We start from the raw sequence: 144,179 nt of genomic DNA, 5'->3' as shown, positions 1-144,179 counted from the left end.
TCTAATCAAATTGATTTAAAAATGGTGGGAAATCTAATTAATCGCCATGGTAAAAATGAACAGGCTGTGAGGAAAAATCTAAAACTGTGTGAGAGAGTCTCTTTAGTGTGTTTCTGTCTTTGAAAGTAACTAAAATGGCTGGTTTAGTCCTCTTTTAATATTTAAAAAGTGGAAGGGTGTAAAGCCTGTTAATCTTTCAATAGCCACTTTATATTTCTCTACACTAGGGAGAAACAAGCTTGTAGGTGCTTTGTTTGGTAAAGGAATATTCTTCACAAATTGAAATGAGAGTATTATGATCACAGATAGTTTCCCTCTCACTGATGATCTTTAAGCCTGCATTTGTGTTGAAGACACGGTTTTGTGTATCCATTCATTTTCCAAAAAACAAAACAAAATGAGAATGCAATTAGATACAATCTGAAAACATACTATTTGGGTTGAATGATGTGTCTGATGCTACCAGCACATCTTTAAATACCTGGTAAGGTTGACAAGGTGGATCATGGGGGACATGGTTTCCCTTGGTAACTGGGTTAATATAGAATTTCATAATTGGGCCAGTGATAGGATCATTAGTGATTCCTCTTCACTTGCTTTGTAGTAAATAATACGTCCATCTTGATAAGAGACTGCAGTGTGTGCATCTGCTAAGCTAAAAGAAACAGCTCTGCTCTACAAGATTTTAGTTAGAACTTTCACAGATATAAAACAACCAAATGTCATGGGTCTATAAGATGTTGGAAGGTCTCCAAAGGCATTTGGCACTATCTGCTTTCCAAAGCGTGGGACAGTGCTGCCTGTCCAATACAGCATGACGTAAATCAACTGTATTGAGTGATGGTGATGGTGAAATACACCACCCAGCATACAAATATCAGTTACATTTCTCTTTAAAAGTACATCCCATCAGGTATCAGGGATTAGCTTGGGGAACCCAATAACCATCCTTGTATCTGCCTGCCCAACTTCCTGGTCTCAATCTAACTGAGGATCTATTGTATAAACTTGACCAACACCGTCATATTCATTGAAATAACCTAAACGCTAACCTTTGGATTTAGTACAACAGATTTCCTGCTATAAAAAATGAGAAACATCAAGTGTCCACAAAAGTAGGTTGATTTGAGAGTATTATTGGATTCCCAATATTAGCAGATGTTGTTCATGTTACAACAGAACTATAATATGACCCTTACATATTACCAGTGGTGTAGTCGAGCCAGAACAGAATAGACAAGCTAAGCCATATGACTCACATCTCCCGCACAACTGTCTGACTCAGTCAATAGTCCACTTGATGGAATGCAAAGAGCAGTTGGAATGTCTTCTGTTACAAACTACTTCTTTAAGAAGGCTAAAAAAGCTGACAAAGATGACAGTGACGGTGCATCGACTACGACTGTGGACCCAAACACAAATGAAGCCACTGACACACACAGATACATACATCAAGCAAATTAGATAAATGCATTGCCTATTATACAGCTGTGGAAAATAGTTTTGCATCACTTAGAATTTTAGGATTGAAACATGAAAAGCAAACAACTACGAACATAATTTAAATATTTTATTAAACATAGTGTAATCAAATAAACTACAAAATGATAACACAACATTCTACCGGAAGCCAAAGTAGTTCAGTATTTCATGTTAGATTTTAAAATGTCACATTTTTCCATTTGTGTCAGTAAAACTACAAAGCGGTAATTCAATATGTTAACGTAACATTATTCAGCAGGTTTCAATTGAGTTTATGAAGCAAAATTTGTTGACTCTATAGGAAGATGCAACACTTTTGGCCATAGCTGTACCTGTTACTAGAAGGAACATATCAAATCTAAATTCGTATAATAATTCTTGTTTAAGAAAATCAACATTTTAGTTCCAGAACCTTCAGATTTAGGACTACACCACTGCACATTATTGCTCTGACCCCCCCCCCCCCCCCCCCACCCCCCCAAATCTAAAATGCTAAATTGATGTTGTGGGAATATTAAAAGCCAGTAGTGAAACCACATTGACTGTTCACTGTGGCTATGTTCCTATTATATAAATGCTGTGATTGTCCAATTAAAGTTTTCTACAGTGAAATCCCCCAAGGGCACCGCTCTGCTGCTCTGTAAGGATACATTGGCATTGCAAGTCCCTTTACAATGTAATATCACAATATGACTAGCACATCAAAGTGACAGTGTGAACTGCACAGTGCTAGATAAGCCATTCCAGATCGGGGAAAAAAAAAAACATTTGATAAATCCAACGTCACTGGTCATCACAGAAGGCAAGTAAAGATCCTGTCTCACAGCTCTAGTGCTCCTTATAGCACACAAAATAACTGAATTAAACTCTTCAAGGTAACCGAGAAATTGCCTTGCCATAGATGCTCTACAAGATAATAAATATGAAAGTGTATGGATCTGGACAGCCCTACATTCATCATAACATCCTTAATATATTTTCTGATGTTGCATTGATCCATATCTGAAAACAGGTGCTTATGAGCAAAAGAATAAATAAATCACAACTAATTTGGGTTATCTCATAAACCCATCCACCTGCTCAATAAATATTCTGCTTAACTCTGTGCTTATCACATTGCAAAGTAAAGGATCAGCAAGGCTATGAGCTCACCAGTACATTTTTAAATGGATTGTTTTAAAAAAGATTAATTTAATGCGCACGATGTGCTATACATTCCCCACAGACTTTTTTTAAAGGCATAAGCAAAACTGACACAGAGATTTACAACTTAACACAAAAAAAGTAAATTTTAAAAAAGAACCCAATTCCATACCTATATTTCATTCCCGTCAGCTTTGCAGTCGACTCCTTTAGAGAAATGTGATTCTTCGGCGCGAATGCTCCAAAACTTCTTGCAATAATAGCCACTGTTCGGAATTTAGCCCTGGCTGCATTCACCACGTTGGGGCTGGTTGCATTTTGCTTGCCGTGCCGGTCATCTCCATTCCGACCCTTTAAGTTGTGATCGGTGCAAGCGATGGAGACCTGCATGGCTTTATCAGTTAAACTTCTGCTGAAAATAACACAATCCTTGACTAAACACACTGCTAACTTCTCCCTTTAAGAGAAACAACACTCAAATTAAATTCGCTGGTATTCACAGGCTGTCAGAAAAAAAACCCCCCCACACCCCACCCCCCCCCCCCCGGGGGGGGGTTATTCCGGAATGATGTCAAATGAGCATCAGAAGAGAGGTATCCACTGTGTGCTCTGTAAAGCTAAGTGCAAGTGGCAGAACCAGTGAGTGATGCAGTGCAGAACAGGTCACTCCTGCATTCATGGAAAACCAGAATATGCTGCAATCACAAAATGAATTCTCTTTTTCTTTTTGTTAAATCGGCATGCACTTAGTGCAGCTTTCTAAAGTGCCTCAATTGCACCAGCTTAATGTAGTTCCAGTAATCAAACAGTGTTAGCAGCAAAGCTGCCCTCAATTAATCTCCTTCAGAACTGTAAAGAATCAGTCAATTTAGTCCTGAGGTCTTGCTATGGTTTTCTGCAGATAACTTCGTTCTGAATTGATGTAGAGTACTCAGCTAAGTGTCATTAAAATGTACAAAGAAGCGCTCAACAAGAATCAATTAAATACAATCAATACACAAATCCCAACCCTCTACTGATCAGCACAGATCCCCAGGGCAGAGATTTCCATCCAGACGTTTGGACCGGAGTACCGTGGAAAGAAATACTTCTTAAGCCTGTGGTCCTTTATCTAAGAAGTTATCCATCTAAAATGAAGAAGAGCTTAATGTCTAACAAGCTAGCGAAGCTCTTTTTATCTGCAGCTAAAAAAAAAAGAAGGATGTATCCTTTGCTGCAGAAAGCAATAGAAACAAAGGTGCTGTGCGTTCGTTTGCTGCTTCCTAGGTTGTGCTGCTCTGCATCTGCACCAAGAGAAATCATCTGCAATTTTTTTTTTTTTACCAGTGGCTCTGTATTTTCAGCAAAGAGGATGAAAAAAATAGATCTGGAAAGGACTGACATCGCTAACGGCTGTGTGATTTATAAGGAGTGGGGGGTGGGGAGAGCTGGCAATGCAGTATGTGGGTTTGGAGCTGACTTACGCTATTGTTGACTAGTAGCATGACTGCAATAGAGAGAGACTCTCACTATCATGCTAGGCACAATAAACTAGCAATGGTGTCGCTCAGCTAAGGTAAATGGAGCACTGTGCCTCAGGGAGTCAGGAAGCAAGGGAAAAGAGTACAGGGGTCTGAGGATACTGCAGCTTTGCTAACCTTTTGTTAAATACTAATTAGAAGAGTAAAATCCATTTTTAATGTCCTACTTTATGCTAAACAAACCTCCTGTGTTATTGTTCATGTATATGGTAAGTCTTATTGTTGCAAAATACCACTAAAAAAAAAAAAAAAAAGACTTAGAAGACCCCTCTTCATATATTCCTATCTCGCTACTAAATATAGATGCTAAGCTGCTGGCAAAAGTTCTTACCCGTAGACTTGAAATTATATTACCTATCATTATTTAACCAAATCAAACTGGAATACAGCTATCTGGAACACTTACATGGCATAATATTAAAACATTTTTTTTAAGATGAAGGAACACTTCTCTTTACTAGCCTCTATAGCAAATAGTCCTGGCTTCCTACCATCTCTTCAAAATCCAGTATTTGGCGGCCAGCAAAGCAAAGGTCTCACACAATCACTGTCATCATTTAACAAAGATACTTTTCTTTCATTTGCCAAATTCTCATTTATTTAGATATCTACAGATAATGCATTTTATCTTGAGGAATCTTAACAATCAGACCACACACACACACACACAACTCAAAGTTAACTTTCTGGGAAAAAAAAAATCATACTGACAACTAAGCCACTAAAATGAATCGCTTTGATTTATAATTCTCTCTATTCCAGCTGTAATGCTAATGCTGATGGTAATAGGAGCTGGCATAATGACTTGGAAATAGATGATGATACTTGGGAGGTGGTAGTAAAATAATACTCTATATATGAGAAGCAACAAGGATAGAGAAACACAATTTAAAATTCTTCATAAAATGCATTCAACCCTACTTTTTACAAGAAAGTAACTAAGATATCTCCAGCATACCCTAAATGTAGCACAGAAAGTGTCACTTACATACAGTACATCTGTTCTGGACATGTCCATCTATCATGCAGTTTTGGGACAATGGAAAGGAAGAAATTAGTAAAATACTTGGGCATTATTCCGCTCCAATGCTTTTTGGCAGCAACTTTTGATTATATAACTGAGCCTCACAGGGCTAGGTTGGTTTATATTATTGTATTCAGCCAGAAAGTCAATATTACAACTATGGATATCAAATTCAGCTCCTTAGTGACAAGAGAAAACGGCAAAGTGTACAGAGAAAACCACATTGTAAAGTAATATTGTATAATCTGTAATATTGAAATGCATGTCTATATTTAAATTAAAAACGTTACTTTATCATAACTGCGCTTTACATGATCTATACATGATACCATACAGTGATATTCTTGACTGGAGTCAAGTTTGCAGTTTTCATATTGCAATTAGGATTTATCAGTAAGGTAAGGAATTGTGTGTTTAGAAATGCATAGATTCTAAAAGGGATGTGGCTTAAAATATTTTACAGTGATTTATTCCATCAGTGCAATTTATATTTAAGTTTTCCAGTACTCTTAAATACAGCTGGGAAGAAATGGCAAAAGTTTCAAATTTCTTGCAGTCATAAATATTGACATATTGATAAACAACACTCATGGTGCACATTATAGATCATTTTTATCATTAATGGACCCCAAATATGTGATAACTTGAATTATCGATGTTTCCAAATACAGCCATATGACTTTGAATGCCAAGCTATGGTACATGGGACATACACTCCCTCCAGCCTTGCTGGAAACCACAGAATCATGAACAAAACACAGCACAATACTCAACACACTGATGAGATTAGACGCTGGCCCCCTTCATAGGCAGGGAGAAAATACTACCTCTTATCAGAAGCAGACACAGGCTGAAACAAGGCTTGTGGCAACATATCTTTAGCTCGTAGTTGCAGCATGATGAAAGGCTCCCCTCAATGCAGATAGGAGCACTGGGCAGTGTGCGAGAGAAGGGCAGGCAGTAACACACTGCACTGAAATAAATGAAGCACTTTCATCTGTGTACAGCATTCTCACTCATAGCTACTTCTCTAACCCCCAAAGAATGAGGTTTCTGACTTCAGAACCAATTATTTCAAATACACATCATGGCACATCTGGCTCTCAGCTCAATATTGTGATTCAAGTAATGTTTATAATTTCATCCTTCCAATGAATGAGTTTAACATTGTTTTTTTTTTGTTTGTTTAATTAATTTTTTTAGTTAATGTATTCTGCACCATACTGCTGGATATTGTGAGTTTTTTTTTTTCCTGCATCAAAAGATTTTATAGGTTTTTCTAGCTAGCTTGTGCAGTTTTCTCTTTAAGGCTATATTTATGGTTAGTAATTATATGTTGCACAAATTGCATTTCACTAAACGGTACATGCATGCCTGTGCTTGGAATTAGATATCAATTGCGAAAGGATTATTATTTTTTTGTTATTCTTAAAATGTGAAACAGCATCTGTAGTTGAGAAGTATAACCAAGCTTCCATTTATTTCACTTTATACAATTTATTTTAATTTAAAAAAAAAAAGTTATTTATACTGAGTAAAACATGCATCTCAACCAAGCACTCACAGTCAATTGTATTGTTCTACAAGGAAGCTGTAATCAATTAGAAATTACAATAGCCGACATCTGTAGAAAGACCCTAATTACACAGATTACTATTATTTTTTGACAGATTTTGTATTTGTATGCTGCTTTTATTACAGAATAGCCATTTTTTCTGTTACAGAACCCATAGAAGTATGTTGCTGTAATAGACAAATAAAATATCACATCTCCAAATTCCAGATTAAGCCAATTATATTTCTGAATTAGATTTTTGCAAGCTGTGAAATATGTATAAAACTGAATAAAAAGGTGTTGATTATGTTTTGTGTGTGGACAAAATGTACTTGCTTTCGCAGTGTGAAAGCATGTACAGCTATGTCCAAAGGTTACATCACCATATATAGAATTAACTAATTTTGCTTTATAAAGTCAAATGAAACCTGCTCAATAATGGTACGTTAACATATTGAATTATACAGGCATTTTGTAGTTTTCCCATATACTTAATGGACACAACTTGAAAAATGTGACATTTCAAAATCGAACATGTACTGTACTACTATTATGGCTTCCGGTAGACTTTTGCGATATCATTCTGCAGTGAATTACATTTATATAGTATATTTTTTAAATTAATGTCTCAATCCAACAATTCTAGATAAGGCTAAACTTTTGGCCATAGCTATACACATCTACCTGTCAAAGGCCAGTTACAAAGAATGAATTCCAACCACCAGGAAATTGCAAGCTAAACCAATCTGCTACACAAACACATCAACATTAATAGTGATGGTGTTGCGGGTTTTGTCTTTTTTTCATGGCATAAAGCCAGCCAGAGAGAAATGTTTATAAAAACAGCAATTTACATAATGCATGTGACATAACGCACATCTTTTGTACACATCTGAAACAAATTGATGTGACTGTCTACTGTGAAAACACAAAGAAAATAATGCTAGGTTCCTGAAAAATGACGTACTGTAAATGCTATTTGTGAATTAATTTTGATGTGCAATTATTCTGGTGTTATATAATGGCCACATAATGGTCTTTTAAATGCCATGAATCGTGTGAACTAGTGGGATTATGTTCCCAATTCAATGGGAAACGTTAGCATAACTTGGCCTCAAGAAAGGATTAACGTCATGGTATTTATTGTCATGTTATGTTGCAGGAAATTAACCCTGCTGGCAATCGCAGACATCCATATCTGCTTTAGATATAGGAGTGAGGGTGACCCAGTATGGGAGAAATCCAACAGGTGGTGTATGGTAAAAACACAGAGCCCCAACCAAAAGCACCGAGTCCCACAGCAGAGATACAGAATAGATGAAAAAACACAGCAGATAGATGACTTGCTGGAACAGGAAACTTGACAAACATGAAAAATAAAGTGTTTGCAAGGGAGCTAAAATAATGTAAAGCTGATGTCAAATAGTTAGTTGGTGTGGTTATTGGCTTCAAGTGCCGTGCACTGCGCAGGTATTAGGGTATTTTACAAGAAGGATAAAGAGCCTTTACAGTACTGTACATGCAGTCAAATTGATATTTTCATCTGCCTAACCCTCTTTCATAGTCCCTAACTGGTTTTACTTTACGATTTATAATATGTCAATCTGGACTGACCAAGCAGCACCATTGTGAGATAATAACACTCCTGTTCTTTAAAGAAAATGTATTTCATAGTAAAACTGTCAAACTGTTTTGTCTCAGTTTACATCAACTGCCATTGCTGCTTTAACAGCTGATTTCTACAGTCAAGTAGATATATTATATCGGAGCAGAACCTACTTTTGTGCAACTTGGGAGTCAAGCTCATTAAAACTGTGCAAAAGATGATTTAAAGGATTATTTTAGAATTGCAATTCCCATGTTCAATATTTAAAGAAAGAGGCTCATTAAATTCAGAAATAAAGTGGGTCACAATTGATTCAAAACATGCTACTCACCACTCGTATCCTGAGGTAGAGACAGTAACAATAAAACAGGGTTTATCGTTCTTATTCTTCTTATTGTTTTTAATGTGCGAAGATTATGAGCATCACAGCTCTTAAGGTGACAATAAAACTGGTCTTCTTTGGCATTTAAAAACAAAACAGCCTAAAGAGACTCCCATGCACTGTTGGAGATAATTAGTCTGTTGAATGTATCCAAAAGAGGGGTAGATCTGTGTTTATATCAATTACCTACACCCCCAATGTCTTCCACCCCACTCTAAACTGTGGCAACGGCTGCACTTCAATCTGCTCAGCTTCATATTTGTAACTGTCGCACCCACTAATGATGGCAGCAATAGAACATTGTGCTTTTAAATGCTCTCTGGCTGACCCCTGGCACCAGTTACAGCCTGTCCTATAATGGACCACAAAAAAAACCCATAACGCTGACAATCTTGGAGAATACACTATTCAGAGAAAGTTTCAACATACGCTTCGATGGGTACGTACATTATTTTGAAATATTTTGTGCACAGTAAGACTGCTCTATAATAATTGCTTACCCAATTAAATAAAAAATAGACAATAAAAAACATGGATTGCATTTTATACTTGTAATGATATTGTCCTGTGGAAATGGAAATTGCCATGCGCAAAAATAATAGCAGATAAAAATAACCCACTACTTCTAATGTTTTTGACCCACTGACTTCACTTAACTTTTGCCCTCACTGTTTAAATTGTTTGATGATGCTGATTTTGAATTACTGCAAAGCTCTCATATTCATTCCCCTATTGAAGCTGTAGCTGTCCATGTGGAACACTTATTCATTCACAATTCCTTTAGCAGGGTGCTGGATAAAGGTTGGGACCAACGTAGCAGCTGCAGAGCAATGAATTCAGGCTGAATCTCTACACAGAACCCTTTAATCATTTGTGTATCTCATGAAAACAGAATACACACAAATCTGCTCGACTTATACATTTGAGTCCCGTTTAGTAGTACTGCTTTCAACAGGTAATGTAGCACTTTGAAGTAATCAAAAAAAAGAAATGCATGATCAGAGTGATGCAGTAAGCAGCCGCCACAAGCAAACAGAGAAATGCTACACGTTGTCTTATAACTGGAGTTATTCTGATCTTCAATATTCTAAACCAAATTCCCTTGTTTGTTCAGGTTTTTATTTGTTGTTCTACAGTATATGAAGATATTTTCCAAGAGCTGCTGTTGTCCTTCCTGTTCTGTCAATAGAAGCCGTCGGGCCTTGTGGTTGGCACTCAAGGGTCCAATTAGGTCTCTCTTCTACCAAACCCAATAAATCTGATAACATTATTGTTTTTGCTTTACAAATGCAAGGTTTCTTTCAGTTCTGAGATGTATAACTCAAGACACACTAACTGAAAGTTGTGGTGCTCGCTAGTTGAGGTGGATTTAAACAACACCCAGTTTCGTTATGTTTCAGGAATCCAGGTTCCCCTTCAGGCACATCTTTGACACATGTTTATTTCTATCCAGTTATGGTACATCTATTACTGTGTCTGAAATAGGAATTTATTATTATTATTATTATTATTATTATTATTATTATTATTATTATTATTATTATTATTAAATTTAAATGTTTTAACATGAAAAGAGTGGTATGTTGTAGCCTTGCTTTCCTGATGATGCAGTTCCTTAATTGCATTTTATATTCTACTAATCAAATACATTTGTTATATGATTAATTAAAATTGGTAAAGATTGCTCTGATTCAACGTCTGCCAGATCCACTATGTGTTTTCAAAATCGCATTAATTAATGCAAGTGAGATCGATTCCCAAATTAAAAATGAAAACCAAATCTACAGTCAAATGCACAGATGGTTCCTCTTAATTAGTGAACAGGAATACAAAATGAAGAGGAAGCATGTTATTATTATTATTATATTATTATTATTATTATTATTATTATTATTATTATTATTATTATTATTATTGCTTAAAAATAAAACTATTCATCTACTCCTATTTCAACATATATATTCTAGAAATGCATCTATTAACAGCAACTATAATCTGTGGTTACATTTTGAAAAAAGCAACCAATTTTACAGGAAAAATAGATCAAATGTTGCAGTCTCCATTGAGATAATATTTGTAGTAACCCTGTCAAACACTAAGGGCTTCTTGGGAAACTGACTACTACAGTAGTAGATCGTAGACTGACAAAAGAAATGCAGCACACATTGGGACTTAATGTGCATAGGTAGTATAATAGTGGTAATGAATGAAAGTACCCTTTACAATAGGGCTATCTTCCCTCAATATGTTATAAAGAGTTCTTTGCCACAGTTAAAAATGAGTAGAATAAAACAGCTCCTCCTGCTGGACAGTTTGAGAGTAAATTATAATCTTCACCTAAAAATCAGCACATATTGGATTTTTTAAATATTTGTATTACAGGTTTATTGAACAAAAAGATTGTGTAGTTGTGGTAACACAATGTAGCTGGGGCTTGTCTTCATACACTGGTCTTGAATTTGTGCATATCGTAAAACACACACTCCCACTTACAGTGAATACACATATAAATTGGAATGTGACTTGCAGTTCTTGGATTAATGTGTGGAGTCTCTTAGCGCTGCACATCACTCTGGTTTTCAAATTGTGTTTCTTGCTAAGGGGCAGAACTGATCCTGATAGTCTCTTAAACTGTAAGGTTTAGTGGTGGTTGTTATTATCAAACTATAATCAGGCACACATACAGCAAAACTAACAGACTCAGCTATTAACTTAAAGTCATAGTATATGAGGCAAATAAATAATAATAATATTTTTTAAATGATTTGTTATATTTACACCTGCCAGTTCACTCAAGGAAATGATACCAAGCTTCACCTTTAAGTTTATAGTTCATTTTTGCCTTATTTTTAGACAGATGGAGACAGGTTGAGATAGGTGGTTGATACCCAATTAGAGTACAGGTTTAAGCTGATGTCACACAGCTTTGGGCAGACTGAAGCAAAGCCAGATCCTAAATCTGACTGGACTATGGGGGCTAGGGTATAATCTCAGTTGGTTCTGTTAGAAATTATTGTATTCCATTATTGCACAGTGTACTAAAAACTATTTTCAAAGAACAAGAAGGTCTACCTGGAGAAAGTCCACCTGAAGAAGGTCTACCTGGAGAAAGTCTACCTGGAGAAGGTCTACCTGGAGAAAGTCGACCAGGAGAAAGTCTACCGGGAGAAGGTCTACCGGGAGAAAGTCTACCGGGAGAAGGTCTACCCGGAGAAGGTCTACCTGGAGAAGGTCTACCTGGAAAAAGTCTACCTGGAAAAGTTCCTGGACCATCATGGACTTTCGTTATGGCTTTAGGCACATTATGCAGAATTTTCCTCTCTAAGGTAATTATTACAGCCTGTGGCAATTACATGACTGAACAGAATTATGTATGTAATTCATGGATTTAATTCAAATTAATTCAAAAAGCATAACTGATTGATATTTTTCCCCCCTGCCACCTTTATAAATAAGCAGTTTTATAACAAACCAAAAATATGAACTAACTTTTAACACTGCACCCAGAAACTGCTTCCTAAATACGTAAGATGAATACAACCAGATTCACATTTGGCCCAAAACCAAACAAAGACGGTACTTCAGCTTTTTAGACAAACTAATTTCCACAACTCCTTGAATATTACATTCTAATAATTGCAAAATAGTATTCAACCTATATGAATTAAAATAGAATTTAGGAAATTCAGACCAACATATTTTTTTATAATTGTAGGTAAGAACAAAAGTTCATCATATATATTTTTAAATTTATTTCTGCAGTCCCAGTTCAATTTAATGACATAATATCAACATTGTTTCAAGTGTTGCATTTCACTCCATGTGTATTCATGAACCTTAAATAATGTTTGACTATCAAGTGTTTCACTTACAAGATTAAATTACTGTATAGATAAGGGCATCTTAGAATAATGATCAATTCCTTTATAATTGCGTAAACTTTATAAGTATTTAATGAGGACACCTGCCAGGCTACATAAAAAATTCATTCTTTTTCCACACTGAATTAGTAATGAGCACTTAACGTTAATGTTTTTTCATACCTCCAATTAAATAAGGTACACAATAGCTCCATTATTTCTTGTTTGTAACTTATTTGTAAAACAACACAATTAGGATTGTTGAATCATTGTGACCAGCATAATTAGCACAATTAAAAGAGCTTAGAGATTCACAAGGCATTTCTTAGGACAACTTGCTACAGGGAGCTACTTGACTAAAGGCAAAACAGTAATCTATCTAAATTTAAGTTTGCAATAAAATGTACATCCAAAAACACATCTAAGTCTGATAAGTTGGTCTACATAAATTCTCTAATGCAACATTATTGAACCTTTAGGCTACAGTGAACCTCATTCATTTCAATGGTATTGTGCACAGATATTTCTCCGATTCAAGAGGAGCAGATCTAACGTTAGTTCCACCAATGCATTCTGCGTCCAGATCAACACTTCAAAGACACTGCTGTCAATGCATATTGCAGTGAGGAAATGCAATAATACAATGGACAGACTTAGAGAATGCAGACTGATTTAGAGAATCGTCTTGAAAAATTTTGATGGCTCTGAGCATGATAATAGGCAAAGGTCAGAAATGATCGAGAACCAATACTACTATTAATAATAAAATAATAATAAAATCTTTAGTGAAATTCCATGTTGAAAGCCTCAGCTGTGTCACTTCTGTAACTTGCCAGTGCACATATATTAAATTCTTCCCTTGTAGTGTATACATATTTCAAAGCATGACCGTCAGAGGGTATAACAGGCATATTACAATGGCAACACAGTTTTAGGTTTGAATTCAAAGTGAGCTGCAATATGTCATATTTTATAATTGGAATTATAAAATATATGTTGCTTTGAGTTTGGTCCCTGTAGTAGTTTGCAGAGCTGTCACCTAAGGATGCAATTTGATCAAGGGGTTCTCTGGTTATTTAAACCACAAGACAAATGTCATTAGAACTATTTGAGTGTACTGTTTTTGTTACAAAACAAAACAGAATTGAATTAATTTCATGACATGTATCTACTTTGAAGCCTTGTGTATTTTGGTAGTGTCTTCAATGACCACCTTGTGCAGCAAAAACTCTCAAAATAAACATACAAACATTGCAACACAAATCAAGTTTCTGAGGAAGCACATAAATTTCAGCAAATTTAAAAGGCAAACTTTCCTAAAGGAATTAATCAATTTTAACTGCATAAAACCAGCAATAAACTAAAGAGAATTTGCCTTTGCACTTTCTGTGAAATACGAACCAAAGGCTCCAATAGCCACATTAATATTAATCTTGTTCAAACTAAACGTTTTAACTGAGACAGGGAAAGAATTAATTATTTCTGTAAGATATGTCCAGGCCTTTACTCGTCTATTTCAGATTGACAGTATTACTTAAAATTACTGTTGATTCGGTTCCAGTGATATAATCTATGACCACAAATTCATCTCCGTAGCGCCAGCTTCTCTAATGGAACTCACTGCTGGTTATTAAGTTGGAAATGTCTTATCAACCTCCAGGTTAAAGGTTACTGGTTTGAGTTACACAATGCAAGATATTTCTTTCCGTACTCTTTGCTGGTATTATCCATGTCATCCATGAAAGACCTCATTATAGAGGTTGCATAGGCAGGATGCAGAAAGCCAGCCAGCTGTGCCTAGCACCATACAGATAAGATGAGCAGCAGAGTGCTTACGGTAGAGTCAATACACATGAAGAACAATAAGCCCAGTAAATCTGAACCTGAGTTTGCATCATCGAAAAAAAAAAAACTGAACTTTACCGGCACAGTGTGTGATGCCAGATTGCCAAACCCTACAGTCTTCAAACTTCAATCCATGGGTGTGATATGTTGCTATAAGATTTTAAATGCATTTTAGAATTTGTGCAAAGAGATTTTTAGTACAGTAGTCACAAATTGTAGTTGTTACTTCAATCCAACAATGTTATGGCACATATCACATACTCTATACTGCACATTTTAGAAAACATGCAGCCATTACATGACATGCTTTATAGCACATATCACACCCTACTGTATATGTGGATATAGCACCCTTCAGCTGCAAGTACCCCAGTTGCACAGTTAGTGGGTTCATGTTGGGTCAAAAAGATACCAGGCACTGCGTTCCATAGTCGACGGGCCTAAGATTTATTACTGTGTTTCCAACTCATTCTACAGACCAGGTGCACAATGAAATTCCAGGCCTTCCACTCAAAAACCAGGAAATTGTGCTGTCAGACACATGTTTAAAATACACCGCCTGGTATCAAACTTAAATCATTTATTGGGAGGGCAGAGGTTGCGTTCACTCCCACAAATCCCATGTCCAAAAACAAGTATTCTGACAGAATGGCTTAAAGGAGACAGGTCCTTTCTGCTGAGCAACTTGAGGTGCAACACATGCTCAACTTTCCTTTTCAGTTCTCAAACTCTTCAGAAAAGACCAGAAAACTTGACACTGGATACTGAAAACTAATTCGAGCGAAATTAGCTATTCTTTCTCAGCAGAAAGAACCACAGTACATATATAGTGATTTATGTATGTTAGATAATCACTGGTCTCACTAGCTTGTCAGCATTAGCAAAGCATGTGTAATCTTTGAAACTATTGTTCCTGAAATGCCAAACACCAGCAAAAGAATGGAGATGCCACAGCCAGAAAACTGACATACAATGACTTGGAAACAATAACTGCCAGCTGCTTATAAGTTTCATTCACAATGAACAGCAGAACTTAAAGTCTGGGGGAAAAAATATAAGGAAAGTAAAACAATAATATTTCTAGAGATGTTTTCACTTTTGAATTAGAGGGGATCATCTGTTTTTATAGCACTAATAATAACTTAAAACCATCATTTTGATACTACAGAGAAATAAACTTCTACATTTTGAAACACATTATTACCCACAATCCATTATTCCTATCCATAAAAGGAACCATTCTTAATTACGTTACCTTTTTGCATGCCTAAAGCCTACAGGATAATTCTAAATGTGTATAATTATTTAAAAATTTAATTTAAAATAAAGGTTATTCTAACTTGGTTAAAGGGCAAACCTATTTGCAGATCACTGACAGTTAGCTAGTTCTTATTAACATGATAGTTTTTTTTTTAATACTGCCTGTTACATTTACAGAGTTCCAGAAAGTGATATAAGTCAGTCTATGAAAGCAAGCATCAAGTTAAAAAAGACCCTTGCTTTACTCTAGGAAGACCAGTGCACTAATGAAGAGTGCTGTGAATTTTATTAATATTTTGCATAATTACATATTAAGCAAAATTGTCTACAGTACCAACAGTATAAATCGCAGCCATGTTTTTGACCTGCACAAAAAGTTACTATATATTTTGCAAACTCCCCTGCTGCTCTGAGGTTAATTTGTGGTCGTGTTAAAGTATCTGTCTCTGCTTTTTAACCATGCGAAAGCCACTCTACCTGTACAGCATTCCAGTCTCTGCTTTGATCGTTTCCTGCAAGGACAGAGCATGCACGTTTAGGAACTCCTTGAGATTTTTCAGTTCCACTGCTCCGTTTGACCTCAGGCTCCAGCACATTCCCGATGGATACACTTTTGGACCTGTGCTAGGTCTTTGAAACCTTGAAGGGATTTTGTCCTGTTTTTGCATGCCCCGTTGTTTGGGGTTAGAAACCTCACTGCATGGAGCTTTGACCAAGTGCATGACGGTGTCTTGCTCTGCAGAAAGAAACCCCCCCCCCCCACCCCCCCCCCAAAAAAAAAAATTAAAAAGTTAATATCCAGATTCTTTTAATTCAAAAACAAGGGAAAACTGCATTTTCTGTAATGCACTTGTTAGACTCCTCTGTGGCTTGTAAATAATGTCTTTTTCCATCACACTTCCCTCAGCGTATTATGTAGCAGCTTAGTTATGTTTCACTGCCTAATAAATACCATGGGAATCTAGGGCATCTTTTTTTTTCACAATATAATCTGTAGCGAGTGCCTCCCTTTTCACTATGCCTGCATGAGATGGACAGTAGCCAGGCCCAGTGACCTTGTGATTTCAGATCACTTTTAGGTCTAAATTTGACATTGGGTCTTTGAGGAGATTGTGGGAATAAAGAGGTCTGCCAGTTCCCCATGTTATTCTGGGAACATCTATTATTAAAGGACTGGTATTAAACCTTTTTGTTTTTAAACCATCTGTTCCCAGACTGTCTGCAAAACTTCATAACAAATATGAAGAACAAGATTATTATTATTATTATTATTATTATTATTATTATTATTATTATTATTATTATTATTATTATTATTATTATTATTATTATTATTATTATTATTATTATTATATTATTATTATATTATTATTATTACAAAGTCGACAGCAAGTCCAGTAGGTCCAGAACGATATATATATATAATTATATATATTATATTATATATATATATATATATATATATATATATATATATATATATATATATATATATATATACACAGTTTTACCAAGAAATAATCTTCCTATGTTACAATAAGGCTTAACCTAACAACTTAGCTATATATTATAAACAAAGGGCATTCAATTAAATGCAAATATAATAGCTAGAAACTACAGATAATTTAAGAAAGCATTTCAGTAAATATTTTCATGTATTCTGGCGCTGAATAAGGCATACAAAAAAAACATGCGATAATAGCGCAACTATATAACTATTGTAGCAGATCATCACATCGTTTTGCCAGGCCTACCAAATAGCAAAGATTGTTTCACATAACGACATGGCCAGGAATAATATGGAAAGAAGAGTCAAGTGACAATGGAATTCCTACCCTGCTCAGACACACTTTCACAGGGCTGGAGATCAGCCGCTCTTTCCGCCAATTTTTCCAATTGTGATTTTTTTTTTTTTTTTTTTTTTAAGATAATGATCTCAAATTGCATTAACTAAATTGAATTAACAGTATCTTCTGAGACATCTATTTTAATAGCAGGGGTGACCTATATCATTCACTTCTTGTAGCCATTCTGCCTTTCCTGGTTATTTCATACGCATCGCCTCTTATTTACAGTACATGCAAGAAAAGCATGGGGAGAGCTGAAAACAGTTCCTCATATACCGCTGTTGGTTACGAATTTCCGCTTACGATAAAATATTACTTTCATGGAGTGTGGGTCTTTCACAACAAAAATCTTGCGACTTAATCTCAGGATTTAAAAGACTGTTTTAATTTGTGTCAGTTTTTGTTAACTCTATGGAAAACTACAAAGCGGTATGTAATTTAATATGTTGGCATAACCTTATTCAGCAGGTTTTATTGCCTTCATGAAGAGAAATGAGTTGCAAGGGATGCAAAACTTTGGCCATAGCTTCATAGTAGTGTATTGAATAAACCCCAAAGCTAAACTCTAGCTGTACATTCAAAGTATTCAGTGTAACAAGACAGGGGAATTCTCTTTTGAAACGAGGTACCGCTTTCCGGTTTTCTAGCGAATTGATGAGTTTTTATACAACCCACTGCAGTTTGTATCTACCGTGTTGCTCTGAATATTAAAACATAATGTGGCATAATGACTTGTGTGTCATTTTACTACACCCATTAGTCCAAACTGAGCCTGAAATGCTAAAATTGTGTCCTGTATTCCTGAGTCACAGCGAACATATAGCAGGTTCCGTATGTACCAGTTTCCTAATGTCCACATTTATTATGTAATTTCCTAAAGCGCCCCGTCATTCCTGCCTCACTTAAAAGTATAGCTATCGATTCCGCGTCGAAAGACGTGGTGTTGTATTTATATATATATATACCGGTCTGTATAGTCATATGGTATTGCTTAATTTATTATTCTTTACTATGCAATGACTGAGTAACACACATCATGGGGTCAATTCAATATGATGTAAATAATGTCCCACATACAAGGACTGACGCAACTATACTTACAAAGCGATTTGCGGCTGCAAAACACCCATATTGTGGCAAAATAGGCGTTTTGCACGCGCAAACCGTGTTTAGCTGCCGTGTTTAGTTTTCAGTGGGACTTTAACGGCCACTAAAAATGCGGTGTGTGTATGTTTCACCTGGTTGCTTTTAAATTAGCACTTTTCAGGGTGCAAACCAATTGTAGAAGCGAGTAATTAAGACCTGTATAAAACCACACACCTTCAGAGACCTGTCATTGGCCTCCCTATGGCTGCTGTAGTATAGTTCCTGATGCGGCGACGCTTGGCTCTTGTTGAGGACAGGCAGTAAAACCTTCAGAGAAGGACAGGATGGAGAAGACCCTGTATAGTCAACCCCAGGGTCACTTTGTTTGGGATGCTGGAGGATGTGGTGGTAAGGTGTTATGGTCTCACTCCGTAGGTCATCCAAGACCTAATAGCTGAATTTCACCTTTTCATCACCTGGTTGACTGTCTTCCTGGTAACACCGACAGAATTGACTTTCTCCACTATAGCAGACCATCTGGCATTTCCAAATAACTCAATTTCATGCTGAGTGACCTCAGCCATAAGGACTCTCAGCTGCTCCTCAGAAAACTTCTCTTGTCTGTGCGCCAAGATGACTTTGCTACCCTTCCTCTAACTTATATTTTTTTGTTTGGTTTGATTTGATTTTCGTGCTCCACAAATCTCATACAGCGCCTACTGCTCTCTGTACTCTTAACTCGCCTCACCTCTGGACTGTAAGTGCAGCCGCTAAATAACCTAATGCACAGGCGCTGCTCACTGTTTGTGTGTGTTGAGTAACGTTCATTGCCTTAACCTTACATTGGCATCAGTGCAAAATAATTGCCTGGCCATTAGGCAATTTCGATTTTGCAGCGGCAATTGCTTGCACTAAGACTACCCTTACATCAGCCTCATAGTGCCTGATGTCTTTCATATTTTAAATCTGACGTGCAATGTTTTTCGACCTCTTAATTGCTAGTGCTGTACTATAAATGCCTCAATCCAAACAGGAATCGTTTTAATCCCTAAAAGGAGTCCCAACCATGATTTTCAAATCAGTTTCTGACCTCTAATTAACTCTGACATCATCTTATCCCCTTTCCTCGGCTGAAGATTCCTTTGTGGTTTGCTTGATTTTTACACTTCAATTTGGAATAGACAGGCTGTACTGTTTTGCTTCAATAGGAAGCTGCTGCTCTGTCCTGGTACCACATCATCTCCCACACCTTAGCCTTCACTCCAACTCCAACATGAAATACCGAACTACTTTGGCTTCCAGTAGAATGTTGTGATATCATTTTGTAGTTTATTTGATTACACTGTTAAATAAATCATTTTAATTATGTTTATAGTTTATTTTTCATGTCTCAATCCTAAAAAAAGCTAACATACTGAATTACATACCTCTGTGCAGACTTGCGATATAATTTTGTAGTTTCTTCAATTACATGTTAATAAAATATCTAAATTATGTTTATATAGTGTTTTTTTTTTATTATTATTATGTCTTGATCCAAAAATTCTAGGTAATCTTTTTCAAAGAAACAACAAAATTATGTTTCAAAAGGTCTACCTGAAACCATAATAGTAGTACAGCAGGCTATTTCAAGTTAAATGTTAGTTTTCAATGAGTTAGTGTTCCATTAAGCATATGGAAAACTACAAAGCAGTATGTAATCCAATATATTAACGTTATGTTACATTATTAATCAGGTTTCATCCGACTTTACAAAGCTAAATTCTATAGGGTGATGCAAATCCTTTGGCCATAGGGCCCTTCATCTATTGGAATTTGTCAGGAATTAGAATAGTCTTCCTAATCTTATCACATAAAGGCACTGGACTCTGCTGACAGCAAAGCATCAACACGCTCCAGCACCAGATAAAAATAAAGCACACTACTTTGTTTGGTGCTGCTTCTTCAATGATACGCAACTGTTGGTTGGTTGTTTGCAGCCAGAGAATGTGAGCTAGCATGAGATCATCTGATCCTCACAGTGGAAGATGTGGGACAGTCACAGTCAACAGTGAAGCTGCCCGCTGAGGGGAGAGTAAAAGTACAATGCTTTGCTGAGACCATGCAGCTGAAAAAGCATTGAAATCCTGTGTTGTGGGTACCAGCATTTAAGTGCAGGAAGTTCAAGTTTAAAAACCCGTACATTTTAAAACTCGCATACCAGCACATGAAGGATATCTTTTTTTTTTTTAAATATCAAAATAGGCAAAAAGATAAAGCCAGGTCACGTGTCCAAAATTAGACAAAACATTGTTGGTTCTTTAGGGGTTAAATTAATTCTATGCTAATTTAAAATAGCTCTGGAATCCCTCCATACTGCTATCCACATTACTGCTAAACATTAGTTTTCCAAAAGAAAGTATATGCATTTATGTATGAACAAAACATTTTTACATTTCTTTATAATATTAATCTAAATCTCTCTCTCTCTCTCTCTCTCTCTCTCTCTCTCTCTCTCTCTCTCTCTCTCTCTCTCTCTCTCTCTCTCTCTCTCTCCCTCTCTCTGGATACTTCATTGCTTGTAACAAAACGAATTCTCCCCAATGCAAGGGTAATTGGAACGATTCTAATCATAATGACCCATTGTTTTACTGAACTGGGTGAGTTTATGGCTCTAGATAAGTGCCTAATAGACAGTGAAGAGGCTTAATAAATCTCTTATACAGAAATGAGAAGATGAAGAATGACAGCTGGTATTTAACTTAGCCTATCAGACCCCAGTCACTGCAACCTTCTGAACATCCATAGGAAATTGCACACGTGTAGTTCTCATTGCTTTTGTAAAATGGATAGCAGTATTCAATTAAGTTATTATACAGTGGTAGGCAGCAGATGACACAAAGCCAAACTCTGAGGATCAGGTATATACAGCAAGTATATATACCCCCATTCTGTATATGGTACATATTTGTTAGCATGTCATGTATGAAATTATCCATCGGTATAATAATTTATCAATGCATGTATCACGTCATATAAATGGTGATAAAACAAAATCACAAACTTAATTCAAAATATGGTAATCAGATATTATTAAACCCCCACTTGCTTAAGGATTTTTTACAGCCCTCGGGCCCTCATAAAAAGACACTATCACTAAGAATTAAGTGAAGTGTTATGCTGTGTATAGACTTGAATGAAATGTTTCCCCTTTCAGCTGAAAAAAAAGCAAAACACTAAACAAGAGAACTTTATTGGTGAGAGACATGTCATTGATCAATTATGAATCTGCTTTTTGCTGGAAGTCATTGTGTGTGGATTTGTCTATTTTCAATGAATCGCAGTCTCTCAAATCAAGCTATCTGTGATACATCAGTATAGCCTTTACAGACTGCAACAACTTTTCATACGAAGCCTGACTTGTACTTTCATTCTCTAGACTGTGATAAATGGAAAGCAGCTGTGAAGCTCTAAGCTGCAAATTGCACACGACTTTTGAATTGGCACAGTTATTCACCAGCAAAAATACATTTCGCACATCCAATTTTCCTCCTTCACATAACTTCCAATCAGTTCCCTTTATTGCATGTTTGGGGCTTTCTGTGTTAAAAGATTAATTTAATTGACAACTTAAACTGCCTGTTTTTCACACTTAAAAAATATAAATGAATTCCAACAAAATAAAATAAAAAATAAAAAACCCTCTGTAGTATATTAAAATAACTTTGTTAGTCCAAGCTGCAAATCTCACCGGTATGGCATTCCAGTCTGGAAGGCTGTTGTTTCTTCACGTGACAATTCAAAGATTTTTAAATACCAGCTCATCTCCAGCTCATGGATGAGGGCATGCCTCTGGACCCTTTGCTGCACCTGGGCAGTGCCATTACTCCGGGTTTCGTGGCCATTCTTCAGGGTTTTGCTGGTAACTGAAACGACAGAGTGCTTTCTTGACTTTGTGAGGTCATCAGGACCCCCTCCAGCAGACACGTTCCGAGCTGCGAACATTCTTTACTAGGCTCTGGGAAAGACAGCACCACTCAACACTGAGTCACGGTCATCAAGTACTTTGTTGGTTAAATTTGTCTGGTGCTGGTCCTTCTTCCCTCTTATAACCTTATCCTGGGCGCAAAGCTGTAATCAGATCCACGTCTAACAAGGGCTTAACGAAAGAAGAAGAGTAAGCTTTCCATAGAGCTATCTGTGACATCTCTTACAATGTCAAACTCCTGTGCTGGGAAGACGCGTGTTATTGACCTAGAAATCTGAAAAGCTCTTTCAATTGAAAACAACCAGCTGCAAAGTTAGAGCCGATTACTAACAACATCCAAAATCAAGTGCAGATTAGACCACTTTTAAATACATATGTGGCAGGCCGGCGGCCTGCCCCTGTAAATAATGTGTATTGATGGCAGTTGGTAAAGAAAATGTCTTTTTGTTTGATTAGACATGGCAGGGCTGGGAGATTAGACTCCCTTCCATGTCTAATTGAAAGGAATGTGCATCAGGTGGCCAGGTGTCAATTGAAGAATTGACAATCAATTAACCCTGCACATCTGCCTTTAAAAAGAGACTGAAAAGCCAAGTTCTTTGTTCTCCATTTGTTCTGTGCTTCGTTATAAGTGGCAGGCCTCTGGTGGGTGGAGAGAGCCTTCACGACTGTGTGTAACCATGGTGAGCTACAGGAAATCGCTGTGTGTATACCGGGATAACTGCCATGGTTATGTAGGGATTTATTTAGGGGATTTTTAATCCCATCGTAATCACAGTTTACTTAGTTAATGTTAGGAAGAAGCTTCCTGGTGTGGGACCTCCCTGTGTGGCAGGCGCAGTGCCCGGCCCGAGCTTTGCCACCTTTTATTTCTTAGCTGTATTTTGAATTGTTTCGTATTTTGTACACTGTTTGTGTATATCCTTCCGCACAAGGCTACCATTGCTGGTTCCCTAATGGTGGCCACCTGCCACTGCCTGTATCCAAAAACTGGACACCGGAGTGGTGTTTCAACTGCAAACCCCCTGTCTCTCGTTCTCTTAGCGGATACCCACACAATAACAGAACACCCTGTTACTGTGTCTTTAATCTCACTTTACCAGTGTTCTGACTGGCTTTTGTGAAAGTGCTGCAGTAACACGGTGCAGATGTGTACCAGACTAAAACAATTCTGTCAAGTTCACCACCAGATGTGCAGAAAAAAAAAAGCTATGAATCTTCAGTTCTGCAGATAAATTAAAACCTAACCCTAAAATAGATGGGACTTTTGAGATTAGTTTTTGTCCTGTTTTTAAATAAATGAAGTCAGGACAGACTATCCATTGTTACTGATGCTATCATCAGTATCAAAATAGACGCCATCTGGAAACCTAGTCAAAACAAGCCCACACTGTATTTTATAATGCCAGTTCAACGCCTTTCACAAGTGTGTGTGTGTGTGTGTGTGTGTGTGTATATATATATATATGTGTGTGTGTGTGTGTTCTTTTTCATTTTTTTCATTTCTTTTTCATTTTTTTACAGTACTACTGAAAAAGGAGAAACCGCTGGGATTTTTATTGTAACGCTCCTCCCTTTTAAATGTGTAAAAAAAATAATCTAATTTTATATATATATAATAATTATTGAATAATATAATTAAATAGTCAATATTATTTATGTTCTTATCACTATATCTTGGTATGGACGTCTATGTATCATTTTAAAACTGATATTGTATAAGGGCTGGTATGTGTTCAAGAATAAAAACAAATACATCCACGGCCATAATCCCAAAATTTCTGTAGAGCTGCTCTCTAGTGGTCACATGTTTTATTGCAGAGTTGTCAGTATTCAAATGGTGTGTAGATTAACCGTTTTGCAGATGATTGTGTTTGTGAGTGGATCCTGACATAATTTAGATGTAGTTATCCATAACATCCAACACTCACGTGTGTGTGTGTGTGTGTGTGTGTGTGTGTGTGTATATATATAAGAAACCACTCCAAGCACACATGAGTTAGGATTGTGGTGCGCACAGAGTTCCACAATTGGGATGGCTCCTTTTGAAATCATTTGTCAGCATTTTCAATGTTCAGAACTGCGCACAGTTATCTAAGTGATCTTGAATGCTTCCCTGGTTCTTCTCTACAAACTGTGAAACACACACTCGTAGGCTTAAATGAAAATGTAACAATAATATAATGCTAATGAGGAAATGTACAGGAAAATGAAATGTGTTCAATAAAATCATTAACAAACATAGGAAATATCTTTGCAATATGTGTATTATTTTAAAACTGTTTCATGTTATCATATTGTGCTTTTGTCATTAAAAAATATTGTACCTAAGCTTCATGATTAATTTTTCAACAATGTAATTAATAAAATATAATCATGAATGCTCTACAGCCATTGCAGCAAGCCCCTGCATGTAATGTGGCTATGAATTAGGTGCTTATTTTAGGTTTCAGAACTTCACTTCTGGTATTATTCATTGATTGGTTGATTAATTAATTAGTTGATTGATTGCATGATTAAAATATATAACTATGGTTGAATATTTTAATGAGTTAAATCCTCTATCATATTGCTTGTATTTACATGTACTTCTAATAGGTCTTTTGCATAGCAAACAGTGCCATTTAGTGACCAAATGTTGTAATTACAACATGGCAACAAATTTGCACCTTTATGTATTGAATAAATTACACATGAATGCCTTGCCCTCTTAGCCTTGTTGGATATTTAATAATAATAATAATAATAATAATAATTATTATTATTATTATTATTATTATTATTATTATTATTATATTATTATAGTATTTATTATTATATTATATCCCAGGCACTTGTTAAAACTCAGTGTATGCCAGGTGTTTTTTATTAAGAGGTTCTCCAACATCAGTATTCACTTAACTGCTAGCAACGACTTCTAAAATAAGCTCATTGAAAAGCTGCTTTCGGGTCACATTAATGTGTGGGTCTAATGCCTCATTTGCCCAGTTGACAGTTACCCTTCCTGACCTGTTCTCCGTGTGACTTGTTATAGTGCTTTAAGCAATGCAAACCACAGGCTACAGGAAGCAATAGACTAGTCTCACAGATCAGGGCACTGTGTGAGAGTAGTATTACAGTACAGTAATACATGTAGGATCAGCATCAGGGAAAAGCATGTTCATAGTACATGGAGTATTTAAGCCAGGTGAAAGATTTTAAATTAACAAAAATGATTATATTAGAATAATAAATAAATGTGTCCACACTTTTGAAGACTAGGGCCCTTTGTGTAGCATGAATCATTAATCTCAAAGTTATTTTCATCAGTCTCATAGTATAAAGTATATAAGGAGTGTCTTGTTTGACTTAAGAGTCAGTGCTATTTAATCTGTCGATTGTTGATGTACAATTTAAGTTAAATTGCAAAATAAAAATCAAGCGAAGTGAATTGGAAAAGGTAGTAAAAACAAACAATATTCATTATTGAATTATTTAGTGGATGGACGGATGTGTGAATGGGATCATTTCAGTAGCTTCTCTGATACTCTGTAACCTGGTAATGTAGCATCAAGACTGTAGTTTATTGTATTCATTTCAATTAACTATTTAACTGGGGAAACTCTAAATTCATGCAATGGGGATTTAATTAATATTGGGGTTATTCTCTCTCTCTCTCTCTCTCTCTCTCTCTCTCTCTCTCTCTCTCTCTCTCTCTCTCTCTCTCTCAGTTTAGCTATGAAGTAGAAACTTTCTCCTAATAATCCCATAGAGGGCGACAGAAACGTCCATTGGAAAGATATGTGTCATCTGCAGATGTATTACTGACATTATTTTGTAACAATGAGAACACATAGCTGTTCATATGGTGTGAGGCCAGGCCACTTCTATCCCCATGACAATATATACCCTACACATGCGGGAAGCCTCCTCTGTACAGTTAGTAGAACACCATTGAATCAGTCCACGTGTGCGTACCTTCAACGTTACACCCCACACAATGATTCAGAAACCATGCAGTGCATCAGACCTGATTGCACACCTGCTTGTTCTGTGTTCTGTCTTCCCAAAACTACACGTGCTAAGTGGTACAAGACTGTATAGGCTTTCTCCCATGTTTGTCTTCAGCTTACAGTTCCAATAATAGCACAATACCGTGACCCGTGCCAGAACTGTGTGCTGCTAATGCTATCACTGAGTATTGTAACCTGTGCCAGCTACCAGCCATTAAACCAGTATTGTGTGCTGCTAACACTGTCACTGAGTTGGTGACCAAGCCTCTCAGAGCTTTATTTTGCTTCACATTAAATAATACATACAAACGCATAATATGACGTCTAAAACCCATAATCAGTTTATTCTTTTTTTTAACATGAGTACAAGAATCAGCTTCATGTTCAGTGAAGTTCAAACAGATAAACTCAGTGTACAAATTAGATTTTTTTCTTTATAGAATTTTTTTTTTTTATTATTCTGATAAATATAATCTTTATTCCTTCCAATTTTACATTTGCAATCATATACAGTGACATACAGTAATAGCTTATTTTAAAGTTAATTTCATTTCCTAAGGGTCATTTAAAACAAAAAAAGACTGGTAAATTATCATATGGATAGATAGATAAACAGATAACAATTATTGATTGATTAACAGACATATAGATGTAAAACCTGTGCATTCATAATTACTATTTAAATTAGAAGCAGTAACAACAATTCAAAATAGTTTACACATATTACACCTTACTACTTTAAATTATTATTTTTTTAAGCACAGTTACAATTATTTGAAATCAGGATTATGTCATTTTAATTAAGTATCATACACTATTTTCAGCCCTTAAATGTGATTGAAAGAACCACACCCTAAGAGATTACCAGCACACTGGGTTCACTCATCTAAGGAGACAGTAGAAACGGTCGTACTGTTTAGTTCACTGGTAATGGAAGCTGAGGTGCCTGGAGCACTTGTATCGTTCATTTTGGGCTTACTTCTCACTAAAGCCTCTGTGTTTCTTTCTGGTTTCAGTAAGATGATGTAGCATTTAGGGATAAAGATGCAGGCCAGCAAGCCAAAACTTGAGGCCAAAATAGCAAATATCTCAACAGCGACCATGAATTTCCCCCTGGTACTCAGGTACGCAGGGACAAAGGAAATCCAGACTATGAAGAACACCAGCATTCCAAAGGTCACAAACTTGGCTTCGTTAAAATTATCTGGAAGTTTGCGAGCCATGAAGGCGAAAACAAAACCCAGCAGGGCTAGCAGCACATCGTAGCCAAAGATACAACATATGAATATGATGGAGCCCTCGTCGCACTCCAGAAGGATCTTGATGTTCTGAGACGCTGTGTTCTTTACAGGGTAAGGGGGAGCGAGGACCAGCCACACCGTGCATGCGCAAGCATGGATCAGAATGCAAGTAAGGGCAATGATCCTTTGGTGGATGGGTTTGATCGGCTCGCTGTTGATTTTCTCTGGGTTTTTCGATTTCGCTGCCCTGGCGGTAAACATTAACACAATGGTCTTTCCCATAATACAGGAAAGGCAAACACAGAACCCCAGTGCAAGGGACACCTGTCTGGTCATACAGGACCACTTCACTGGCTCTCCCACGAAGATGATGGAGCTGAGGAAGGTAATGACCAGTGAAAACTGGATGAAGAAGCTTAACACCGCATCGTTGGCTTTCACCAGGGCAGTGTTTCTATAGACTAAGAATATGACAGCGACAGCAATAGCAATACAGGCCCCAAAGGCTGACACAGCTATTAAAGTAATTCCCAGGGCTTCATCGTACGCCAGAAACTCAATTTCCTTTGCCACACAGGCATCCCTATTCGTATTAGACCAGTAATCTTCACCACACTGAATGCATTCCCTTGAATCTGTTTGACACAAAAAAAAAAAAAAAAAAAACACACACACAACATATTAAACACACCTTCAATTTCAAACCTATTTTCACAGTACATGCAACACTGGATTTGGAGGACCAGATTACCAAGTATGATGAAAAAATTTACCAATATTGTACCTGCCTGAAGGTCTAATTGGCTCAATTAAAAAAAAAAAAATCTACAAACCTGTTTCATTGGAGATTTCTCCGTCAGCGCAGGGAATGCAGTCGAAACAGCAGACAGGCTCCCCTTGACGTATCCCCTTTCTGGTGCCAGGCTGACAGCTCTCACTGCACACGGAACGTGGAGCCTACAGTAAAGAGCACAAAGGGCAGATTTGAAGTCAATCTGAAACTGTGTTAAAGTGGACAGACCCCCCTGCTGCTGCATGGACCAACCTGCACTTTGTCATTGATCCAGACAATGGAACCATTGTTAATGGTCATCTCTGAGCCCGCAGGGGCAGTACTGTTGTACTTTCCTATTTGCACGTATGAGATGGTGCCATCCGGGTTCCTCTGCCAGTTCAAGATGTCATATACTGCAGGGACGTCACCTTCGTTACTGAAGGAGACGACCTCGCCATCCAGAGCAGTGAATCTGACGTGCTTCAAATAATACATTAACTGTAACAATAGTAAGAAGAGGGGCATTACAAGACAAGTAATAACTATACACAGTGTATTTAGTTTGCATTGCATCTTCCTGCTAACTGCGCATTTCTTATGAAAATATACAAATTTGTAATTGCACTAAATAAACTATAGAATTAACTGAAAAACCTGTTTTGCAGATTATTTTAAGCAAAAACAAACAAAAAAAACACACAATCAATGTCAGCTAATAGGCTGAAAAAAAAAACACCTTTTCATTTCATAAACAACGTTTTCTTAAAAAATATCTGCACCTCAGATGTTCAACAGAAGAAAAAGGGTGACTGGGGGTAAGAAAATTGATTTTTCAGTTTTTCAGTTCACTGCAGCAAAAAACAGTGTGCCTTTCAGTAAGAAATATGTTACATTACCTGCCAGGGCTCAAAATTTGAAATGTTGGCACAGGTCTGACCAGTGAATGGCCCTTCTCCTGGGATGCATGTCTCCATGTCATGAAGAGCGTGTGCCACAGTGTATACCGATTTATAAACACTGTAGGTGAATCTCAGCTGCGAGACATCAGAATATGTGTTATTGATTTTGTCCAGTTTTTCCAGCCCTGTGCATAGTTGGCTAGCAATGGGGTCAATGTTGTGCAGTCTTGTGTTAGTCATGTTAGCACTGGCTGTGGCTGTATACATGTTTTCAACAGCATGCATCTCCTCCAGTGTGCAGTTGAAAGCTCGCTGCCAAAACTCACCTATCAAAGGATCAGGTGATTCCAAGGGGTTTATGTTAAGGAGGTACTCTTTAAGATTCGGAATCTGGGCTCTCCGAATGGCAAAACCTAGAGTCCCTCCAAGAGCTGAATAGTATTCTGGTTTAGAGATCAAAGCGGATGTCACCCAGGCTTCACTTGCAATCCAGGTTTTGTCAGTGATGTTGTGTATAATGAGCTCTTCTATCAGTGGAGAGAGGTCCACATCAGCAGCAAACACGACCACAATGTTGGCTGTAGATCGCTTGACGGTTTCCACTATGTTGAGGATAGTTTCTCTGGAATACAACTTGGGAAGGGTCTCAGAGAAGGAGATGCAAACCCCAGCCTTCTCCACCTCTTCCTTGAATAGTTTGATACCGTATTTCCCATAGTCATCGTCAGCTGCTATGGTTCCCACCCAGGTCCACCCAAAATAAACAACCAGGTTCGCCATGGCCTTGGACTGGAAGTCGTCATTTGGGATCGTCCGAAGAAAAGAGGGGAACTGGAATTTGTCACTGAGAACCGTACAGGAGGAGCCATAGCTGACCTAGAAGCAAAAACAGTTGGTTGAATTTACCCTCCTGGGACAAAAAGCTTTTACAATTCCTATAGAATTGTCTGTGTAGTAGTTTAGTGCATGACTCCTGGATCAAAGCTAGTTTGTGAAGTTATTGTAATCCGATGTTTCTTATTATGATGACATTAAGGTTCTTAGCTTTTCTACACCAAAATATTACACTGTATCCCATGAGAATATAACAGGATATTTTACAAGAGTTTCAAATAAATGAAGCCCATGAATTCTTATCACAGAGTTTTTATTTATTAATTTGTTTTTTATCCATAAGCAAAATCCCTTGGGATTTCCTTTGGAATCGATGGGGGAAAAAAGGTCTAAATTGCCATGTACTACACACTGACACCATTCACCTTCCCCAGAGCATCCTCTTTCTATCTTTTACCAGTCTGCTTTTAGATAGAGCTGAACAGTATGCCAATCACCTTGCACCCTGAGTCTGTGCACTTTTAAGGTCTGTAGCAGCTGAAAAAGATTCACATTTTGGTTAAGTCCCATAATATTTATTCACCAGCAGCTTCTCAGTTTTACCAAAGTTGTGTATATAATACCTGGGGGAAGTAGTAGAGCCCTAGGATCCTGGCTGTGGCAATGGAAAGGGCAGAACCCCCAGTTCCTAGCAGGGCTGCTAATGGAGCCCCTGAGCTGCATCTGTAGTTGGGCACAGCCTCATCCTGTCCTGTCAGGTAGGTCAGGGTTCCTTCCACAGCTTTGGAGATTGTGAAGCATGAATCGTAGATCACGTATCCCAGGTCTGTGTTTGGAAGGATGTCCTCTCTTTTGTTGATCTCGTCTATGGCAAATCTCATGGTCTGTGCCCACCGAAAAGTCCTGTAATTGAATCTGTGGGGACACAAGCACTAATAAAATCGTATGGTTTGTCTAATGAAGGAATGTGTGAATGTAACCCTGAAGGTAATTTTTTTTTTTTTTTGGTCTATATATATATATATATATATATAGACCAAAATCAAGGCCTAAGGGAAATGTATGATGACAGAATGACCTAGAACTGCAGGACTGAACTAAAATGATCCATTTTCTAAGAAACCACTAGAGGGCGCAAGGTTAGACAATCATATCGTCAGCTGTTTGTATGTACTTGCACCTCCTCATCCAATGACAGATAAGCAGCAGGTTGTCTTCAGGTTGTACTTTGTGTCTAAATAGAGACAGACAAGGAACCGGATGGGTTCTTATTTCTGCCAGGCCACTGACAAGACACGAAACACACAAGAAACCTATTCACAAACTTCAAACTCACGAGTGGTTGGTTTGTTTGTTTGTTTGTTTGTTTACACAGTCGGTTCATGTCAAACATCATTTTATTTATGCCCAGGAATGTCAAATCTTATTTTATGTAAGGCCATCAATATCAAACTTGATTTTAACTTTAAATAACGCCCAAGTTAAAGCTTTATGAATATAACCCCATAGTTCTAAGAAGCTGCTTATCAATAAATAAATAAATAAATAATGCTCCTTTCTAGCATTGGGTATTCTGAAAGACATCAAAAAAAACTACTATTGGTCACGCTCGAAATGTCTAGAGTAAAAACTGGGCTTCAACTCAAGTAACCAATGAGCACAGAATACGTCCATGGAGGGAGGAGTCAAATCCACGTGCTCAGCGATGACAGAAATTGTTCCACTAGCTGGTGCATTGCCATAGAAGACACGGGTAGTGAGTATAGTGTAAAAACATACATATAAGTGGACCTTTTTATTGACCATACCACATATATATATATATATATATATATATATATATATATATATATATATATATATATATATATATATATATATATATATATATATATATATATATATATATATATACATCACAAGGCATTGTGCACGGTTACAATAGGGTCTATTAAAAAGAATACAAACATTTTCTGATGTTATGTTTGTATTGTTGTGTAATTTTTGGAAAAACAATACAAACACAATGGAATGTGGTTCTTGTTAAATAAGTTGTCAGTCACTTTTTTTTTTTCCAGCTGTAATATCCTAAAGCCTAATTATTTTAGCATCTTTGTTTTTCAGTATTTTTAAGATGTCTTTAATAAACTTAGAATACTTCAAATTGTGATTGAAGTTTAATTTACATCTGAATTAATTTGGAATTTTGAGCTTAATCTTAAAATAAAAGAGAACATTTTCAATTTCTTATTGTCAAAAATTGTACAAAAAAATAACAAATACATTAAACTGAGATTAGCGTAAAACCATATAAGGATTAACATAAGATATTATGGAAGCAAATTATGTTTTATTATATCGTCATAAAAATATTATATTGCCTAAATTATATAGATGAATGCATAAAATTCGTATTTCACATAAGCAAACATTTAAACCACTGGCAAGGCGACGTAAAAACTATATTCTACCAAAGAAAAACAAAACAAAACAAAAATACCATTCAGTGCTCTGTCAAGTTAGAAATAAATAGTTTGAATTCTCACCCCTCACAAGAAACAGACACCGGCATTGAAGTAGATGATGCATTTAAAGCAGCCAATCTGTAATGTATCGGAAACATTCCCCCAACGATCACCTTTTTCTTTTCGGTGTCTTTAAATCCATTTAAATTGAATTTTGCTTTAAGTTTACAGGTAGACTCTGCAGAGACATTTGACAATATTTGAAAAATCACGAATAGTCCAATGCTAAAAATGTTTACTTCCATCCTAGCTGCTGCTAACCCAGTAATCCAAGCCTGAAGGTGGTTCCCATAAACATTACCAAAGCGCTATGCGTGTTTTCATAGAGCTCTTTGGTCTACTTTGCAATGTACTTCACCGGATACCCCAGGGGAATAGATGCCATGTTATTGTGTGTATTGCATAAGGCTTAAACCAAAAAACCCACACAACAAAGCTTATTACAAGATGACTACATAAAAAAACAGCTTTTAAAAAAAAAAATTTTTACTATATATATATATATATATATATATATATATATATATATATATATATATATATATATATATATTATATCGTATTATGGCACATCAATAGAACTTCTTTGAAACTACTCTCTGTTCAAAGTTGGATTACACACACACACACACACACACACACACACACACACACACACACACACACACACACACACATATATATATATATATATATATATATATATATATATATATATATATATATATATATATAATGCATATATATAAAAATGCTGCATACATGCATTTTATGCTATATTTAAGAGATTATTTTTTTAATAAATCGTATAAATAAACAGTAACAATATAATGATATTCTCGTGTGTTTATGTTTACGGAAAGGAAAACATTTCTAACTCAAAATAGTCAACAAAGTTTATTTTAAGTTTTAAAAATGTATATGTTGTTGTTTTCCTTTCGTTGGGGGAAAAAAAAAAAGAAGTTGTTTTCAGCTTGACAGTATTTGAAATAAATTCTTTATGCTATGCCTAACACAGAGCTTCCCTGCAACAATGTAACAGTTCCATTTGTCGTGCGTGTAACAGGTAAGCTCTGTGCCAGCTGCCACCGCTCGGTCTCGGCAGGTAAACAGGTGTGCAGGTGTCATAACAGATTGAGCCTGTTTACAATGTTGCAATTTCATACTTCACAGAATGTAATAATCTTCTCGTGGGGTTGAGACTCCATGTAATTGCAAATGAAATTAGAAACAGCAAAACACCAAAAGGCAAGTTAATGCTGTGTTTTGCACAACTGTTTTGAAAAAAAAAAACTTATGCAATTTTGGAAAACAAAGTTGCATAAAGTTGTCACTTTTAATTGCAAGTGTGAGATTCAGCTGGGACGTTACAGTATGCCTCTTGACATTGTAAGCCTGCCCAGCGGGGTTGCTGAAGTTCCATTTTAACGTCTCTAACGAGATCAAGTGTTTATATGAACACACTTGTCTGTCACACGAATCAATAACAAAGTCAGCTCTAGATTGTCCTCTGGGGATTGCATCCTCCGGCTTGCTGCGACTTGTCCTTGATTATCAATCACAAGTGAAGCGAACACCTGAACCGCACGCGCGCTCTGGTGGCAAGGGGTTTTGAGTCTTTGGTTGTTATGATTGCTCTGAGGGTCCAGAAATCATTAATTAAAAAGTCAGTTGTTTAACAAAAATAAAAGCGTGAAGGTACAATTACTCCTCGCATGGCTAAATTGAGCTTGTGTAAAATAGTGGGGGCCAGTTATGTTTTATCTTTTATTTATTCATTTGCCATTTTTAAAATTTAAAAGGCTACTCTATTTGAGAAATATCAATATGTATGTGCTTTCTGCACAATCGGGACATGCATTTACCTCAGCTACTTGGTAATAGGGATTATTAATTGGGGATAATATCAGTAGTGTGCAAGATAATAATAATCTTACATAGATTATATGCTTGGTTATTTTCCAAACTGACAACATGAGGATTTTTTTTTTCCTGATCTAGAACTGTCTGGCTATGAATAATAGCACACACCTTAACGTCTTGGCTTTGTCATTCCGGGGAGAATGGGATACTTTTCCAATGTGCTTAGTAACCTTTATAGAAAACAAATAAAATAAGGGACAAAGTTTTATTTATTTAAAAAAAAAAGCATAGGCACACATTCTAAAGCCCAATTAAAACATGACAAACTAGGGTAAAGTTTGGTAAATGCATAGGATAACCACGAGGAAAGGAACGGGGAGACACAGGGCTTTATTCACTGCACCGCAGCCCGAATGACTGATTCTTTCGAAGTCAGAAATGGGATTTAATGTATGCAAATCCAACATAGATTCAAAGAGAGCAAAAAAAGAACACGTCCCATATTCACTATAACGAGCGTATGCATCGATTATGGTGCACGGCTTGGAGACAACTATTTCCCTTGATTAAAAAAAAAAAAAAAAAAGTCAATTTGGAACTGGCACAGACGCTGCTCGTGTAAACCCCTTTCAGAAATCAAAACAAGTCTATACTGCTGTATTATACCGGTCTCTATGAGGATATAACACGTTGTTGATTTCTGGATGTAAACCACTAGGTTCTTTAGCAGGTTTCGAGTCCCTGTCTGTTAGTGCTGTATGTCCCCTGATCTCTTTTTTTCTGGATTGAAATGTGTGATATAATAATCCAAGCGTACTTTTTTTTTTCTTTCCTCCGGCGGTGATGCTACTCCGTTTTCCAGTATACAGTAACTGCTTGCTGAGGCACAGTGTGCTCGCGTCCAATCCTTTAGTTCAAACTGCTAGCTGCTGATTCAGAAAGGCATACACCGTTCCAGTGGTAGGTGGGATCAAATGATGCGCGTTATTTTTAACCCCTGACGTGCTGGCAGGCAGCACACTCTTTTCAAGTTCCACTTTTGACCACTAGGTGGCTTCATTGCTTTATCATGTCAAAGAAAAGGCAGGCTTTGGGAATGCTGGCAGTAATCACACATTCTTTATTAAACGCATATTCTCTGTTTCTCCAGGATGATGAGGTGAAAACCTATTTAAATATTGGTTTCAAAATATCTTCATAACCACCCCACCCCCCCTACACCCCCCCCCCCCCCCACGTCGCTCTTCGTGAAGGCAACGATAATGTAATTCTCAAAATGTAATTCAAACTGCTAATCTGATTGGTTTTGATATACATGTTCCCTGTATTAAAATCCATGCTGCTACAATTTAGCATATATATATATACACACACACACACACACACACACACACACACACCGAGATGTGATGATTTCTGAATAACAAACTAATATAAAACAAACCCAAACCTGTTCCAAGGACATGTGTAATTCAAAGTTCTTGTTAGATTTTTATTTTTCTTCTCATAAATATTTAAGACTAAAAGTCCAGAAACAAAACAACACCTTTTATGTATTTATATTTTATTGATCAATGCATTTAAAACTGTAATGAATGTAAAAAGAACTAATAAACCAATAACAAAATGAAGAAAATCCTTAAATCAACATATTCTACTGCTACCATGACAACCTGACTGATTGGTTCACACACACCATAAAGATGCAGCCCTAGCTTACACCCGCCCTGACCATGTCTCATCGTCCTGGGAGTGCTAAGGAGCAAGCTGCAACAAACATGACCATGAACACAAATGGGATCACAAAAACAGCACATACTGCATTTAACATGGGCCATTTACACAGCAGGAATGCAAAGGACATGAAACATAATAACCCAGGTCATCAAACACTAACCAGGCAACCAATATAATTATTGATTGCCATTGATTTAGTCACAGATTAATTGCTAATACTTTGACAATACAAGGTGTTGTACAGCTAAAACCGTTCGTGATGAGATATGTTGTTCAGGATGACGTGTGTAAATTTTATAACTTGAACGTGCCCTTATAACACTGCTATACTATACAGATGTGCTGTAGCTCGTGTTCATGTGCTTTTATATGATACTAACAGCAATGAGTTTGGTATTTATAGTTATGGCGCTGGGGGTTACTGCCAACATATCAGCCTTGTTACAGCTTTCTGGGACACCCCATGAACTCAGGCCTCAGCAAAATAATATAACACTTGAGAAAGAAGATGCAGGCGAGCAGCCCAAAGCAGGAGGAGAGAATGGCAAATATCTCGACTGCCACCAGGTACTTTCCTTTAGTGAATGAAGAATATCCACACCACCACAAACACCAGCAGAATGATAAATTTAGCTGCTTTGAAATTGTCTGGGAGGTTTCTGGCAAGGAAGGCCAGAGCAAAGTCAACGACAGCTAAGAACCCGATGTAGCCTAGAATGCAGAACAGGGTCAGCTCTGAGTCCTCTAGGCACTCGAGAATATTCTTAGCAGTCACTGCCTCTCTGTTTTTCTCTACAGACGGCAGAGAGGATAACACGAACCCTAAAGAGATAACAATCTGGATTAGGATTGTGGCGGCCACAGTCATACTCTGATGCACTGGTCTGAAGTGTTTCATGACATTTTGGTTGGGTGCGGTATGGTGCGCAGAAACAATGGAAACTATTGCTTATCACTGATGATATATAAGTAATGTATACAGAATTTGCCTGTAATAGAATGGACAATTCAATCCCACCAAAAAGTAAAACAACCCCCCCATAACAAAATAAGAAAGGCGTCCCAATAACCCCTGCTGTGCATGTATTATAGGAGACTGTGTGGTTAAAGTCCAGGGCTTGTAACCAGAAGGTCCTCGGGTCTAATCCCACCACTGCCACTGACTCAGTGTGTGACCCTGTGACCCTTAACCTCCTTGTGCTCCATCCTGCAGATAATATGTTAAATCAGTGTCCTATTGTAAGTGACTTCAAATGGCATTGTAATTTGGGATGTCGATGTCCTCTCCAGCATAGCCTGGCTGTCATTGATCTCATGGCCTGGACACATCTGTAACTCCTGAAATCAAAACTAAAGAGCATTTATAGTTTATAACAAATCAATTAATTGCACATGTTTGTTTGAATCTATTGGATGCTTTTATTCAATTAGATATAATAAAATAAACATTAATTACAAAGAAGAAAGCCAGGACATTCAATCAACACCTTCAATCAGTTTTTTAAATACTGAATGGTTGCATCTAAACAGTGATCTGTTGCTCCTAGAATTTCAGAGCTTAATATAAAGTTGTTATCTTACCGAATACTGTTGGGTAGACTGTTTCACAGACCAAGAGAAGCACTGATCACAGCCTGTATAATATCACCTTAGGTAAAGAAGTCCAAGTTTAGCAGGGTTGTGAAATCAGCAGATATAAGCAGTCAAGTAGCTTCTCCTCTTATACTTGGAAGAGGAAAACAAATATACGAGGAATCATTTGTGCAGAACATTTACAAAACCAGGTTCTAAATGTTTTGGTTTTTTTTCTTTTAAATTGACCAATACAATACAAAATCAGGCTCACAAAACAATAACATATAAAATGATATGCAATGAACCTGGAGCTGTCTCTTGTAAGAGGTCTTTGAATTCGTCAGTATGATGAACAGGAAATATCCCTCCTATCATGACATCCCCATTTTGAGCCATTGCAGGTACACAATACACTACAAATCTGCACACCAGGTTACCAGATATGCAGGAATGAACCACAAGGCTCAGCGCACAGTACAGAAATGGGACTGCCCCACCACTGTTACCCACCCTGATCTGAATTACACAAAAGACAATGCATTCTCCCCTTATACTACTTTTAGGAGGCTGCATGCTTCATGTAAAATGAAGCATTGCTTACTGAATAATCATTGCATCCTTTGGGGAAAATTAGCGATAATGGAAGCTTAATGTGCTCATTTAACAGTGAACTTTACAATATCCAAGCAACTAACACTTACCCTGGATGAATAGTCCCATGCCTTTTAATCAAACACACAGCATGGCACAGGATCAAGGACAAGCTGGAGTGTGAATTACAAGCACACAATAAACAAAACCATTATACTATGCAGATCTGAATTTTCCTATATTTGATTCTGCTACATAGATCTGTAGCGATGGTGACATTCAGTGGCATGTTGCTGACACAGCAAGGGCAGCAGGTTTCAAAGAGATTTGTCAGGGGAGACAAATGACTACCTCAAGTGTGAAAGAGCTAAACATTACATTAGATGACTGATTTAATTATAAAGTCCCCAGATTGTGGGACTCGTTGTCTTTTTCTATGAGATGCTGCCTCAGTTAATATTTTTAAGATTGGACTTTTAGTTCAGCTTTTTTTAACCAGACTGATGTGTAATTGTTTTAATATGCTACTTATTTTTGGTAGTTTTGTGTTTTATCGTCTTATTCATTTAATTTTGTCTGACTGTTTTTAGATTTTTTTTGTTGTTATTATTTATTGACATTACTTATGGTTTGTCATTTTTACTACTTCTTGATATCACATACTTCTTTGAGATACTATGGTATGAAAGGCGCTATATAGTACAAGGCACACAAAACTTCACTCAATAACTCTATGCTGGATTGTTTATAGAAGCGTAATTTTTTTTTTTTTTTGTCCCCTCACATCTGTGAAATGGAAGAAACGTATTAAATTAATGCTTAAACATGCAAAATAATGAATTCTGGATCTACCAGTAATGCACTTTTTTCCCCTCATTGTGGCCATCCCAGTCAAAAAGTCTTTGGAGAGCTGCTGTTCTGGTTTAAACTGAAATGTTTTGTGGAACCAGAACATTATGTAATAAATGTTACAGCACTGTAAACACTAGGGTGCTTGTCAACACTGTTAATGCACTTGCAAAGGTGACATAAGGAAACAGTCAGGTAGGATTGCATTTAGGAGGGGGAAAAATGCACTCGCTTTAAAACACAGAGTTCTTTATTAAAGCTTATTTTCCTTTATACAAATTTAATGTTGAAACTTTGCATGCAGTGGACTTTTGTAGGCATGTTACAATATGAAAAAGCACCGTTTTATTCTGTTTTTAACATTAGAATAATCGTCATACACAGAATTGCATAAATTAAAGTGTTGCAATTATAAACAAAAACTACCAAAATAAATGCCCATTAGTTATAAGCTATTTATTTATTTATTTTTTTAAATGAGAATGTTATGTAAAATTGACATTTAAAAAAAAAAAAAAAAAAGTCATAGGATTAAGAACTCTCTTTTTTCAGTTAAGACACAGAACAAATTGATATTGTAGTTCTATACTCTATCTACAGAACCACTGTTATTTAAAATATACTAGACATTTAACCCCCCCACCCCAAACAAATTGTTCCATCAGAATATATCTTCGTGAATGAGCTGTCTGGCAGATGTATTAGCAGAATAGAGCAATACAGTGTGCAACGTTAATCCACATATCATTGAAAGACTTGGATGCTAATGTACCCCTAGGTCTGGGTGCAGACTTCAGATTACTGTGCTCAGGCTCTTCTCCGTGTTTAGTACAATACATTGCAACATGGAATATGATACAGTAAGCACGGTCAGAGTAAAAGCGAACAACTCCACAACCCAGCTTAATATTCACATCCTATTTCATGATTTTATTTTTAATATATATATTTCATTCAGTGGCAAAGTCACCTCCCCATAAATATATTCAGACTGTACTTAATTCTAAAAAAAAAAAAAAAAATTAAATAAACTGGAGCATTTGATGCCCAGCACCCCCTCCCCCCAAAATCTGTTTGGCCAAAAAAAAAAAAAAAAAAAAAAAAAAAAAACCTGTTTTAATAAATCTGTTTAAAATTAAACCTGTCACACCTGTAATTATTTTGACATTATTCTTGCTGTAACAATGGTAACTAGTACTGTATAAGTAGATTAAATGAACAGTCTCATATCATAACACACAAAACTGACAGCAATGACAAAAACAAAACAGGCATAATGAATAATATTACAAAGGCAAAAGCAATACTTTTATTCTTTCTTCAACCAGGACCAGATGCCGTGTCTTGTGTTACCCATACAGGTCCTCTGCCCCATGGGTTTCCTCCATCCCAACACAGTGAATTTATGAGATTATGGTCACGAGGGAAAAAAACAAGTGAAACAGGTGCAATGCCTCAGCTCCAGTCAAACAGCACTGCATGTCAACACTGGGAATGTTCTACTTGGGGAGGGCATTTCGGCTGCACAGACAGTACAACGTGAGAATCCTACTCCCACTCGGTGGTTCCCGGAGGCTTGGATGTAAGGTCGTACATCACTCGAGAAATACCAGGAATCTTCTTAATCTCGTTCACCATTTTCAATACCACCTGTTATATAAGAAGAATAAAATGTATATATATTACTGTGCAAAGTTTTAGGCAGGTGTGAAAAAATGCTGTAAAGTAAGAATGCTTTCAAAAATAGACATGTTAATAGATTATATTTATCAATTAACTAAATGCAACTTAAGTTTAACTAAGTGAGTGAACAGAAGAAAAATCTAAATCAAATCCATATTTGGTGTGACCACCCTTTGCCTTCAAAACAGCATCAATTCTTCTAGGTAAATTTGCACAGTCAGGGATTTTGTAAGCATATAGTCAGGTGTATGATTAAACAATTATACCAAACAGGTGCTAATGATCATCAATTCAATATGTAGGTTGAAACACAATCATTAACTGAAACAGAAACAGCTGTGTAGGAGGAATAAAACTGGGTGAGGAACAGCCAAACTCAGCTAACAAGGTGAGGTTGATAAAGACATGTTTGAGCCAACCTACCTGCCAAGTTCCTTCAAAAACTGTGTGCAAGTGTACCTAGAAGCTGTTTTGAAGGCAAAGGGTGGTCACACCACATGTTGATTTGATGTAGATTTTTCTTCTGTTCACTCACTTTGCATTTAGTTCATTGATAAATATAGTCTATTAACATGTCTATTTTTGAAAGCATTCTTTACAGCATTTTTTCACACCTGCCTAAAACTTTTGCACACTACTGTACACACACACACACGTGTGAGAGATTACAGGTAATCCCCAATCCATCTGCTTTATGGATTTCATTCATTTTCAAACTACTGTAGAAACCACTGTACTTTAAAGCCATTGTAAGAAAAATGCACCAATGAATTAGCTTGGTTTAAGACACAAAATTACTTTGCACTTAAAAGCCAACGTCAAATGGACAATTCTTAATAGATGCAAAAGCTCCTAAAATGCGAGGAGTTTAAAATGGATGTGCACATTAATAAGGAAGATGGCGAAATATACATTTGCCAGATAGAGGAACAGGATCAGAGGTCAATGAAAAATACACAGCCAAGAGTTTAAAGTACCAAAAACTACAAGGAGCAACATGTGCCTCTGAAAAAGCCATACACACTTACCTCTTCTGCAATCTGGTTGTTCGGTGTGGCTGGAATGCCAGTCATGAAGTCACTGGTTATGAAGGTTCGAATAACGACTGACCTTCGACATGAAGGTTGTTTTTGCAAGGGGTCCCGATCAAAATGTACAGGGGTCAAAATAACAGGCATCTGACTGATTTTACCAGCGTAACCTACAGAGAGAACACATGCCTTTTTAAAAATATTCTTCTCTTCCCAAGACACAGATCAATGTAGATTTTTTAATGATCGTCACCCTCCTCTCCTGAGGAAAATGTCATCATTAACAGCAGATGGCGCCTGATTCCAAACTCACCCGACTCCCTGAGGATGACATGGGCCACAAAGTCTGCTTGCCGGAGTGTGCCGAGAACCCCTGTTGTTAAGAAAGTGGGAGTGATATCCGTAGGAGGCTCTTTGACTTGTGGTCCAAACACGTAGACAACTCTGCAAAAATAAATATACAGGTCAGACCACACCAACAGTGAATCTCCAGCAGGGGTGGCCAATGCTGGCCCTTCAAGTCCTGGTCTTTGTTCCAACCCTGTTCTAAAATTACCCCTGATCTCTGATCTCTAGTATGAAGAGGACGTACCGGTTGATACTGTGACACATGCGCGGAATTAGTCTGGATAAGAACATCAGAGACTCCCAGTGAGGGCCGTCTTTACTGGATATGCCACACACATAGCTATAGGACCGGCAATCTCCCTGGAGAAGAAAGAGGAAAAACAACATTAAACAGACATGCTATTCATCATTACAAAGTGTTAGAGGAGTTATGTACAGAGTGCAAGAGACGTGACAACTTTCCTGACATCCAAGAATAATTCCTATTAAAATCTCCCTCAGTCTAGTTCATTTTAGTCCTGCCCCCTTTGTTTTTTTTTTCTTAGAGTGTGCAAAGTGTTTTTCCAGGAAGAGAACAGTACACACTATGGAACAGTGGCGAAGTGTTTTTTAAACTCAATGCTCAACAGCCTACGCACACGGAAGGTACTATAAAAGCCCTGTTTTATAAAATGCAGTAGTCACAGGCCTTTTAATTTCAATGAACATCCATTGAAATTAAACTGAACACCACTTCAGCGGGATTAAAAAAAACAAAACAAAATCAAAACAATAAATACCGACCTGGACTCCCACAGTTTTGATTGGCAGCAAGAAGGCATTGAGTGAATGTTGGCTTGTGATCTGCATTAATTTCTCCTGTTCCTCGTCAGATATACAGGATTTTACCCTTTGCAACAAGGTATGTGGCTGCACAAAAGAAAAGTTATTTCACTGAATTCACATAGTGAATGAATACAGCATATTAGTATAATAGCATTAGCAGAACATGTTATTTACCATATTAAACTTATTTGTTTAAAACATTAAGACCCTCCTCTCCTCTTTCTTTCCCTCTTTAATGTCTCACTGTTAGCAAGGGTTTTGGTGGAGGGCACATCTGTAGAGCAATATAGGGCTGTGGAACACATGAATAAGATTGGTCTCCCCAGACAATTCAAATGAGAGAAATCTGCACTTATGCAATTAATAAGTGCCAACAAGAGCTGAATGAGGTTCATGTTCATTTAAAAAGGGAGTTCTAAAATATAAGTTTTTAAACAAATATTCTGATACTGATTTTTTTCAGACAGCTCTTCCTTTTATTGGCATCGCTCAAAGCCGCATAATAAAACTAGACAGCTTGTTTAAGTTCCAGCAGGCTTCCTCATCTACAGACAGCGGTGACCAAAAGTAAATAAACTTTACACACAAATAAATCACATATGTCGTCATCAACTGAAAATAACCCTGGTAGTAACTCTGAACTGCAGACAACGGAGTAAGGGAGCAAGGGAGCGCACGTGCAAACACACTGGAGGAGATGAGATCATGGAAATTAAAGCTTACTTTTTTAACACTGGCTGAAAAATCTACTACAATTTTCAGGATGTTGTTAGTCTCTGCAAAGTCTTTGCAGATGTAAGGTTCGTCTGCACATATCACCCGGATAGCCAGACCAGGACCTAGAAGAAAGAAAGTTTTGCATAAAATAAATGGTTTAATTTTTTATTTTTTTTTTCTAATAAAATGTTGCTCTCATACATAATACCCCCCCTCCCCCTTATATAGTCCTTTCAACCTCTTACCTGGAAATGGGTGCCTGGATACAATATCTTCAGGAAGACCAAGTTCTCTGCCAAGTGCTCGCACCTCATCCTTGTGAAAGTCCTTCAATGGCTCAATTACCTTGCCCTGCGGAAAAAGGGAGCTCTAGCAAGTTATTCAACGATGAGAAAAAGCCTGGCATTGAAGGACCACGTAATGGCACATCCACTACATCCAGTAGCCTGAAGAGAAACACAGCACAAGGCGTCAAGTCTCTACAACAGGAAACAACAAGAACGGACACACTGTACATGCATTACCTCGTCCCTCAGTCTTCTTATAAGCTCTGTGTCATTGTGATGGGTTTTAATAACTTCGGCTTTACAGCTGGCAATCGCTGAAGCGCTTTCGATTAAATCAGGTCGTAATGTTCCCTGAGCGAGGTAAACTTCATCCGGCTTCAGATTCATCTCCCCAATAACTTCATTAGCAACCTGGAGGAACAGTATCCACACTGAAATCAAATACACACACACACGGAGGCAGACATTTTAAAACTACAAGCCCTTCTTGGGATTTATGACCGTGTACAATGGCTGACTAACATTTCCACCCCCCCCACCCCCCAGCTCACATATTTAACTTTAAATAAATAAAACAATTTCAAATCAGTTCTTCACTCTCATGGTAACGAAAAGGAATGCAACTGAGAGCCATTGTTACACTGGATATGTAAAACTATTGGCAAGCTTTTAAAGAATGAGGCTAAACCGGTCTCTGCAAAAAAGACAGCTTGCCAAGTGGATGTAGCAGATTCAGTTGTTTTTTTTTTTTGCATAAATTCATACCCTACAGTTCTACAGGGGCATGGAAAATGTTATGCATCAAGAGTTGGAAACATTTGGGGACACTTCAGTTCAGACCTAGTGTGTTCTGCTGTTCTCACAAAATTTTCCAAATCTGACCAAAGTTGAATGCATACAAACCTTGACAAAGGTGTCTCCTATTATTTTTCTCTTCTCCTCTGGGTTTGTGGTCATATTCAACGTCTTACTAATTCTCTTTCTGGGAGTTCTGTCTTCGTCTGAAATCGGCAGCGTGGTTGTGCCATTGTAGAATGTGTGGGCTGCATTTACCACTGCGCAAACGGGAAAGAGGCAGATAAAGCAACTAATCCAGCCTTTTCCTCTATTCCTACATACACAGAAAAAGGAGACTAGCCTTCATATATATAGAAGATCCTCTTATGCAATCTCTAAAAGGGGAGATAGAGAACTAAATACACAAGGTGATTTTAAAGCAACATGTTTAAAAGAATGTGCTCACAAGAGACAAACTAAAAAAATAATAAAAACTCGAAAGCATGCTAACCTGAAATCAGTTTGCTGAACTAATTTATTATCAGTGGGTCACCATTTCAACTCACCTTGTCATTGGTAAATACGGGGTAAATGTACACCAGCTACACCATCTATTGTTGGCCACACCTTTACCTTTAACATTGATGCCCAGCTTTGTGAGTGCCTCCTCTACAGACTTGCTCTCTCTCTTCCTCATGAAGCCGTTGTCGATGTGCACAGCTATCACCTGCTCTTGATTCAAAGCCTTGTTCAATAAGGCTGTGCACACTGTGGAATCCACACCACCGCTAAGTAAAACCTAGCAACGGAAGACAAGGCACAGAGGAGTTCAATCAAACCCAGACTAACCTTTTTAAAACAAAACACTACCTTTACCGTGAATAAAATCCTTTCGTCAAGAGCTTATACCGCAATACAGCAGTAATAGCATATTAACGGCCAGATACAGGGGAATAAATGATGGAATCAAAACATAAGATTAATCCAACTTCACCCACATCCTTACATCTTAAGTGGCCGATTGAGCATTTCAGAAGTCCTGTAATGCTCCTTTACCCATTACAGCACAAATGCTTTAACTTGTGCCTTTTCTTTACTTCAGTTGTTACACCAGATGCCAGTATGCATTAGTTTGATGTCCCAATTATAAATATTGTAATAGTAAATACCAGAATGAAAAAAATATGACAAAAAGTGTTTGGAAGTGTGTTCTCATTTCCTTACAAATCACAGTTCACTGAATCTCAAACATCGACAACTCACCAGAACCTTGGAATGGTTTACTTTTTCTTTTATCTCTTGAATACATGCTTCTTCTCTGTTCTGGACTGTGAAGTTGCCACTGCAGCCTGCTATTTCAAAGAGGAAGTTTTTTAACATCTCCCGGCCTCGTTCGGTTAGATCCACCTCAGGATGGAACTGGACACCAAAGAGCTTCTTCTGTTCGTTAGCTATACCTACAAGAGGGGAAACACCAGCGTACGGCAAATCTGTTATCTTGAATACAGGCCCCCTACCACCATAACGCTAGTCTGCAAGTGCATTTCAAAACCCCTTTTAAAAACCTACGCTGTCTATGCTAAAAACGAGGACTCAGAAACAAGGACATTAGGTATGTACCTGCAACGATATTCCCAGACTGGGCGACGACCTTAAAGCCATCAGCTATTTTATCCACACTGTCTCCATGTGTGAGCAACACCAGCTCTTCCTTCTGAAGGCCCCTGAATAGGGAGAAATAAAACAGAAAGCTGTAACTAATGATAAACAAGACGTGTTTATCCACTAAGTACACAAAGTACCAAACTTCTGGCAGCCTACATATATGGTTCAAAAGAAAAAAAAAAAAACACACTCTGAATGCATAGCCCACAAATTGAACACCCCCACTACCAAAAGATTAAAACATCTTAATATTATAGGCTCCAAGACCTTCTATGAGATATGCACACCATCGTGCCTAATGCTTAAAATATTCATAGGGTGGTGGTGAAGCTAACAAGGACACACAAGTCAGAGTTCTACGCGGGGGACCGATTTTTACGACCTGCTTCCAACCCGAACCCGCTGTAGCACCGTCTTCTTACCCGCGACCCGACCTGCTTTAATAAGACCTGCAACCCCGACCCCAAAAGTGTTTGTCCTTTACCTATTGTCTGCATCGACTGACTGTCACATTCACACACAGATATCTCTACCACTCTCCACAGATTGAGTTTATACAATAAGCTATACAGCTTAGTAGCTTTCTCTAGTGGTCTGGATATATTTTAACATTGTAACATTAACAATCTCTGCTTACTTTACTATAAAATATCTGTCTATTTATTTCGTGCCACCAGTTGAAAGGGAGCTACACCTGTGTACCAGTTTTGTGGCTGTCGTACAGAAAAACATGAGTTTTACAAGCAACGAATCCAGTCACATGTTAATTATTTTCATTTGTTATGATTGAAAGAATTCCACGCTTCTGACTGACCTCTCTAACTATTATCCATGATATTAACCTGGCACTACTTTTGTTTCACCTCGTCCGCAGGCATTTTTAAAGGATCTTGTGACGTATCAAACAAGCAGCAATACAAACCGAGAACTCTGCTTAGTAAGCTGACTCCTCCCTAATCGTCTCCTGCTTTGGTGCAGAAAATGCATTTACCTTTCAATATGTTATTTGGGAAAGGGTCACAGACGAGTACACTGAAAGGACAGAAAACGTTTTTGGCGATTCAAATTCAGACCCGAAAATTACATTTTTTTGACCCGCACCCCAACCGCGAAAAAGTTCACTTTCCGACCCGAAACTGACCAGCTTTTGCGGGTCACCTGTGGATACCTGACTCAATGCAGGACTCCAATACAAGTCCTAAAGTCTACTCAAGGTTGTTAAATATAACCTTACCCCAGCTAAGAAAAAAAAAAGGGGGAGAATCCAGTTGCTTTATTACCTGAACAGAGAACATGAATTATCCACACTGATATTGAAGACCCCGTCTTCTCTCACGTTTTTCCTGTGAACAGTGCCTCCAAACACTTTATTCATCATCTATGAGAAAAACAAATTCAGTATTAAAAAAAGAAAGCAAACCAGTGGAGGAAAGTGAAGAACTGCACAGAAAACCCAGCTGCAACGCCACAAACGCTACAAACCAGCAGGTCCCAGTCACCACTCAAACCTCACCTGCATGCCATAGCAGATACCCAGGACCGGCTTGCCAATCGTGAAAATAGCTGGATCAAACCAAGGGGCATCTTCAGCATAGACAGAGTTTGGTCCTCCAGATATGATAATAGCCCTACAAAACATTAGAATTCTATTTTATAAAAAATGCCAACTATTATATAAAATAAAAAAAACATAACTCCAGGACATCTTTGGCAAATACCAATCAGAAGGCATCCTGCGCTTAATTACAAGAATGTTTTTTTTTATACAAATTATGCTAACTTTCTTATTTTTGCATTGAGGTGCACAAAGCTTTACTGACAGGTTGGACCAGGTCATCCAAATGACCCGAGTCACTCTCAAAATATATTTTAAGAAGAACCCACTTGAACAAGCTGCTCAATTCCTTGTGTACCTTAATAGGTTAACAGCAATTGGAATACAGTCTTCAATTTTTTGTGACTCACAACAAGTTAAGAAATTGCATGCCTCCTATTGCAAAAGAAACATACTTTGGCACAAATTAAGCATACTCTTCATTGGTCCACACTACACGGAATCACATCTCTTACACAATATTAGAGACCAAACATATGCTGTATGAACGGTTTATGAGAGGGACTGGTTGTTGTAAAGTAATATTTTGCTTTGCATTGGTCACACAAAAAAAAAGTAAACCGACCTTTTTCCACAAAATGTAGATCGACAATATAAATCAAGAACTTGTCAAGATAAACAGCCCTTACTAGGTGTATCAATAAGAATCTATACATCTTTTGTTTAAAAAAAAAAAAGGGGGGGGGGGGGGCGGGGAGTTATTTGGAAAGGAGAAAAAAAATACCTGTTATTTACTAGCTTAGCATGCTGGTGACACAGCCTCTAAAGCACTATCTATTTGTAACCAATAAAACATTAAAAGAATGTTAAGTTTAACAAAAGGTTTTTGTTGATTTAAAATAAAATGTCAATTAAAAGTTAGTATCCTTTTTTTCTTTCTTCTTTTCTTATTCAAAACAGTCGAACAGTTGGGTAGCACATTGTCCCCAAGCACAGGTCATAACAGAATCAACAAGACAATACGATGTTGGGGTTAATATAGACTTACCCTTATGACTAGGGATGTGCTTTTGCTCTTTGCAATGTCAGAGTTTAAACGTTTAAACCACAGCTACACACACACACTGTTTATATTACATGTTGATACCGACAGTCCTGGTTAGTATTTTCTAAGCAAATAAACCCTAAATAAGCCAATAACATTTTAACATCGCAAAGACTTAACTACAAAGTAGAAAAATCTATTGTCGCGTTGCAATTTCCGAGTACTCGAATCAAACGCCTCTCTCCTCTACGTACTAGCGGACATAGACCTCCCAAACATTGCCACAAGTTATATTTTAAATTAACACACAATCAAGTAATATACCAAGTAATTAATATAATGTTTGCCTTGTGCAGTTAACTGTATATGGTCGAGTATTACTAAATAACGTAAAGTATTCAAATTCACGTAGCCACACAACTTGACATTAAATTGTAAAAAAAAAAAGAGATGCGTGGCCTGCCTGTTTGAACTGTATCTCAGAGGTCCTTTACTTTAGTGCAATACTTCCAACAGACAAATAAAAACTGTAATAAACATAAACGGCCATTCGATCCAAAACCTTACAGAACAATTTCAAGTTAATTTCGTTTATCCCCCATGGTGGATACAAAGTCTTTAATGCAACTTTTAAGTTCTCACCAATGAGATGCCAAAAATCAATAATACACCTACCACACCATAAAAACCATGCCAACTCATTATAATACCTCCATTACTTCTAATGGTTAAAAACTGGCAACTGCCATATCCACAACAGGTATTAATGGGTCATATGTCCTGTTTCAAACAAACGTGAATGTCAAAATTGGTTTAACTGGACCTATGACCCCTCTAGAAGAAAGGCGATTGGTTGCTGACGACAAGGCTATCAGTAGTGTAGCAAGCCTCACGTATCCTCAAGCAGAATTAAATGAAAACCAGCTCTTTTACGTTTTCAAAAGAAATTAAAGATATATATGAAAGGCTAACACACCTCCTGCAGAATTCCGCAGATGGAATCTGCAGACAGTACAAACAGCATTGAAGTAAAGGTAGTCAACGCTTTCAGACTGTAGCACGACACACTAAAATGCTCCTCTTACCTGAAGCCCTGCTCCCGGATTGCAAAAGCAGGGGTGTCCAGTGGCAGGATCTCAGATTGTACAAAGAGCTCCCGCACACGTCTGTCGATGACTTTTCCATACTGAGCTCCTGCATCTAGAATTACTACAGCTCCCTCGGTGTGACGTGGCCCATCCTTGGGGTCCCCTGTGATCTCCTGCTGTGAGACATAAGAAAGGGGGTTAGCTTTGCATGCTGGAGAAAGGTTATCCCCTGCACATGACAAGATGCATTCATACATGCCTAGATTCTGCTGCTCACAAGCTTGTGCAAAAGTTCTTAGCAATAGGACTTTCTAGGCACATGTGATAATGCAAGTGTGCCATATATTCCCAGGATGGAAATAAGGCCCCTATTGTATGGCAGTTTGATCCAGTCTTGGTTTTACTATGAACTTAATATGACACACCAGAGCTGTATTATTATTAGCAGCGCAGTTGCAATTACTAGGATAGAAATCACTCCAGAAGCAATGAGGAATGTTCAGTGTTTACTTACCACAAGTTCTCCAGGCACAAGTTTGTCTAAACACCCAAGACTTAACCAACAAATACAATATATAAAAACGCTGTTGTAGAATACAACGGGGGATTTTAATTACACAGGTTGTAAATGTATAATTTAAACACATTAAAATAGAACTTCTCAATGTGATAAGGAGCTGCGCATCATTTAATTTCCACGTGGGCCGTTTCCCATTTCTGTCATTGAAAAACAACAGAAAGACTGACATTTTCTAACGTGCTCAGAAAGTATTTATCGTGGGATATTTAATCTTAGAAAAGCAATATTACTCCATATATGTATATAACTAGCGGCATAAACCTGCTCCTCTCGTGTCCAATGTGATGAATATAAACCAGTGAACAGAGCAGAAAATGATATAAACAAATTATTAAAGAACCGACTGCAATAATTTAAATGACTTGCTGTCCTGTATATAAATGACCACAGCTCAGCACGAGTATTTAAAATAAAATAAATAAACAGTTATATGTCAGTAGATGTCAATGCTGCTTTATTTTATTATTTGGATTCAACTGTGAAAACCCCACCAGAGTTCAGACTAGAGGAAATCCACGAGGTTCAATCGCATACATAGCAAGGACTCTGACATTACGTTATGAACGGCGACATGTCTATAATAGAGAAAAGCATTGCACTGGTCAATTTCCACCCAGCGTTGAAATCTATTACACCCACACGCTGTATTTATCATCTCCTCCAAAATTAAGTTTAAAACATACACAAGGCCATAACCAGGGACTCTCCCAAGGCTCTGCCCGTTGAGAGGCTCGACTTACTGCAAGGGGGGGGTGGTTGCCAGTCTACATATACATCACTGGAGTGAGAGAGCATGCTTTTATCTTTGCGAGCATAGCAGCATTTATCAGTCTCTAACAGACATTCTCCATTCTGAGGCCGATCTACTAACCTTGGTATCTCCATTGCAGTGTGCCATGGATGTCTTGACTCGTGCAGAACGACTCTCTTTTCTTTCTGTTTCACGTAAGAAGAACCTGATTGGAGATTTCGCGCCCACCTACAGCACTGGAACTACAGTCTGCTCAGTCCTGCTGCACCCGGAATCGCGGTATTATGTAGCTAGCCCCATGTACAGCTGGGAGGAGCCAGGAGTTAGACAGGCAACCATTGAAACTATTGATAGTTTTCATTCGATTGATATTTTAATTCGATTTCTCTAGATTCCATTTACAAAATATATTTTATAAATCTTTAATTTCACCAACAAATCATAGCATATAATACACAGTCAACATTTTATTAATAAACTCCGCTATAAGCTAATGAATCTTATTTTGTATTTATATTTATTTTGATTGTTAATATCTAATTGGACATACAAACTGGTTTATTTGCCACACAACTTGATGATTGTGAGCTTTTATTTAGGTTGAACTTGGGCTTCTAGTCGAAACTTTGTCACTGAGATTTATAGATAAGAACATTGCACTCTGTTATAGTTACAAAACGTTGACATATCCTTGATCAAGAAGTAGCTTCAAACGTATCTCTTCTAGTTGACTGTCATAGTGCACAATTGTGTAATTGCGCTTTATAGTATTTATGGCAGAAAACCTGAACTGAAGAGCATCTCCCGGACTCATTTATCTTACATATGCCCATGTCAGAGACAACTAACTGAAAGCAGCTTAACACAGACATATATATATATATATATATATATATATATATATATATATATATATATATATATATATATATATATATATATATATATCAGATTGGACGGTTTAAGGAAAATAGCATATAAAGCAAGTTCCAGAACACACATATGAAAACAGTATTGCTCTGCATGTTGCCTCTAATTCTGCAATGTATGTAAAGGAAAATAGTTCTGCTGCAGTGTATAATCTATGTCACCAAAGTTTTCTAGTTGATCAGAGCTACGTATAATACTTGCGGTAAGGTGAGTTAACAGTTAATTATTTTCAAGGTTTAAATAAATCAAGAATGATTCGTTTTGATAAAATTTCTACTGTAAAGCCATGATGCAGAGCAGGTGTTCCCGGGTCTATAGCAATCCAGGTAAAGGATGTTTGAGCCCCCTGTTCATCCAGCTGCCAGCTGCACCTCTCCATACTGCTCCCTCTGGTATCTTAAACACTGTTATTTATAACCTTAGTAACTCTTGCCTTTTGGATCTACAAATGCAATTTCCTGAAGTGATGTAACTCTTATGGGATCTTATATGCACTCTGCATATCTACATTACTGTTCTTGTTAACAATGCATAACCAGCCTGGTGCCTAATATGAATAAATGTGTATTAAGGCTTAAAGGGAAAGTGCCCCTTACATTCACCTTCACATATTTAAGATGTTACCTTAAATGCCTCTGCTGATTGCTATTGATTTACATGTGTTTCCTGTCAGTTTAACAAACAAATGTAATGTATAAGTTTATAAAGCTGCGAATTTAGTAGCAGGTGCGTAGCTCAGTGGTTCAGAGTGACATAGTGGCAGTCTTGAGGTAGCTTGAAAGCAATGCTTTTGGAAACATTTCTCTGCAAAACGAAGTTCCTTTAATGTTACTCAAACGTGGTTTCCTTCCAGCTGATACTACAGGGCTGCCAATAAGGTGTTGCTGATAAGACTGACACCCAAGAGAATTAGTGTGAAAACCAGTGACACTGCAGCTTCAGCTAGGAGTAATGTTTCTTGTATCAGGCTACACATAGTCATAGAGAGTACAGTGCATGTGTTAAGGAGACAGCTTTGGGTTCACTGTAATAAGAGCCAGGCTCTGCGAACACAACTCCATGAGCACCAGGAGGAAAATTCAGAAATTGATCCAGTGCTTGAGCAACACCTTCACACACATGGTCATATTGAAAGCTAGTAAGAGTTTACATTATAAATGCACAGAGTCTTTTATCAAAATTTAGAGCAATGCAGAAATATGTTCAAAATGGGAAGTTTTTTTTATGTAATGCATGTATGTATGCATGTATGTACAGTATGTTGTGTTTGTTAATCTGTGTGTATTTACTGTATGAATTTGTGTATTCTAGCAAAGCAGCATGTTGCCGCTCAAGTTAAAGTAAAGATAATGTATGGGAGTTTGATAATACTGAAATTCAGCAGTAACTTCACAGTTCCTGTTGAATTGTGTGACTGACTGGCAGAGTCCAGACCTTCAGCTTTTCTAGTTGGAGAATGCTTATGCCAATCAAGGTGCACACTCTCCTATTAAAAAGTAGAACAGACTAAAGGATATTATTTTGATGAGCTGTCGATTATTGCATACTGAGTGCTCATGTGTTTCATTTGCTGCTGTACCGCAGATCTGTAACGTTACTGACTAATTGATTAATTGATGTCACAAGATGTTGGTCATACAAAGCCAGTTTGGGTTATGCACCAAGGTAATGTTTCTAATTTATAGGTATGCTCGCATATTCAACCATATAACTTCTTGCTAACTTGGTTGATAAGTTGTGCAACACAGAACACATACTGATGGTAGAAGATGGACTCTTGCAATGCTAAATATATTGGTCTGTACAATAGCTATGACTTTTCTAATGTGTGGGCACTGGCCTCACAACACAGCTGCTCACACTATCCTCACAAAACAGTCAATGTCTGCAGTGGAGAATAAAAAACTCACTTTGCCCTGTTTGTTCTTCGACTGCCATCTACCGGTAATACATACCTATCCCCCTTTTAAGCCTGGCCTTTGTGCTCTGGCATTATTATTAGTTCTGCCTATGTTTACTACATAATGGCTTTCTTTGCTGTGGAAACAGGAACTGGTTTTGCATGTGATCTCCATTAGCTGTCACATGCTAGTAGAGCTTTAACTGGTACCACATGGCTTACCTCCAGATTGCCAACATTCTTGAGTAACTGAATAATGGACAAAGCTAGATAATTGATCTATACCTCGTCCACTCAGAGGCCCAGTTCTCAGCTGCTCAACAGAATGGTATCTGGGCTGAGGGGTCAAGCTAAGTGTAACATGTTAATTTTTCCAAGTTCTGCTGATAACACAAAATCAACATGCTCGAAGCTGTAGGTCAGGTGTCCTTTACACAACTGCGTGGCACAGAATGTGCACATGTCCTTTACACAAATGTGTGGCACTGAATGTACACATTCTGAGCTCTAGTAGCTCATAGAAAACATTTCATGCTTTTAAAGTAAACTAATGTAGATCAATAAAATCAATTAATAACACTTGCAACATGTACCACGCATTTTTGACGTATTCTGTAAGACTGCTCAAGAGTCAAGAATTCTATTTTAATGCCCTCTAGAAAGATATGTAAATGTGTGCTTGTTTGTGCATGTCTCTGCATTTTACTATGTGGGCCAGTAGAAACAAAGACACATTATCTTGTACTTTAGTAACACTATAATAAATCATCAGTATGGATTACATACTGTGCATGAACAGCTTGTGCATCCCTGAAATAGATCAAACAGGCTTTTTTATTGCATGGCGCTACAGAAAGATGCACACTGCAAAAACAAAATTCCTCAGCAGGTGGTGCTTTTATTTTATATATATATATATATATATATATATATATATATATATATATATATATATATATATATATATATATATATATATATATATATGATGCAGTCCTGGTGTTTATCTGACATCGCTATATCATTCATCCAGAAGGGGGAGAAGTACAGTATGTTGAAATACAGCCAAACTCAGGACCTATTAACTGCACCAAACCAAAGCACATGAATACATGTTTATCATTGGAAATGTAGAGGCCGAAACAATTTCCAAAAGCACTAGAGCTTAAATATGTCTTCCTACAGAGAATATCACAAAAGGTCCCAGCTATTTTGGCCTGTTTTTTTTGTTTTTTTTACTGTTATATTTGTCGCTATAACTCTTTAACTATAAATATTACAGGTACATGTTACACGTGGAATGAATGTGCACACACTAGGCATTCATAAAAATAAAAGTTAAATAGTCTGAAACTTACCTTGTTCAACAGATAACAAAAACCACAGAACAAAAAAACCAAAAAAAAAACTGTATTTATTGTTTGTAACAAATCATGGCCAGCTCAAATCTGACAGTGCACAGTGAAACTTCAACATGTAGTGATCATGGGAGAAGAAAGTGAACAAATTGGTTTCAAAATAAAGGAATTATGGCCATATAAACAAAAGGGACCAAAGAATGTGCCAAAAAAAAACAAAACAAAACAAAAAAAAAAACATTCAATATTCATCCCAGGCACCCTAATCATGTGGCACAAGATGGGACTGTTCACTGTGGCTTCAATGGTCTGCAAGGTGGATACCTATATACCCATAAAACGCTTGTCTCGTCCGTCTGATCCATAAACATGAAACACACACACACACACATACATATATATATATATATATATATATATATATATATATATATATATATATATATATATATATATATTATATATTAGTGTGCACAGAGGAAAGCAGTATTGAAGCTCCCATCAATATTATTTGTTTTCATGGTCAGTTTAATATACAAAATACAAAAGCCTCAACTTATTTTGTAATTGTGACCCTGAGAAACTTTCAGTGTATGACTGTGCGTCTTTTGCTGCTGTTCAAGCGTTGACCACACGGGGGCAGCGGAACTCTCAATGGAAAGAGCTCAACCTAATAAAGCAGTCATGCGATTCGATTTACAACACCAGTGAGGAGGTAGTTTCTACCTTCCTGTAAACGGATAAAATAATTGTATGTCATAGTTTCATGATTAAAGAGTAATATTCAGTGCAGTAGCATGACTGAAGTTTTCTTTTTTCTCTCACAGAAACATAGATATAGTAGCAGGGGCGGAGATAACTTTTCTTGGGGGGTGGGGCAGTCTTACTCTCTATGGGCTCATTGTTAAAATGCAGCAGGTGTGTTGAATTACTGTATAGTGCAATGCTGATATGCGTAAACTTGACTATAACAACGCTAAAATAAAAGTCGATACACTTTTAAAAACTGTAAAGATTCAGAAGGCGGTGCGGTCCAGTGGTTAACGGCCAGGGGCTTGTAACCAGAAGGTTACCGGTTCAAATCCGTACCTCCTTGTGCTCCATCCTATGGTTGAGTTATTAAGTGACTGCATATAATGCACAGTTTATAGCCTGCCTCTGTAAAGTGCCGAACGATAGTCAGTTGTTGAATACTTAAGTCTAAATGTTTTAAAGGTCACTGTTCTGTGCAGATTATTGCGAGTTTCAACACACAAATGCTAGTTGCTGGTTGTCTACTGTTATGAAATTTCAACGACAAACCTCTGGGCTTTAGACACGTCAGCTGCAGCTGACGGACCCTATTTAGTGTTACACACAGCCGCTACAAGGTCCGCTCAGTCAGCACACGAAGCGGTTGTGGATATCCTAACAGGAGAGGTAGAGCTCGGCTTTATTTACTGGTAGCGGTTTCAGAGACGTCATGCTTGGAAAATAAACAATTAAGAAACATTTACACATCTTAAAATACAGCATTTGAAGTGTACAATGCACCAGCAATCATTCATAATACTAATAATTGAACTGTCATCCTGTCAGGTGTCAGTATATCTTCATGAAGAAATGATTTAAATTTCTATGATTTGTTCATTTATTTATTATTATTTTATTTAACTTCCTGGTGTATGTTTGTCGGTGTTCTGAAGTGTAATATTATATAGTTCCGTTTTCATTTTCGTATTTAGTGCAAAGTTATACAGTAACAGTATTTTTATAGTTAATAGTAGCAATTCACAGTTTTTTTTTTTTTTTATTGTTGAACAAATAAATATAATGGGGTGGTCTGTGTGTAGACGACAGGGTTTATGTACTTGGTCTCAACTAAACCACTGGTGATGTCATAAGGTGCATTTTGGTTGCTTCACATGAGAATGATATCCATGTTAAGAGAATGGCTGGTGTTTTCTGTAAAATTATATACAACATATATAACCTAACAATTTATCGATATGGGGACCATATGTAAAAGCAAAAAACTAAACAAATATGGGTATTTTTCTTATGTGAACTGTATCTGAGGGAGGACATGTAATGTAATGTATCGTTCTATTTTGCCAGCAAACTTTGAATCTGATTGTTGGACACAGCACGTGTAGCCTTTTCTTGTAGCGTTTGACCTTCATAGTTTATTTTGCATTTTTTTTTAAACGTAACGTAGCAGTTTATATATATATATATATATATATATATATATATATATATATATATATATATATATATATATATACGTATAACCGTTTTTCAAACCTATTTCTCTGCTGCTTTATTCACTAGTTTTAATATAATTATGGATTATTTAAATGTTAGTCATTTAAACTTTATTTGTTTGTGAATGGGAACAGTATTGTGCATGTCACCATTGTTTACACACACATTAGAATTAACACATTAAAATTCCTGTTCCAAAAACAACCGTGCATATTTTGTTGTAGGATGTTCTTCTAAGGCTATGGCACTAACCATAAAGGTTAAGAAAACTCAGCAAACTGTTTTTTCAATCAATTTCTTCCAAGTACCTGTTACCTCAAAACTAATGTGCGTGTGTGTGTGTGTTTTTTTTTTAAAGTATATTTTAGAATCCTGACAGCAGTATTGGATTGAAGTTCAAGGGAACACTATGGAAATGTCTGAATCGGCGACGCAGAATGGGAGGCAGCGCAAGCATCATACTTCTTGGAATATGAAAATGAACCAACGCAAGCATGCAACAGATTTGGAAATTGAGAGTGAAGCCCTGCTGCAGGGCTCAGATAGTGAAGTTGGACATTCTGTTCCCAGAGTGTGCTATGGGCTTAAAGATGAACTGGGAAATGTGTGTTTGCTGCTCTTCCTTTATGTCCTTCAAGGGATTCCATTAGGTTTGGCTGGGAGCATCCCTCTTATACTCCAGAGCAAGAATGTCAGCTACACGGACCAGGCTTGCTTCAGCTTTGTGTTTTGGCCTTTCAGTCTCAAGCTGCTCTGGGCACCTTTGGTGGATTCTATATATTTTCAACGGTTTGGACGGAGGAAATCCTGGCTAGTGCCAACCCAGTATCTCTTGGGACTATTCATGTTGTATTTATCATATACAGTAGACTCCTTACTGGAGAACGATGGGCAAAAAGGCCCTGATATTGTGACTCTCACTGCTATGTTTTTCTTGTTTGAATTCTTAGCTGCCACACAAGATATAGCAGTGGATGGATGGGCATTGACTATGTTGTCTAGGGAAAATGTAGGTTACGCCTCAACCTGCAACTCAGTCGGTCAGACGGCAGGATACTTTCTAGGCAATGTACTCTTCTTGGCATTGGAGTCACCTAATTTCTGTAACAAATACTTGCGTTTTGAACCACAGACCAAAGGAATTGTCACTCTTTCAGGTACAGAGATTGACAATCTTATGGTTAAGGGGGGCTTTTTTATAATGAGTTAGGGATATGAATCCATTTACTCTTGACTAGTTAGACCACTGTTTTGCATTATAAAAAAAGACCTGACACCCCAAGCACCAATGTTGTAATAGTGGTATCATGGAGGATAGATATACAGTGCCTATAGAAAGTCTACACCTCCTTGAACTTTTTTCACATTTTGTTGTGTCAGTACCTCAGAGATTCATGCATTTAAATGAGGATTTTTTGTCCACTTATCTACATACCATACTCCACACTGTTAAGGGGAAAAAAGTTTTTATTGAGAAAAAAATGATATATTAAAAATAAAAAAAATAAAAACCTGAAAGATCATAATTGGATATGTCTCTTGGTGGAAGCAACTTTGGCAGCAATTACAGCTGTGAGTCTGTTGGGATAGGTCTCTACGAACTTTGCACACCTAGATTTGGCAATATTTGAACATTCTTCTTTACAAAACTGTTCAAGCTCTGTCAAGTTCCTTGGGGAGCGTTGATGGACAACAATCTTCAAGTCATGCCACAGATTTTTGATTGGATTTAGGTCGGGGCTCTGACTGGGCCACTCAAGGGCAATTACCTTTTTGTTCCTTAGCCACTCCAGCGTAGCTTTGTCTGTGTGCTTTGGGTTGTTGTCATGCTGAAAGGTGAACTTCTGTCCCAGTTTCAGCTTTCTTGCAGATGGCAGCAGGTTTTCATGAAGGACTTATCTGTACTTTGCTGGTATAAAAAGTATATAAACACAGATTCATAACTAAACATTACAATCAATGTATACATTCTACAGGATTAAATATGAATTCTAAATATTCACACTATAATCTATTTTGTTGTCTTTGTAATATTTCTCATTGAAATTTATAGCCTCTCGTTTTTGTTTCCCTTTTTAGATTTCTTGTTTCTCTGGGGTATTGTTTTCTTGGTGACGACAACATTAGTTGCAATAGTGAAAAAGGAGAACTGTAAAAAATCCAAACCCAATGAAGAAACCCAAGGTGTTATGGAAACATACAAACTTCTCTTTTCAATTATCAAGTTGCCAACGGTTTTGACGTTTTGTGTTCTGCTACTCACTGCTAAAGTAAGTCATTTATGTATTTCAGCACCAATAAAGGCATACATAAATAGGGATTGTCAGTGGCTTCACAATACAGAGGATGAATAGTCTCTGGACAGTCTTTGAATGTTAATTATTTATTTATTAGCGCCAACATACTGTATACTGTTACAGCCTGAAAGCTCAAACCCTGTCTGGGCTATACCTACTAACCACAGAGATTGAGGGAACTGCAAAATGTCTGCAGTCCAGCCTTGTAACACAAAATGTTTCTTTTCCTAGGCTATTAATCATTTTTATTTATTTATTTATTTATTTATTTATCCAGATGGGATTTTCTGCCGCAGATGCTGTAACTGGACTCAAATTAGTTGAAGAAGGGGTTCCTAAGGAACAACTGGCTCTGCTGGCCGTACCTATGGTACCTTTGCAGATCTTATTGCCTCTGATAATCAGCAAGTATACAGCTGGCCCTCGACCACTAGACATTTTTTACAAAGCCTTCCCATTCAGGTAAAATATTATTTATTATTATTATTATTATTATTATTATTATTATTATTATTATATTATTATTATTAATATTACTATCATTATTATTATTATTATTATTACTACTACTAATAATAATGTAGTTATTTACTTACTTATTTGGCAGACGCCCTTTATCCAAGAGTGTTACAGGGCAGTATAGGGTTACAATGTAACATTAATATTTAAATACAGTATGGTTTACAATAAGAGCAGTAATACTATTAGAATACAATATGAGCTAGGGTGCAACAAGTTAGGATTACATCATTTATATTTACAAAGACAGTGCAGTAGTGCATTAGCTGAGGATCCGAAGTGTTATTTACTGAAAACTGTAAAGTTATATAATTAGCTCATTAAAATGTGTTGCCAAATATCACATTTTACATCTGTGAGTTATCCAAGGGAGCCCTGAGTGTAAGAAATATGCGTCAAGGAACCCCATTGCTCAGAAAAAGCCAATGACATGCAAAGAATATGCTGCTTGCGAGCAGCTTGTTATATATAGTAGATGCTGTTGCATGCTGCAGGTGCTGTTTGTGTCCCAAAGTGTTTTTTGGTGCCTTTGTTTTTTTAGAATCCTAAATTGCTGTGTCACAGATCAAAATCCCAGTTGATTTTCAGGGCAGACAAAAATCAATATCCGATCATTCCTGGTCAGCATGGTGTCTCTGTCAGGACCTGTCCTTTATAGCTGTGTGATAATGGATTGCATGCCCTTTGACTATGTGCCCCTTGACTGTGTGATGGGTATCATTTTATAGTGGGCAAGAGATCACATTTTGTTTGTATAGACCCCTCCCTTCTCCCCTCTTATAAGTTGTGCTGTGTTCTCTTAAAATACCTTTGGCCTTTTGTCACATGATCATACCTCTGGCTCACCACATAGTTTCACTAGGGTTTTCATTCTGTTCACTGGGATACATGTGGCCTTTCTAAATACACAAATGACAATAATAAGTTGCTTCGATACTTGTATTTCAGACTGCTGATAGGGTTGGAGTTTGCTTTGCTGGTTTGGTGGACTCCTAGTGTAAAACAAGACGGAGGATTTCCTGTATATTACTATATAGCCGTGCTGCTAAGTTATGCTGTTCACCAGGTGAGTTTGCTTTGTTTTATTTTATTCTGCATAATGAAATTAAGCTTTGGTTCTCAGGAATGGGCACATATGTTAATGGGACGTCCTCATTCGTGGAATAACTACACTGTAAAGGTTCGTGGAGTATCATCTAATAATGCTCCAGATCTTAAGTGTTAATGTCAAAATGTTTCTTGTTTCATTTCAAATCAGAAGTACAAAACTAGTGGAGCACAGATGGTAACAAGTTTGTAAAAAGCTAATTCTTACTGTAACACTACAAAAACACTACCAGTAGTATTTATTCACATTATTTATTTATTTATTTATTTATTTATTTATTTATTTAATACATAAGAAGTGTTTTGAAATTATTATTTTCTTTAACAGGTTTCCTTGTATAGCATGTATGTAGCTGTCATGGCTTTTCATGCGAAAGTAAGTGATCCGCTTATTGGAGGAACATACATGACTCTCTTAAATACTGTAACCAATCTCGGAGGTAACTGGCCTTCCACGTTGGCTCTGTGGCTGGTGGATCCACTCACCTCGAAGGAGTGTAAAGGAGTTGAAGGGCAAACCTGTGTGTCTGCAGAAGAAGTTGGAGTAAGCATGTTTTATTAAATCACATTGTCAAGCAGCTATCTGCATTTACAGAACTTGAATAGAACGTAGTCATCATACATCTACCACAGTTTTCATACTTTACCTGTATTTTTGTTTCGTGCACTTTCATATTTTCTTTTCTTTCTTACAGTTATGCACAAAACTCGGAGGCTCTTGTGTGACAGCGTTGGATGGCTATTACGTGGAGTCTGTAGTCTGTGTTGCTATCGGTTTCGGCTGGTGGTTCTGGCTTGGAAAGAAGATGCGAAAGCTGCAGGAGGAAAAACCATCTGCATGGCAATGCAGGAGAACCAAATAAAAGCCATAAATAGACACCAGATCTATGATTTCTTTCAAGCGTTAATCTGGTTGTGCTAATTTGATTCAATGGAGAGTTACTATTCTTGGTTTAAATGATACTGACTCTGAGATCTATGGAACCGTTTGGTATTCCTTTGCCACAAAAATATTATTTGCATAGTTTTGGGATGACACACAAAGATGTCATTCTTTGATATGTAGATTTCATTTTACATGTATTTTAGGTCACATCTACTACAGACAGCTTTGCAAAGGGACCAATTAAATGTGGTTGCTTTGAACAATTTGATTTTATATGGCGATTTTAACACTGGGAAGTTTGCTGATAAGGATTCATCAGAGTGGTCACTATAGACTGGTCATCTTTTAAGATACGATTGACTGGGTTTTTATTTTGGAGGGGCGAGGTGCATAAGGAAAGAACTCGTACCCTGCGGTGTTTTGCAAACCTATTCATGTTGTTTGTCTGTTTTTTTTTTTAATAGTATACTGTGATGCACTCCAGGTATGTCGGCAAAGTACATACCTCCTAGGATTTATATAGCACATTATAAGTGTCGTGGTCTTGACATAGCTGGTCCCTGTGACCAGCTTTCCCAGCTTGTAAAATAGCATCTCCTTACAAATACTCAAGACTAGTTCCACACAAACCCTTTAGTACTTCAGCCAGTCAGGTGTTGGATAATTCAGTCACTGTGACTGTCATTCATAGTATGCTGAACACCTTCTTGTATCCAGCGTCAATGCAAAGTTTGATCAGGCGATTCTGCAAGAACTTTTAGTAGGTCAGAACCCATACCCACCAGAACCCATGCTCCCCCTAATTTGCATCCCCGTGAGATGAGCGGTTCTGTAACATAACTTATCAAAAACCCAAATTGTAAGAAATGTAATCCAGTCTATTTGCATTATTACCAATGCCTTTTTGAACCATTTGAATGGCCTACTTTAAAAATAAAGGAATAAATAAACGATATGAATACATAAGGCCCAGACTGCATGAATGTTTGAACAGATTGTTTGGTATTCTCATTTTAAATGTATATTGTCATCTTAAATATAGCAAGAGATTTCTTCTCTAAATAACACAATACAGTGTAGATTTTTTTCATGCTCTTTATTTAAATAATTTAGCAGTGCTTTAAAATGTCAAAGTCCAAATATTACACTTTTATTTGGTTTAAGTTTATTTGGATTCTTGTGAAGGTAAGATTATAATGTGTAAGAAAGATGCAACCTTTTATCTCCTGAAAAAACCTGGTTGGGTTTACATGTTTTACATTTCTTTGTTTTTATTATTTTAGCAAATGTTGCGATGTACTTGTACTTTTAATTGATAATCTAATTAGCTGCTAATTAAGTACCATAAATCACGCAAAACAATAGTTTTGTTTTTCCCTATACATTGCTAAAATTTATTTATTGACACACGTAATGGATAAAAAGAGGTTTGCAGTATTTTGCTTGTTGTTTTTGTCTGTCATGTTTTTGTTTTGTTTATTTGTTTTTTTTTTGTTCCAACTGCATTGGATCTTTACATTCCTGAAACTGGTTGTAACTACATTTCATATTGTTTTTATTTTTAAAAATGGTATTACACATGTTATGTAATTACTGTAATAATCTGGATTCAATTACACCAGCTGTGTGTCAAATTAGACATGTGCTACATGTAAAAAACAATATTATATATTGTATGTTTAAACAACATATTCATGTCTGCACAAAACTAAATTGAATTAACACAATTCCATCATTTGCACCAATAAGAATATACATTCCTCTTTCTTTTTTCACTGTTATAGAACATATCATGTATTTTATTTACATCTAGTTTTTGTTGAGTTTGGGGGTTGGGGAAATCTGCTTTATAAATGATGGATTTCATGAAAGAGGGAATTTCAATTCCATTTAGTCTCCTTGTTTGAAATTATTTTGAATAATCTGGGCTTCTTAGCAGGACATTTGTTGTGCTATTTTTGGCCTTATATAAATGTGTATTTTGGGTACAGTGTTTTTTTGATTCGGACAATATCTGTCAGTCATTAATTGTAAAGTATTCAATTTGTATATACCATGCTGTAAACAGTTCTGAATAACTTTTCTACCAACATCAGTGAAATGGAAGATTAAACAGATTTAATACATATCCTATATGCAATAAAATATATAGAACGCTTTTATTTTTCAGTATGCTATTTTGAACTTTTATTTTGTATTGGTGCATCATGTTATTGAAGTGATGACATGAATGTGGCAAAAACAAAATAGATTATCCGATTTGATATAGAAAAATTTTCTGTGTTATGCTGTAAAATGAAATGTAAAATTAAGGTAATGTAGGTGACGTGAAGTGAAGAAAGCAATGCAATTGAGTTAAAGCAATATATTACACAATAATATTATGCACATATAGTGAATAAATGATACACACAAGCTGTTATTAGCATTTGTATTCATCTTTGTGATAATGGCCTCTTTCTTTTTTCTACGTGATTAACCAATGTCTTAGGACAACTGTTTTTTCATAAATGTGAATGCATTGCCAATTAAATCGATAAAAAAAAAAAAAAAAAAAAAAAAACCTAACCTAAGTGGACGCATTAAAAGTTCCCGTGATGGAAAATATTTCATTGAAAACACGTTGTACATATTGTGATATCGTCCTTAATTATCAAAATTGTATTGAAATGCACTACTTTGATTAGTTTTTTTCTCCAATCATTTGTTGTTACAACAGGATTGTTTGAATTGAAATTTGTTTCACCTTGGTGTTTTTACCAGTAATTGCACTCACAACAAGACCATCAGGTTCTCAAAGAACACTATGGATATTTTATAAACTCATGCAAAACATTTCAACATACCCTCACACGACAGGATGTTGGATATGCATTCAGCCCCTGGAAATTACTCTAGTACTCCCAAAACCCAGGAGTGGGGTGTCTGATTACATTTATTAAATGGGTTCATATTTTTTTAGAAATACAAATATATACACATTTTTATTTCAAATGAAATAGAAATGCCTTTTGTTCAATATATTACTAAACTAGCGAAATAATCCCATACCATTTAATTACATGAACAGATCTACGTCTGTATTACTAGTGTTACTGGAACATGTTTCAGAATCTTTTAAAGGAAAACGGGCTAAAACAAAATGCCTCTTAGTCGTTTGCAATGGTGGTTTTGTGCAGTTATTTATTTATTTATTTATTACTAGCAACGTATGTGTGTGCAAGTGTCCATTAACTTAAAAGTTGGCTGTAAGATATCATCCAAGACAACATAGTGAGGGTGATTTTCATTCACATCCCCTGACTAGGTGGCAGTAGCAGATTTCCTAGTGACGACATATCCTGACCTACACCCGTCTTTGTCTGTCAAATCTCCTCTGTTGTTTTGCAGCCACCTCTGCTCCAGCGCAGCGCAGCAATCTGCGCGATCCGTGCAGCCGCTGAAGCGCATTACTGCGTGACCTGGTGACGTTGAGTTCCCGCAGACGGCGAACAAGAACGAGTTTTGCCAAGAATCTGCGCAGACTGGTGAAAGTCTGCGGTCGCGAACGCAGCCAGTCAAAGCGTGTATGCGCGGGGCGTGGCGTGTGTTTGTAAACAACATGCCGCAGCAACTGACTGCAGCAGAAGACCTGCAAGAGCAGAGACAGGAGGAGACACAAGGGTCGTCCAACATTGTCGCCAAAATATCACAGATTGCAGATAACCATTTAACTGTTATCAGGGTATGAGTACACAATGATGAAATGAATACCCAGCTGCCAGTAAAGTAAAGCATGGGATGTATTTTGTATAGCTGTGTGCACGTACCGGCTAGGCTGAGGTGTTCTACAACCACATAGACGTTTACTTTGATTAAGTAGCCAGACTTGTTGCATCACTGCAAGTGTAGTTAAACATTTTTACGGTGTTTATTTATCTGCTAGTTTAAAATCGTATCGGGATAGTAGGCCTTTACATGGCGTAGTGTTGTCGATTTATTTTGTAATTGTAGCCATATTTCATTAGCATATATAGCAGTAGGGTCGTAAAAAACTACTTCATTTACAAAAAATAAATTCACTTAAAAACTTAATTGCAACCTCCAAATTATCTAGTAAGTAGGCCCATTTTGCAGTGCTACAACAATTTGCCTTGGGAATGTCTCCTTCTAGTGGTGCATTGTAGCCTTTTTGACTGATCAAGGGGGGATTGCAGGCCAGTTTGGCAACAGTCCCAAAGAAACCAGTTCATAATCCATCGTAATACCATCTGTGCTATTGCTTAACCCAGTTCAATTAACAAAACCTACAAGTCATTTTCTAAAAGAAACAGGAAGACCGGCGTTTCTGTTAATGCCTTATTCAGTTTATTTATGGAATGTGTGGTCACCCATCAACTCCCAGACGCGCCAGTTTTCAGGGAATGCCAGTAACACGTTCTTTTTTGTAGGCCAGGTGTGCCCAGTGTGGGCTGGACAGAAGCACAATTTATTATTGTTTTTAAACACAGTGGGGGCTATTCAGTTGGTCTAAATAGCGGCTGATCTAAATATCGCCACTATTTAAATATTATTGAACCAAACCTGGCGTTTTAAATGTAAGAATCCACTAGAGACACACTGTTAGATATGTTGGTATTAACCAAGTCTTTTAATGATCTAAAGGCCTTTGTTATTTGTGGCACAGTTTAGATAAATAGAATAGTTATGATGCTGGAATTTAAAAATCAATTCATAGACAAAGTGAAATAAAACTACATTAAATACATACCAGTACACATGTTATTGTTTTTTTGTACATCTAACATTTTTGGGGTTTGTTTTATTTTTATTATTATTATTATTTCTTTTGCAGCCTGAACTAACAAATATTTGTTTTCAGAACATCAGCACAGGGCTGGCATTGGCTGGAGTTGTTCTATTAGCAAGGAGTATTAAACTTGTGAGTATCAAAACGTCTTTTGAAAACTGTATTATTATATTGTGTCTGTACTCATGGGCATTCACTTTACACATTATTTCGGGCTGAGGCTAATTTAGCTATTTATGTCTAACAGTTGTGTGGTTAATTATTTTTAATGTTTTTGTTTGGGTAAAACCTACCTCATTTTCAGTTGGTTAGAAACAATACCCAGTCTTTGCAGACGCCTCTTGAAAGCCAGCTCCACTGCTAGATGTTTTCTTTTTGTTTGTTTGCAGACTTCTAAATTTGGTTCTGCTTTAGAGATTCCTGCAGAATTCATAGAAAAGAATGTGAGACTTCGGGGAAAGGTCCGCCATGTAACAGAGAAAGGCCTAGAAGTGGAGCATATTCCAATCAGCGTTCCTGTGATTTCATCACTGTTAAGACAAAGTATGTAAGGGCAGTAAAAGTGGGGGGTTCAAACTGAAGTTTTAAGGTCCTGGGCTGGAGTAAGAGGAACCATGCCTGTCTTATCAATAGCCTTGCAGTACTATGAGATTGCATTGCTGTTGCAGATGATTGTGCTTCAGGAAATTAGCTTTGGTTTTAGTCACTGAACAGCTAGCGATGAAGCCATCAATAAAAAGGTGAAAGGCTTAACAGGAGTCCAGTGAACCATCCAGACACCCTGCTAATTTACACCAAGTGAAATGGACCTCCTGCTAATATATTGCAGGCAGAGTGTTGTTTTTTTCTGCAGGCATCTGCAAAGTACTATTAACATAACATAGTGCTGAATAATTGATGATAATTGAACTGAATTTATTCAGTTGATTGTTGACATGAATGGTCAGCAAATTGAGTGGTTAATACTTATGTCTTCTAAAAGCTTTTAATCTATTTAATCCCAACAATGTAAACGCATTATATCTGATGTTGGAGAGGCACCAGTTATTACATTGCAGTTGAGGACTAAGACAAAAATTGTGCATTTTGATCTGAGTGGATCTTGCTATAATTTAAGGGGTTGATAAGATTTCATCAAGTTGTCTGGATCTTTTTGTGTTTTCCCAAGATGCAAATACTCCTCTAAAATTCAAAGCAGCCTTAATATTTGTAGTGAAGGACGCTGAATGTAAAGCATGGGAATGGTTTCTGCTCTGCAGGGCGATCGGACGCACTTCTGTTGGTCAGATTGGCTGGAGTTGAGGTCACAGAAGATGGAAGGGCCTGGTTAAAACAACAGATAAAGCCGACAGAGATTGTGTGGTTTAAACTTCTAAGCAGAGAAGACTCTTCGCTCGACTGTCTCGTTATGGCAAATATGGTATAAAAAAGCAGCATATGGTGTAAAACTATATATTTGTAAGACAGTCTGTGTCATTTTGGAAAATGTTGTTACGTTCAAAAGCAACCTTGAGCGAATTACTTCTGAGGGAAGGTCAGTTTTGACATGAAATATAAAAGTGATTCACTGATTACAGCCAATGTGTGATTTTTTTTTTTTTTTCCCCTTGGCATATTACATTTCAATTTTTACATTTGGAGTCCAAAGACTGATATTTATTTATTTATTTATTTATTTTAAATAACTTTACTTTATTTTTTTTTAAAAAAAAATTTTTTTTTATGGCTTAAATTATTTTGTTGACAAAAACTTTTGATACATACTCTACCTTACTGTAGTGGAAGAAAATGATATATATATATATATATATATATATATATATATATATATATATATATATATATATATATTTCTGAATTTTTCTAGGGAGGAGTATTCAGCACTTGCCTTAACGAGGAGCTGTTGAGACAGGGCTTTGGAAAGACAGTTCCTGTGAATGGTCTCCCTTATCAAACCAGACTCTACTGGAAGGTTCACAAGAGACTACTAAAAGCAGAACTGAAAGCTCAGAAGAAGGGTAAAGGTCTCTGGAAAGAAAGGAGTATCTGGAAACAAGTGATAGGTAACATAAACAGTTACAGGATTGTAAAGCACTTAAAAAAACTTTTTATAAGGGACTGATTTCACAATCGGTAAAACTATCCATCTCTGGTGTTGTGCAGATGACAAGGTCCTTTACAAAATAGACATGCTTTTGGTATCTTTTTTCCTTTGTCTGAAAGCTGACTAGATGGTAATGCTTGGTGGTGCCTGTAAATGGAAACATTGAGTAATAATACAGAACAAATGTCAGTACCTAAAATACAGACACTTCTGTTTTTTCCCACTAACTTATTTTGTTATCTAACTAGTAACACGTTCAACAGCCAAATCATTGTATTAGTTATCTAAAACCACAGGGGGTCAGTGCTTATGAGTACCACTCTATGCATATTAGGCTCTATTTACACTTGTGATTGCTTGTGAAGGACAATCTGTTAATCAGATTTAAAGCAATATGTTATACATTTTTTTTTACTGTAAGGCTTTGTAAATAATGTAAACAATGATCTAAACACAAATAACAATAGGGAATGATAAAGAAAATATGTAATAGACTATTAATTAAACAGGTAATACATATTGTGAAAATGTAAACTCTGTGAAGTTTCCCGTTATAGAGTTACAGTATTATAAATACTGCAATAAAGAATTTTCAAAATGGCTGGGATTATTTAATCTGAAATAAATATACTTTAATATCATTTTTAAAGGGATTTCTTCTGAGGTTTATGACTGTGGTTGAACAGTATTGTCATTTCTGCCAACCTTCATTCTACACCATTTAAATGAACAGTGTAATATTCAGTTTATTTACAAAATTAATTTATTCTACATACACTGAAGTGCACAGTAAATTGATATGAAACTGAGCATAAATGTGTTATATACTTCATAGGTGTACAGTATAGTCTCATGTGTAGTATTTAATCTGTCAGTTTTTATGTGATGTATTTTCATTACAAGCAACTTCTAACATAAAATAAGGCCCATATTCAAAACAGTTTTCATAGAAATGAGAAAAAAAGGGTAATTAGTTTCAGTACAGTTTTTTGTATTGGCTAAAACATATTTTAAATTAAGTTCCATAACAAGGTGACAAGTGATCTCAAACCAATGTATTTCCCCTTAGTTTCTGTTGGTGGACCTTGAATCTTAACCCATTAAGATACAAAAGGAACTGAGCGAGTGTTCAAATGGTTTCTTCTTACAATACATTTGAGAGTGACTTAAATATCACAAGGAAACTGACAGTTTGAACTACCAGAATCCAACCTGTGAGTACATTTCAAACCCTGTGTCGTGCACCTCATTGCAAAAATAAGACAGTCAGCATCATGTTTTTCATATATCCCTTCTACCTTAATGGGTTAAAGGTTCTTATATGTTAATGGTTGCAAGTCTTTACTGTCACAGTGATTCTCTGGGAAGTTTTAATGGCCCCTGGTGTTTTCAGTGACAGGACCCTGTGGTTTCCATGGAAGCAGCCAATCCAAAAAGCTGAAGCAGATCAAAAGGTGAAACCTGAGATGTTTTTTGAAGACATAAGGTCACCAGAATGAACAGAAAGTTTGAACTTCAGCTAAAAGTGTCCACAAAAAGATAGAACATGACAAATTGTATTATTCCAGATAAAAGTGATGGAAAACATCAAACAAAACAGCAAAAACAGAACGCGTACTTCGATATGTTACACACAAAAACAAGCTCTTTATTCTCATGGCCATTGTTCCTTTGCACATCCGTTCAAATTATACAAGTTGAGAGACCTGTATGGTATTTGTTAATAATTAAAATCTCCTTAAATTTTTTACTGGAAAATATTGTATTAGTTCCCTGTTCCCTAAGAAAATCACCACTCATCTAAGCACTTCAGTATTTCTATTTAATCTTAGGCTCAGGATCATATCTCCTCTGTTCTCTTAATTTGTAAAATATTAACCACTTCCTGTCTGCACATTTAAAATAACCATTTGTTGTTTCATCTGGTTTGTTAACAGTTTCTGTACTGGTCTTGCACAAGACAAACAAAACAGCTTAAAGACCCTGTAACATGCATCTTAAAAAGAGATTTTGTGCCCCCCGCCCCAACCCCATCCCCTATTGTAATCTTCATTTGCAGTGAAACCCACAGAGCTGGAGAAGTGGTTAGCCAGAGCAACCCATAGAGCTGACATTGTATAGTGCTTTAAGTTGAATAGGGCAGTGCCTGTGCTCCTGGATGCCTGTGAAGCCCTGGGAAGCTGAATACCAAAAGCAAAAGGATTCCTTTGTTGTGCAAATTACGTGACCAAAGCGATGCTGCTTCCTTCCTATTGGAGGAAAATTTGAATTGATAGGTGAATTAAAAGCTGATTAGTGGGTCTAGCAGACTTTGAACTGGCAAACAGTAGGCAGTTTGACTAAGGAACAGTTGGAAGGAAATCGTGGAGACACGTGAGAGTGGCTGTAAGACAGGCTCTGTTAAAAATTTGCTGAATCGTTTGGATTTGAATTTGGCTGACCCATATTGTATAAAATACATATTTAAAAGTGTTTCTCCTTAATGCAGAACTGTGAACTTTTATGTTAGCAAAACATTACTATATAAAAATGCTAAACACATGTAAACATTACACTTTTATGATTAACTTTTTGAACTCATTTTTGTGCCCATGGTTTTCTGTTACACTTTGGTCAGCCAGATACACAGTAAATTATCGATCCATTTATAACACTGTATTTAACGGTATTTTGCAGTTTATATTTAAATCGCTTTCTTTATATTAGGCACAGCAGGGTTGGATTTTGGTTAAATGAGGTAAATGTAAGTTTAGAACCGCATGTTTCTACAATGCAAAGATTCAGTACACAGAACACGTAACAGCAGCTTCGGAAATGCACGCAGTTCACATAAGCAATTCACTATGTGGGCTGTATCGATTCAATAATACAATCGTCGTAGATGTAGAACTCAGCGTATAAAGAAGAAAAAAACAGATTCCGTGACAGTATATAGATCAGTAAACTGCAATATTCATTGTCACCGTGTGTACTGTAAGCTACAAGATAATAAAACAAAGTGAATTAATCAATACGTGCCTGTTTTAAAAGCTGATGTTTGGTGATACCAGTTCTGATTATTGTGTGTGTTTGTTTTGAAGTTGGTAGTCATTCCATTCCATGAAGTCCATTCCGTGTTTTGAGGCTTGCCTCTCATTCACGGCGATTGTGTGTTTGAATCAGAAATAGTCTAGTGGCGGCAGATGACCGAGTTCTCCGGAGTAGTAACGACTGGTCTTAAACTGTGCGGGACTTGTTTTGCCTCCTTGAACAGTTTTCGTCATAGGAAAAAAAAAAACAAACAAAAAAAAAAAAAAACAAACAACCCACAGATAGGATAATGTTTTTGTATCATAAGCAGAACTGTTTTAAAAGTGTACCACTGAACGCTACGATCTAATCAAAGAAGTAAGTGCGATTATCCTTGGCTTTGTTATTCGCAGCAGGTGCAGTGCTTGAGAAGTTGGGTATAGAATATTTATGTTTTGAGTACATGCACTGAATGTTATTAGCAATTACAATGTATATATATATATAATATATAATATATAATATATATTATATATATATATATATATATATATATCTATATATTTTCCGTATGTTTAATCATAGTGAAATAGATCTATATCTATTTCAACTCTACAGTGTACAGTGTACTGCAGCATGTCAATGTGACCACTTCATGTTTCAGGACTACACTGTATATTATCTATAACATGCTTAGGTGGCAGTTATTTCTGAAATTGGACCTTTAGTTTTTTTTTTTTTAATAACAAATTATTCAAAGGGTCCTGTATCTCTTTGAGCCCACATTGTGATTGTTGCTAAGTACGTCAGTTTATAATAGCGGGTGTTGCAAGGAGAATTGTTTTTATTTTACACAGAAGGTGACAATGGATTTAATTTGAACAATGAGTTGCACTCCTAGAAAATGAAATATGTCTCTGCTCCTTGGGGACAGTAACTTAAATGGAAGCCATGTGATTAATGACGGTTTGTAGACAAAGACCGAAAGATGCTCCTTCTATCCAGCACAGCCACTGTATAATGCTACCTTGTATAAGTAGCACAAGAGGGCCATTGTGACGGCTCAGTAGAATTTGCTGATATTTGATATGAGCAATTTGTGGACCAAATACTTTAGCCAAATTAATGCAAAAAGAGAATTGTAAGTAGAGATTTTGTATTCCTGTCCTCAGCCTACATGCCGCTTCCTTACCGGTTTACTTCATCCAATCATGTATTGCATATGCCTCTGCACTGCGGGTCATAAATGGGAAGGTTTAATCAAAAAAGCTCATTAAGTTAATTGAGTCGCATTTATGAAGCCTTTTCAATCAGCAGTGGTTCCTATAAAACACAATACTTTTTTTTTATTCAACTGACCATTTGTAAGCTATTCAGTGCTTGAACAAGTGCCCTTTTTCATACTGTATCAAGACTTTTTGTCAATTTTTTGCAAACCGATAAAGATGGTAAGCATATTTGTATGGGTTTGCTTTGTATTTAATCCTTTTACACATGCTTATATATATATATATATATATATATATAGATAGATAGATAGATAGATAGATAGATAGATAGATAGATAGATAGATAGATAGATAGATAGATAGATAGATAGACAGATAGATAGATAGCAAAATGATATTGAACATGTCACTACATTCTCTCTCCCTTCAATGCAGTTCAGAGTCCAGTGCTTTCTTACTTCCCCAGTAGAACTCTGTGAAATAATCATATTGCCATCTTGTACTGATGCTGCTTTGTATTTGAAAAAGGGTTCTTTGTTGCTACACAGCTCATTCATTAACCCTATTCTCCAAGGAACGGAAGACATGCATCACAAATAAGTAATACAAGAGAAGGGATCTTCAGTTATGATCATTTTACTAGAGAGAGAGAGAGAGAGAGAACCATAAAACTATAGGAAATAAATTACTTGTATGCTGTTATATTTTATATATATATATATATATATATATATATATATATATATATATATATATATATATATATATATATATATATATATATAAACTGTGTCTAGTGTCTAGTCCACATGCCATGGTTGGCCTCCTTCAACAACTCCCTAAATCCCAGTGACATGTATGCGTAATAGTTTGTGGGGAATTAGCTCTCCTGACCACATGTTAGAGGGATGGAAGATAATAAGATTGGCTTAGGGGGAGGGGTGTAGTAGAGACTGGTTGTTAGTCGGGAGTCATGTTTTACAGTTTTAAAGAATAGGTCAGATGGAAATGCAACACCCTAAAGGCCCATTTGAAACTGTAGATGCGTTTCTCCCCTCTGTCTGGATCGCCTTGATTTTTAATTACTTCAGTTTGTATATGCATGCGGGTGCAGTGTTACACAGTTAAACACTGGGGATTTCAAACTCAGTGGAAGAACTCTTCCAGAAAGGACAAGAGTTCACCTGGATTTTCAGAAATCATGGCACATATTTTGTTATAATGTTGGTGTGAGTGGAAATTGGTACAGACTGAATAAACTGCTCAGCTGTCTTGGGTATGCTGTGCAGTATGGCTTGGCTGCTTTCATATTGTCCAGCTTGGATAATCTGAGAGTCTATGGAGGGTGCTGCCTGTACATCTTTGAAGGAAGAGTAATTCAAAGTGTCTATATGCATTCAGTGTCTCGCAAACAATTCCATGCCAAGTTATAGCCGTACCTTTACAGAACATACAAAGAAATGGTGTTTACAGAACATTCTTTTTTTTTTTACTATCGCAGCCTTCAATCACAGTGATGTTTAGGATCTTTTATAACAGGGTTCAGAGCTAACAGGTGTTTGAAAAGGGAAGACGGTAAATGCAGTGCCATTAAGTCAGTTAGACAAGGCAACAGCTGTGCAGTAAGCGGAGGCTTAAATGTCACAATAGCATGGATATCAATTGTATCTGGAAGACATCAGCGTGTATGAGATGGGACCTTTGAATCAGTGTAACTGCCTTCTCCCCGGGGATCATGTGCATTTTCTGCATTGGAGCTCAATTTTATAAAACTGTAAGGTTACTAATGGGGTCACCATATGCCAGTTGTCTAAATGATGGAAGATACTATTCAGAAAAGGCTGTTTGTTTTGTAGTCTCATGTAAGACAGATATTGTAGGTTCACAATGTCTTACAGGCACCTTTGTCTGTGTTGCGTGCAGTTTTGGTTGCCCTGTTACAACTTTTTTTTTTTTACTTACATTATAGAAAGATAATATAATTCTTTGTATTGATCTTCTTGTAGTGATGCTGACAATAACAATGTGGTTCTAGCCCTTTACCGACAGAAGCCGCCAAACTGTTTTAGAGCAATTGTGGACTGAGTAGTATTGAGTGGACCCTCCATAGCCCAACAGTTCTTGGGCATAGGACAAATAGGTGCCTTTGTATTGCAAAACAAACAGGGAAACACATTGTTACAGGTGATTTCATTTCCGCTTGTCCTACACATAATCGAATGACTGTACTAAAGAACAGCCATTTAATTGTACTCTGCAACCAAAGATTTGCCTGAACCCAGTCTTCTAAAATAATACTGAAAGGGGTGTTTATTTTTTACTTTGTTAGTCTTATTGGGTGTGTCTTTTACTTTATTTTTTGTGCCCTGCAGTATTATTGTAAGCAAAGTCATGTGTAGTGTTTTAGTTCTTTGTTTGTGAAAAGGTATGTGGTGCAAAGGTACTGGATCTGTTTACTCAGCTGTTTGTGTACTTTCACAAATGGATTCTTTTTTTTTTCCCGTTTAGAATATGGGAACAGCTGGCACACTCGATTCTAATTGAGGAAACTTTAGAAATGAAATATACTGATTGATGTTCCCTCTATTAAACATTACTCCTAATTTATAAAATAAGACCTCCACATTTGAAATGAATACCACTTAGATTCTGTCGATAGTATACTGGTAACACATCCCTAGTCCTGTATAGATTGTATCGCCTGAATACATATTGTAAGCCTCCTGTTATAGATTTTTTTAGAGAGAGAGTGTCTTCTAACAGTTAATTTCATGCTAGCCCTTGAGTGAGATATACGTTGCTTGAAAACACTAAATCATCCTGAAAGTGGTAACCTGGCCTCCAACACTTTCAAACAACGAGAACATAAAACACAAATCCTTCAGCTTAATAAAATCTCAATGGTGTTAGCCGATAGTATAGGATATTTGGATTCAGTGGGGGGATGTTTGATTTACACCAGTACCTAATGAAGTTAGGTCGGATGTTTCTAATGCAGTCACTGTCGAGTACAGGTTTTCTGAACTTGATAGGCAAGGCTTTCAAGTTTCCAGTCAATTGTGTAACAGTGTGTTTGACTGTGAAGTCGTTTAATCCCCTTGATCTCTTACCCAGTGAATTCTGGGTACAGTCAAGACTACTACAGCAAGGCTTGTCTCACTTAAGAATCTCTTTTCTTCAATAACTTTCAAACACTGCCTCTTGTAAGATATGGAAATCGGTACAGTTGCTTCAACTCATTTTTGGCTTGCATAACAAACAAAAATGTACACAAAATGAAATTATCCATTCTTTCCAGCTGCCAAAGGACTTGAACTTTTTCTGCCGTTGTGAATGTTAAAATGTCTTCATTATGGATGCTGTTCTCGTTAGCATTCATAAACAGTTTGGGCTACAGTATTTGCAAATGAATGCGCCTACAGAGAACCAGAGCAGTGAAGTCTTTCATCATTTTTCTTTCAGTCAGATATAGAAAATGTGTGCGATACAGAGGCTGTGCACACTGTGACATTACTTTGGAGAAAAGCATGTCCCTTTACAGTGATTGTATAACCACTGGAAGTAAAATGCACCTGTTTCATTGTGGGTCTCTTGGCAAGTGTGTTGCAGGCTGCTTAGGCAATTACATTGCTCTGAAACTGTTTAAAACTGGCCTGACAGTATATCTCAGAAAGTTGTTATCCATAGTTCAGATTGAAAAAATTAAGGACTTTTAATTGAAACATTTCTAGTATTTGGTATTTTTAAATTTACCATGATTGAGTTTTTTTTAGATATGTATGGAATACCTGCTTTGTTACACTTTTGAGTGGGTATTTCCTAGATGCACAGGGTTGAAAGAGTTGACGTTTGTATACCGTCTATTGTTTAAAGCACTTCAAAGTTGCGATTTGTGTGTAAGTTAAAAAGCAAATCAACCTATCACTTTGTAAACGCTGAGAAGTAATTATTGGATAAACAGGATTGGTGATTTTTGCAGGAGGCAGTATAACTGCAGATGGACCATTTAATTGGAAGACAAATAAAGAAACAAAGAAGAGAATATAAGCAGCGTTCATTTTAAACTGAAAAGTGGCTGCTTGGGCTGAATACAGATTTCCCTAGTGAGCAGATCCACAGAAATAAATGAAATCCTGCATTAAAAAAAAAAAAAAAAAAATCATGTTTTTACAGCATTATGGTATTTATAGTTGATATTCCTCAGATTTGTAAACTACAATAAGCTATTAACAAAACATTTTGAATGCATGACTTTCTACCTAATCTTATATATATATATATATACACACACACACACACACACACACACACACACACATACACATATACATATACATATACATATATATATAAAAACAAGTGCTGATTTTTTTTAAATCTTTTTTTTGGATTGTGAAGACAGGATGTAATGCAGTGAGGGGATTGATTTTTAATACATTGCCATTTAGATGCCAACTGTTCTCAGGCCTTGATATGTAGTTTGGGAGCAAACTGCCAGTTTTAGCACGTCTGTAAAAGCCTTGCTGTTCTCACACGCTGCTCAGGTTTTGCTGTCGGATGCATTTCTTTTCCTAGCACCAGAGATCATTGGTATGAAACACATCTGTTCTGTCCACCAGTCCCGTTTTTTAATTCAATGTGTTTGTCTGTTTGCTTCTACTCATTTACTGTATATTACTGTAGCTAGTTGAAGGGGCACAGGTCTTTTAATAAAACTTAAAGACTCATTTTCTTACAGTTAGCTCTTGGTAGGCAGTGGTTCATGATTTTTTGTCTGCAGTTCTACCAACATCAGATTATGTCTGAAATGTCTTAAACAAATGTATTTTGCGCATGTGTTATCTATGCATATATTACATTTTTCTGTTTTCAATCATGAAAGATGGGTAATTCTGTAGGATGGTTTAGCATTGCTTTTATATCATTTTGTTTCCAAAAAATATAATTGGACATCAATGTTTATACCCAGTTTAAGTCATCACATTTTTATCCTGTCTGATCAAGGAAAAGCAGTAATTGGCTGCAGGCTTGGTTCTGTGCAGTGCTGTCTGTCTGTTGGGACTTCATTGTGTTTGTCTTGCTCTGCAGCCTCGTAGTGAAAGTGACATGAGCTGTGCTTCTTTAGCAACATGTGGTAACTGAAGGGGCTTCACTATACTTAACTAGACTGGATAAAATAATAGGGACACTTGTTAGTCTTGTCAATAAAAAAAAAACCCTGCTGACAGTGGCTTTAACAGCTTGGCACTGGGATTGAACACAGTTTTGAACTGTAACTATTACTGCACCATTTCCTTTTGATATCTTCAACCATCCCTCAATTAAATCACTGGTTACAGTCAAAAGAAGGCTTTGAATGGGGACATTTTGTATGGTTTACATTTACTATAAAGGTCGATGTTGGTATCTAGGTGGGAGACTACGATATCATTGTGAGCTCCTAAAATTTGATTGTATTTAGTGACTCTAAATAAGTATTTTGTCTACAACCAAGAGTTATGTTTGACATCCCTATTTCGTCTGCTGTGTTCCAGTCGTCACACAGTCCACTCCCTTGTGATTCGAATTGGTTCCAGACGGTTTTAGCAGAGTTCCCTGTGTTAATATAGTCAGTACAGTCACCTTCCTGACTAACAAGGGATTGGTACATTCAAACAAAGCTTGTCAATGATAAGCTATAAACACTGGAAATAAAAAAATGTAACCTGCTAAAAACAACATCTCTCTCGCCCTCTCTTTCTCTCCACCCTCTCTCTCCCTCCCCCCTCTCTCTCTCTCTCTCTCTCTCTCTGTATACAGTGTGTGTGTGTGTGTGTGTGTGTGTATATATATATATATATATATATATATATATATATATATATATATATATATATATATATATATATATATACGGAATAAAGAAATTCAGGAGTGCATTACATATATCACGTTAAAAGATCTTAATCCAGACCAAAGAGAAATCAAGCCAAGTCAATACATTTTGCAGCCCAAATATGATTACTTGAGGGTAGTTGAAAAGGAAAGCTCTCAGTTGGGAAGGAAAGCTTTCAAATATTACTTCTTTTTTTGGTCACAGTATATCAAGTTCCAATCCTGATTGAGGGAATTAAAAACAACTGTAAACATACTGTGTGGTGTATTGTGTACCAGCTCTGTGAGCTTTGAAGAAACATGTGGCTTCCCTTTCCCTCCCCCAGAAATGAGCTATTCTACTGAAAGATTTAACCAAGCAGTATAAATATTTGCATGCATATTGCTTTTAACACTTTCCACTGTTAATAGTGTTTGTTTAGGGATGGGCTATAAAGGGTAGCAGGGCGGAGTCTGGGTGCGAACCAGCGACCACATAAACCGCAAGCACACATCTTGTACCTCTTTGCTGTAAAATTATACAATTAACAAACGGACAACAAAACACATTTAAAACATTGGATTCTATATACTGTGAATTAATTTTAGCCTCTCCCTTTGTATAACAGCTACAGGTGATTGAATTGACTTTCATTTGGTGTAAGAGGCTGTACACAGCACTAAACACTGAGTGGAACTGCAGTGTTAGAATCGTGAAGTTCCAGAGTGTTTAGTGCTTGTTTAGACCATCCTCCTAATTGCCTGTCTTTTTTAATCTTGTTTGCAGGTTAAGTGCCCCGAGTTCACAGACCCCCTTCTTGAATAATGAGCCCCTGGGCTGCAGATAAAAAGGGATGCCTGCAGTACTGTCGGCACTTTTTAGCAGACAACAGTGTATTTCACAGTAAGTGCTGTTAATAGAAATTGCTAATATTTAGTTTTTGCTTAAAAGTTTTGCCACTTTTGTTGATTCCTGAATATTGTTGAATTCCTGCTGATTCCGGGTGTCAGGAATGTAATGAATGGTGACTGTAATTTTTTTTTATTTTCTGCACAAATAAATCACAGTCATAGCCTTTCGTCATTTTTATGTGTTTATCTATAGATAATCTGTGTCAGAGTTATACAGTCAAACTTGTACGAATGGCCACCTGTATTTCGTTACCATTAAGACTACCCTCCTATAAAAACGCTCCTTATAAGCAGGTTTAGGACTTATAACCAATAAACTATGTGAAGTTGTACTGGTACCTGTATTATTCAGAATGGCATTTATGCGAGTTGTTGAACTAGATGGGCACTAGAGGGCAGTGTTCTACATTAAAGGTGCAAAACCATGCAGTTAAGTTTATGTTGTTGGAAATTAAATGTTAAGGTGTCTGATGTATAGATGTTTCTCTCTGTTAAACAAGGAATTTGCACTGATTTTTAATTTTTTTTATTTAATAACAAAAAAATGATTTTTGTTGTTGTTACATCAGACCATACGCTAGAGGCTTTTAGTTGGTTTCACTTCAGGCTTGAATGAACTTCAATGCTATTTATATCCCAAACTAAAAGGTTTACAGCAACCTTATTTACATTTATCACCCTACTCTCCAGCCAGTGAAGTCGATTCAAAGACAGCATAGTCTGTCTCTCTGTCTGTGTGTCGTCTGTCTGTTTCCATGTTCAGAAAGGTGAAAGATTAATAGTGCTGAAAAATGAATCTGCCTGTCAACCTGCAAAGATACAGAAACAGAAGTGTTATGTCGGGGCACCTCTGTGCCTGACTGGCCCATGGGCACAAAAAACTAATCAATCACAATGACTGTTTGAAGACAAAGAAATGTCATTTTTAATGATTTTGCATCGCTGTATTAAAAGAACATTCCAGGAGCTGTGCTGGGTATTTATTTATTTTTTTTATTTTTTATTTTTTGGTAAAAATTTTAAAACAGTCTCTCACTAGAACAGACATGCTTGTACGAGATTCCACATTGCCACTGCAAACCCCTGGACTTCTTTTGACTATGAAGGGGCAGCTCCTCAATACCGAAGGCTTTTGATGCCTATAAACCACAAGCAGGTACTGCTCCCTTTGTTGCACACACTGTCATTAAATGTAGTTCAATCTGTGAAGTACCAGGTCTGAATTTCAGAAGAAGCATTCTTGTTTTCCTTTCTGGCTCAGTAATTACCTTCAGAAATGCACATGTATTTTTGTAAAAGTGACACATTTTGTATCTTGGCTTATGAACAGGAATTAGTAGAGTTTGTTGTCTAAGAAAATGTAAAACTATATTTTAGACTGGCTCTAAGAATCGGAAGCTTTATCTGTAGGGAGATTTAAGAATGGTTTTGATTTCAGAATCCTGCGTGCACAATTTCCCCGGGGGGGGGGGTAATGGGTCGGATGGAGTAGAGGACGCTTAAGATTGGATGCCTTTCCTTGCTCTTTGTGGGATTTCAAATTATCTTTTTGAGATGGATATTTATATAGAGCTTTAATGAGGTCTGGAGACTTGAAACTTAAACCCCCGCTTTCCCAAAGCAATATTGGTCTGTTTTGTTATAGCTGCTATAGCTTGCTATAGCCCTGATGCGTCTTTCCAAAAGTATATTGATTAATTAGTTTACTCTTAATGAATCTGTCATGTTATTCTGTCTGTCATTTCAAAGAGGTCACCCATTTCATTATTATTACTCATTCCTGCTGGGGGACTATGTGTCATTCTGCTGCCATCGCTGCTACTTCACGTTCTAATACCTCACACAACATTTGAGATGCCAACTTTATATTTTCAATATTATGAAAACTCCTCGGGAAGTAATTGTGGCTTTTTGGTTTCTGCATAATAACAACCTCACACTTTGAGATACTGGCCTCATACCCAGTACAAAACTGTTCTGTTCTGTGATTCTCTGGATCAAGTTTGATTGTGGGTTTCATGAACCGGTCACAGCAATGGTCTTCTCACATGCTCCTTGATTTTAATGCAATAAGAGGCGTGGTGATATAATAAAAAAAAGTGTAATCTGTATATTGTGCGCCGAGAAAAATTGACTATATTGAAACTATGGCTGTGACTACCATTCTTACTTTCCCATCTCTGCCATATTGTATTAGGAAAGGATAACGTAATGCATTTTAAATCCACATGTTTTAAAATGGTTAAAGATTATTCTGCATTGTTTAACCTTTATAGCAAAAATCAGCTACTGTACCAACAATGAAATAAATGAACTGCTTTTGACTTCTAAGACATGCTGAGGTTTGGCTTCTTTTCATTAATAAATATGAGCGGCTTTTGCATTGGTGTCTGTTGGAAACAGATAAGACTGGAACTCGTTTCTACAGTAAGATGTGCTGTCTATAGCCTGGTGTTTCATGATATGACACAGAATGTTTTTTTTTTTTTACTTATCACTATGTATGCACATATAGAAGCTGAAAACGAGATGTCGTGAATTGCCTTTTTTTCCCAAATAACAGCCAAAATCTATTTTGAACTCTAGCCCTAATTCATATTTTTTGTTCATTATTATTATTATTATTATTATTATTATTATTATTATTATTATTACTAAACTTGACCATTGAGTTGATAACATACAATTAACAAGCAGTTTTTTTAATATTGCTTCCTTTTCTAAAGGTTAGCGATTATTATTGTAATCACAGTAACACCAGGCAAGCCCATTATATGTGAAGAGATTCAATTACAATGAGCCCTAATCTTCTGAGAACCACTGGAGAATGACACAATGCAGAGTGGTAGTGGTTTATGATGGTCTAGAATGTGAAATATAATATGCAATATCACTCCGATAAGAAGATTTACAAGATTGTTTTCAACTGAAAAAAAATAGAATTTATTTTGTTTCTAAATGCCTAATTGTTGGATGACCCCATTCTATCCATTCTGTAACTGTCCTCCAGCACTTTTCAGCAGTATTACTGTTTTCTAGTGGGAATATACAAATTATTTTCTTGTTACAGGAGAGATTAGATTAGATATATTTCTTAATTGTTGACAATTAAGTGAGGTGAATGAAGCAGAAAATTTAAAACATTCTTGATGGTGTAATTCAGACATTTGACAATAAATCATCCTCAGGGACTGCATTAGTTTCTCTCATGGAAGGGGCTTTGTGTGGATAAATAGTGTAAGAGAGAACATATCATTATTAGGTTTAAACAAACGCCCCTGTTTCCAAGCACATCCTTGTCCCATTTTTATTTTGAGGTATTTCAGCTCCCAGTTTGTAAGAGTGTTGGCCTTTCTCCATGATGCTTTGACCTCTGGGAGGCGATAGAGTTCCACAAGGTTACATGATGCAGCTGGTGAAAAACTGTGAGGCAGCAAGATATGCATCAACACTGTCATTATCATTTGAAATGTATTAATGTATACTATACACACCAGTGGGTCATGAATCTTTTATATTCTGTTCTTTATTAAGAAATAGGGTGTGTGTGTCTGTGTGTCTGTGTCTGTGTGTGTGTGGCACTACTGGGGCATTGTGCAGTGCAGATAATTGAGGTTCTACTTTGTATAGCTGAGTTTCCCTTCAGAATTGTTGCATTAATAACTTGACTCTTTTTTTGGCAGCCTTAATGGCTTGATCTGACACAGTTCTGCAGTGCCATGTCTGTGGGTGGCAGAAAAAATATTAAAAAAAACAGCTTGAATCAACAAGTCAAAGTATTGTATTTCCTGAAAGCTGAGTAAATAGCACATAGAGAAAAGAGTTATTGAGGAAGCACACCCAGCTGACTGTGATACATTAACACCAGAGTTCATTAGCGCTGTGTGAATCACAATGAATACTGACATTGCATGAGATACAGCTAGCTGGGGCTGTGTAGGAGTAACCCTACTATCTTGTTAACATCACTGAGGTAAAGCAACGGCTGTAATATTTACCAGCTAAGCATATTACATACATGTCAATTTCAATTCATTTTCAGTGCCTTATTATTGATAATGAATCATTACACTGTTCCCGTTCATTATTACAGTAATTGGGTGGTAATTGATTGATATTAGCAATTTGTCTCAGCATAACAATGCAATCTATGTTATTCAGTACTGTGAAAATTGCTTCACCACAACTATAATATTTAACTGCAGAAAATGTGATTACATTGACTTCAGTCTAATTGGCAAAATAATTGTAATCCAGGACATGGCTGGATAATCTCTAAAAAGACGATTTTGTCATGACCATGAATACCTTAAAGGAGTGGTGATATTACCAATATCACTTCTCCTTCGCTCGAGCAACTTTATATTTCATTTGTGAGGAAAAGCTCTTTTTGTTATAACTGGAATAACTGTTCAAGGAATGACTCTTATTTTTTGTATTAATTCAATCAAGTTAGAAGTTAATTTTCACATTTCAAAGCGCTGTTTAATGGAAGAGAATGTTTATAAATACACTTTACAAAGTGTTAGGGCCCAATATCCCAATTAGCTTTACAAAAATAACTACCAATTATTAAATGAAAGAACAACTAAATTACTGTAGGCCCACCTTTAGATAAACTAATATGTAACATATATATATATAATATATATAGATAAACACTTTGTATATATATATATATATATATATATATATATATATATATATATATATATATATATATATATATTATATATAGACACTATCCTTCAACAGCTGTTTGGTCATTACTAAATATCAGATGATGTGCATATTGTAATCTGACATTTCTCAATTCGACTGCCAAAGCATTTCCTCCCCACACATTAAATATCCTAAGTGGATTAAGCAGTTTCTAGGACTCCAGAGGAAACATTTTTATTTTGAAGTGATGCAAGCCCTTTTTAAAACAGTGGCTTAATAAGATAACGGCACAGCTCTCCTGTGAAATTAGTATGTATGAAGACAGAACTAATTATGAATTAAGCTTTCAATACACTTTTAATTAAGTTCCCTCAAGATTTAAAAGCACTTAATTGTTCAAAATGAGACATTGGGGATATTCATAACACCCGGTAATGTTACAAAACTGTCGATAAGCCAGCACTTAAGAATGGCTAATGCTAATTTATTTTTTTCTTATGTGAAACTTTATCAGCCAGAAATCCACAAAAATGCAAAAACAGCGAGTGCATTCAGCCTGTTTTCAGTAGAATTTGATAGCTTGTTAAGCCAAGCATCGAAACGTTTACTTAAGTTAGAAAGAAAACGCACACACACACATCATTCACACTGCTCCCCTGGTGAACTTGTGTAATACAGTTTCAAAACCTATTAGCTCTATAGGCTACCCGTTGGTGTGCCTGCTTTATAAAACATGAGGTGTGGACAGTCGAATTTAAAATACATAGATTTTTTTTTTTTTTTTCCAAAGCTCTGATTCAACGAAGCGCTACCACTGAACAAATGAAAAGCACATTCTGAAGAAAGCTGGGGCGGTCCGTTTTAAATACAGTACCAGGAGTGTACACCTTTTTTATATTATTATTTTTTTAGGCTAAAAGATCAGAGATCTCTGCTGTGCTGAACATGATGATAAATTATAGTTGCTGTTAAATGACACCAGCATCCCAATACGTGGAGACAAAGTCGTAAGGCTGTGCTCACTTCATAGGCAGCATGCATTAGCATTGTTTGTCTTCACATCGAAAGTGCACCGAAGCTGCTTGGACCGAGTGCAGAAGACGCGCAACCTGCAGTGTCTGACAGATTGTTGCGGATAGTTGATGAATTTTCACTGTGCTGCGTTTTTTTCTTCTTCTACAGCTTGTGTGAAATAGAGACACTACTTTATTTTAGAAGAACATATACCCTGTTTTGCGTCCCGTTCTCGAAGTTTGCAATTTGATTTAAGGATTTTATAATGGTGCGTTTGTGAGAGACGTCGTGTGAAGTCTTGAAAACTGCTAGATTTCATGTATTGTTTGGTAGAAGCTATGGATTGTAAAAACAGTCTTCATGGCGGATCTTGAAGTTTTTAAAGCTCTCAGCCCGGAGAAAGGTAAGCATTGGTTTAAAAACAAAAAGTTGACTTATCCGTATAAATTGAAAGTAATTGTTTCGTGGAACTGTCTTGCACGAATATATATATATATATATAATGACATTTGAGTATTAACAATCTGTTAATCTTCAGAAAGGTGGTACACATGTTTCTTTGAAGTTCTTGTTAATACCGGTAGAATGGTGCTGTGTTAAAGGCGCAGAAGGACTTTCCATTATTTTCATGCATGGAACATTTCAGTTGTATAGATATATTCATTTGATTCTAAATAAGCAGAAATGTAACTCAAAACGTTTCAAACTGCATTTTGCTGCATTTTAATTTACCAAACCCACGCACTATTTTGCAGTGAAGGAATCTCCTTTAAACAGCTCCGACCTCATCGTGCTGTCGGGTTTGATATGCCTTGGTATACAAAGCAATATCTATGTACAGTATATATATATTATATATATATATATATATATATATATATATATATATATATATATATATATATATATATATATATATACACACACACACACACACACACATGCCCCACACACAGACATCGGCATCTGCCATCATCATCATACATCATCATCATATCGTTACAGTTAGCACATTTGACCAAAACTAAAAATTTAACTGGCGGATTTTATTGTTGTGAAACCTTAACCCCCCCCCCCCCCCCCCCCCCAAAATTCTCCTGGACGTGACTGTCACAATACAGATCTGTTGGCAGAAAGCGTACGCCCACTCGTCAGCAGGGGAGACACGGGGAGTTTCAGAACTGTCCACGGTGCTGCATTGCTTTGTGTTCTGTGCACTTCAAGGACGGTAGCATTTCTGTAAAACTTTCGATTAAGTGTTGACAGAAGCTGTTTTAATTGTCATCAGTTTGTCCATCGTAATGTTTTTAGGCTGCTTCTGTTTATTTTGCTGCAGTTGTAGCGCTAACAAACATCTCACACGCTTTACTTGACATTCTGAACGCGTAATGATTAGTTCAACAGAGATATTAGACAACTTGAATCATTTCAAGTTAGGGTATACCAGCAATTGCAATTTGTATAACATTAGAGTTTTGGGGGGGGGGGGGGGGGGGGGGGAGATTTGTCCAATTATTACAGGTGAATTGGGTCAGTATAACATACCTTAGATTGTCGTATGTATGCATTCATTGATGTTACAATAAGTAATATATTCAGTATATTTTATTAAGGTTGTGGCTGCACCACAAATAGAGGCAGGGAAATTAAGCATTATAGGTGGTAAGCAAAATCCGTGTCAGTTAAGGAACACAAACCTGCTTCTAAATGACGTGCCTCTCTTGTTTAATAGAGAAAAAAAGATAACAGTACTAAGGAACACAGTTATTCTGTCACTTAACATCCTGTTCATCCTAGTCATAGCATGTTTGTGTCCATTGTTCTTGTAATAACTCAGATACATATTTATTCATTTAATAAATGAAATAGTTTATATCTGTATATTGGTTTAATAATACATTAAGTGTTCCAGTGTACTATATATTACAATTTGTGTGACTAAAGCTGACAGTTATTTTTATACTGACGGTTTAAAAGATATTTAGAATTTTTTTTTTTTTTTTTTTTTTTCATGACGGAGTAAACATGTGTATGCTAGGGTAAAGTTTTTCACAAAAATGCAATGGATAAAATGATAAAATATATAAAAATGTTGTCGGTAGCCTACATAACAGGTCGATGCAAATTAGAATATCCATTCTCTTCAGTCTCCTTCCTCCCATGCGCGCTCCGTCTCTTCCGTTGCTCCTCTGTGGTGGAAGCAGCTACCGTTTATCCTCAGGACTGTTCAGTCTTTTACTGCTTTCTGCCATCTCCTAAAACCCACTAATTCAACCTTTATATTTCTTTCTTTATATTTATTTTGTATATATGTTTTACATGTGTGTTTATTTTGCATTTGTATTGCCTGTAACTTATATATTTTTTATATTTTGTTTAATTTCTGTAAGTTGCTTTGGATAAAAGCGTCTGCTAATAATAATAATAATAATATAATAATAATAATAATAAAGTGTGGACAAACCTGCTATAAATTGTTGGGTGGCAAGCAGATTACTTATACAGCCCTTTACTCACAAGTAGAAGAGGTGTCGCTGTTGAGAGCAGCAGGTGTGGTGGTAGTAGGAATACCTGATAGAGGCAGGTGGCAAGGAAAAGTCTGCTTGCACATTCAGATTCACATTAGTCTTGCGGACGTGAGTCCTTTTGAACCAGCCCTGTTAGACGGCTACCTTTTATGAACTAAAAAATGCACAGAAGCACCAGCCCTGTTAGACGGCTACCTTTTATGAACCAAAAAATGCACAGAAGCACCAAGTGACTTCACCCTTTAACTGCTGGCCAAGAAACTGCTTATTTTCCGTTCCTCCTGCAAGGCCTGTGTGTGATCTGTTTCTAATTTTATCCTGGAACTTGCAGCATTTTCTTAATATTGTCTTTTTCTAGTAGCTGGATGATTATTTCTTTTAAAAGCTGTGTTGCTCAGCCTCATTCCAACAGTTTCTTTTTTTTTTTATTTAACTCCTAGTTTGTTTGTTTTTTAAATGAGCTATCTGCTGTTTTTTTTCAAATCTAGACATAATTGAAGGTTTGCCTCCTAAAGCTATATTTGTCTCTTTATTTGTTATAGAAAACTGTTAAAAAGTTAATGCACCGAGACCACTAATAAAGCATGTGATGGTCTGTGTCTACAGCTAAGATCCTAATCTAATAACAGCATATTCCATAGCCTGCCCCCTGGAGTGAATAGAAATTGGTATACAAAGCCTCTTGATTAGTGCAATAGGTCTGCGTCGTGGATGAAAGTGTTCTACCAGAAGGCAGTGGGTAAGTGCCACTTGGAGAGCTACTGTTTAAACAAGCTGTGCTAGATGCGATTCATTCAGTAACAGCACAAGGATTATGTGAAGTGGATTACACTGTAAATCTCCCAGTGGGGTATGGAAGTTTTCAAGCCACATCTGGACTCTCCTGTTCAGGTGTCTTCTCTGCTAGCACTCAGGATATACCATGTGGGGGCAAGTGTAGTTGTTTCACGGAAATGCAGATTGGCACAAATAGGTTGGTACAATTTTACAGTGATTTATCAAGCTTGGATGATTTTGTTCAAGGTGTCTGCAAGTAGAATTTTTGTGGAAATGCATTGACCTGTTATATTTGAGAGTTTTAGCATATTTCATTTGTAAATGTATGAAGCATTATTATAAGACCAGGGGATACAATTTGTACTTTCCTTTTTGCTTTCTGTGATGGAGTGGAAATAGTTTTAAGATGTATCAAGAAAGATGATTTTTTTATGATTAAATTAATTAAAACAAAGCTGCTTGACCTATTTTTTTTGTAAACTAATTTTATACATTTTTTTCTGATTTTCACTGCTTGTATAAATGACAATTACAGTGCCAGCTGAGTATGTCCTGTAATACACATGGATTGTAGTCATGGTCTAGTTTAAATGGAAGAAAACAATATTGTTGGTCACTTGTGGATCACAGGTGCTGCCACAGCTGCATTATTCATGGTTTGTGTTTCAACACTTCTGAGACATTCATCTGTTTTCTCGGTTGGGAATAATTGTACCCTGTTTTATTATCTAATTACACGCCGTTTGATTTCTCATTTTCAAAGTACTTACACACTTTGATGTTCAGTCCTCCGCCATCAAAAGTTGTTGAGTGTGTTTGATATGAGCGCCTTGGTATCAAGATTATGGCCATTTGAAGTAAAAAAAAAAAAATAAATAAATACAAACTGTTGTAATATTGTAAATGCTTTATGTAGCTGCTATTTAAGATAGCACGTGTCCTGTAAATGCAAGAGGATTTCTAATTATGAAGTCAGCTGTCCGCTTTGCAGTGCTATTAAAATGCAGCTGTTTTAATTGATGGTAAAACAATTTCCAGAGACAGGTGATGCAGATTTTCAGCACTTCATTAATGCAATATCAATTAGAGGTGTTGGCTGCAGGGACTTTTATGACCCCTGGTGGTTAAACATGAAGTTGACCATCAACAGTCAATTTACATTGCATGTTGAGCGCTATTTCCACAACAGCTGCAGAAAGTGGGCTGTATAATTGCCCTGCAGTATCAATCTGTTCCTTGCACTTATCATCACAAATATGATTGACTACTAGAACCTGATTATGCAGTGCAGCAATCAACTGTGAATGTTTATGGCTTTAAATCACTAATTGGGTTTAAATGGAGTGAAGTGTTAGAGTTGGGACAGAGTGCCTGCAGCTACTTCTCATCCAGCTGCCACACCTTGCATGCAGTTTGAAAGGAAAAGCCTAACGGCTGTAAAAAAGAGCTTCAAAGAGTTAACATACGAAACCTGCTGCTTTTAACTTGTGGCTTTATTATTATATAATGGTTCCTGTCCATTCTCTTCTGTATGTGCAGCAGTTGGAACAGTAGGGAAGTTAATTCTTTGTGTTTTTTCATCTGAAATGACAGCATGTTATCTATACTAATATGTGCGCAGTACTCTAACATTTTTAAAGAAACTTTACATTTTGTTCTAGCTTCTGAGTTGGCTGGATATACCTCTTATGTACAGTATATCAATTCATGAACATTCATAGGGTTTCCATGCGGGTCAATTTACACGTGAAATGGCGATGCATGTGCGCCTACACGTTTGGGAGAATTACTTGTGTAAATCAGGTTTGTGGCCGAAAAAAACGGCCAAAGAGAAGGAAAGGGTAAATCTCATTTACTCATGTAAATGACGAAACACACAGGAAAATCCACGCCCAGTTTCTCATGGAAACTGCATTTCACTTGTAAATGTTAATGAGCATGTTTATTCTTGACTATAAATATTGCAGGAGAGTAGGTCACTTGTTACTGTGGATTCCAAGAAGGCAGAAAGTCGTGGCTGATGGGCGGTTTTGTGGTTAGCAGTGATGTAGTTCACCTTAATGATAATGTGGGCGGCATTTTTTATGATTGTTTTTTGCTGTGTCTTGTCTGTCATGTTGTATTTCTCTTGTGGGTTTACAGTTCTGTATAAAACCACTTACCATGAACTGTGTTATGCCCTTGTTATAGTATTAAAACAGCAGTTTGAGAATACCCTAGCTGTAAAAACTATGCCAAAGTTAAACACAAAGAGCAAGTGATCTGAACTAAATGTCTGTAACTGAATTCCCTTGCTTTTGATCCCAGCTATGTCCAAAGACAACGTCCGTCCGCCCTCCATTCAAAATCACTGGAGCGAGGAGGAAACCTGGGCATTAATTATTAATAGTTAAGTTAATTAAGTATAGTTAGTGACTTGGATGTGTTGATTGTCTGAAACAGCACAACAAGCATGTGTATCCAACAAGTGGTTGATGCTCTCTCAGAAAGAGGAATAGAGCGCACAGTCCCACAAGCTAGGGACAAAAATTGAAACAGTCCTACCAGCAGGAACAAGCAAGAAGGTGGTTTTATGCACCCCAAACACATTGCCAACTACCCTGTTCTCAGCTGAGTAAGCCTAACCCTGTACTCAGCTGAGGATGCCAGCCTATACAGAGCAATCACCACTTCTTTTTTCTACTGGCACAGGGGGCAGTACGTAATTCCTTTTTGGCTGCATATCTTCCTTTACCAGTTCCACTATAATGTTGAATGTTGCCCTGGTGATGCGAAGTGAGGCTAGCCATTGGCATTAGATAACAAGGCATAAGGATTTGCTGGTAAAGGATCCACTGTTCCCAGTCCAGACATGCCTTGGGAGCATACACCGGTCTTCAGCCATGGTAATCTGCAATACCTGTGTTGGTCAGTTTCATTTTATACCTCTCAGTTCATTTTTAATAAATGAGTCATAAGATGAATTAGTTGATTCAATACTAACGACATGCCACTCCGCCAATGACATTTAAAAAACAATTTGGGCAAGAGCAGTAAAACACATTATTAACCAACAGTTTATTACTGCAGGTTAGATTCACTTGTGTACCAGTTCTCTGCGCGTGGAAACCACATTTTCACAAAATTTTCACTATTAATCTTCAAAAACAGCATGAGTACTTTACACATAGCTAATTTGCATATCAACCCCCACCTTTCTCCTTCATTTGCATGACTTTGGGTGAAAAGCCCGGTTTACTCGAGTAAAATAAACTGAGCGAATGGAAACCCAGACAAAGTATTTTCCACGAGACATTTTCTCGAGCAAATGTCTCGAGCTAAAAAAAAAAAACACACAGGAAACTCCACCATTGTTTGTTTTTTCATTTTAATAAAAAACTGAATAAATTACTTTTTTTCTTCCAAAGATAGTGTACTTTTTCCAGTTTTTGTTTAATCTAACTTCAGTAGATGAATTCATTTTTGTAATGCGATGTGTTTCACATTTTCTCCCTGTCACATTGAGTTTGTCTAGGATCAGCACATTTGGGTTGCTTTTCCTGCAAGGAGCAAGAGCAATGCCAGGAATAGATCCTTCATTTCCTGGGTTAGGTCTATAGCTCCAGGCCAGAACATACGCTTCAGAGTGGAACTAAAATACGTGTCTCGTATATTCAGAATACATTTTATTCTGTTAAGTGCACTGCCAAAGAATTCTCCTGAATCTTTTCAATATTTCTCCATCATCTTGTACTTCTACTCTTCTATGCATTTAGTTTTTTTTTTTTTTATATGCGTGGTTTAATAATGTGATTATGCTGCCCACAGAGAGAGTAAGGGCTTTGCCCTCCAGGATAACTATATGAGCTATTTTAGATATTTAATGGGTATCAGACCCAGCTTCTTTGCAGAAATACATTAATGCTAGCTGAGTGCAGTTCAGTGTACAGAACCTATTGGGATCCACATCAGAAGTGTACATTGTACTATTTATTTAGACAAATTACTTTCAATTAACTTTAAGGTGACAGTTAGGCCTGATTTACTGTAAAAATTATTTTGTAAAAAGCTTATAAAAGCTTGAAAAGTTTACACTTGCAAAGTCATTTTGCAGTTGTTCATGGTTATACAATGCATTTACCAAAGTTTACTATCTTTTGTCATGTTTTTCATTACGCTTTACCATACCTCCCTGGACTCTACACAATGCTTACCATGCTCTCACTATGCTTTATTAGACTTTGCTTGGTTTTTACTATGTACACCCTTGCTATATTCCTGATAATTGCAGGAGCATTTTTCCACTAATTTCTAATAATGCTATAACCTCTTAAAGTTGCAAACCCTATAAAAGACAGCCCATGAGTTATGTAATATGTATAAACCAGACAACGATACACCATTGTAAATTGCTTTGATTCTTGCTTCTGTTTTCTCTGTCAAAATATTAAAAACTATGATAGAACTTTAAAAGGATTTGTACTAAATCGGAACGTCCCTTGAAACAGCCTCCTCTGAAAGTAATTGGGACATCTTAAAGTTTCTGATATGGGCAAGCTTGGGAGCTCCTAAAGGATGTGTTACCCAGCGCAATGTGTCCATGCACAGGAATGCACAGTCCTTCCAGCAGCTCGCACCCTTTTGTTTTCTCTGCAGTCGAGAGATGCATGAGTATTATGCAGTCCGGGACCCAAATGGTCAAGCTGAAGAATGGATCGAAGGGTCTGGTTCGTCTCTTCTACCTGGACGAGCATCGGACTTGCATCAGATGGAGACCATCTAGAAAAAATGAGAAGGCCAAAAGTAAGACTTTCCTGCTTTCGATTTCGTTTTTTCCTTTTATTCTAATGTTTATTTTTTTGTATTGTACCTTGTACTGATGAACTGACCTGGATAAAGAAAGTGCAATTGTGTTTGGAGAGGCTTAAAAGCCAACGAGTGTGCTAACCCACTTTAATAGAAATCTGGGTTACAATGTGCCCACAGTCATGTTCTCAGAAATGTCAGATATTTGTTTGGGTGTTTTTTTTTTTTTTTTTTTTAGGTTCACCAAAAAAGATTTGATGATGTTGGAGGCTAAAGCGTAAACAATGATATTGTTTTTAATATGGTAGAGAATTTGTTACTGTTCGCTTCACATGAGGGTGTTTCACTTAATTGGAATTGTCTTTCGATACAGCTGGAAATCCATTTGGTTTCATAACTCAACAGTGTGCTATTATATATATATATATATATATATATATATATATATATATATATATATATATATATATATATATACCAGTGTGTGTGTGTGTATGTATGTATATATATATATATATATATATATATATATATATATATATATATATATATATATATATATATAAATCAAAAATCAGCACAAGTGAACACAGTGCATTATACGCCTAGCGGATCATATTTCTCCCCAGGGTCATGCTGTACTACAGTATGCAGTATGCTTGCTTTCTTCTTTAAGGACTTCACTTCAGTATCTTTGTGTTACAATGGTGGAACGAACTAGACTTCCCATTCTCCTGAGGCTCTGCATTTCAATAGAGGACCTCTGTAAGAGCTGCTGGGGGACCCAGTTGATGAGCTCTTGTTGTAATGACAATGCTGTGCCCATGAAGGGTCATTTATTTAGCGCGAGACACATCTTCATGAACCTCCAGGTGTGAAGAATAGGGTCTGTGCTTGGAAAATGAATTAAAAAATGAATTAAAATTACGTGCTTCATAGATTGCGTGAAGGCACAACATTGTGCTTATTGCAGGATTCTGGTGGCTGCTGTAAACTGATTGCACAAAACAGAAATGGGCTTTGTTTTTTAATGGCAAAAGTTATATTTTATCGAATGAATTTGCATTAGATTGAACTTGTTTATTTTCTTCTCCAGTTACCATTGATTCTTTGTACAAGGTCACAGAAGGGAGGCATTCTGGGAATTTCCATCGCCATGCCGAAGGAAACTTTGACCCGAGTTGCTGCTTTACCATCTACCATGGTAACCATATGGAGTCCCTGGATGTAGTAACCTCCAACCCAGAGGAGGCTCGCACATGGATTACTGGCCTCAAGTACTTGATGGCTGGAATAAGTGATGAGGATTCCCTTTCCAAGAGACAGCGAACCCACAATCAATATCCTTGTTTTTTTTATTACACTAATACTTCTTTAAGGGAAAATAATTAACAAATGAATGTTTAAGTTATTCTTTGCTGGAGATACACATGCCTGGCTTAGTGGATTTAATGATAGAGTTCATACATGCATATATATCATACTTACAGTTTAGATGTATCCTGGCAAAATATATTCTGTAAGCCTTATGACACAATTCACCATTGATTCCTTCTTTCACCTCGGTGCTTTACCCTGCTTATAAAGTTCTATACATTTCAATGTATAATGTCCTTAAACAACAACTTGAAATCTGTATATTGCATTGGAAGAGACTCTTTGAAGTAATGTAAAATAATGCACCTTTTGTGTTGCAAATGAAATGAATTATAGGACAAAGGGGGGAAAAAAAGCTTTGTTTTTGCATTATTGTTGGTCATTTACAATGCCTAACTTTTCCTTAACACTGATTCACATGGATGAAACAAACGTTTGAGGAAGCTGACAAGAACGGAGATGGGCTGCTGAATATTGAAGAGATCTATCAGTTGTTACATAAAATGAATGTCAATCTGCCACGAAGGAAAGTCAGGCAGATGTTTCAAGTTAGTTCCAAGTTAACACTATAGATGGAAATGTAAGGACAGCGTCCATGTGCTGGAGAAACGTAATTCTCTCTGTGACTATAGCAGGAGATGCTGTTTTTCCTTCACTCAGCCAGAATGCAGGTCTGAGCCCACAGTAGTTTTAAACAGTAGTTTTTCTAAAAAAAAAAACTTTCTTTTTATAAATGTACAGATAAAACTATCCCATAAATGAATGTGTATTCAGCTTGTGCGTATCTGCCTGTCAGGAATCGGGCATTGGTATAAAATGTGTATTTTAATTGGTACATTTGTTGTTTTTTCGAGTGCGATGTATCATTTTGGGTAGTGGGGTGCACACTGCTAGTAAAGTGAACTCGTATATTTTACTTATGCTTGTAAATAAATGGGTTATGAATTTTAAGATTGTTAGAAATGAATTCTAGACTCACCATTGGCTTCAAGGAGTGCAGGTAATGTGCGTCTGCTTCTTCTCTGTGGCAGACTGTTGTCTGTGTGGGAGAATGCACGTCTGAGGCCCACGCTTGAAATGCGTGGTTCTCTTGGGACCTCATCTTTTCCATAGAGAGGGACATTTAATCTTGCCTAACCCTATTTTTTTTAATATTGGTAAATTTAATAAGGCTAAGATTGAGCTGACATTAAAGTGAATGTGAAGTGAAGCATTATTATTGCTTTAATAATAATAATAATAATAATAATAATAATAATCTGGATGTATGTATTTAATTGTTATGGGTATTTGCCCGGGGGAGGGACCTACCTGAGATTAGGTATAAAAGAGCTCAGTTTGAGAAGCTGTGGGTGTGGGCTGGGTTAGTACCTGACTGCTGTGGTAGCCTAGGTATATGATTAGTGTGTTCTCTGGCCAATATTCCCTTTTTTGTTTTAAATCCAGGATCAATGTAAATAGTTATTTGTTGAAAGAACAAGTTTTCATTTGTTCACAAATATTATTAGTTTCTTTGAACTGATTTTTTGGTTGTGCATCCTCCCTGTTTAATTAACACCAGCCACTCGGCACACCCTCACAGTCCAATTAAACAAAAAATCAGAACTTCAGTATTAAAATGTTATGTGCTGCAAAATCAAACGAAGTCTATGAAATCTTCTTTTTTTTTTTTCTTCCTTTGTTTTGATTTCTGCTTGGAATATTCAAGGAAACCCTATTTTGTGTTAATATCATTGGTGCTTGAGCTTAGATTCCATTGAAAAAAAACTGGATCTGACATTTCCAGGTCAGCCTTTGTAAAAAGTCAAGCATCACAAAAGGACTTTATGGCTGCTGAATAATTTTTGCCTCTGAGTTATTAACCACCACTTCTAAAACCCCGATACCTCTGTTTTATCACTCATTAAAATACGGTGCTTGCTGCTTTAGTCTTTCAATATTAGAAAAGTAGTCATATTAAATAATAGGCTTTTTTGGAAGAAATGTTGTCAATTTATTTTCATTTATTTTTTATTCGATTCCACCTAAATAACTTAATCTAGACGCCTTGCTGAGAACAAGCAGCTCTTTTGAATGAAAGAGCCCCGCAGTTTTTGTTAAATCCTGTAAGCAATGCTTACATGAACTCCTCCGTTGCGCCTTTGATAGTGATCATAGGTTTTACTGGGGCTCTGAACCTCTGCGGTAAAGAATATATTAAATATTAACCAGTTAGTCCTAGTTCAAATCCCTGGGCTGTTCTTCAAAAAGAATATCAGAACAGTTTCCCTCACTAATTCTCCAGTGTGCTGCACAGACTAAAAACAAAGGGATGCTGTCAAAAAATAACAGAATTTCAGACACAGCTAATATTAGTGGGTAAGACAGACAGTAAGAGAAATGATAACATTGCTTTGAGGTTCCCGCTCTCTCTCTCTCTCTCTTTTGATGTAACCAGTTAAGCTGAGCGCAATGTTTATGGATCAGCCCAAAGAGGAGCTCACACAATTAGTTTTGGTAGATCTTTGGTGCTATGCAACAGCGATTTCCATAGGAACCTTGTAATGTGTAATTAGAAAAAATTAGAAACTGATCTATCCCAGCATAAACTGAATTATATTTTCAAGGGAATCCTTCCATATCTATCACCATTGTGCTTGGCTAATGGCCGCTCCATCAAATATAACCTGACTGTGAATTGTGTGCACAGATTGCTTAAACTTTGATCAGAAAGCAGCTGTGTGATCTCAGATATTTATTACTGTGTTATTATTGCTGTCAGAGAAACATTCAGCCTTTAATTAATAACACTGTGGTATTTTAAGGGCATTGTTGGTGATTGGTGATTTTTGCTATGTGTTTATAACCCAGAATTATCCCTTAATACAGCTGTTGTTGCTTTGTGTTTTGTAGGAGGCTGACACTGATGAGCACCAGGGAACTTTGACCTTTGAGGAGTTTTGCGTTTTTTACAAGATGATGTCACTCCGAAGGGATATCTTCTTGTTGCTCATGTGCTTTAGCGACAAAAAGGATCATCTTACCGTTGAGGAACTCGCTCACTTCCTCAAGACCGAACAGAAGGTATGCCACTCAGCCCATGCAAATCAATGCAAATTATCTGAGCTGGCAACCTCAGGAAAATAAAATATGCTTCCAGTTATTTGTTATAAATATTCATTACATGTCCATTTTAAGACTGTATATGCTAATATAATATGTTTCCTAATTGTAATGTGCATTGCTTGTGTGCAAAACTGTGTTTAAGGTTTATACCATTGCTAATAACCAGAATATTACACATTTTTACATCTTAATCCGGTACAGGTAATTATTTTGTATTTCTGTTGGATGTTGACCAGTGGTTAAAGTATTGCTCAATTCAAGGTTTTAAGAGATGGTGTGAGTGAGGCGGGATACTGCTTGTGTGAGACTTCAGTAACAGAGCTGATGGGGCAGCCTGACCTGCACTCACTATCCTAACAGAGACTAAAAGATTTCCATCTATTTCCAGCTCAGAAAGGAACATCAAAGGGGGAAAGACATCACAAAAGCCTTGCTGGCTTTGATGCAGGAGTCCCAGCCCTTCATAACCCTTTCATTGAGTGAAAAGCTCCATGGAGAAAGCAGAAAGACCGAGACACATTTTCAAACTATACAGTTTAACATATTTTATTTGTAGGTCTTCTTTCCCATGCCTTTCACTTTTATAAATACATAATTCAATTAATCAATAAATGATTCATGATTTTGTGTTCCCCAGATGAGCAATGTGACGACAGAGTATTGTTTGGACGTTATTGATAAGTTTGAAGTCTCCGAAGAAAACAAAAAGAAAGATGTGTTGGGGGTAGAAGGTAAGTAGAAAGGATACCTCAGATTTATATCCATATTTCTAGAGGGTAATTCACTAGTTCCTCCAATATATATATATTATATATATAATATAATATATATATCTCCAAACCCGTTATATATATATATATATATATATATATATATATATATATATATATATATATATATATATAGATATATGTGTGTGTGTGTGTGTGTGTGTGTGTGTGTATATATATATATACATATATATATACACATACAGCTTCGGAAGAAATTAAGAGACCACTGCAAAATTATCAGTTTCTCTGGTTTTACTATTTATAGGTATGTGTTTGGGTAAAATGAACATTTTTGTTTTATTCTATAAACTACTGACAACATTTCTCCCAAATTCCAAATCAAAATATTGTCATTTAGAGCATTTATTTGCAGAAAATGAGAACTGGTCAAAATAACAAAAAAGATGCAGTGTTGTCAGACCTCGAATAATGCAAAGAAAATAAGTTCATATTCATTTTTAAACAACACAATACTAATGTTTTAACTTAGGAAGAGTTCAGAAATCAATATTCGGTGGAATAACCCTGATTTTCTGATCATTGGTCTTGGCATGCTCTACACCAGTCTTTCACATTGATGTTGGGTGACTTTATGCCACTCAAGCAGCTCGGCTTTGTTTGATGGCCTGTGACCATCCATCTTCCTCTTGATCACATTCCAGAGGTTTTCAATGGGGTTCAGGTCTGGAAATTGGGCTGGCCATGACAGGGTCTTGATCTGGTGGTCCTCCATCCATACCTTGATTGACCTGGCTGTGTGGCATGGAGCATTGTCCTTCTGGAAAAACCAATCCTCAGAGTTGGGGAGCATTGTCAGAGAGAAGGAAGCAAGTTTTCTTCCAGGATAACCTTGTACTTGGCTTGATTCATGCGCCCTTCACAAAGACAAATCTGCCCGATTCCAGCCTTGCTGAAGCACCCCCAGATGAGTCCAATTTTCAGCTTTGCCCACCACCTGGTCGTCTAATGGTTAGACAGAGACCTGGAGAGGCCTACAAGCCACAGTGTCTCACACCCACTGTGAAATGTGGTGGAGGATCGGTGATGATCTGGGGGTGCTTCAGCAAGGCTGGAATCGGGCAGCTTTGGCATGAATCAAGCCAAGTACAAGGTTGTCCTGAAAGAAAACTTGCTTCCTTCTGCTCTGACAATGTTCCCCAATTCTTAGGATAGGTTTCAGTAGTTTATACAATAAAACAAAAATGTTCATACCTATAAATAGTAAAACCAGAGAAACTGGTAATTTTGCAGTGGTCTCTTAATTTTTTCCAGAGCTATATATATATATATATATATATATATATATATATATATATATATATATATATATATAGCCTACATATATATATCTATATAACTGCCCTATCCAGTACATTATTTTCTCAAAATGATATCCCTACCCATCTATAACATTAACAGTAACCTTACAATCAAACCCTTTTAATACCATTTTTAAGGCACTGTGCATAAATAAGCTTACTTTATCATGAGTTTATCAATAACCTTGCAAAATAAGCATAAAACACAGGAGTGTTGATACAACAAATATGTGTCTGTTTTGCTGTGGAACTCAGTATAATACTAGCTATTGCATGGATTACAGTAGTGTTCATTAATAAACATACTGTAAACACACACATTACTGTGCTGTGCACGCTGTATACAGCGGTTCTCCAAGCCATTGATCAAGGAGGAAGGGTTCAACAGTAATGCTCAAATCCATCCAGGTAAATCTGATGCCTGATTTCGTCAGTGTTTTTGGACATTTCTTTCCCGTAGGTGGATGCTGCCAGTATGCATTAGCAGAGTGGTCCTCAGAAGTTATCCTTTGGGAAGTGAATAACAATTGTATATGTCCACCTAGGTTTTATTGATATATTTCTAGGCTATAAATGCAATGAATTAATTACACAATTCAGTTTTTGTATTCATATTTGTTACTGTTATTCAACAGTGAAGCTAGTGCCAGGCAAGCTTTTTTAGGGGTCCACTGGCCAGTGCAGTAGTGACAGTTTGGGTAACATAACCTTTATTGGTGGCATGCACTAGACAGGAGTCATCTTGTAAAATGTGACGGTCACACAATGTTCTATAACAGTAGAGTTACCTGTACCCACTGGCAAGGCCAAATACCTTTCCACTCCCTTCCTGTGTCATTGAGCAAGTGGACTGACCTCCCTCTTACTTCACTTTACAAGCTGTAAGATTGGCTAGACCGTGACCCACACTAGAAACAAGATGTTGCACCATCATTTTGTGTCTGCGTTTGGTGAATCATTTCTAAAATGTATCGGAATACAGTAGTTTCCTGCGGCTAATGATTTAGTTCTAGTGCTCCCAACATAGGAAAATGAAATTGGTTGTCTGACACAAGTGTGATTATTTGTTTTGGGCAGCAGATTTATCCTTCCTGATTCCTCTTTCAATGATATAATGAAACAGTGCAATTGGGGTTGGGGATCAACTTTGAGCACAGAGTATACTCTCCAAGGGTGTAAAGCAGGGTATACTTCCCTGAATGTTTTTTGAAAAAATTGGATTCTCTTTAAATAACCAATAATCCTGATTTAACCATGAATTTAATTTGCAGAGATTTATACCTTTTAATCTGAATAACCTGCTAGTTTTTGACTATACAGCTTTTGAAACAGGACAGAAACTAAATAATGTCACGGTGCAGAATAACTTTGTTTCCTGCTGTAGGGTTTACCCTCTTCATGCGTAGCCCTGCCTGTGATATATTCAACCCACTGCACCACGAGGTGAACCAAGACATGGACCAGCCACTGTGTAACTACTTCATCGCTTCATCCCACAACACCTACCTGACTGGCGACCAGCTGCTGTCTCATTCCAAGACCGATATGTATGCCTGGGTCCTTCAGTCTGGCTGTCGCTGCGTTGAGGGTAACTATAATGGACTACATTGACAGTTGTTTATGGCACCTTCCCTTTCTTAATGTCTTAAGAGTGGCAACCGACCCGTTACATTCGATTCTATCGCCTCTTATTAGCAAAGAAAAATGACACTTGTGCTAATTTGCCCCCTTCTCAGAGCTTCCTTGAAACGGTTTTAAACGTGTTGGCTTTAAAGAAACCGCCTACAAAAACATGCAGGTAATTCATGAAAACTGACTTGGACCCTCTACACTCTGAGCTTTGTGTATACCAGGGGTGCCCAAAGTTGGGTATTCCACTCCCGGTCTTTGTTCCAACCCTGTTCTAAATTGTTTAATTCAACCAATTAAACCTCTATCCAGTCCTGAAGTAGTTCATTATTTCCTTTTACCTGTTAAACCTGGAGTGGAATGGTCCTCCAGGTCTGTGATTGGATTGTTGCCACGCAATTCCTCCTTTAAGATGTTGAGTCTGTCGTTCAGCTCCAGATTCTTTGTTTAGCAGGTTTCACACTACACTGTTTCTATTGCAGGTTTATTTCAATGTAGCTTTTCTAACTATCAGATCTATTTAAATGCGCCAGTAAATTCAGTGATTTCACAATGCTGTCGTACATCATTCTAAACACTGTGGTGCTTCTATCTGAAATGAATTGCTGCTCACTGTTTTTCAGTCGACTGTTGGGATGGTCCAGATGGTGAGCCAGTGGTACATCACGGATACACACTGACGTCCAAAATCTCTTTCAAAGATGTCATTGAAACAATCAACAAATACGCCTTCGTGAAAAATGAGTATGTCTTTTTCTTTTTCCCCCCAAGGTTTAGCAAGCATTTTGGAAGTTAACTGGGAGAAAGCAGCACGCCCTGTTGGCTGAAAGTTGCTACATCCAAAAATCTTGAATAGTGCTGTACTTGTAAACATGCCAATTTATCAGCTGTACTGTTGTCACAGCCTTTTCAGAGTCGACAGCTCCTGAAGGAGATGCACCCACATTTAAGTGTTATCTGTTACAGCAGCACATTTCTCAAAAACTGACCCGTTTCAGAATACTGCTGGGGAACAAACGACTGCATGCATTTTGTATTTGTATGTTTCTTTTTATAGTCCCCCCAAAGGTGTATTTTGTTCCAGTACTTTTACCTTTCACTTCATATGTTTAAAGTAAGTCGTCCGCTGATGGGATGGTAGGTGCACATCATTTGTGATTTTTAGATTGTAAATATAGAAACACGCAGCCACTGATTGGGTACGACATGTTGAGAACAGCTGTGCAGTTCTCTTGATGTGTTTTAATGACTACATTTTCTGAACCTTCAGGATATAGTCTCTCAGATAATATTAAGTGCTGAAACATTACATATTGTCATTTGCGAGTCAAAACGTCTTGTAAGGTAACTACTGTAGTCTACTGTGATGGGATTGAGGAGGTTAGCAAATTATTTATGTTCAATAAGAAAAAGTTAGATTATATTTCAACTGTTTTCTACAACATAGTCTTACAAAGTGCAATATATATGTGTGTGTGTGTGTGTGTGTGTGTGTGTGTGTGTGTGTGTGTGTGTGTGTGTGTATATATATATATGTGTGTAGATATACAATGCTGCTGAGAATTGCTACAAACTAGCAAGTTTATTCTTTATTGTAATTGGTAAAAGTTTGAGGAAAGTGCATTAGGAAGTCCAGGTGTTAGAGGTTCAGTTGTTTCAAGTTAATAATTATGGATCAAAAGCTTGATTATGTTCATGACAGCAATTGGGCAAAGATCAAACATGCCAGTTTTCATGTTTCTTATGGGTCATTTCTAGATTGTAATAATCTAGTTTTTTCTGATGTTTCTTAATACACAGGTGAATGCAAACAATGTTTGTCAGTAGTTGCATGGGCATTCATAGCTATAATGGTAATTTCCTTTTTTTAATGCATGAATGCGTGCCTTAGACTTTTGAGCAATGTGGAATAAATACGAGCAATGGAATCCACATGGATTAACATAGTTGAATTCAAAATGAAGGAAGTGCATAAAATATGCAGGTGTTATTCCTGTGGTATTTATTATGAATTTGATATTTAATTAAATTTTGTTTCATTAGAACTGTATTTTAAACCAAAACAAAACCGCCCTGCACACCTTGTCATGATTAGTGAATCAGCTCCCAGCATTAGGTATGAGAAATTAGTTTTCACTGAAAAACCCCTACCTCGGCTGACAGTGCGCTACCTCGTATGGAATACTTTGTGTTAAAGGAAAATATTTTAAAATATAATCCTTTTTTTTAATTTTTTTGCCTCCCCAGGGGGCAAAGAAATCAAACCGGTTATTTGGCTTAATAGCCTCTAACAGAATGGAAATCTTATTTTTTTTGAACGGTCTACTATAAATAGAGCACCTCATGAGAATCAAGTCCTGATTGATTAATTAGATGTTTTGCACACGCTATCTTAGTAACACCACTGCTGCTTGTTCATTATATTTCAGATTCCCAGTGATTCTTTCAATAGAAAACCATTGCAGTATCCTGCAACAGAAAAAGATTGCCCAGTACCTGAAGGAAGTACTTGGAGAGAAGCTGGATCTTGGTGGAGTTCTGACTAGGGATTCGAAACAACTCCCCAGCCCCATGAGTTTGAAAGGCAAGATTCTCATTAAGGTAACACCACCCACCACCACCCCCCCCCCCCACCTTTTATTATTTTATCAAGAGGAAATACTTTTACTCAGCATTGCAATCTGCATACTTTAATATACTTCAGTTCATGTGGGCTTCAGGGTCTTTGCAAAGGTGGCTGCAGGCTGCATTAAAACCCATTAATGTCTGAATGATTAAAGGTGTTCATTTAGTCAAATGTTGGTGATGTTTATGGGCATCTGTCGGAACTGGCACAGAGTGTGTGTGTGTGTGTGTGTGTGTGTGTGTGTGTGTGTAGGCTGTTACCAGTGTTTACTTTTTGTGAACATTTAATCTTATAATGAGAGAACCACTTGGAGAATTATAGAGATGAGAAAATCTTAGCTCTATAAATGTTATGAGCATTTATTACACGTTTAGTTTCTTTTGGGAATGCGTTCTAGTAAAGCAGAGACCACGGCAGGCTAAATTAATATTTTAGAGTAGAACTGAACATGGTTGAGGGACACATCTGCTTTAAATAGATTCCATATGCTTCTTTAAAAACTGCTTAAGATATTCAGAGTGGAAAACCGTTTCTTCCCAGGCACTTAATGTGTGTAATACAGTAATATTAGAACCTCACTAAGACTTCTATTGCCTGTTGCAGATATTGAGAAACGGAGTGTCTTTTGTAATGCTTTGGCATTTCAGATATTGGTAGAAGAAGAATAAAATAGCAACTGAAAAGGAAAACTGGTTAAAGTTGACACGCGAGCTGATAGGCATTCCTCAGGAGGCATCTGTGAAGCCAGCAGAAAGATTTTCAGCTCAGTTCACTAATCTCCTGTGGGAGGCCTTCCAGCTAAAACATCAAGTTTTGGATCAAAGTGACCTCCATGAATCTTAATACCAAAAAAATATTCCCATAAGCAATTCCCATAAAAAAAAGAAGACATTAGTTGCTGCTATTTTAGCTTTCTATTTTAAAAGCCTATTGTTGATTTTTTTTTTATCTTACAAATCTTGAGATGCATTTTTTACACTAGCTATGCATTATAATAATATGCACCTGATTAATTCTAGTAAAACAGTATATCACGAACAAAAGAGACATTGATATGTAACCGGTGAGCTTTAAACTGAATCTGTATATACAGGGATGATTATGGCCAAAACAGTAGCTTTTCTGTCAAAATTGATACATTTTGATTTCCACTCTAATTGACACACCTGTTTTGTTTTTTTTAATTCAGGGGAAAAGGCTGCCCCCATTCCTCGCTGCCGATGCCGAGGAAGGAGAAGTTTCGGATGATGACAGCGCTGATGAAATTGAAGATGACTTCAAATTAAAGCAAGGCAGTGTAAGTTCCCAACAGCTTTCTTATAAAGGGCACTGAATTCACTGAAATCTCGAGGGCTTTGGATTGTGGGTCCATAGACTCTATCCAGACACTTATGAACACCGCTTACCATAATTGAAAGGTTATATTTTACCATGGAATACTACATTAACCAGGCTCTTATTCATGTGTGCACAATTCACTGCAGTCTTCTATTCTATCCCCTCTGATTGGTGACACTATACATTCATCATTGTCATCTCTTTTATGGATCAGCCAATGAAAAAACAGGGATGCTCCCTAATGGATGAAATGTGTCACTGGGTCAAATAATCACTATGACAATACGATCACTGGGTTCGGAAATTTGCCACTAGAATAAGTTTCCTAGATTTTGCATCACAAGCAATCCTTGGTAACACATTCATTTTGGCAGCATGCAAATTCAAGCAATATTGAATATTTGGGATAGACTAATGATACAAACAAGTACTTAAAGAAGAAATAAAAAAGTGGAATAGACTTATAAATACTAAGACATAAGATAAAAAGAATTGCAAATGCTTACTTGTTTTTTAAGGTTTAAGGTTATATAGTTCACATTGTAACGTTTCTAAATCTGGTGCGGCTAGTAACAGAAGTATGAATGGGAAATTTAAAAAAAATGAAACAATTAGCTACATTTTAGATTTTGCAAAAATAATGGATGTTGGGTTGTATTTAGGTTCTTGAAGTGCAAAAGAGGAGAGGAGATTAGCAATGCTATGGTATGAGTGATTGGAGGTAACATTTATATTTCTTGGATTTAAACCAGGAGGTGGAGGGACTGCCATCCGATTTGAAACCTTATTTATCAAAAACTAAATTAAATACTCATGCAAGGCAATTCCTTTTGCCTGGCTGGAGAGATTAGGTTGGTAATATTAATATGAGAGCTCACAACTGGGAACTGATCTGCTTATCCACTTTGGAATTGGTTTGACAGCTAATATTCTACTTTATTTATTCCAGTCCATCCTGTTTGGATACCTGAAATTCATATTAGGTTTAGGGTCGGTATGGAATTGAGAGACTTGAGAAATAGATCAACCAGTTTATACTTGTAAAATTCCTCAAATAAATTTCCTAAGCCTACACCAAATCTGATAAAACATAAGCCTGGTTTATTCAGAAGACAATAACAAAGGAAACTGTAAAATATGCTGTTTTACACTCCCTATCAATTCTTTTTAAGTTATAAGGTACCATATGTTGATGCTAGTAAATTAACTTCAAATCCCTTCTATAATAGAATCCCACCTTTAGTGCAGTGCACATGAGTTGTCTCATGTTGTTTCCCAATTCTGTAATTGAGGAATTCTATGAATTGAAGGTTAAGCTGTGTTAATAGCAGATTGTATAATAATTTACTGTGAAGCACCCTGTTTTCAGTACTTTGATTTTATTTGACAAGTTATTTAATATAAACCAAGGGATCGCTGCGTAACACAGGGTTGCAACTGCACAATACATATCCAAGTGCTGCAAGACTTTTCTCTTTCACCAGAGCAACGAAGCAACCGAACACCATGTGGAATCCTGCATCAGGAAGAAGCTAGACTCCTTGCTGAAAGAATCGAAAATTGGGGATAAGGAGGATTCTGAAAGCTTTACCATTAAGGCTCTATTAAAAGCCACACACGGAGGCTTGCACATGAATCTCAAACAGGTATTTAACTGTGTGCGTGTGTGTGTGTGTGTGTGTGTGTGTGCATGTGCGTGTGTCTGTGTGTGTGTGTGCATGCTCGTTTGTAGTAGCTGTGCATCAAAAATGTCCCCACAAGGAAGGAAACTCAAAACCGACCTTATGAGGAAACAGCCCAGGTCCTAATACTGTTTAAACAGGTATAAAAATGCAGCAGTATTTCCATTATCCCCTGAAACTTTTTCATTATTGTATTATTATCTTGATCTTGTCCAGACCCCCTCTAGACTTTAAGAGAAGACATCTACAGTGCATGGGAGTCAATGATAAGTCTTCACAAATATTGTAAACAAACGTGTGAATGGGTTGTGTGTTTTAACTGTTTAGCAACAAATTTTCACAAGAAATACCACCAATTTAATAGTGTGAAACTAGAAGACTGCAGCTAGGGGCGCCTACACGGGCAAGGGCCTTGTGTTTATGGTTAATAAGCAAGTGGATAGACCTTTTGAAGTTGATGATATCGCGGACAGACCCATTAATATTGCACTCCTGAAAACACATTTACATGTGTATCTCTTAGTGAAGCCGCCGTCTGGAATCTTGGGGGGAGGTGGGGGGTGATGTGTATTTCATCTTCTAACAATGATTTCAGAGGAGTCTTTGCAGTCATGCAGCAGCCTAATAGGCTTAAATGTAGAATTATAATGCTGTCAAAAATATATCTTCCTGCTCATTGGCATCACACTAATTAGCTCAAGAGACAATTAATTATAATGAATTCCAATATGAAAGGAAGGGTGCAGTGACAGTAACTGCATTGTTATGAAGATAAACTTTAAATGCTGTCTGTGATTTGGAAGGCAGCATAACATTTTTTTTTTTTTTGTTAAGTTGATGAAATCCTGTTGCCAATTGGTGCTCATGTTGTAGTACACTGATCTTCCAGCAGAATATATATAATGTCACCTTTTTGCTCGCCACACAGGCTCTCACGGGTTCTTCTCCCTTCTGAATCACGACCCAACACACACAGGATTCTACTGAAACAGCGCTCACTTTTAATAAACACAAAATGAAATAAACACAAAACAAACACCTAGCTCCTATTTGGAGCACTCACTAAACAAACAGGAACCTAACTATCACGCAGGACGGCTAAACCGTTTACCTGCCACATTCAAAAACACACCCTTACACAATACCTCAATACGACTGCTCACTCACACAGTCGGGCTCTTCTCTCAGCAGCAGCCTGGAACAGACTGGCTGCCTCTCTTAAATACCCTGCACCTGGCTCTAATTTACAATTACCACCAGGTGCAAGGGATTACTAAACAATAAAACAATTACCCAATTAAACCCCATAACACCCAAATGTGCATTCTCACAAGGTTTTTAGCAGGGAAGGATTTTAACCCCCTCCCTGCTATCTCACACATCCTCCCCCCCAAGTGTGAAACACTGATAGGCCATACCAAGGCCACCCCCTCCCCTAAAACACAACCACCCACACTCAAGTCCAGAAATGTCCATTTCCGCCCTCTTCCACGGGCGGGCTTGAGGGTGGGTCGGACCTTCCGGCACCTCCGGGAAGGGACCATGAACCGGCGACAAGGGACCCCACCGGGATGACAGGGCCGACCGAAGCGATGACCGGGGAACAGGAGGATGCAGCAGTGGACAGAGATCTTCCACTGGGGACCAGCGCAGCGATGTCCGATCACCCAGGGGAAGCGAAGCAGCGAACAGGGGGAGCACCAGCGACGTCTGGCAGCAGCCCAGCGACGTCTGGGTGCTCGGGAAGAGCGGAGCAGGGAACCAGGGGAAAAGCTGTGGCCAATGCTGCAGATTCCTGGGCTCCAGGTCCAGCGCAGGAAGGTCTAGGAAGACCGGCAGGGTGTCCAGGAGCAAGGGGCAAGGAACCGCACCTAGCAGTGCCGGACTGGTTCGCTGGGGTGATGGAGGTGGGCACCTCACTTCTCCTCCTCCTCTGGGCTCTGGGAGCGGCACCTCCTCCCCTCTGGGCTCTGGGAGCGGCACCTCCTCCCCTCTGGGCTCTGGGAGCGGCGGCTCCAGTGTTGAGCTCACCCACCTCTTAAACATTGACACCAGCGCCATTGGTTCCGGCTCTGGAAGTCCCAGTTCCACTTCCCACTTCTTATTTTGCTCAACTAGAGCAGCAGTGTTTCTCTTTATTTGAGCTATGAGCTCCTGCAAATCCATTGTTGCGTGTTGAGTCAGAAGGGCACTTCTGGTACCATATGTCACCTTTTTGCTTGCCACACAGGCTCTCACGGGTTCTTCTCCCTTCTGAATCACGACCCAACACACAGGATTCTACTGAAACAGCGCTCACTTTTAATAAACACCAAATGAAATAAACACAAAACAAACACCTAGCTCCTATTTGGAGCACTCACTAAACAAACAGGAACCTAACTATCACGCAGGACGGCTAAACCGTTTACCTGCCACATTCAAAAACACACCCTTACACAATACCTCAATACGACTGCTCACTCACACAGTCGGGCTCTTCTCTCAGCAGCAGCCTGGAACAGACTGGCTGCCTCTCTTAAATACCCTGCACCTGGCTCTAATTTACAATTACCACCAGGTGCAAGGGATTACTAAACAATAAAACAATTACACAATTAAACCCCATAACACCCAAATGTGCATTCTCACAAGGTTTTTAGCAGGGAAGGATTTTAACCCCCTCCCTGCTATCTCACAATATATATATATATATATATATATATATATATATATATATATATATATATATATATATATATTGTACCTTGGTGTTTCCTTAGGACATGCTCAAGTTCTTTTTCACAGTCTGTCTGCTGTAATTGCTTCTAGTTAGTATGGCTTTCAATTGTTTGGCAGAAGCAATATATAGAACAGGGTTTTGACTACTAAACTGAACAGAGTTTAATGTAAATCATTTGGAAGATGCATTGTATCAACAGCTTCATCAATGCTATCATCCCCAGGGTTGAATTTTAATTTGTTTTATAAATTGAAAATGACATTTTAACAACCTTATGAAAACATGCCTGCAGAGATGACTCTCCAGGGTAATGGAGGTGCACCTATTAGTAAATCGTTTTCTTGAATGGCACTGTGCAATGTGATTGTGCATGTATCCCCTAAGAACATCACTTTGGAATCAATGTTCTTTGTAATTGAAACAGTTGATAGAGAATCAGATATTTGTCATTATAAACAAATATCAAGACCTATGTATCTGTGTGTGCAGAATGTGTAAATTAAAAATGTAGTCCAGTGAATAACTACCTAACACATTGCACAGTATTATGAAGAATTATTAGTAACCAAAAAAACGGCTAAATAAAAAAAAAATTTAAAAAGCTGTATCCTTTTATAGCTCAGACGTTGGCAATACTAAATAGAGTCATAAAAATAAGTATTTCCCTCTTGCGAATACTCATCATCCCTTGAAGCCTCTTAAAAATTCGTATCTGGTCAGCTTGTCAAGTGAGATGCCATTGTGTTCACTTGAGAGATCCCTGGATCAGGTAAAAATAGCTGCTGTTCTTCCCCATATCATAAATATACTGCCTTGCTTTGCTAGATATGAAAGAAAGCCTTGGAAAGGATATGTACCCCCACCCACTGTGTTGTCTTACTGATTTAAAGGAGGATTGTAACTGGGAGGTTGGAGAATGTATTTAAAAGACAATCACAGTCTAAAATGGAAAAGATAAATTGACAGAGCTTGCGTGATAAAAGCACTCTGCTCACTGATTCTGTGTTTTTTTTTTATCTTGCTTGTTTCCAGAATTCAAACATCAAAGAAGGTGGAAAGAAATCCCAAAGCTGCTCCTTTATCAGCAACTTTTCAAAACATAAGGTGAGATCTACCTCAGCTATGTAAATAGAACTGTATCTTAGTCTTACTCTAATGAGTCTGTTCCTGGCGGATTGGGGCGTTCCTGCTGTTCCTGGCAGATTGGGGCGTTCCTGCTGTTCCTGGCAGATTGGGGCGTTCCTGCTGTTCTTGGCAGATTGGGGCGTTCCTGCTGTTCCTGGCGGATTGGGGCGTTCCTGCTGTTCTTGGCAGATTGGGGCGTTCCTGCTGTTCCTGGCGGATTGGGGCATTCCTTTTGTTTCTGGCATGTTGGGGCATTCCTGCTGCTATGTTTTTTTTTCCTCTTTAACAGAAAAACGGAAGATCGAGATCCAAGTCTCAGAGCATAGAGGGAGAGGAAGATGGACAGCATGATGCATCGGAGAAAGGCTGGGGGCTGGCCCACAGGTTAGACATATTGCCACTGGTTCATGCCACTGCCGATTCTTGCATTCCCATCTTTTTATCCACAGCATTGTCTGTGCAGCTGTTAAACAGGAGCTCTTTGACTGTGCAGAGGCAGTCTGGAACACAATCGAGAGTCATGATCATACACATCACTGTCCGTACGTAAAGAACTGTGGCTGATTAGGGCTTTGGTTTCCACTTTTGGAAATGAGACAGATCCACTTCAGAGAGCACAGCCCAGTGGGTTAGCTGCTGCTTCTGAACTGTGTGATTCACCTGAGAGACTGGAATCAAAAGGTATGTTTAAAACCGATAGCCACAAATAAGGTCAGAAACACAGACTTGTAACGTAAAAACATTACAAGTCTGTGCTGCTGACCTTATTTGTGCCTGTCGGTTTTAAACATACTGAGGCATGCGCAGACAACCTGAAGCATTGACTTCAATGTTAGAGATCAGCAATATAGCAGAATGAGAAATGAGGACTAGGCATTGGTGGCAAAGCCGAGGCAAAGTCCAAAAACAAATAAAATAGATTCAATCTAATAACACTGCAGGCATGCTCTCTGTTGTTCAGACTCCAGACTACATAAATCTGAGACAAGCAGGTTGCATATTATGGGGTCTCGAACATTGATTGAAAATGCAGTAATAGAATACATACACAATGGTTTTAAGGGGGTAATTGCAAAGATATTCAATCAGTGGTAGAAGACCTAGCCACTGAGGGATGAAGCCCCAAGTTGGGAAACTCATTACTCAGTTGATTCTATTTTAATCATCGTGTACCCCTTACATAGAGTACTGTATTATTGCAGATCAGTTGTTTATTAGTTGGTCATAGGAAATACAGAAAAGAGTAGACACACTTTATGAAAGAAATTATGACATCAGAGCCCGTCTGACTGCGCAGTGGTTAAAAAAACGAATAAAATACGTAATAATGTATGTGTATGTTTGGGACCGTGGTTCTTCTCAACATTCGCTACTGTTCCTTTGCATTTCAATAATATGCTTCTCCATAAAGGGCTGGCCAGCGCAGGAAAACAATCAAGCTGAGCCGGGAGCTCTCTGAGCTGGTGGTTTTTACAAACTCTGTGGCCTCCCAGGACGTTCTTGAGGAAGGTAAGAAAAAGATCCTGTCTTTTTAAACCTCCATTAATGTTGTGTACCATGCGGGGCATTACCAGGTAAATAGAGTAATGTATACAATGCATTCATACCTTTTAACAAGAAAGTCCAGTTTTAGCTAGTGCCTTTATCAGTGTACCAATTAAAACTGTATGTAGTGGTAGTGATATAGGAGGCTCTGTGGTCCAGTGGTTAAAGAAACAGGCTTATAACCAGGAGGTTCAAATCCCAGCTCAGGCTCTGACTCACTGTGTGACCCTGAGCAAGTCATTTAACCTCCTTGTGCTCCGTCTTTCGGGTGAGATGATCTTGTAAGTGACTCTGCAGCTTTAGGTGTGAACAGTGGGGGAGAGGTGGAGAAAGAAAGGGGGACAGTTCCAAAGGTTTGAGAAAAGAGGAGCGATGGAAAACAGAAAATAAAATTAGATAGGGTAGATTTTCTGGTAAAGGGGTGTGACTTTGTAGAGTCTGCAGGGATAATCAGCCACAATTTGTGCAATTAATTCTGGTTCTCTTTGTTTGTGGTCGACAGTTATCCTGGTAGGGCAGAGAACACTTACAGTAAATGCTGTTAAAATGAGCGATCGTGTTGTAAAAATGTATCAATTGACAGCCTACACTGTTAAACCTGCTCCAAGATCTACAGAGCTAATGCAATTGAAACCAAATCGCAGGATTAAAATACTCCCTGAATAATCCATTTGACTGCTACACTACAAACTGTGTGCATATCATTCAGTGATAAAAAAATAAATAAATAAATAAAAAAAACCTGTGCATAATGTGTGCCTGAGTTTGGCCATTGAATACAATTTCTTGCAGTGCTTGCTGACCTGATGTGACTCTGCATTTATTTCCGTATTAAGTTTTTAATAAGCTGTAGGGTCATTATTACACAGTAATTTAATTATTTAGTGTGTTATTTAGCATCAGTTGACGTTCCCATGTACTGTCATTAAGGGGTAAGACAGATAAGTTACATTACTATTACATCATACCACATTGAGACTTATATAATCATTTTAAGGAGATAATTAACACATGGGTGCTCTTTATAATTGGTGTATAATTAATAAAACATGAATTGCTGTAATTCATCTGAAGTTCCCAATAATTACACATTACAGTTTGCAAGCAATTATTTTTGCTGAGTATGTACCCTGTAAGTACAAAGTTTAGAATAGATAAAGCTTCCAACATACAATACCACAACATATAGAAATATATCTTGACATTTACCACGAAGGGATTATAAAATAATAAAATTATTTGGGGTCTGAGAATATGATGTTAAGACATTAAGGTCACTTTTGAGCAGAACAGTCCAAGTAATTTCATGCTCTCCAGAAAGCACACAGTTCTTCAGCAGATGGTTATCAGCTACACCACAGGGATCAAGTCATATTAACAAGTTGCAGGGAATCGGCTTGTACAAATTTTTTATCAATTTAAATTATGTAATGCTGTTTACCAGCCAAGCTTTGTGAGAGGCACCCGGGCTGTCGGAATGTAAATGTATATAAAGTTGACATTTTTCTGTACAAATCTCTTCTTATTCCATGCAGGCAGTGCTGGGAATGTGCTGTCATTTAGTGAGACAAGAGCCCACCAACTGGTGAATCAAAAGCTTGAACAGTTTATCTTATTCAACCAGAAACAGCTGTCCAGAATCTATCCATCTGCATACAGGGTAGATTCCAGCAATTTCAACCCACAGGCTCACTGGAACATTGGATGCCAGCTAGGTAAGCTGTTGAAAAGTCTGTTTAACCGACAGCTTTATCAGAACATCAGGCTCTGCTAGCACACATTCTGAGCATGTTGTATTGATGGTAATCAGACAGTCTGCAGCGATGGTAGCGCTTGGATACGATCGCTGAAAGGCGCTCCTTGTTATACGGTGCCCCCTGCAAACGCTGTGGAATGTCTTTGGCTGCATTCCCAGTGATTTAATGATCCATTGTGGGTGAAAAAAAATCTATCCAATCAATCATAATTTTATGTTGAAAAAGATCTTTCAAGGTTACCTGCAAAGCTGGAGACGCCAATGGTGAATAGTATGATTTTAAACAGGATGCTGTATCAACTGTTTCTTTCCAGCTTTGTATTTGAAAAGGGTGATTTAAAGCATAAGCTGCATTTGGCGGTTGACTAAAAGTTGGGAACAGATTTTATTTATAGTTGTTTTGTGTACAGTTTCAAGTCATTCAGACAAGAACAAAAAAGTCAATACAAGTTCTCAGTTATTTTATAAGCTACTTATTGCTCTCAGATTTCTTCATTTGGATTGCCTTAGTGAGAAACTTTCAGATTCTTTCCATTCTTCAAATGCTTTGATGGTTTGTTGCCCCCTGTATGCAAATTAGGCAAATTAAATTACATGATCTGCTTGTTGTATTAAATTAACTGTAAAATCAGCAACAGCGTAATGAGTCTGTCTATTTTTCTAAATTCCCAGTGGCTTTAAATTACCAGACTGAAGGGCGTATGATGCAACTTAACCGGGCCAAATTCCTGGTGAACGGGAACACTGGCTATGTCCTCAAACCTCAGCCAATGTGCAAAGGTATGTACTGCAGTAGATCATTTCATTGAATGCAGTATATTGGGTATCTTGTATTAACTCCCTGTAGCACATGGCACACGCTTTTATTGCAATGCAGATTTTTTTTAGCTGTGATTAGGATGATGGTATGCTTTGTGCAAGGGCAGGCAGTTGATTGCCTGGACAGATGCAAACCAAACAACAATAGCTGGATACTGATTAACAGTGATTTAGCCATACAACCCAGTTTCAAATTAACATCACTGTAGTTAATGGCACATATGTCCTATGCAAAGGAACGTTTCAGAAACACCCACTGAATGCCAAAGCCACCAATACTACATCATGTCCTGTATGAAGTTTCTGGAATCACAGTTCATTGCACTGACAAGATACCAAAACACTGCTTGGTGGGACTTCATTTATGTATGACTCTTCTCCTGTTTAAGCCACTTATAAGAGATGCAATGACACAGACTTGCATGTCAGTGTATTATGCAATCCATATAAAGACATAACCCTGCCTAGAAAACTTGCATTAACTGTAGCAACTTGTTGTAAAGTGTTACCACCAGCACCATTTCCTATTGTCCAGACTTTCTTAACTTCTGTGCTTGCTGTCTTTTTTATTTCAGGTGCATTCAATCCATTCTCTGAAGATCCTCTGCCTGCTTATCCCAAGAAACAACTTGTTCTAAAAATCATCAGCGGGCAGCAGTTACCTAAACCCCCCGACTCCATGCTAGGGGATAGAGGAGAGGTAAGCATACTATTTGCATGCTATGTGTGGGTGACTGAAAGATTTGTAAACTTGGTTGCTTTTCTGCAAAGGAGAATCCGCCCCTAACTAATGCGTCATTAGCAAGCGCACAGAAGGTCTGTGTGTTATTCTTTCATGCCGCTTCTTTCTGTTTCGGCTGCTCAGTCAAGCGCTGGTAGGCCAAAACGAGAGTCGACCGCTTAGAGCCTGGAGGAAGGGTTTCCCCCTAAAAAATAAAAAATGTGAGTAGGGAGGTTTTCCTTACCCGAGTGCTGAGCGGTTCGTATTTAGTTCGGCGGGGTGCGTGGTCAGGCTGGAGAGGCTGGGCTGTCTCCCCCGGCACAGTCGTGCTTGGTGGGACGGGCCGTCTATCAGCTGCTGATTTATTATTAAATTCAATATTTGGGGGATAGGTGGCAGGGTGCACCCGTGGAGCGTTATTATTCTCCATTCGTGGTTTGGCGGCCTTGTCTTTTTGGGGGGAGGTGGCCCATAGCCACTTCCTATCTGCAGCACTGGGATGCATGTAACTGTTCATGTATTTCCAGCCGGCCATGCGCAGGTAGCCGTCGGGCACCTACGGGTGAGACCTCCGGCCAAATTTATCTTTCACTCTGGCCTGAGTGCCCTCCACAGTCATCGGGCACTGAGAGCCCTTTACAGACTGCAATTGCAATCATCATCATTCATTCATTGCCATTCATTCGTAGCGGATTCTCCGTTCTGAACAGAACATTTCCTCTTCCAGCATGAGATATTTCTGCTGCTGTCATTCTAGAGCTGGTGTCAGATTGCGGTAAGACAACAGCTGGCATAATGCTCCCGGGCACTGTCTCTCTAGCGTTCTGCAATACTGGTTCTCAAAGCAGATGGTCAATATTAAAAAAAAATAGGCTTTAGGAGGACTAGGTGGCGTAGTGGTTTAGTGCACTAGCTTTTTATATCTGGATAGCCCACATCACACAATCAAAACCAAGTTTTGCTCAGGACTGAATGACAGCGTAGAGTTCAGACTGAGGTGCATTGAGAAGCATTCATAGTGTCTGTCTGCACACAGAACAATCACACACATATTTTAGACTATACAACATGTTGTTAAACTTTGAGTATTCATTTTACTGAAATAAGTTTTAGTACCCCAGTTGGACATTATGTGTGTGTTTCGCCATTTGGAATTTTTTTTTTGTGTCTCTGCAGATAATTGATCCCTTTGTTGAAGTAGAGATCATTGGTTTGCCAGTGGACAGCTGCAAAGAACAGACCAGAGTTGTTGATGATAATGGTAAAGAACCTGACAGTTAAATATGCAAAAATAAAAAGAAATGCAAATAAAAATACATTGGAGTGTCACTTCGTTGCTATTTCTGGCCATCTTGCATAGTAGAAAAATGAGCCTTTTAATTCAGATGACGTGCCATCTAATACAGTTAAAAGGATTTCTAATTTGAGTTTTAATTTAAAGGGCAGATGGGTAGAACAGACGGCAAATGGAGTTAAAGAATCCTTAATATAATATCAGTACAGAAAGTGCAACACGGCTGGATGATGAAAAGTAATAGAAATCAATGCCTCACTTGGTCCACTTAAATCAAAGTAATTTGGTTCAACTGTAAGTCACAGCATGATTTAAAATGAGGTAATAGGTGCAAGAGTAGATTTAGAAGGACATTGCTTCAGTTTTCAGTCAGCCTCGCACCCAAAGGGAACATTTTCAAGCTCTGAAGATCATTAATTAAAATGCCGCTTTACCTATAGTATAAATGAATGTGGGCAAGATCACAGAGTTAGGAATGAGACACCAAGATGTCCATTTGCACAGTGTTATTGTGTTTCTTTCTTTTAAGGGGAAGTGTCATTAATTGATAGAAAACAAACACACTGTGTGTGTGTGTGTGTGTGTGTGTGTGTATGTGTATGTGTGTGTGTGTGTATATATATATATATATATATATATATATATATATATATATATATATATATATATGGTCCCTTCTTTTCTTTCAGGATTCAACCCTGTTTGGGAGGAGACAATAACTTTCACCCTTCACATGCCTGAGCTGGCTTTAGTTCGTTTTCTGGTCTGGGACCATGATCCAATTGGGCGAGATTTTGTTGGGCAAAGAACTGTGGCCTTCAGTAGCCTCATGCCTGGTCAGTGAATGTGGTTGTTTTGTATTTGGAGTGACGTGGTTTGTAAATTGCCATATGTAGAAATAATCTGTGGAAAATGACTTTTAAAACATAGAAAGGTCCCTGTCCTGACCCCTAATTCTGTCCATTACTAGCAAGAGGACTGGATATGAAAGAGACTGCGTGGTGGAATTAATTGTTTTATTACAGCGAGTTCAATAATTTTTTTAACCACCCTGTAAATCAAGACACTGCGCAAAGGCTGCTAAAAATAGATTCCATAGACACAACATGAATGATAGATTCCATATACACAACATGAATGATAGATTCCATAGACACAACATGAATGACAGATTTCATAGACGCAACATGAATGACAGTGGTTGATTTTGTCATGAGGATGCCGCTGTCTTGCGCTGAATTGAAGAAGTGATAAGCTAGCAAAAACACCAGTCAGATGAACTTAAGAAGTCTCCACCTTTGTGTTTTACATAACTATTGCTTCCTGATGAAGATAACCTTTTACTTTCCATGCTGCAGGTTATCGGCATGTCTATTTAGAGGGAATGACAGAAGCATCCATCTTCGTTCAAGTTTTAATCAATGACATTTATGGAAAGGTAGGTAGACGCTGCATTTCAACTGTCTGTGAAAAAGTTTTTTCTTCTGAATTTAGTGAATATATTCCCTGTTGGTAAAAAGTGTTGTTTACTGAAAAAGTTGAACCCTCTGCTACAGTGGATTGAAACGTTACTTTGATGTGATCATTAAGAACGGATCACTGAATTGTAATGGGCAACAAGATTCAGCAGGCGGAACAGCAAGCTTTTTGATTAATTCAGAGTACATCTACATTTAAGTCTGTCGGTACCACATTTTTTCAAATCACAAGTCAATATGATCACTGCATTGTTATATATTTCTATGTATTTTGTCAGTTTAATGTTATTTAACATATAACAAGTAAACGTTTAACATTTTGCTTTACAGTGGAGCCCACTAGTCCTCAATCCAAGTTATACTATATTGCACTTTCTTGGAGCTTCAAAGGTACTCTGTGTAAGGCATGCTTCCACTGTGTGGACGTTGTGTGTTCAATTTTAGTTTTTTTCTTGCATGAATCACTGCCATGTATTTTTTTGGTTCTAGCTCTGTAAAACCACTGTCTTCGATTGCTGCCATTCAGCCAGATATATCCAAATCTTTAAAAAAAGAAACGAAATTAAACTCTGTTGGAGGGCTGAAACTTGCCTTCAATTTCTTCTCAGCTGAAAACATTTTGTGATCTCAAAACCTAGCCTTTACATTACTTTGTGCATATGCTAGCTGATCTTACTAAAAAGATTTAACAAAAAAAAATCCTTGTTCATACATTAGCGAGAATAGAAACGGATGACCGCTTGTGAATATGAGGGCGTAGGTGGAGGGAAGGAGGTGGCAGATTTTGGTCTGAAGGATAATGCATCTCAATAGCAGCCCAATGAAGAAGAAAAAAAGGTTTGCTGCAGCTGTCAACTTTGATACATTATAGTATTACCAGGAGGTATGCCACATTTCTGTTTTGAGATTTTCTGGAAGTTAGAGATGCAGCAATAACATGAAGAACATGAAGTTATAATAGGGTAATAATTATTGGGAAAGTGAGAAGAGAATGACAGTAAAGGAATATTACTGATGAAAAAGCATGGATAAAAACAGGAAAAATGCTAAATGGTACACTGCAGTCGAAGTACAAACCAAAATTAAAATGACTCTTTTGACATATGGGTGGACATATTTTTTTTGTTGAATAATTGTCTGGGCAACAAAACAATATTTTCTTTGTGCAAGAATTTTATACATGAAATATTTTTCCTGTCGTTCATCTGGGGCCATACTAGCATCCTAAGTGACATTGTTATCTTCAGAGATAGAATATCCTAACTACAAGTTTAGGAGAGTTGACATTACAGAAAATGCTCAGATAACTTATTTTCTTAACTTAAATTCAGATAGGAAATAGCATATGACAGATCATTCCTAACTTGGTCATTTCCTATCTGTCAGTTAGAAAAAGAAAATTGTTAGTTTGCAAGCAGTGCAAACCATGCAAAAAAAATAAAAAATGATGCATGTGTATTATTGTTGTGCTTTTAGATTTTAAGCTTTGTATTGCACAAATATTTCTGGGCATTTAGGGCTTATTATATGTAGCATATTCTATAGTGAACCATAATGATCCATTTGTATATCAGGGCTATGTGTGTCTAGATCTAGCAGCACATCCCGAGGTGGTGGGTCGTGTTATATATGGAACAGCATGGAGTTGAAGTTTGACACACTTACAAGTTACTGTCAGTGATTCTGATTATTGATATTTGAAACTTTACTGAGTAATAGGATATGAAGTATTCTGTGTTGATTCTGGCGTGTTATTGTATTACACAGCGAGACGCTCCAGTGAACTATAACCAGCAGCTCATATATGTAACTCAAAAATACAAGTTTGGACTCTTTAATGTACAAAATTATATTACTGTACACACTTTCACACTGGAGGCATGAACATATCACAGTACTGTTATTATAATAAGTATGGCTTTATTTTTTTTAAATGTATTTATGTATTATTGTTAACTAGATTTTATTATAGGTTTTTCTGCGATCAAGTCCTTATTCTCTTCCCGAGTAAAATTTAGAGCCCAACGTTTCTTTACCACAACTGAATCGAGTTTAGACGCCATCATTTTAAAAAATGTATATTAGTGACAGTTACCTGAAGCTCGAGCTGTAACCTGTTCTATTCAGACTCGATCAGTCGTTTACGGATAAGATTGTCGGTAGATTGGACAAATGTTAGGATACGGGGAAACACTTAGGAAATTGTAGGCACTTCTGACTTGGGAAATGCTTCTGTAATACCAAGTTAGGAAAAATCCTGTCCGAGCCATGAAAGATAAGATAGGAAAGCAAGTTAGGGCATTGTTCTGTAATACAGCCCCTGTTTTCTTTTTAACAGCATATACTTTGTGAAAATGTGGTAAATGCCATAAATATAAAACATTGATGACTTGACAGAGATCATTTTAACATTCCTCCTCTTTCTTGTTTTGCAGGGCCGGCAGCTTCGAGGATTTAAGAGTCTCTTTAGCAAGAACCCCAAGAACTGTTCTGTTGACACCAATTCTGGTTTTTACATTCGCAAGCGCTCGGTCAGTGATCATATACTGCGCCGCACTGCCAGCGCTCCTGCGAAGGGCCGCAAAAAGAACAAAATGGGTTTCACTGAAGTCAGCAACAACATAAAGGAGAATGAACCTGACACTCTGAGCCTGGAGCCGCCTGGGAAACGCAAGACCAACACCGTGCTGACACGTCCTTTATCCATGCCGGTCGATAAACTTCTCAATGGAGGACTTGAGTTGCCATCTTGTAAACCTGTCAATGATCCTGAGGAGAAAGGCACTGAACTGAGTAGGTCTATCCAAATAGTATGTTTTTTTCGTGACGAATTGTGTGTGCTTTTCGCAACGAGTAGTCCATGTTCTTGTCCAAATTTGAATACAAGTGAAATTAAAAAAATGTATTTAAGTGTATAGGATGACAAAGACCAACAATGTAACAACTTAATCACACATTCAGTTTTACCCTACTGATTATTTTAACACAACTTTTTTGTTTTGTCTTTTATTGTTGTGCTTCTTCATAGTAGAAAACTGACTAGGAAACTCCGGCAGGTAATCTAAAGCTTACTCAGGCTGCCTCATTCCAAACATCCTCTGCCAATATTACATCAGACCGCTTGATGTAATAAAATGTGACAATGTTTTTTTGAATGAATTATGAATTGCCAGCAGTATCGTCACATTGCATCATATCCCACAGAATTGATGTTCTTAACCACTTGTACCTGCACAATCTCCATCCTCGAATCCTGTCTTGGTTGTAATTGGTGGTCGCATTCCATTTGTCTTTGTGTTGGGATGGCTTGCTGGTGGGACAGCTTGCTGGTTTTGATGTGTCAGTTCAAGGTAATTCACCCTGTTTTTTAATTTATTTTCATAGGAAGATCTACTGACACACCAGGCCATGTAGAAAGGATCAGGTCGGCATCCATTGATGTTTTGATTGAAACCCAACCTTCAACACAATCTGATGATGAGACGCCCACAAATACATTTTACAAATACTCTCCCAAAAAATTACCCCCAAGCAAAGCCCTTGATACTGATAAAACCTCTTACCTTGAAATTGGAGGAAACGACACAGAGGAATGTTTAGGAGCCCCACTTCAAAACGAGATAACAAGCACATTTGCTGAAGAAAGTGTCACGGATGACATGGTGTGGCACACATTTGACATCTGTGCTTCTAAACAAAAACACCCAGAGACCAAGAAAGACATACAAGAAGCTTGCAGCCCCAAACGTTCAGCTAAACCTGACATTGTCCTGCCTAATGCATGTAACAACAGTTGCACGTCCATTTCAACTGTTGATCTGTCTTCAACAATCTGCCTTGATAAGACAGGTAGCCTATCTTCTAATGGGACAATGCAGGACAGTACAATTTCCAGACTTATCGATGCTGTTTCTTTGAGTAATGAAAGTGGGATGGGTTCTATCTCTGCATTAATCAGTCAGTTTGACACTACAGATGACAAGACCAACCTTACTACCATTTCAAGTATTCACAGAACCAATAACCACACTTTTAGTTTAATGTCAGGCTTTTCAAATACTCTCACTTTGGAGCCTAACTCTCCACAGAAACCATTTTTGACAAATAAAAAGCCTAAGGATTCTTTGTTGAACTCAACAACAGGCACTGCAGTGTTTTCTAGCCCTGAGACAACAGAACACTCCATGTACACAATACTCAATGAAGAGATCCTTTCTCCTGCCTCGGTGTATAACCTCACAGAGAGGATAATACGAAGAGCAAACCTGGATTCTGAAGAAAGTACACCTGCTGGCAGTTCGTGCTGTTCCCCTGTGAAAACATTACACCCCAAACAAGAAAATAATGATTCAAGCTGGGTTCCCCTGGAGACTGGCAGGTTATGTGACCGTGCTGCTTCTGTCCATCTCCAAGTATCTACAGAATCTGCTGGAAGCAGCCTAATGGAGGTAGAGACTGATGCTGATGATGAATTGCAGGACTTTACATTAACATCTAGTAAATTAAATAACCTATGGCCTAGGCAAACAGCATCTCCATATGAAGGATCACCTTATGGCAGGCCTAAAAACAATGGTTCATATCATGATAGCTACCAGCTGTCAGAAGACCTCTGGACTCGAAGCAGTAACACGTATCACTGTAGCTATCGAATGTCAGATGATATGAGAACACAAAAGAGTAATACTTATCATAGGGGCTATCAGTTGTCAGAAGATAGCAGAACTCAAAACAATGGTAGATGCTATGATAACGACCATTTGTTAGAAGATATCCAAGCTTCCAGAAAAATGACCTCTTCTCATGAGAACGGCTACTGTACGTTTAACCATAACGGTGAAGAGTTAAGTAACGTTTTTCATGAGCTGGTTACTCCAAAGGCATATCATGAAGGGTTTCCTGTTTCCAAGAGGCCTGTTCAGCGACTGCACACCCACATGGAGCAATCATCAGAAGGGCTGCACATAGCCAGGCACCCAAGCCCCTGCAAATCCAAGAGCCTCGGGGATCTGACATCGGAGGACATATTGTGCAACTTCGAGAGCAAGTACAAGTACATCAGCAGAAGTTTTGTTACCCCTGCCATGAAGGATAAAACGAGGATGGCTTCTCTTGCCAACAGGCCGCAGTCTGCGGATCCTTTAACAGAACAGCTGCGTAAACTCGTATCCTTTGAACAGGAGGAGAGGGGCCCACCCACGCCCGTCACTCAGGTGAAGGACGATGAAGAAGACTCCCCAAAGATGCTGTCTAGAAAGCTGTCGTCTCGTAGCCAGAGCAGAGTCCGTCACATCGCCAACCGAGCCAGGGAAAGGCAGGAAGCCAGCAAGCAAAAACTTCCCAACAGCTGCAGCACAGCCGGCATAGTTCTGCGTAACAAGCCCCCGGCTCAACACCCTACTGTTAACAGACATTCCACAGGTTCCTACATTGCTGGATACCTAAACCATATTAATGGTGCAGAGATGGCAGACCGGGGCTTGCCTGAAGGAGCCTGTACATCATTTCGTTACAGATGTCATGATAGTTTTTATGCGGATGACTCAGATCCTGGCCCCACCTCAGAGCCAGAGATATACTTCTTACTGCGACTGTAAATGCATTTGGAAAAACAACCAACCAAACCAAAACAAAACAAGAGCATTTGCTTTTACCTGAACATGTTTAGTATTACGTCAGTGCACTCTTTTTAAGATGTGTTATATTTTAATCAAAATCTTAGTCTTCCTTTTGATTAGGATGTTGAGTGATAGGCTGTTCTGTACAAAAGTGGATTCTGTTAAGCTTTTAATGTATACTAAAAGAAATACTGCATGTGACTGATCTAATTACTGCAAAGCTTCTATGTGTAATGCATGACCAATGCACATTTTTTAAAATACATTTCCCTTCTTTGCATTTGCACAGACCAGTACAGCATTGCAACCGAAAACCAATTAAATATAACTGTCTTTAAAGAAACTGTATCTTCAGTTTTATATTTTTTATTTTGTCTGCGTGTGTGTTGACATAGAGAGGGAGCACCTAGTGGACTGTTGTGGAATAACACATTATTCTTCCTTGTGACGGTAGCTCTCAAATAAAAAAACAAGGCCACAATGTTTGGAGCTATAGATATCTGTTTTATTTTATTTTTAAGGGTGTATCAGAAATTATAAACGCTGCAGTTTTTGTTGCGTTGTTTTATACCCTCTATAAGATTAAACAGAATTTATAGGGGTCACAAAAAAAAAGCTTAGTAAAGACATCTTTTTTAACCAATGCAATAAAGTCCTAAAACATTAGGCATACAAACAAACAAACATAATTCCTGTCTCTTTTCTTGTGTCACTGTTTTAAAGTATGAATGAACACCTTCTGACTCTTAATACCCCAAATTTGATATTTAGATGTGTAAAAGATAAAGAATTAAGTATGTAAAATGCATGAACTTGAGGTTGTGAGCATGAGTGACTCATTGAGTCATATGAATTTGTGGACAATGTTTGAATGCATATCCAGACAAATATGCCTCGTTTCAAGGTGTTTTAAGAGCAAGCATTGATGATGCATGATGCAGGGGGTGAATGTGGGGGGTTTGGACATTACGTGTTAAAATAACACATTAATATTTCTATAGACATTGCCATATCTAAGAAAGCAGAACATTCCTTAGGCTAGTTTTAGTGCTCATAAACTGAAAGACATCAACCTGTGCGTGATTTATATATGCAAACAAATTTGCCCGAAAGGCAAGAAGACGAGGCTTTATGCAGTAAGGTGGTCAGTGCCACTTTTTATTATTTATTGTTTCATCGTCTTGCAATACAGTACGTACATTTCCACTCTACAGCATATCCCAACAGCAGTTAGTTCAGCTTACCTTAACATTAATAGGGTTTACTCACCCCTGCAAATCATTCATGCCTTATTGTGCATTTACACCGGGATTCATCAGAAAACAAAAGTTAATTGTTCGTGAAATTTGAGGTAATGTCTCAAAGATTACACACCTGAGCACTTGTGTGTGTGTGTGACTATCTATCTATCTATCTATCTATATATATATATATGCGCACAATTAACATGTTATATGATTCATTCTTCTAAAGGAAAAAGCATGGATATAATAGTTGTGTTATTTTTGCACCTAGATGCATCTATTATTCCCATTGTTCAGTACTGGCCAGACTGGAAAACCAGCTGGGTTTTTCTGCCGTAGAAACCGTTTCAAACTTTCTAACATTCAGAATTTGATAACGTCACAGGGGATTAGCTGGATCATTAAGAATGTTCTGCCTTTTGATTGCAGAATTCAGTTCACATATAAAAGACGAATAACCAGCAAAACCTAGCATTGTCAGTCTAAGCTGAAGAAAAGTTTATTGATACCTATGCTAGGAAGTGAAGCTGGTTTCCATGCTATTAAAACTGAGGAGCATAGTAACTGTTCACAGCTGACATTTTAATAGCTTTTACACCTGAATACCTGATGGGGTTGAAGCTATTGTATGGTTAAATGGGTATTATCAGTGGTTTACTCCAGGAAACTGCAGAGGGAGTTTACTTTTCAGAGTATTTTGAATATCTGCATAAGAAAATGCCTCCTAACTGCTAGCATATCTATGTCTACATACTGTATACACAAAGTGAACATTGTAGGAGATTGCTATTATGTTTTTTTTTTGTTTGTTTTTTAAGCTTCCATCGGTTGAATTCTGACTGATTTGTTAACTTCAAAGTTTTAATTTCAGATCTTTCCTCTGGGCCCAGACGATGATATTTGCAATAGAAGAAAAAAACCAGAGATTCTACTCTTCGTCCGAATATCAAACTTGGCTCTAAGATTCACGACTCTTGCGGCAAAGATCCTGTAGCTGTAAAAGCAGCCATTTCACTCATCAGTCCACAGGATGAAGCAGCAGCTGGTACTCAGGATGGGGGGGAGTGCCCTTGGTAAGATCTGCTTTGTACATTGTAAAAGGTTACAACACTAATGCTTCACGTATAGACAGAAGAAGGGCGTTGGAGCAACTGCTAAGCTGTAAGTTATTTTAGTGGAAATATGAAGGGACCAGTCAATCTGTACAGTGATTACCTTCAGTGAAACCAATTTAGTCTGGATATTAATATTAAGTTTAAAATGTGCATGTGAGAATTGTCCTATTATCTCTGTTTTTATTTTTGTTTTGTGCAGCTCAGTTATTTAGCTACATGTGCTTGTCTTAGCAACAAGAGTTTCCTAACTTCTTTAGGACAATACCCAGCGATTTCTATCAGGCCAGAGGCATGGCTCATATTACAGAATGTTTTGGCTGGACTTGGATTGGTACCGTTGTCTCCGACAATGATTATGGCTGATTAGCAACTCAGATTTTTATTGAGGAGGTTAAAGCTGCAGGCGCCTGCATTGCTTTTTCAGAAACGCTGTCCACATTCTGTCCCAAAGAAGATTGTGTTCACATTGCTGATGTTATCAAAGGTCGTCTGCACAAATCATAGTTGTAATTCCGGGGATCACACAGTGTTCCATTTGTTTAAGGAGCTCCTGCTTCACTGTGTTACCAATAGGCAGTTCATTGCATGTGAATCCTGGAGCGCCACACAATTTTTTTTCTGATTTCTAGTCAATTACCAGTGGGGTGCTTGGGATAGCCATCCGGCATACAGAAATACCTGGACTAGCACAGTTCCTTGTCGATGTCCATCCATCCAAGTTCCTTGGGAATGTGTTTTTTTCGTGAACTGTGGGAAAATTCCTTCAACTGCATATTACCTACAGCAAATCTCACAGAGCAGGCTTCCAGTAAGGTTCCTTTGTGCAATGGATCAGAGAATCTATGTGAAGTAAAGAATGGCTACACTGATGTGTCTCATCTAGGAATTGCTCCCAATGTGTACAAAGCAGTGTATGCCACAGCCTATGCACTGCATAATTTACAATCGTGTCAAAATGGAAGTGGGACATTTCAAAATAAATCATGTGGAAATATTAGACAGGTCAAATTAATTATTATTTAAATACCTGTTTCCTAAAATACAAGCTTTGGAGTCCAGATTTGGTAGTGATAAAATAATATTTTTTTCTGCGGCTGCGAAAAAATGTATAGTCCACACCATAGTTTCTTTGTGGTGGCTTCAAGTGAATAACACCTGAAAACTAGAAATGTGTAGAACAGAGAACCTACTCATATTATGCATGTGTTAATTTAGACTTACAACAAAATGCAGATTATTTGTCATTTATTTGGTATTTGTCAAACATTTTGTTTCTGGTTAAAATAAATTAAACTAAATGAGTGGTTTGCAATAAAATAATGACCATTTTAATATATAACTCCTGCATTACTTGAAAACAGTTTGATTCACAGCCAAATTGGGCATGGAAGTTTACTTTGATGAAAACAGAGATACTCCAGCATCTTATGATATAGTAAACTGGCAGACGGGCAAAACAGGTGCTTTGGAGATTGTAACCGTTGGGCAGATTGATGGATCTGAAATCGACATTGATGATAAGGCCATTATTTGGGCTGTAGGGATGAATAAGGTACCCTTCTTAAGCATTTTGAAAAGTCTCGTCTACTCAGAGAAATAATTCTGTACCAGTTCTGGAAAATGCCCGTAGTTGTGTTTTAGTTAATTACACAATGTTTTACATTCTGTGGCTCTATTGGTTGCAGAATATTGATGTTTCAAAATTAAGAATTGTTAGGAGCACTGACTGATCTAAACCAGACTAAAAGTGCCTTATTTAGTCTTTTTAGTTTTTTTTATTTTTTTAAATATTTTATCAAAAATCAGTAAGAACCATTTTAATAAAAATAAATATTTTACACACCATCGTAGAAATATTATATTGAAGAATTATACACCTGTATCTGCCTGCATTTTATTATTATAGCATACAGGAGTTCTGATTTACTCTATTCCTAGTGTTGTTTGTGCACTGTTCCCTGCTTAAATGTAGCTATAAATAAGCTTTTCATGTTACATGTTAATAAAATGAAACCTCACTCCAATTTGAAGTTGACATGGACATAATGCTAAGTGTACATTTTTACCGACATTTGACTGCTTTGTTGTGTTTGTCATCAGCGCTTGTTAATTCCTTAAATGTCCAGGTGCCTGTATCGATATGCACTGAAAACTGCCCCCAGGCACCAGAAAAGCTGCCAGGAAAAGGGAACCAATCTGCTGCTATGACTGCATCCTCTGTTCAGAGCGATCAATCAATAACACAATGAGTAAGGCAACTCCAGTTGGAATGACCTGAAATGTACATGGGTTTATAATGGCAAGGGAACAGGATAGGCACAGTTATGGATTCTCCCCCCCCCCCCCCCCACCAAAAAAAAACAACAAAACAAACAAAACAAACAAAAAACACTGTGGCAGCTGTTTTTCTGTATTATAAAAACACTCCCATTGTCAGAGCAAACAACTCGTAGTTGAGTTTCTTATTGCTGTTCTCATTAACACTGTACTTCCTATGTTTGCTTTGCTTAATTGGGCAGCGCTCAGACTGGTCTTGCATGGTCCGGCACACTGCTTTTGGAATTAGATTTGTTCTTTGCAAGGTAAAGATGTTATGAAGTGGTTTGGCCCTGCTCAGCAGAGAAGCAGTGTCTTTGCCAATACATTTATACAGGTTATCATATGCATCATCTGGCTTTCTACCAGCCCACCAGTGCCAGGCAGGAACACCAGCTACCAAAGTTCAAAGATCATCCTGGAATGTGTGGTCTGTAACTGCGTTTAGTTGTGTTTTGCGGTACATAGGTTTGTTGGCGTGCACCTGTTTTATGTTTGCGTTCTTAGCTCAGAACCTGTCAGACAATTGTAATGAAGCAAATATATAACATTTAGCATGCTCATATTCTGTGCCATGTAGATCACATTCATCCCAACTTACATTAGCTCTCCAGGCAAATACACAACAGCAGTCGAAATATTTGCAATTTTATCTTCTAGCTTTTGTCTCTGTGGGTGCATATTTGCCCCTAAGTGTTACATTATTTTGCTTAAACCAGAAAAGAATACTAAGAAACACCTTATGGGATGAAAATGATAACAATAATAAATGTATGTATTATAGTATTAGCATAGATAAACTATTAACTTTTACTTACTGTAATCATTTAGACATTTTAATTGTAAGGGTTATTGGTATTTCCTGGTAGTTACTTTGCTATCAGAAATACGGTGGTTGTAAGCAGGGCTGAAGCTCTGAAGAACTCACTTAAAAGTAACTGCTGTACTTCAGGTGCAAACTATGAGAAAATAAGCATCATAACAAACACATCATAGATCCCAATGGAACTCTTTGCTTTTCCATCCTTACTTGTGCTTAAGTAAATAAAATGAATAATACAGCATAGTCCTGCCTCCTTCTCCAAAAAACAAAACAATAAAAACGTCAACCTAGTATCTAGATTCGTGCATTCATTGAGTCCATTTTTATTATTATTCATCGTGTGGAATTTATTGAGATTGTAGTGTCACCTGCCAACACATATTAACAATAAATGTAATCACAATTGTGTGCTTCGTTACATGCTTTCAATATCTGCTTGCATTACAGCAGCAAATTAATCAAATCGTTGAATACTATTATGATTGTATTATACAAGGTTAATAATCCTTTCCATCTACAGAAAATTAAAAACAGCACAAAGCTGTGAGGATAAAGACACTGTGGTGTCCCTGTTGTCTTTGTAGCCGAAGGGGGGCGCAGCTATGGTGTGCTTAGTCACACACCAGTGGTCTCTCAGAACTCTTGGTAGCAGCCAGTTTATTCCTTTGTGACAAGAAGACATTACGTAGATTGAAGCCACCTGAATTGTGTTGATTTAACACTGCAGCTCTAGGGATCATACACAGTTTTTACTTACAAGTTATCCAACATACGTGTTGTTCATAAATAGAATGGTAATTGGACCAACAATCAAAAGTCTTTCCAATTACCATGTGCAGCTCAGCTCTCTTTCTTTCTTGTTGCAATGTATTTCTCTACTGTGCAGTTGAGTGTGTGCTTTTAAGACATTCCAATTTTAATATAGATGCAGTTCATAGCAATAGACGACCATCACATATGTTTTGGTTCAGTGTTTTATCTGCAGTGCTTGTCTCCCCTGAACTGCTACTACTACTACTACTACGACTAGTACTAATCAAAATGCCGATTTATGCTTTTATAAATTGTACTAGTAAATAAAACATTTCCTTAGCTTGGTTGCTGTTTTTTTTTTTTTTTTTTTTTTTTATACTTCATGTAAAAACAAACTGCCTAAAGGAAGATGCCAGCTGCAACAGGCACACAGGCCTCTCTCTATAGTAGTGCTTGTACTATTGAGATGTAGCTGTGCTGCCCCTGTGGGCACAACTAAAGGAAGATGCCAGCTGCAACAGGCACATGGGTGGTTCTATGTCTCTTTTTAGCTGTAACAAACAGCTGGTCCTGGGTCCTTGAACACTCACAGGACTATGCCCTCAAGCAGAACTAACACTGGGGCATTTGATTTATTTTTTCTGTTTTTTTTTTTTTTTTTTTTTTTTTTAGTTGTTGCAATTATTTTTGTTATTTTCTCCCAATTTTAAATGCCCAATTATTATTTAGACTCAGCTCACCGCTACCAACCCTGCACTGAGTCAGGAGGGCGAAGATGAACACACGCTGTCCTCCGAAGCATGTGCCGTCAGCTGACCGCTTCTTTACACACTGCGGATTCACCATCCAGCCACCCAAGAGCTACAGCACCGGAGGACAACGCAGCTCCTGGGCAGCTAGCAGGCAACCCCAGCCAAACTATGTGGGTCGCTAGTGCACGGTGAGTCGAGGACACCCTTGCCTAAATAAACAAGACATATACAGTACAAAGATATGATACATCATATATAGTATATATATATACATATATATATTATAATATATATATATATATATATATATATATATATATATATATATGTGTGTGTACTGTAATATTTAGAAACTAGTTATGCAAACAATGTATAGTATACCAATATGCTATTAAAATAGCATAATAATTAAAATTGAAAATGAAAACATGCATAAAGCAATACATTTTTTTTCTAAAAGTGTATAATTGTCAAGAAAGCAGTCACTGTATCTCAGCTAATTATTAGCTTACTAGTTAGCACCTACTCTGTCAATCAGGGCTTTCTCTTGGTATTCTTTTCTGGTTTAAGTAGAATAATGTAACATTTGGGAGCAAATATGGCAACAAGGAGACCAAAGCCTGATGCAAAAATAGCAAAAATGTTTGTGTATTTCCCAGGTGAGCTAACATAACCTGGTATGAATGTAACCCAAACGGCACAAAATACAAGCATGCTGAAAGTAATAAACTTAGCCTCATTAAAGTGGTCTGGTAGGTTCCTTGCAAAGAAAGGGAACAGAAAGCAGGTCATGCTAACAAGCCTATGTATCCTAGCAGACAGCTATATCCAGTGAAAGAGCTGGCATTGCACTCAAAAATGATTTTCACAGTTTGATACTTTGTGCTTTTAGTTGAGAGGAGGAGCTATGGTCAAACCGCACAATACATATTTCACTTGCACTTGTATCTAACCCTGATGTAACTGTCAACACTGTTATCTGCTCTTGAATTGCCCCAATATCAAATCGTACTGTGTTTTGTATTTGCTCACATTAGGACTGAAGTAATTGTATTTTGTATCTTGCTCTTAATTGTACTGTAATTCTTGGTATGTATTTTTTGTATAGAACTGTAAGTCAGTCTGGGTAAGGGCAGCTGACTCTTTGAGCTCGCGTGTGTGTGTGTGTGTGTGTGTGTGTGTGTGTGTCCTTTTGATGAAGCAGTAATTATCTGCTCTAACCGAGGAGTTTAAGTGCGCCAAAGTCCGAATGGAAATGACATTAGTAGATTCACGCGACAAATGCAGCACTTGTGTTGAAAACTGGAAGAAAATGGACGGCAAAGAAAGCTGTGGAAGATGCTAAGACTGCCCTTCGAATCGGAGATATTATGGGGCAAGTTCAGCATGGAAAATTAGGTTTTGGTCTCAGTTCAGCTCCTCCTACATGGCACAAGGTAACCCCAGCTCAGCAGAGGAAGCTGGTAGTCAATGAGGTGCAAAAGCAGGAGGAGAGGATCAGGTGTGTAAAGGCCATTTCCCAGACCAAGCAGGGAGAATGGATGAGATGGGAAAGTGTGGAACAACACAAGATCGGTTGGCAAGACCTGTGGACAATGGAAGAGAGCAGGATCATTTTCCTCATCAGATCAGCATATGATGTTCTCCCATCACCACAGAACCTAAACCTCTGGGTGGGTGAGGATCCCTCATGTTCTTTGTGTTCATCACCTGCAACATTAAGGCACATTTTGACAGGATGTAAGGTGAGTCTTAGCCAAGGACGGTTTACTTGGTGCCTTGATGCCAGGTGCTGCGATGTTTGGCCTTAGCATTGGAAGACAAGCATAACCTGACCAATAAGTTGCTACCAGTTCCATCAAAGCATTACACACAAAAGACAATGACACTCCTCTGTCCAGGAGTGCAACCACCAAGAAAAGGTATTAAAACCAAGCCTTGCCCAGGACAACTGGAAGCTGCTAGAGACTGGAATATGCTAGCAGATGTTTTGTTCCACCTGAGACTGCCACCACTAACCTTCGACCAGACTTTGTCCTGTGGTCTGGATCAGCACGCCTTGTTCATCTGGTAGAGTTAACAGTGCCATGGGAAGATGCTGTGGATGAGGCATATGAGAGGAAGAAACTTTGGTATGTTCAACTAGCTGCTGAAGAGGAACAGCGAGGATGGAGAGTCCGAGTTTACCCAGTGGAGGTGGGTTGTCGAGGATTTGTGGCATACTCTACAACCCGGTTTCTCCGAGACGTCGGGTTCAGTGGTCAAGAGTTGCGTCGCACAGTGAAGAACTTATCTGAAGCAGCAAAAAGGAGCAGCAACTGGCTGTGGTTGAGATGGAAAGATTCTGGATGGGGATCTCAAGCACAATAGAAAGAAAGCAACGCTGATATTCAGGTAAGTAAGCTGGGCTGAGCTGAGTGGGGGATGGAGGGGGGTGATGCTGGGACACCAAAATCACTGTTGAGCCCACTTGAGGTGTCGTGGGCTAGTCAACGAAACACCGAGGATGGAAGGTGCCCATTTGAAGACCCCAGAGATGTACCCTACTTAGCTCAATCCAGACGGTTGTCATGCTGATGCGCTGGGGAGACCGCACTGGGTTGATCCCCGGAGCCAGCATCACAGTCGTTGTGTGTGCTGATGCGCTGGGGTGGCAAAATTAGCTGATCCCTGGAGCCAGCATTACACTTCAGCAATCAACACCAGACAGAAGGATATCTACATCATCAGATGGAAAACAACGCAAATGGATGGAGATGCAGATGGATCACATTAGTTTACTGCAAAGCTACGTCTTAGTTGGTGCTTATCTTGGCGAGAGCCAAGTTCAAATCAGCATGAAGTTCAACATCTACTCTCATGTAATGGAAATCACAATCAACAGCATTACAGTCACAAAGACTTTAAAGTACATGCAAGCAAACAGAAACATTTAATCTCTGCGATACTTTTATACAACAAATATCCATCAACTTGTTTATCAAAAATTAAGTTTTTCATGCATACTCATACAAAAGGTTTACAATATTTGTTAATACTGCCATCTAATGGCCTTACATAGTATTTATTTCATTTTAATTTTTGTACTGTACTTTTCCCCTTCTCTCCCGATCATTGCGTGAATGAATTTTTTATTTTTTATTTAATTTTACCAGTGTATGTCTGTGTTACGCTTACCTTAATATTGTTTTAAAGAGTGCGAACAGCCAATCAGCTTCCAGATCTAGCGGGATCTGTGAATTACATTTTAAAATCAATCCGGCCTTTTCCCTTAGCATTCTAATTCTACAACTAATCTGATAGCATGAAAAGCTACTTAAACTTTCTGACGCTGGTCTAGAGACAAGCGAAATCATGTCTGTGACAGGACACCGTAATGAAGGCTCAAATCGCAGCTACTGGACAACAATTCAACAGGGAAGACAGGATTGGTCCACAATTCTGCCATTGGCTGGATTCAGACAACACCCTGCCTCAAAACCAGCAGGTAAGATCCAAATGTATTCATATGTTAGCAATAGTAATATTTTTAATAATAATAATAACGTTTTCTCTACCTGTATGTCGTTTTTCTATTCTAATTATGCTAGGGACTATTTTCCTAAGCGGAATGTTACCTGGCGAAATATCAGAAGTTCAAGGTAAATATAGGTTTTTTTTTTTGTTGTTTGTTTGTTTTTAAAGAAAATAAATAAAGAAATCGTTTTCTAATAGTGATAGAGTCATCTCGATGCGGGCTGTACCGTGTGGTAGATGAACTTGACTGTTCATTAGCGCTCTAGGCTCGCGACCATAAGCGGCCATGTACCACGCGGTAGAGCCCGCATCAACGGTTCTCTATCGCTTAAATATCGTATTGTAACGAACCGCGGTTCCCGCAGTCAGACGTTTCTGAGTGTAGCCAGCCAACCAAAGGGAATCGTTTATAACGGCAATGCGAATCTTAACGTGTCAGACAGCATTAATGTACTAAGCCTGCCGCGTACCTGTGTATTTATGTGTTTGCCTTTTAAATATAACAGGTATATGCCGCACTTTCTCTCATTAATTACTCCCTAAAGTATTCTGTTATGTTTTGTCTTGAATGTAGTTAAATTCAAATTTTTTAAATTACGTGTATAGGGACAGGTGGCAATCGGGTTATATTAGCGGCTGCTAGAAGGGTGGGGTTATATTCATTTGTGTTATTTTCTGTCATTTTGTGTTTCTATGGTTAATATTTACACTATATGTATCATTATTATTTATTTTACATTTTCTCAGACATTCGCATCAGACAGCATTAATGTACTAACCCTGCCGTGTACCTGTGTATTTATGTGTTTGTCTTTTAAATATCTGTCTGTACATAAGAGCTGACTGATGTCAGAAGTGGACGCAGGTGCCCCGGCATGCACTCAAATGACGGACTTGAGGCGGGTAGGGGAGAGTGTAAAGTGCACTGGGGTAGGCGTCAAGGCTGGTCGGTGACGCAATAAAATATAACAACGTAAGTCCGGTACCGTACAGAGATATCGGCGTTCGCGCGCCCCATCTCTGCCTGAGGCAACCGCGGTACGCTATGTATTGTGTGCGCTACATAACGGTATATTTCTGCTTTAATTAATACCAGAGATAGTAGCAGGTACTTGTCAGTTTGTCTATTTCACACAGTCTCGTTGTTTTATAACTTACAAACGTACAATCATAAATTTATTTCAAATTAATTGTACAGTAATTATTTTGTGTTTTTATTATGAACGTCGTCATCATGTAAATATAACAGTATTCGCTTGGTCAAGAATGAGTTATCAAAAGGTAAAACACAGTTCTATTTATGATTAGGCCGTTTTTTTTTTTTTCTCTGTGCTTCTCAAACCGGTGGAAACCCCAAATCAAACCTGGTCAACTAACACATGTTTTTCTTTTACACTGATATACATTGTTTACATTCATCAAATTGTATATGCTTTTAAATGATATTTTAAATAACATGTACCTGGCAAAGTGGCTTTATCATAAGTGCAACAGACATATAGCTTGCCGTTTATCTTGGCATAACCAACCCTAACAGAGCGTGTGTAATTCTCTTTATGTTGAGGGAATGATCATCTATCTATTCCAAAATGTAAAATAAAATTACATTAAAATACAGATTTGTGATAGGGCACAAAAGCAGAGACCTAGAGTACATCTTGCAATGACTGTACTGTATATTGCAATGTAATCAGTCAGTTGGCATCTTGCTTACAGAACCTCTGGTTTTGCCAGCACAACTTTGAGGACCACTATACCAGCTCCATATTCTAAACAACAAGTATACATTTGTTTTGTAGTACTGCATTCTTCAATAAACCGTTCAATAATTAAATACAAATGTTGATCTCAGTTTTGATACAAAAAAACCCAAAACAAAACAAAAAAAAAACGACCTTTCAGTTTTAGGCATTTCATGGTTATACTACTTACAGTGCAGTAATCTTTTTTATCTACTTTTTATGTCAATTTTCATTAACCAATTAATATGGCAAAATATGTTAAATATGTAAAACAAGAAAGAGAAACAGCAGTCATTCCATCAGTAATTTTATTGAGCAACTTCAGACATATTATTACTAGCTACAACACAAAATTAGATTTGTTTTCTTTTATTGTCTGTATTTCTACAGCTTATAATCAGTTTGAGGGCATTTTACCCATAATATGTTTTCTTGTGTTTTTCTCAGGCTTCAGTAATATGTTGTAACATTTGGGAGCAAAAATACAGAAAAGCAAACCAAAACTAGAAGCTAAAATTGCAAATATTTCTACAGCTGCAGTGTACTTTCCAAGTGAACTGATATAAGCTGGGATAAAGGTGATCCAAACAGCACTGAATATGAGCATGTTGAAAGTGTGCACGTTAAAGCCTGTAGGAGTGTGACTGCAAAAACATTAACCACTGCTGGGCTGTCCCAAAAGCAGACTTACAAAATATAAATCGGAATGAAGTATGACTTACAAAAAGAAAAATAAGTAAATATAATTTATAAATAGGCTTGCTACTATTCGATTTTTATTTTATTGCCAAATCGATGATTAATATCAGCGTTTATTTTAGAAAGAATTTACCGTATTTTTTTCTATCGTTATTTTTCAATTCAAGCAGAGAATTGGTAAAACCAACTTTTATGCTTTAAAAAACAGACTTTTATGCCATTGAAAAATGTCTCATTTAGCGAAACCCCTTTATCATATTCAACATTACCAACATTCTAATTGAAATAACGTTTGGTCACAGCAGAGCTATACCTTGTAAAGATAAAGATCCTACACAAATTAAAAAATTGTCTCAAATAAACCGTGGAAAACGCAGCATACAAAAGTATATTAGCCAAACCAACCACAAAAACAAGAAGTGAAAAACTCTTATTTATATTAAACAATAATAAAAGTAAAAATTTAAAAAAATCCTAAATTGCTGGTTTGTAGGTGTAGTTGAGTTCAGGAACCCGCACCCAGTAATGCATGGGGAAGAGTCCTGCAATAATAATGTCTCCGTCTGTAAGGAATCCAGGCAAGCAGCTTCTGTTGTTTTACCTGGTGTAGGTTCAACCACTGGGCTCAACAGAGCCAAGATCAATACATGTTGGTACAACTGTTAATGTAAGGTGTGTGTATTGTTTTTCATTTTTTACATTTTACATTTTGACCACTTTTTTAAACTTTAAAATTATATCAACTTCCTCAAGATGGCTGCACATGTACCTACATGGACCTCTCAGAACTACATTTCCCATCATCCTCCTGCTTACTGTTAAATCCATCTCATTTAGAAGCTATGTCTTAGTTGGTGCTTATCTTGGCGACAGCAAGAAAGTCCAATATCAGCATGGAGTTTTAAAGCCTACTCTCATGTAATGGAAATCATGCAGATTTGGTTATATCCAGTGACTGCTGTGAATAGTGCACCTGGTGACGAGGGAAAGACCTTGTGACAGCCTGGAGAAACAGCTGACAGGAGGAAATAGACCCCATTGGGGCTGACAGGGGTTAGCCACCCTAGCTGGCAGGGTCCAGCTCTGTTTTCAGGATGCTGGAGACAACCACCCAGGCTTTTAAGAAATAAAAGAGAAAAATACCACTAGAATCTGGAAGAGCGGGGGTGGAAGATGACTCAAGGTTTGACAAAATGGTTAACGGCTTAGGAAAGGAAACAAATATGAGAATGGAGAGTATTTTGCAATGGACTAGCTCAAGCAACAAATCTGCAGTTAGCAAAGACATGGATCTCCAGGTTTATGTCGCTGGAGCAAAGTGACAATGGCTAAGGGGTTGAAGATTCATCAAGGGAGAATGAAATGCTTGAGGGAGAAGTGACAAGGGCCTCGCATTGATCAGTACGTTTTACAAAGTCAGTCGAATGAAATCCAGCAACAGGAAGCAAACCACAGTCCACAGGGTATCAGTACACATGTCATAGACGTGAGGAGGACTTGCATAAACACAACTAGTGAACCTAATGATGCTTGTGAACCCAGTCAGATGAACCAGCGGAAGAGAGAAAAGAACCTCAACGAGCACAATCCTGGAGTTAAATGCCCAAGAGCTTCTGAGAAAACCACATGGGACACAGTAAACACACATCTATGTTTTGCATTGGAAAAGTTAGGTGGAACACTCTAAAAGACGCACGGTAGAAAGAAAGCAACGTCGATGTAAAGGAAAGTAAATAAGCTGTGCTTAGCTGAATGGGGGACAATGGGGGTGATGCTGGGATGCCAGAATTACTGTCGAGCCCTCTTAAGGTGTTGTGGGCTAGTCGATGAAACACCAAGTATGGAAGACACCCACTTGAAGACCCCAAAGAAGTACCCTACTCAGCTCAGTCCAGACGGTTGTCATACTGATGCACTAGGGAGGCTGCACTGTGGTTGATCCCTGGAGCCAGCATTGCAGCAGTGGTGTGTACTCTGTGCCAGGGAGGCAAAATAGGCTGATCCGTGGAGCCAGCATTACACTTCAGCCATCACCACCAGGCAGAAGGATATCTACATCATCAGATGGAAGGAAATGTAGATGGATCACATTAGTTTACAGTAAAATAACCTATGTCTTTGTAGGTACTTATCTTGGCGAGAGCTGAGTCCAATATCAGCATCATCAAGTTTTAGCACCTATTCTCATGTAATGGAAATCATATATAGTTTTATAAGCTTCTTATTTTTTTTGTTACTGTTTGAACATGAATATTGTATGATTACATACTGGTAACAACATTGGCAAATTCATTAGATTAACAATTTATGGACAGGGTAATGTAGTAAGCAATTAAATCCACTAGATGGGGCATTTTGTTAACTAATGTTAGGATTAAATCAGAGAATAATAGGAGAATGTGAGTTTAAAGACTTGTTGGAACATGTTTTCCTGTATAATTGATGCAGCCTATGTGCTGCATTCTGTAATGGTTTAATTTTTAAACGTTTAAAATCCTCCCTCTCATTAGCATTAGAACCACTGCTAAGGTGACCATATGGCTCCGTGTTCAGCGGGACAGTTTGGGACAGTTCAGACTTTTCAACTCACAACCCAATGCATTCTATTAAGTGTAGTCCTGCTTCTCTTAAAGTAAAGAATGGTACCTGAGACAGGTAAAACTTACCAGAATGCATTGGGTTGTGAGTTGAAAAGCCTGAACTTTCCCAAATTATCCCGCTGAACATGGACCCATATGGTCACCTTAAGCACTGCTGCCTATATCTTGTTTGTATTTGTTATTTACTTGACTGATTTGATTGGTTTTTGTCTGGTATCTCAGCAGTGTAAACAAATTATAATACAAATAATTGCTGGTCCTGGATTGGAGGGTCATTCTACCCTCAGTTTGATGGGTAACATTTTCCATGATTATTTTTCCTAGACTTTAAAAAAAAAAAAAAAATTATTAATTTATTAAAATTAATGTCTAGAATCCTTGCAGCTGTGCTGCCTTGCTCTGTCAACTTGCATTTGGTAGTGTGCACAAGGGCAATGTATGGAAAACATGTGCTCAACAGTAGAAGATGATTCCTACAGGCTTGTTGATGTGGGTGAAAGGCATCTCACTATGTTACAGTAAAAATTGTATGTCCTGATGAACAGTGTACTGTATACACAAATGCATTGTGTAAATGTGTATATAAGGTTTTGCAGGGATAAGGTTAAAAAATATCCCTGAAGGATCTTAGTATTTCCTTTCCAATTAGGCAGGCTGACCATACCAGTGGAAATGTATTGGTTTAAATTACGCACCAGTACTGTCATGATATTCTATAGCAAGAGTTTGTAACAAGATCCTTTTTAACTCTATTGCAATTGTTTTTGCTTGTGTGCCCATTATTTTTTCATATTATCCAAAAATAAACAAAGAGCTAAATTCTCAAAGCTATTTACTCCAAGTAGTTTGTTTTTCAGAAAGGAGAAACACACACAATAAAGTTGTCAAACCAGACATAAACAAATAATACTTTTAACTTGGGAAGGTTAAGCAGTTTTGTGTTTTAGAATTTCAATGGTGTTTTTTTTTTTTTTTTTTTCCTTTTAGATAATAATTGCGCTATTGATGATTTGGAGTATACAGCTTTGAGAATCTAGGATTTAAAGTTATGTTCAGTTAATCTAAACAGTGACAGTTCTTATTAGTGTGACTGTTAGATCATTAAATACTGTAGGAACTGTTGTGTACAAAAGTTTTAACAGTCAGATATTTAAAGTGCATGGCTGTATTTTGATCCAAACCCCTTGAAAGCAATTCAATAGGCCCTGTTATCTTGAAGTCATCATGGATAATTGTTTTTGTGTCCCAGACCCCTCAGGGACAAAATAGGAAGCCAGCAAACACTACAGGAATCCTCAGCTGACACAATGATGCAGAACATCCAGATGAATATGATGAAATCCGAATCCAGCAGCAGAGCATTCCCAAGGCAAGTGGATTTTGACTGGCTTCCAACTAAACAGTTGTTTTTAACTGTATCAGTATACAGATCATCTATGCAGCAATACAGTGTCTTGATTGAAAACAGGTCTTTAGGTCATTTTAAAAGAGTGTTTACATGAAACACAATTCATTGATATATAAACCTTCTCATGGTTAACATTCAAATTCCCAGATTTTTATTGTTGAATATATCTTACCATGTGAGTCACATATTGTATTTTTTAATAATAATGTACCCGTTAAGATAATTTTAAGGCTTATTTATTATGCATTCCATAACATTAAAGTCTAATGGTTCACAATATGGTTTACATACAGAATGTTTTACAGACCACTCAACTTCCATATCCACTCTCCTCTTTCATATCCACTCTACTCTTTTTGCTTTCATCAATTGTTTTGTTTCTACTGGCATGTTACTTCCCCATAATGTATTGTTTAGTGTTTTTCTCTGGCTTCAGTAAAATGATGTAGCATTTTGGTGCAAATATGCAGAAAAGTAGCCCAAAACTCGATGAAAGAATAGCAAATATTTCAACTGCAACTGTGTATTTTCCTGGCGAACTGACATACGCGGGTATAAAGGCTATCCATACAGCACAAAAGATGAGCATACTAAATGTAATGTATTTGGCCTCATTGAAATTGCCCGGCAGTTTCCTTGCTAAAAATGCAAGAACAAAACACATACAAGCCAAAATCCCAATATAGCCCAATACACACCAAAATGCCAAGGTAGACCCAACATCACATTCCAAAATAATCTTTGAACTTTGATATTTAGTGTTTTTTGTAGGGAGAGGGGGCATAGCAATCAACCATATAGCACAGATGATAATCTGAACAGAAGTGCAAGCGGAAATCATAATTCTTTGTTGTGTGGGTCCAAACCATTTCATTATAGTACTGCCAGGCTGTGTGGCTTTAAAGACCATTAGCACCACTATTGTTTTACCAAGAATACAAGATATGCACAGTGAAAAGGTGATGCTAAACACAGTGTGCCTAAACATGCAAGACCAATTAGCTGGCTCACCTATGAATGCAATAGAAGACAGGAAACACAGTGTTAGTGACAGCAGAATGAAAAAGCTGAGTTCAGAGTTGTTGACACGGACTATTGGAGTGTTTTTGTAATAAAGGAACACAGCAAGGACACCAATTGTAAGACAGGCCCCAGATAAGGCAATCACAGTTAATGTGACCCCCATTTCATCGTACGTAAGGTATTCAATTTCTTTGGGTATGCATTCAGTTCTTTGAGCATTCGACCAGAAATCCATAGGGCACTGTATGCATTCTATTGAATCTGGAGAGGAAAACATCAATAATAAAACGTGGTTACAAGAGTACTTAAGTTACTAATGTTTTTTTTATTTTTTTTGGTTTAGTTTTTTTTTTGTCATGTATTGTTTAATGCATTATGCTACACCCCATTCAGCTGTGAATGTGATACCAGGAAAGAGGTAGAATATTATCAGGCAGTTGATTATTTGGCTTTGAGCCAGGCTGGAGAAACGGCTGTGACACAATTAATGAAATACCTGTCTGATTACTAATCTCGCCATCAGCACATGGTAGACAGTCAAAGCA

At 37.4% G+C, this 144,179-nt stretch overlaps 7 protein-coding genes across 14 annotated transcripts in view; 3 read left to right on the top strand and 4 right to left on the bottom strand.

Annotated features, from left to right (window-relative positions):
* kcnab1a (potassium voltage-gated channel subfamily A regulatory beta subunit 1a) overlaps positions 1–16,422 on the bottom strand; it is a 52,395-nt gene extending 35,973 nt beyond the window's left edge. Inside the window, exon 1 of one of the 2 annotated variants that reach the window (XM_041271038.1) lies at positions 16,155–16,422. In XM_041271038.1, the coding sequence (XP_041126972.1) occupies positions 16,155–16,399 (245 nt within the window). In that variant the 5' untranslated portion in view covers positions 16,400–16,422. Of the gene's footprint in view, positions 1–2,797; positions 3,128–16,154 lie in introns of those variants that run through there. The other variant, XM_041271039.1, reaches the window with a different exon arrangement.
* A 10,994-nt stretch (positions 16,423–27,416) lies between these two features.
* On the bottom strand, positions 27,417–32,905 carry LOC121326455 (vomeronasal type-2 receptor 1). The gene is made up of 6 exons (XM_041269731.1): positions 32,865–32,905; positions 30,942–31,233; positions 29,482–30,360; positions 28,856–29,083; positions 28,644–28,767; positions 27,417–28,445 (listed from the first exon to the last, which is right to left on the bottom strand). Exons 1-6 carry the CDS (start codon positions 32,888–32,890, stop codon positions 27,448–27,450), a joined length of 2,547 nt encoding a protein of 848 aa, XP_041125665.1. The 5' UTR covers positions 32,891–32,905; the 3' UTR covers positions 27,417–27,447.
* A 6,816-nt stretch (positions 32,906–39,721) lies between these two features.
* On the bottom strand, positions 39,722–52,073 carry LOC121327395 (GMP synthase [glutamine-hydrolyzing]-like). Of its 2 annotated transcripts, none has more exons than XM_041271418.1 (16): positions 51,931–52,073; positions 50,477–50,655; positions 48,305–48,419; positions 48,072–48,169; positions 46,747–46,850; positions 46,390–46,583; positions 45,760–45,925; positions 45,253–45,404; positions 44,587–44,760; positions 44,308–44,413; positions 44,069–44,184; positions 43,304–43,429; positions 42,765–42,880; positions 42,486–42,616; positions 42,170–42,342; positions 39,722–41,108 (listed from the first exon to the last, which is right to left on the bottom strand). In XM_041271418.1, the coding sequence occupies exons 1-16, from the start codon at positions 51,955–51,957 to the stop codon at positions 41,007–41,009; spliced, it is 2,079 nt and encodes a 692-aa protein (XP_041127352.1). In that variant the 5' UTR covers positions 51,958–52,073; the 3' UTR covers positions 39,722–41,006. The 2 variants fall into 2 exon arrangements, with proteins under 2 accessions (XP_041127352.1, XP_041127353.1); XM_041271419.1 differs by having other exon boundaries at positions 50,477–50,652.
* Positions 52,074–57,351: 5,278 nt separating this feature from the next.
* LOC121327394 (acetyl-coenzyme A transporter 1-like) lies at positions 57,352–65,212 on the top strand. 2 transcript variants are annotated; one of them, XM_041271415.1, is made up of 7 exons: positions 57,352–57,417; positions 58,604–59,402; positions 60,325–60,515; positions 60,820–61,004; positions 62,010–62,127; positions 62,497–62,712; positions 62,864–65,212. In XM_041271415.1, the coding sequence occupies exons 2-7, from the start codon at positions 58,655–58,657 to the stop codon at positions 63,029–63,031; spliced, it is 1,626 nt and encodes a 541-aa protein (XP_041127349.1). In that variant the 5' UTR covers positions 57,352–57,417; positions 58,604–58,654; the 3' UTR covers positions 63,032–65,212. The 2 variants fall into 2 exon arrangements, with proteins under 2 accessions (XP_041127349.1, XP_041127350.1); XM_041271416.1 differs by lacking the exon at positions 57,352–57,417 and adding an exon at positions 57,441–57,578.
* Positions 65,213–66,500: 1,288 nt separating this feature from the next.
* Positions 66,501–70,543, top strand: c18h3orf33 (c18h3orf33 homolog (H. sapiens)). The gene is made up of 5 exons (XM_041269993.1): positions 66,501–66,778; positions 67,916–67,975; positions 68,233–68,386; positions 69,103–69,263; positions 69,711–70,543. The coding sequence occupies exons 1-5, from the start codon at positions 66,623–66,625 to the stop codon at positions 69,963–69,965; spliced, it is 786 nt and encodes a 261-aa protein (XP_041125927.1). The 5' UTR covers positions 66,501–66,622; the 3' UTR covers positions 69,966–70,543.
* Positions 70,544–73,147: 2,604 nt separating this feature from the next.
* On the top strand, positions 73,148–126,234 carry LOC121327408 (1-phosphatidylinositol 4,5-bisphosphate phosphodiesterase eta-1-like). Of its 5 annotated transcripts, none has more exons than XM_041271461.1 (25): positions 73,148–73,334; positions 80,826–80,942; positions 94,567–94,713; positions 95,813–96,056; positions 96,512–96,641; positions 98,986–99,156; positions 99,836–99,929; positions 102,675–102,878; positions 103,543–103,663; positions 105,349–105,520; positions 106,735–106,842; positions 108,368–108,529; positions 112,320–112,391; positions 112,702–112,796; positions 113,824–113,921; positions 115,493–115,672; positions 116,386–116,493; positions 117,108–117,232; positions 118,430–118,514; positions 119,237–119,383; positions 119,906–119,985; positions 120,356–120,415; positions 122,461–122,818; positions 123,057–123,081; positions 123,410–123,501. In XM_041271461.1, the coding sequence occupies exons 2-24, from the start codon at positions 80,864–80,866 to the stop codon at positions 123,062–123,064; spliced, it is 3,048 nt and encodes a 1,015-aa protein (XP_041127395.1). In that variant the 5' UTR covers positions 73,148–73,334; positions 80,826–80,863; the 3' UTR covers positions 123,065–123,081; positions 123,410–123,501. The 5 variants fall into 5 exon arrangements, with proteins under 5 accessions (XP_041127395.1, XP_041127394.1, XP_041127390.1 ...); XM_041271460.1 differs by having other exon boundaries at positions 123,054–123,081; XM_041271456.1 differs by lacking the exon at positions 123,057–123,081 and having other exon boundaries at positions 123,410–126,234.
* Positions 126,235–137,466: 11,232 nt separating this feature from the next.
* The window catches only part of LOC121326600 (extracellular calcium-sensing receptor-like), a 9,650-nt gene continuing 2,937 nt past the window's right edge, over positions 137,467–144,179 (bottom strand). Inside the window, exons 5-7 of the mRNA XM_041269931.1 lie at positions 144,131–144,179; positions 143,007–143,895; positions 137,467–137,497 (exon numbers count right to left, since the gene is read on the bottom strand). The exon at positions 144,131–144,179 is cut by the window's right edge and continues 75 nt beyond it. Of these exons, the coding sequence (XP_041125865.1) occupies positions 137,467–137,497; positions 143,007–143,895; positions 144,131–144,179 (969 nt within the window). The remainder of the gene's footprint in view (positions 137,498–143,006; positions 143,896–144,130) is intronic.

Source organism: Polyodon spathula, chromosome 14 (genome assembly GCF_017654505.1).
Source record: "Polyodon spathula isolate WHYD16114869_AA chromosome 14, ASM1765450v1, whole genome shotgun sequence".
In the NCBI taxonomy this organism is placed as follows: domain Eukaryota; kingdom Metazoa; phylum Chordata; class Actinopteri; order Acipenseriformes; family Polyodontidae; genus Polyodon; species Polyodon spathula.
Note: the sequence above shows the minus strand (reverse complement) of the source record. Positions and strands in the feature narration are given on the sequence as shown.

Coding starts and splice junctions, on each gene's coding strand:
- LOC121326455 (XM_041269731.1), bottom strand. CDS start 32,890: ATGCCGGTGTCTGTTTCTTGTGAGGG. Junction 28,768..28,855: donor GGATCAATGACAAAGTGCAG/GTTGGTCCATGC, acceptor TCTTTACTGTAG/GCTCCACGTTCCGTGTGCAG. Junction 28,446..28,643: donor AGAAATCTCCAATGAAACAG/GTTTGTAGATTT, acceptor TGTGTCAAACAG/ATTCAAGGGAATGCATTCAG.
- LOC121327395 (XM_041271418.1), bottom strand. CDS start 51,957: ATGGCACACTGCAATGGAGATACCAAG. Junction 44,761..45,252: donor TAGGAGACACCTTTGTCAAG/GTTTGTATGCAT, acceptor CTGTTCCTCCAG/GTTGCTAATGAAGTTATTGG. Junction 44,414..44,586: donor TAAGAAGACTGAGGGACGAG/GTAATGCATGTA, acceptor CTTTTTCCGCAG/GGCAAGGTAATTGAGCCATT.
- LOC121327394 (XM_041271415.1), top strand. CDS start 58,655: ATGGAAATGTCTGAATCGGCGACGCAGAATGGGAGGCAGCGCAAGCAT. Junction 60,516..60,819: donor TTCTGCTACTCACTGCTAAA/GTAAGTCATTTA, acceptor TTATTTATCCAG/ATGGGATTTTCTGCCGCAGA. Junction 62,128..62,496: donor TAAGTTATGCTGTTCACCAG/GTGAGTTTGCTT, acceptor TTTCTTTAACAG/GTTTCCTTGTATAGCATGTA.
- c18h3orf33 (XM_041269993.1), top strand. CDS start 66,623: ATGCGCGGGGCGTGGCGTGTGTTTGTAAACAACATGCCGCAGCAACTG. Junction 66,779..67,915: donor ACCATTTAACTGTTATCAGG/GTATGAGTACAC, acceptor ATTTGTTTTCAG/AACATCAGCACAGGGCTGGC. Junction 67,976..68,232: donor TAGCAAGGAGTATTAAACTT/GTGAGTATCAAA, acceptor GTTTGTTTGCAG/ACTTCTAAATTTGGTTCTGC.
- LOC121327408 (XM_041271456.1), top strand. CDS start 80,864: ATGAGCCCCTGGGCTGCAGATAAAAAGGGATGCCTGCAGTACTGTCGG. Junction 96,642..98,985: donor AAGTCAGGCAGATGTTTCAA/GTTAGTTCCAAG, acceptor TGTGTTTTGTAG/GAGGCTGACACTGATGAGCA. Junction 119,986..120,355: donor TCAATGACATTTATGGAAAG/GTAGGTAGACGC, acceptor TTTGCTTTACAG/TGGAGCCCACTAGTCCTCAA.